This window comes from Budorcas taxicolor, chromosome 6, assembly GCF_023091745.1.
Source record: "Budorcas taxicolor isolate Tak-1 chromosome 6, Takin1.1, whole genome shotgun sequence".
Lineage (NCBI taxonomy): Eukaryota > Metazoa > Chordata > Mammalia > Artiodactyla > Bovidae > Budorcas > Budorcas taxicolor.
In genome coordinates, this window is record NC_068915.1 from 98,212,583 (window position 1) to 98,356,761 (window position 144,179).

Genomic DNA, 144,179 nt, shown 5'->3' on the forward strand with positions numbered 1-144,179 from the left:
GGCATGGATTTTATTTTTATCACTCTGAGGATTTCTTTAATATACTCTATAAATTTTCAAAAAACTCATTTTACATGTAAAGTACTTAAAGAACTATACAAGATATATTCATGACATTTCATGGATCAGAAATATCATCCATGTCATTCTGAGTCCCCAAACTCAGAAGATAAGATAGTTAGTTAGTTCAGTCGCTCAGTCATGTCCGACTCTTTGCGACCCCATGAATCGCAGCATGCCAGGCAGAAGATAAGATAATCTATTATAATACCAGAATAGGCTAAAATCTCTATAAAGAATAGTCTCCCTTCAGCTCAAGTTTTAGCTCCCTATAACTCAGATGGTAAAGAATCCACCTGCAATGTGGGAGACCCGGGTTCAATCCCTGGGTCTAGAAGATACCTGGAGAAGGGAATGGCTACCCACTCCAGTAGTCTTGCCTGGAGAATTCCATGGACAGAGAAGCCTAGAGAGCTACAGTTCTTGAGGTTGCAAAGAGTTGGAGAAGATGGAGCGAATAACACGCGCACACACACACACACACACACACACACACACACACACACTGATATTATCATCTTTATGTCAGAAATCCCCATCAAGTCTTTGAAATTCTTTTAGGGAGGCTCGTAAAGCTTGGCATGATTCCTACTCTGATGGATTCCTCCTAGATACTTTCCAACTTTGTTAAGTATTTTCAAAGTATCATTTTGTTAGGTAGTTAGAATAGGAAAAAGGAGTCCAAAACGGTGGTGGCTAAAAGACAAAGAAGGGAAAAGCCCGCGAATATAGAGCAAAGGAAGATCTGAGGACCGTAGTGAGGACCTCAGGTAAAACAAACAGCCCTCCTGGCTAGCCCAGTTTACATAGGGCAGTCTCAGGGGGAGGAGAAAAAAACACATAAACAGAGGAGCCAAAATTGAGCTGGGGGTGTCTCTTCTCTTCACATATTTTGGGTCAACCCGCCCTCATGCCTTATGCCTCGAAGATGTATTTTCTTTCACTTGCCAAAAAAAACCTTATCTGTATCACGGAGATGTAACACTGGTATGTTCATTGCTTCAAATTTTTGCTGCAGCAAGACAGAACCGAGGAAATTACACACTCCCCCTACAATTTCAACAGTATATGTCCAATAGGTACACAAACATATAAGTCCAACAGGTACACAGTATGTTTCCAAAAAGAACATTACGATTACCTTACCCTTCCTTGGTGTACCACCAGGAGATATAAGAAAAGATATCAGCAGAAGTCAGCCTTAGAACATACTAGGAGAGAACATAGATCCTAGTCACGTTTCCTAGCACCAACACACACTCTTGCTTCCCAGTTGTATTTGTTGGCTAGGGCTACCATAACAAAGTACTGCAAGACTAGGTGGCTTAAATGACAGAAATTACTTCCAGTTCTGGAGGTTAGAAGTGCAAAGTCAAGGTGTCAGCAGGATTTTTCTTTTCTGAGGTCTCTCTCCTTAGTTTGTAAATGGATGCCTTCTTGCTCTGTTTTCTCATGATCCTTCTTTTGTGCACGAGCATCCCTGGTGTCTGTGTATTCAAACTTTCTCTTCCTGTAAGGACATCAGTCATTTAGATTAGGGCCCACCCACCCTAAGGAACACATTTGAACTTAATACAGTCATAGTCTTGAAGTACTGGTTTTTAGGGTGTCAACATAAGCATTGTGGGGACATAATTCACTCCTCACCACCAGCCTGATGCACTTAGGACCCCAGATATCTAGTTCACTGGAGATCTGATTCGGAGGCTCCTTAAACAGTCTCCATGAGCAGATGACTTCCAGAAGTAGAAAGCTTTCTCCTGTGGAAAATAATTAGTAAACTGAAGCCTCAGTTAAATATAATCCGGAGACCAGGAGGGGGAGCTCTCACACCCTGTGACAATAGGCAAGCCCAACAAGAGGAAGAAAGACCTTTCTTTACTCAGCATATGAAAAGCCCTGGGTGCCTTTTTTACAATTGCCCTCCAAACTGCCTTTTCCTCTTGATAAAAATGTTCTCCTTCTCTTGCTGTGCTGGGGCTTCCATGTGGCTTGCCATGTCTGCAGATTCCGAATTGCAATTCTCTACTGATCTCAAATAAATACATCTTGTTCCATGCCAAATGTTTTATGTATCAAGAAGATGGCATTGGCTACTGTCAAAGATAAACAAAGCTGGACATTCATTAAAGGAGTAAAAACAGACTTTACGTAGTAATTACTATCATAGGAGAAGATCCCCTAGAGAAGGAAGTGGCAACCCACGCCAGTCTTCTTGCTGGTGAAATCCCATGGACAGAGGAACCTGGTGGGCTACAGTCCATGGGGTCGGAAGACTCAGACACGGCTTATTGACTAAACCACCACCACCACCACCACCACCACCACCACCACCACCACTACCACCACTGAAGAAAAGACCTGAGCTCCACTCCAATTTGTGGAGAGGAAGAATGCGGAAGTACAAAGGGCTGAGAGGGGGCTGAAGCAAAGGCAGGAAAGTGAAAAATTACTGGAAAAGGGTAAGAAGATTGGTCAATGTAAATATGATTTGACCTGGACTGCTAACTGGCATTTTCTTGAAATGAGGCCTCTACCCTTCTAAAGGCGGCTTCTTTGGTAGTTCAGCTGGTAAAGAATCCATCGAGTCAGTGATGCCATCCAGCCATCTCATCCTCTGTCGTCCCCTTCTCCTCCTGCCCCCAATCCCTCCCAGCATCAGAGTCTTTTCCAGAGTCAACTCTTCGCATGAGGTGGCCAAAGTACTGGAGCTTCAGCTTTAGCATCATTTCTTCCAAAGAAATCCCAGGGGTGATCTCCTTCAGAATGGACTGGTTGTATCTCCTTGCAGTCCAAGGGACTCTCAAGAGTCTTCTCCAACACCGCAGTTCAAAAGCATCAATTCTTCGGTGCTCAGCTTTCTTCATAGTCCAACTCTCACATGACCCTATCTTTCGTGATGATTACATTTTAAAGGAACAGTTTTCAGGTCCTTGAGAAAGATGCTCAGATTGTAGGAAATACAAATACATCTAAAAGGGATAGAGGAAGGATTTTTAATTGTAAGCTCTTTTACGTAAATGTTCTAAGAAAGGGAGGTCACTCCTCAGCTTATCGAGACAGAAATTCAAGGGCAGCTGGGTCATCTCAGGAACATGGCCTTACTCTGCTAGAAGCTATGAAGTCTGTTCAAGTGTCTTAGTGCATGAGTTTGGATGGAGCCTTTAGTGCCAAGAGGTTTTGCAGTTCTTAGTATAATTATCTTTCTCTCATGACCTTTGGATCAAGACTCATGGTCTCACAATGGACTTTAACCTCTTTAAATATCATTCTTAAACAATCAAAGTGACTTCAAATCTTTCCAACAAATGGACTTTCCAACCACTGGACTTTGCAACTATTGAATTAACTGACCCTAGAACCCTCTAGAATATTATCAGCTCTGCACATCTGCACGTTTCAAGTGTACTCCAGGCCTCCATTAATTAGCTCCTATTATTGTTATCTTCCAGAGCCTTAAAGAAACCCAAGAGACATCAAGAATAGAAAGAGAAAAGGGACTCATAATGAAAGCTATTATCTAATTATTTTCTCACAAAGCCATATGGAGACAATTATGTGATTTATTTAACACCATTCAGGGCATTTATCCTCCACAATCAGACCGAAAAATCAGACGGCAACTTATACCTTAAACTGGACATTTTTGTCTCCTCAATGAGAATTCCTGGGACATTTCTTCCTGTGATGACCTCGTCAAAATGCAACTTATAATTTAGACATAATTCTGAAGAACAAGACTTCCTATTTCAGCTGCCAAAGTTTCTTTTAGCTCCAGGAAGCTACCTTGTCCAAGGACCTGCCCTTTCTAGGGTGGCTGACATTTAACTGATTGACTTCATTTTCACTTTTCACTTTCATGCATTGGAGAAGGAAATGGCAACCCACTCCAGTGTTCTTGCCTGGCGAATCCCAGGGACGGGGGAGCCTGGTGGGCTGCCGTCTATGGGGTCGCACAGAGTTGGACACAACTGAAGCAACCTAGCAGCAGCAGCAGCAGCAGGGGCATAAGGGCCATTTTGGCTCAATGAGGGATAACTCCTGTGGGTCATATATGCCCCAGAGCTCCCTGTGGCTTTGGTTAGGCTGAGGCTTTGCCAAGTCTGCATGACTGTTGAATTTCACTTTCTGCCTAATCCTTTTCCCCTCCACCACTCTCCATCCTCCCAGGTGTTGTCATTACTGAACCAAACTTGGGTTTACTCCCCCATGGCTTTTAGGGAAGGATTTTTAAAGGCAACAATAGGGGTGAGGGTCAAAAGTATCTGATCAGCTTGTGAACATTCTTCTGATTAACTGGTGGTGAAGTAACAGGGTGATGTTTTGGGAAACTTAATTATTAGTTTTCTGCTTTCAACCAGTCTGGGATTTACATGGGTCAGCTTGTAGTCACCATCTGCCACCAGGTTGGGGGAATCTCAGTTTCTGCACAACAACTCCAAGGTATGCCTCAGATTATTATCTATAACCCTTCCAGAGGAACTAGGGCTCCTGTGACTCTGTTGTGACTGAACTGTTGTGTCCTGACTGCTTTTCCTTTGTTTCTCTATTCCCTTGATTCTCTAATTATTAACTGCTTGAGTCTCCTCTTTGGAACTTGGGGAAGGCCTAGGAAGCTAAGCGTTTTCTACAAACAAGAAGTGGGGGACATGGAGGAGCTTTTGTACCCAAGAAGGCCCTGCAGGGTCCTGCTTGGTTTCACTGATCCTTAATAAATGCCCTATAGACCAAACTTCATCTCAGTGGTGGCTGTCAAAGAACCCACCATATATCAGTGGTCAGTTCGACTTTCCAAAAATACTCAAGCAAATTCATTTTATCAGGATGATAAACTACCAGGAGAGGTCTGAAACACTGGTTTGTGCAAAGATTTTTGACCTGACTACAAGTTCTTGAACAGAAATCTGCAATACCTAGTTTAACCTGTGACTCAAACTGGCTAGTCCCAGGCTGACTAGGGAATTGCTTATAAAAATAGGTTCAGAGTAATTCTTCTGATAGTCATGATTGCCATTACACTTTTTGCCTTTCTCTGTTATCTGATGCATGGGTACTTAATGTTCCTATAAAGTCATTATTCCAGCTCAGTTCATTTGCTCAGTTGCTCTTTGCGACCCCATGAACTGTAGCACAACAGGCCCCTCTGTTTGTCACCAACTCCCGGAGTTCACCCAAACCCATGTTCATCGAGTCGGTGATGCCATCCAACCATCTCATCCTCTGTCGTCCCCTTCTCCTCCCACCCTCAGTCTTTCCCAGAATCAGGGTCTTTTCAAATGAGTCAACTCTTTGCATCAGGTGGCCAAAGTATTGGAGTTTCAGCTTCAAAATCAGTCCTGCTAATGAACACCCAGGACTGATCTCCTTTAGAATGGACTGGTTGGATCTCCTTGCAGTCCAAGGGACTCTCAAGAGTCTTCTCCAATACCACAGTTCAAAAGCATCCATTCTTCGGCACTCAGCTTTATTTATGGTCCAACTCTCACATCCATACATGACCACTGGAAAGGCCATAGCCTTGACTAGATGGACCTTTGTTGACAAAGTGATGTTTCTGCTTTTCAATATGCTGTCTAGGTTGGTCATAAGTTTTCTTCCAAGGAGTAAGTGTCTTTTAATTTCATGGCTGCAGTCACCATCTGCAGTGATTTTGGAGCCCCCCAAAATAAAGTCTGTCACGGTTTCCACTGTTTTCCCATCTATTTGCCATGAAGTCATGGGACTGGATGCCATGATCTTAGTTTTCTGAATATTGAGCTTTAAGCCAACTTTTTCACTCTCCTCTTTCACTTTCATCAAGAGGCTCTTTAGTTCTTCTTCACTTTCTGCCATAAGGGTGGTGTCATCTGCATATCTGAGGTTATTGAGATTTCTCCCGGCAATCTTGATTCCAGCTTGTGCTTCCTCCAGCCCAGCATTTCTCATGATGTACTCTGCATAGAAGTTAAATAAGCAGGGTGACAATATACACCCTTGACATACTCCTTTTCCTATTTGGAACCAGTCTGTTGTTCCATGTCCAGTTCTAACTGTTGCTTCCTGACCTGCATACAGGTTTCTCAAGAGGCAGGTCAAGTGGTCTGGTATTTCCATCTCTTTCAGAATTTTCCACAGTTGATTGTGATCCACACAGTCAAAGGTTTTGGCATAGTCAATAAAGAAGAAAGAGATGTTTTTCTGGAGCTCTCTTGGTTTTTCAATGATCCAGCGGATGTCGGCAATTTGATCTCTGGTTCCTCTGCCTTTTCTAAAACCAGCTTGAACATCTGGAAGTTCAAGGTTCACGTATTGCTGAAGCCTAGCTTGGAGAATTTTGAGCATTACTTTACTAGCATGTGAGATGAGTACAATTGTGTGGTAGTTTGAGCATTCTTTTGCATTGCCTTTCTTTGGAATTGGAATGAAAACTGACCTTTTCCAGTCCTGTGGCCACTGCTGTGTTTTCCAAATTTGCCAGCATATTGAGTGCAGCACTTGCACAGCATCATCTTCAAGGATTGTGTCAAAAAGCAGCCCTTATGGACAATTTGTTTCCTTTAGACGCTGACATTGACCTAAAGGGCGAAATGGAGAATTTCTGATGAGGAAAGGGTACAATCCTGGTTTACCTAAAATAGAGGTGCCAACAGAAAAACAGCAGGCATTTCACACTACAGAGAAAGCTCTCATGGTTTTGCAAAGCAATGATTCTCCAAATGCTGGAGTAGAAGCATCTTGGATGCTGTTAGATATGCAAATTCTCCAGCCCCACCTCAAACTTAAGACATCAGAATTTCAGAGGGTGGAGCACAGCACTCAGGGCCTTAACAACATCTCCAGGTGCTTGCAGTAACATTTACAAACTGCTCTTCAAAAGAATTTGCAAGTAACTGAAATTGTTTCCCCCCTCAGGACTCAGTCAGCATGTCCCAGGGTAGACTCCTGGATAGGCCCTCTGTGATGCTTTCCACTCAGATGACTTAAATGAAAGAAGCTTTGTTGTTTTTTGCTGTTTAGTTGCTAAGTCATGTCTGACTCTTTGTGATCCCATGTGATCCCATGTCCACCAGGCTTCTCTGTCCATGGGATTTCCCAGGCAAGAATACTGGAGTGGGTTGCCATTTCCTTCACCAAAGGATCCTCCCAACCTATGGACTGAACCTGCATCTCCTGTACTGGCAGGCGGATTCTTTACCATGGAGCCACTAGGGAAACTAGTAAAAGAAAATAGAGCCCATTATTTCTAGACTATCTTCTTTCTTCCCATCTTGTCACCCCCTTTATATATTTGCTTTTTACCTTTGTTTAATTGTAACCAAGAGTGAACTCCTAATACGCCAATTAACTGAAAGCCTCTGAATTAGTCCCAATAATTATTTATTAATTTCTCTGAAGTTACCATTTTGAGCCTGAGAGAGCTAAACTGGGATTGCCAGACTGATAATATAACCTGGACCAGCTTGCAACCTTCCAATGGTGAGTTTAACGTATTTGATACTAGGAGCAACCACATCACTTTTTTAATTTTTAAAAATATATTTATTTATTTATTTTGCTGTTCCAGGTCTTGGTTGTAGCATGCAGGATCTTTAGTTGCAGCACGCAGGGTTTAGTTCACTGACCAGGGATATGGAACATGGGCCCTCTGCATTGGGAACACAGAGTCTTAATCACTGGCCCACCAGGGAAGTCCCTTCCTTGACTCTAACCATAGTTTATGGTTAAACTTTTATCATCTTGTATTGCTTGACTGCTTTCCTTTCTGCACTTTTTCATTTTTCAGATTAAATTTGCTCTTAGGAATTCAGGGAAGGCATAGGAGGCCAAAGCTTTTCTGCAAACAAGAGGCAGGTGCTGAGGAAGGAGGAGGAGTCTGCCCCCTGGAAGACCCCTGCCGGGCCCTGCTCGGTTTCAACTGGGCATTTAGGAGGGAGAATAAGAGAGTACTGAGGGGTAGTCACCAGGGGGCTCAAGTAGAGTCAGCAAAGTGAAAAATTACAAAGGGTTGATCAGCATAAATATGATTAGGCAAGTCATGCCTGCTAGCTTGCAGCACGCCAGGCTTCCCTGTCTGTCACCTCCTCCAGGAGCTTGCTCAAACTCATGTCCGTTGAGTCGGGGATGCCATCCAACCACCTCATCCTCTGTCATCCCCTTCTTCTCCTGCCTTCAATTAGGTTGCTAGGAGCTGTGTAAAAGTTTGGTGGAGTTTCCTCCTGCAGGAGATTGAATGGAGTGTTCCAGGCCAAGAGTTTTTGCAGTTTTCAAAGGTTTTAGTCAACCAAGTCTTTTTTTCCTAGAGATGCAGTGTTGTCAACTGGAATTTCATTCCTGGGAACCTGTTTCATACTGCAAATATATCAGAACTGATGAAGACATGAAGTAGAAGTAAACAAATGGAAAGGTTTGCTTTTATAAACATACACTATTTAATTCATAATCACAGACAATGTTTTGAAGCACTTACCTGTGAGGCATACTGTTGAGAAGCTCCCACATCAGTGGTTCTCAAATCACTTAAGAATCACCTAAGATTTAGATTTATTTCATTTAGATTTTGCTTATTATTTTAAGTAATGAATACATCATTTGATAGAAATTCCACCATGTACATAAGTAGTCCTGAGTCTTTTTACTATTCCTGTCCCCCAAGACTCCTTGCATCCCTTGAGCATCTTTTAGAAATTGGTTCCTAGGCCTCAGGACAGAGCTAATGAATTGAAATCATCAGAGATGAGGGCCAGGCAGGGGCAGTTTTGAAGAGGTCATTCTGATTGTCCTCAAGTTTGTAAACGACTGCTTTACAGAAGATTATATGTGATTTATTTTTATTTTTTAAAGGGTACTCTTTAAAAAATATATATTTATTTATCTGGCTGTGCTGGGTCTTAGTTGTGGTATGCGGGATCTAGTTCCCTGACCAGGAATTGAACTCAGGGCCCCCCCACATTTGGAGTGTGGTGTCTTAGCCACTGACCCACCGGGGAAGTCTCAGATAAGTGCTTTTATTATCCACATTTTAGAGTCGAGGAAACTGAAGTTACCTCAGAGGGTGGAATCCTACTTCAGTATGCCTGGTGTTCTTGACAGAAGAATGCCACGCGAACAGACATGCGCAAAAGAATGCCACGTGAACAGACATGCGCACACGGGAAGAATGCTGTGAAACCCTGGAGGAGGAATAGGATACAAACACAAGCCAGAGAAGCAGATTGCAGGCAAAGTGCCAGAAGCTAGGAAAGAGGCACAGACAGGCTTTCCCTCCCGACTCTCAGAAGGAACCAGCCCTGCCCTGCTGAGTCTGGACTTTTAGCCTCCAGAACTGTGAGACAGAGAGTTTCTGTTATTTAAGCCAACTGGTTTGAGGTCATTTATTAAGGCAGTCCTAGCACATTAATACACTTCCTAAAGCAGAAGATTACTCTGCTGTTAAAAAGCCTCCCTGTTTAAGCCACCTCATCTCCTACCACCCTAAAGCACAATCTTTCCTCCAGTCTCTGCCAAGATCATGCTCTTTTTCTATAAAATTTTAGTTTCTTACATCCCTGCTTTAGTCTGTTCAGGCTGTTATGGCAAAAATACAATCAACTAGGTAGTTTATGGACAATAAACATTTATTTCTCACAGTTCTAGAGGCTGGGAAGTTCAAGATCATAGTGCCAACAGATTTGGTGTCTGATGAGTTCTTCTCACTGTAACCTCACATGGCATAAGAGATGAGCTGGCTTTGTGGGGTCCCTCTTGTAAGGGCTCTAATCTCAGTCTTGAGGGCTCTGCTCTCCTGGCTCAATCAACTCCCAAAGAACTCACCTCTTAATGCTGTCACCTGGGGGTTAGGACTAAAAATATGAACTGGCTGGGGCACACAAGCATTGAGTCCATAGCAATCCCTTTCATGCTTTATCACTTGTCTACAATTTGTATCCCGCCTATTGGAGTTCTGTGTTCTCCTGGTCTCTTTCCATTGTAGAAAGTTATTTTTAATTTTTTTGGCATGCAGAAGCTTAGTTCCCTGACCAGGGATCGAACCTGTGCCTCCTGGCATGGGCATGTGGAGTCTTAACCACTGGACTAGCAGGGAAGTCAGAAAGCTATTTTTGTTCTTCTAGAACTTTTTAATCAATATCAATCACTTTGCTAAAATGTAAGCATCCTACAAATAGAGATTATGTATCTCTCTCCCTAACCCCACTTTATTTTCAATCTCTAGAATAGGTCTAGATCAAAGTTGACACTAAATAAATATATGTGGGAATAAATACTTTGGTACTTAATTATTGACTGTTGGGCTAGTTAGGTGTTTCTTATTGTTGTTTTTTTCTTTCCTCTGTAAGAGTCTAAGTTCTTGGAGGGCAAGAATCTTGCCTTATATTTATACTTTCCTTGTATTCATGAATTCACTCTTATTGAGAATGTGTGTGTGTGTGTGTGTATGTGTCTGTGCACATGCACCCACTCAGTTATGTCTGACTCTCTGCAGCCCCATGGACTGTAGCCCACCAGGCTCCTCTGTCCATAGGATTCTCCAGGCAAGAATACTGGAGTGGGTTGCCATGGCCTCCTTTGGGGGTTCTTCCCAACCCAGAGACTGAACCCCCATCTCCTGCATCTTCTGCCTTGGCAAGCAGATTCTTTACCACTGGCACCCCCTGGGAAGCCCTCAGTCTTATTGATACCTGCTTTAAGTCAGGTCCCATGCTAACTTCCAGTATTCTTGCCTGAAAAATCCCATGGACAGAAAAGCCTGGCAGGCTACAGTCCAAAGGGCTGCAGACAGTTGGACATAACTAAGCACACACACCATGTTAACTACTGAAGTTCATTGAATAATAAAACACAGTGTCTGCTCTAATGGAATTTATAATCTAGTTGGAGACAGAAGCATCAAAGACATAATCTCCTACGTGATGACATAATTACAATTCTGATCAGCACTTTGTAGGAAAAATATAGAAAGCTAGAAGCAAGGATAACTAAGGTATCTACTCCCCCTAGTACTGGGATTAGGAAAAATCTTCTCAAGGATCTAGAAGGGAGGAAAGTTCAGTTCAGTTCAGTTCTGTTGCTCAGTTGTGTCCAACTCTTTGCGACCCCATGAATCGCAGCACGCCAGGCCTCCCTGTCCATCACTATCTCCTGGAGTTCACTCAGACTCACGTCCATTGAGTCCGTGATGCCATCCAGCCATCTCATCCTCTGTTGTCCCCTTCTCCTCCTGACCCCAATCCCTCCCAGCATCAGAGTCTTTTCCAATGAGTCAATTCTTCGCATGAGGGGGCCAAAGTACTGGAGCTTCAGCTTTAGCATCATTCCTTCCAAAGAAATCCCATGGTTGATCTCCTTCAGAATGGACTGGTTGGATCTCCTTGCAGTCCAAGGGACCCTCAAGAGTCTTCTCCAACACCACAGTCCAAAAGCATCCATTCTTTGGCACTCAGCCCTCTTCACAGTCCAACTCTCACATCCATACATGACCACAGGAAAAACCATAGCCTTGACTAGATGGACCTTAGTCGGCAAAGGAATGTCTCTGCTTTTGAATATACTATCTAGGTTGGTCATAAGTTTTCTTCCAAGGAGTAAGCGTCTTTTAATTTCATGGCTGCAGTCACCATCTGCAGTGATTTTGGAGCCCAGAAAAATAAAGTCTGACACTGTTTTTACTGTTTCCCCATCTATTTCCCATGAAGTGATGGGACCAGATGCCATGATCTTCATTTTCTGAATGTTGAGCTTTAAGCCAACTTTTTCACTCTCCTCTTTCACTTTCATCAAGAGGCTTTTTAGCTCCTCTTCACTTTCTGCCATAAGGGTGGTGTCATCTGCATATCTGAGGTTATTGGTATTTCTCCCGGCAATGTTGATTCCAGCTTGTGCTTCTTCCAGCCCAGCGTTTCTCATGATGCACTCTGCATATAAGTTAAATAAGCAGGGTAGCAATATACAGCCTTGACGTACTCCTTTTCCTATTTGGAACCAGTCTGTTGTTCCATGTCCAGTTCTAACTGTTGCTTACTGACCTGCATACAGATATCTCAAGAGGCAGGTTAGGTGGTCTGGTATTCCCATCTCTTTCAGAATTTTCCACAGTTGATTTTGATTGTGATCCACACAGTCAAAGGCTTTGGCATAGTCAATAAAGCAGAAATAGATGTTTTTTCTGGAACTCTCTTGGTTTTTCGATGATCCAGCGGATGTTGGCAATTTGATCTCTGGTTCCTCTGCCTTTTCTAAAACCAGGTTGAACATCAGGGAGTTCACGGTGCACGTATTGCTGAAGCCTGGCTTGGAGAACTTTGAGCATTACTTTACTAGTGTGTGAGATGAGTGCAATTGTGCGGTAGTTTGAGCATTCTTTTGCATTGCCTTTCTTTGGAATTGGAATGAAAACTGACCTTTTCCAGTCCTGTGGCCACTGCTGAGTTTTCCAAATTTGCTGGCAAAGGGGTCAGGGAAAGAACCAGTGCCCAGGCAAATATCAGAGGTAGAAGCCCTGACCAAAACTTAGGGAAAAGATCATATGAACTGAGAGAGAAAACAAATATGTATTTCAGAAACTTATTTTGACTCATCTGAGATGAGTCTCTTTATTCTGGAAAATCACCTGAATGAACCCTTTGATTATACAAATTTTAAACAAGTAGTTACCCTTTGTTGAAAGAAGAAAACTGAAAGAAAAACAAGCATGTAGATTTTTATTTTCTATTGGGTTAGAGCCGATTAACAAGCAATATTGTGATGGTTTCAGATGAACAGTGAAGGGACTCACCTACCCATACGTATACAAGTATCCCTTCTCCCCCAAACTCCCCTCCCAAGGGATACAGATGTCTTAGACATAAGTCTTAATCAGTATTTAGACTCTAAGTAGATGTAGATAACTGAATCTGCATACTGAGGCTCTTCTGCTTCGGTGGTGAGAAATATTTTTTATTTTCTTTGTACCTAGAGTTCATAGTTACAGCAAAGAGGGCTTACCTTGGGAAGATGGGTGTGGGCTTATTCAAGAATTGCTTGCAGGAGATCCAGAGCTTTTGCCCCAGGGTAGAGGAGTCAGAGTTTTCACTTTATACTGGAAGAGATAGTAATGAGGAACAGGACTGAACTTGGCACAACCCAATCTATACTGGAATGTTGATATTGTACACATGACTAAGACTACATAACCCCAAATATGCTGATACTTGCTTTCAAAATGACTGCTCCAATAGCCAAGTGGAAAATGGATTGGGAGGGGCCAAAGGGGATTCTTTCTGTGTTACTCTGTATTTATGGACCTCCTTAGTTAATTTCTTTGCATGCACTGGATCATTTTACTCTTCTTTAAATTTCCAAAATTAATCATAATTCTGGCATATACATAGTAATACCTCCATATTTGTTATTGAATTAATGGACTTTTTCATTAGGAGATTATTTTAAAAGTCACCGTGTAGAATATGGAGTAAGACATCCTCAGATTATCAGAACTCAGAAATAAGAACATCCTTTGAGAATGAAAATAATGTACATGTATATATTTCTTTGGTAACCTTTTTTTTTTTTCTTGAGTACTTATTCCCATTTTTTTCCCCCCAGAATGCTTTGAGGGGATGAATGAAACTATGCAGAGTCATTGGTAGTGGGGGAAAAAAATAAAATACATCAGGAAGAAAACAAAACAAAACAAAACTGGTCAATGTGTTACCAAAGAGATGTGAGGAATGTCCATGAAGGTGACTAGGATAAATTTCCTAGAAGAATGACTTGAAAATGACTAACATGAAAGGAACCTGTGACCTCACTGACTATTAAGAAACCTGTTTACATAAAGAAGGCAGGGAGTCCACGTGGAACCAGGAAAAGGAAAGAAACCAGAGAGGCTGACTTGGGTGTCATTGTGTAGCTTGACCAGAGGAGGGAATGGATGGTGGTCACTCATCTTTCAGCCCCACAGCAGCGATTCTACTCCAGGTTTCTCTTGGCCCTGGATGAGAAAACTATCTGCACTCCACGGCTCCCATTTCTTTTGCTTGTGAGTTTGGCCATCTATGTCTTTGACACAGTGAAGGAAGAGGCACTATATTTTGAAGATGTTCTGTCTACTAGAAAAACACACACAAGACCATACATGGCCTTTGGCATTCTGAGTCCTAGCTCAGTCTCCTGTGAGTTTGATTGTTATGAACTGGCCACAAAAGCCTGACCAAATCAAGCTTTTGGTTTTAAAACCAAGGGTCATTTTAGCTATCTCAAAAAGAGATGATCAGCGCTAAGGTGGTGGTGGGTCCCACATTTTGTATTCTGTCTCATCCTCTCTAACCCCATTGGAGCCCTAAGGAGGAACCTTAGGACTCAGAGTAGCTCATTCCTAGACACTCTTGGAAAATCTCCGCTGTGGAATCATTGGTGTGGTTTTGACTTTAGGAGGGCTGGGGATACTGGTATTTTCTCTAGTCATGGTATTTTCATGGAAAAACATGGTATTTTCCAAATAGGAGTTATGGAGAAAATGCCCTCTGGATACACTTTTGTAAAGGTACGTCAATAGGAAAATCTAGGAGGCTGAAGCTTCAGTCAACAGTAAGCAAGCTGATTGTTAGTAAAAGAGTTTGTGGGGTCCGGTTGCTTGCTGCGCAAAAGCCAATAAACAGGCCAGGTCGGTGGAAAGTTTTCTTTTTAATTTCAGATGCTGGCAACTGGAGGGGGAGGGTGGCAGATATCTGTCTGAAGGAAAGCTGACTCCCCTACACGGCTGACAAGCAGAGGATGAGAGCTTTTATAGACAGAGTGGCAGCAGTGGAATTGGGGGTTGGGCGTTTGCTACATGCGGAAATAGCACAGTCATCTCTAAGAGTCATCTTCAAATTGGTCTGACCAGTGTTATCTTGATTGTGTTAGGTACAGTTAATCTTCAGTTCCAGGGTCCATATTTTCCTGCTTCTCTAAGGCCAGTTTTCAGAATTGTGGCAACTTATGTCCTCAGTACCGTCTGGTCATCGTGTAGTTAACTTCTTCACCTGATGTTTTAGTACCTGTAAGACAGCTCATAGGATGTGGCTCAGAATATTCTCTATAACCCTTTAGAAAGAGCTAAAGGTCCTTGGCAACATTATTATTGTTTAGTCTCCTTTGACTGTTTTCCTTTGCTTCAGCATTTCTAATTTCTCTGATTAAACTTATTCTTTGACTAAAGCTTTCCACTGACAAAATACAGGCAGAAGAGATAGTGGGGGGTAAGGACCACAGGGTCCTGCTCCATTTCATGATGTTCTCTTTAATTCATTCAACACACATATATAAGTGAACCATCTGCTTTTTAAGGTCTTTAGAGACAGATTCATAGGCTGGGTTTTCCCTGGTTCCAAAAAATGCTGATGGCTTTAAGTTCATCAGATTCAGAATCATATCACCATCTTCTTGGGTTGCTCAAACCAGAGAATTTTCAGATCGCTAGCATGTTTGTTTATGCTAACTTAAGAAATATTAAATAAAAGAGTGGATGACCACTACTTACTCACAGAGGATTTACGGACCCCTGAGAATATGTCTATGTCCGCTGTGGGTTTCAGGGAGTCCGATTTGAGAAGCACTGGGGAGGTGATGGTTTCCACCTGACTGTTGACTGACTGATGGACAAGGTTGAGTTACCAGTTATCTTTGTGTTTATGTTGAGGTTCTGCCCAACGTGTTGTTAGATTCTAACAAGAAAAAAAAAAATATGATGGACTTAAATGTAAGTAAAACAAAAGTGTTTTTGTTTGTTAAAATAACAATAAGAATTGCAGAAATAATTAAAGCTGAAAAATCAACCAGAAGGTGCTTGGCACTGCTATCTCCTTCAAGTTTTGCTCAACTAAACTTTGGCTTGATCAGGGGGGTGGGTGTTTTTCTGCAGGACTATAGCGAGGAGGTACCAGTAGGGGACAAATAAAGAGTAATGGGTGAAGCATTATATAATAATCAGACTGTGTTATAACAGCCATCATGGTACTTGAAGAGATTTTAGTTTTAACAGAGGTCAGAGTGCATTGAAATTATTAATTAGTCAGCAGGTCGTTTTCTTTTAAATTATTGTTGGCAGGCAGTTACTGTCTGCTCAAAATGCAGAAGTGAACTTTAGCACTATATATTGCAGGGTGGTGGCAGCAATTCATTAATTAAAGGAGACTTTCCTGATTTGAGAAGCCTTTAACTTATGAACTTGCAGAATGAGGACTTCAAGACTAATTCTGGATAAAACTGATTATTATCTTTAACTACTAATCTACTTATTTTTATTCTGTCTTAGTGAAGGGAAAGTATGAACTTGAGTAATATTTAAAATACTAGTTTCCATTTATTACCACTTCCTCAAATATAGAATTCAGAGCTGCACTTGGTCTTTCAAATTTTTAATTTAAATTTGTTAACAAATTTTCCCTGAAATGTGAATCTTTTAATGACAGAGACAGAAAATCAGTCTCTCTGACAGGTTTTCCAACCAAGTATGAATTTAGAGTGGGACTGATTGTACTGTTACAGAATTATAAACCATGCCTGAAATCAGCAAGCCACCAAGACCTAGGTATATGCATATGTGTGTAAGCATGTAGATATGATGCAATACTTGCAGACATGAGGTCTTGACCCGCTGTCTCTAGAATGCAAAATGGTGCTATTGCCAGGAAAATTGAAATATAAAGCCAATTTAAAAAACCCATTAAAAGTTTAGTGGTTATTAAAATAATGTAATGATTCTTACAAATTTGGACAGATATTTTGGGAAGATTGATAGAATATGGATGCTACTGGGGATAAAAGGGATTACAACTGCCTGAGGAATAAGACCTTCCCCTTAATAAGTGAGCTGTTTCTTAATGGAAACCTTTGCCAACATTCTTGTAACTTCCACTTGTATTTTGATTTGTTCTCACCTCTCTCCCCTTCCCCAGAGTTGGCAAACTCTATGATGAGGTCTTCTGTCTTAATATTTTTATGGAGACACAGGGCACTTGGTCATTAAACTTTTTCTCTAATCTTTCTAACAAAAAGTAAAATGAGAAAGAATGGAAGAAAGAAGGGAAAAGAAAAAAAATAAGGAAATCTAAAAAAATAATGAATAATGAAATCTAAAACTTTGGTAGTAAGGGGTAGCATCCCTAGTGGAAGAAATTCTGACTAACCAAGACGAGCTGAAATATATCTATTCTCAAATTTAAATATCTACTGAAAGAAGCTGGGCAGGTAACAAAAATGAGGAAGTAGACTGGGGTTAAGAAAAGTTTTAATAACTACTTAAGTACAAAGTATATGCCATTTCCCCATTATGTCTATTCTGCTATAAAAAATATACCAGTGCCATGGTGATGAAGAACAACCATGAAGGGGTGAACACAGAGGACACAGGAGAGGGTATGTCCTATAGGAATGGGCGCTCAGTGCTACCTGATTCTAAGAGAACCCAGAATTCTAATCTTAGTGTGAATATTTTAATATGCAGGCAATCAATTCAGATTTTCTAAAAAAATATGTGTGGATCATCGTGAAGGCCCTCTAGTTTCTGACTGCTGATTTACATATACCCAGTGAATAAAAGGATTGGGAAGAGAGCCTGGACTTCCTGATCAGAGATTTTTCCCCTCTCAATGTACATAACCCTTGAAGCTGCATTCTTGCCCTTTGAGGGCATTCTGTTCAATTTTGCAAGTGTATATTGAGTGTATCACTATATCATAACAGTATGCCTTGGGATGAAAAATTTTCACCACTAGTTTATACTACAACTTTGGAGATTTGATATAGTAAGTTTGATATCATGTCCTATGATAGTGATTCCCAATCAGACTCTAGATTAGAATCCAAGGAGTCACATCCTAATCCAAGAATTAGATTCTAAACTTATCCATAAAGAAAAAGTTCTGTGTCAAAATTATTCTCAAAAAATTCCCTAGGAATGCTCCATCATGAAGACAGACTCCGTCACCATGTCAATTTTCCCTTTGATGTTGGAATAGATTCATTGCTTCCTGGACTAAGCATAGAGGAAGTAAATGATGTGACTTTCAGGGCTAAGCTTTTGAAAATATGCCCTCAACCATTAAACGCCAGAATCACATTCAGTGGAGGAAACCTCACACTTTGAGGGTCCTCCCAGGAACTGATACCTCCAGAAGGAAAAGCAGATTTATATTCTCCATCTCAACATGCTACCAACCATTCAACTCTGGCTCTTTTTATTATTTAATTTGATTTGCTTATTAAAAAGAATTTTTTTTGGTTGTGCTGTACAGCTTGCGAGATCTTAGTTTCCTGACCAGGGATTGAACCCTGGGCCCCAGCAGTGAAAGCACTGAGTCCTAACCACTGGATCACCAGGGAATTCCCTCTTTTCATTATTTTCATCATCTAATTTACTTCAGGGCTTCCCTGGTGGCTTAGATGGTAAAAGAAACTGCTGCAGGAAGATCCCCTGGAGAATGGAATGGATACTCATTCTAGTATTCTATCCTGAAGAATTCCATGGACAAAGGATCCTGGCCGGCCACAGTCCATGGGGTAGCAAAGAATCAGATGTGACTGAGTGATTAACACTTTCACTTTCATAATTTCTTTCAAATAAATGAAATGAAGCATGAGGTATTAGGCAGCTCCACTGTAAGTGATGTGCCTCCATGTGCTATCAAGGTTTTGTTGGAGAAACACTTTTATGTTGGTAAGTAGTTCATAAATGTTAGCCCAGGGACTCCTGGAGGTCCCTGAAGCCCTTTCAGGGGTATGACGTCACAGCTGTTTTTATAGTGATACTTGGAGGTTATTTTCCTTTGGTGGTGGGGGGTGGTGCTTCCCTGGTGGCTCAGTGGGAAAGAATCCGCCTGCAATGCAGGAAACGTGAGTTCCCTGGGTTGGGAAGATCCCCTGGAGAATGAAATGGCAACTTACTCCAGTATTTTTGTCTGGGAAATCCCATGGACAGAGCAGCCTGGTGGGCTATAGCCCATGGGGTCACAGAAGAGTTGGACAAAACTTAGTGACTAAACAACAATGTTTTCCTTTTTTACCCTGATTTTCTCACCCATGTGATTGACAGTCTTTTCTTGTCTACACCTGGCCAGGCTCCTCAGTGACTCAGTCAAACACAAATCTAGGTGCTGCTGGGACACTACTTTGTATAAGGGATTAAAGTCCATAGTTGACATGGGGAGAGTATCCCAGGTAAACTGGGTGGGCCTGAGTCAATCAGTCCAAAAGTTAAAAGCAGAACTGATGCTTCGCTAAAGGAGAAATTCCACCTGTGACTGCAGCTTCCTGCACCTGAGGTTTTCAGCCTGCCCTTCCTGATAGTTTGTCCTATGTGTTTCACACTTGCTTAGCCAGCTCCCATAACCATGCAAGTAATTCTTTACAGAAAATCTCCTCATATATAATCTCCTTCTATTCTGTTTCTCTGATTTAATTTTGGTAGCAAAAGTGGTTAAGAAGAACAGAATATTAAGGATGAGTTTTCTGGAGTTGGTTTTCTAATCTGTAGGTGCGTGCTAAATCACTTGAGTCATGTCTGACTCTCTGCAATCCTATGGACTGTAGCTTGCCAGGTTCCTCTGTCCATGGGATTCTCCAGACAGGAATACTGGAGTGGGTTAACATGCCCTCCTCCAGGGGATCTTCCTGACCCAGGGATCGAACCTGCATTTTCTGTAGCTCCTGCAATGCAGGCGGATTCTCTACCACTGAGCCACCGGGGAAGCCCTTTTCTAATCCAACTAGACTTACAGGCACTAATGCTTCTCTTTTCCATGCTAGAAAGGGTGCTGTTAGTCTACTTGGTAATATGTAAAGAGATATCCAAAATATGGCCATTGGATACTTCTAGTCAATAGAAGGCCAAGGTTCTAGGCGACCACGTTTAGTCAAACTGAGGAATACAATAAGTCCCCTACATATGAACAAGTTCCATTCTGAAAGCACATTTGTAAATCCAACAAAGCCTAGATACCGAGCTAACACAATTAGCTATATAGTACTGTATGCTGTCGTAGGTTTATAATACTTTTCACACAGATAATACATAAAAAACAGACTAACAAAAAATAAAGAGAACATTTAAAATCCTATAGTAAAGTATCTTGAAAAGTACAATGGTACAATGACTGGCATACAGGGGCAGCTTCTCATCTTTGAAAGCTCGAAACTTTGTGTGTAGGGAACTTACTGTATAATGAGATTGGCTAGTTGCTACTAATTGCCCTTCTTTGGTAGGGAAAAGAAAAAGGTTAGTTGAGGGCTTCAAATTCATTATGAAGGTTGAGCTTTACATAATGGTCTGAAAGCTTCTATATCTGCCCGGAAGGATAATCTTATCTCCTAAAGCTATGAGCCAACATTTTCGAAAACCGAACCTAGAGTCTCATGTTTCAGAGTCTGAACTAATGACACAAAAGTGAGGGCGTTGCTTGGGAAGAGAGATCATCCTGAAAATTTGCACGGGGATGTCTATGGGCAGATCTCAAAGCTAGGGGACATTGAAGCCCAAAATTCTACTGAGTCATTTTTTCCAGTAGAAGCAGCTTTCTACCTCTGCCTGGAAAACCTGTAATGAAACCTTTAGCCCTGCCCTGAAGTACCTGCCCTGCAAGACACTGCTGATCCTTCTCAGGATCTGCCTCTATTACTCTTTGCTTCTAGACCTGTAACTAAACTCAAGTCCTGGCAGGCCAGAGGCGAGGTACAAAGTGTGAGCTATCTCCATGAGAAGGTGTGCTATACTCCAAAAGAACCATGTGATTTTCCTAATTTTTACAGGCAGAAATCTAGGGGATATGCGTGGGAATGGATATTAAGGGTGTGAGAGCATGGTGGAAGGAATGGAAAGGTGGGTCAGGTGGAATTTATTGAGATGATCCATTAAGCAGAAATTCTAGAATGGGTTTTGGCTCAAGGGGTTAGAAAGGACGCTAATAGCTTGATTTGTTATCTGAAACATGCATCCACATGCATCCATCAGTGATCTCCACTGAATGAGTTCAGTGCTAGAACTTCGTTGGTATGCCATAAAAGAAAGTTTCTGGAGGCTTAGGGAGATGGAATGCTAGCGTGCATTTATCATGTAAGACCTGCTCATTCACCCTGGGAGGGTCCAAAGGTGTGCCTTTTACCTCAACTCTGAGAGATAAATTTGTGGGAGGAGCCCCAGCATCTTTGAAGAGTTCTGTGGTTGCTCACCTCTGTAGGTCAGAATTTACAGAGGGAACAGCTACCATTCAACTACGATCCATATAGGCATTGGGGATAATGGGACTCCAGGAAGGCGGGTGCCAAGTGGCTGCATTTAAACACCAAAGACAAAGGGAGTATAATGATTGTAATGGACAGAAGAGTCAAAGTAGTATCAGCATGGTCTGACTTAAAGAAATCTGTTGTGTTGAATAATTGATCAAATAAAATAGATGGACAGTCAACTAAACTCTCAGTTGTTTAAGTGGGAAGGTTCTAGGTTAGTAAACAGAAGTCTAACTCGAATCACAGAACAGTCACAATCTCTCAATCGATTCTGAAACTTTAGCTGATTTGCAGAATTTGAACCACTTGAAAGAAGGGAAGGCTGGGTCCCCTTGAAGACTGCCAAAGTTTTATACTGTTGATCTGTCTTCCAATCTTCTGTAAAGGGACCTATAGCCATTTATCAGGGTGACTGTGCATTGAAGAAAGGGAAATAATCGGACTTTTCAGGGACTACTGAACACTATCTCTAAAAAGACACTAACTCCTAGAGACTTAAAATGTCACTCTGGAGTATCAGTGGAGTCCTTTAAGATCTAGGCTAAGATATTTGAGATGTTTGCACTTTAATATGTGGCCATTAGGGGATAACTGCTGGCTTTGAGCAATAGTATGGCATGTGGTAAAATTATGTGCCAGTAGAAGGGGTGGAATAATGGGAGGGAGTCACAGAGAAACAATATGGTTCCTGGAATTAAACAGTTGACAGTGTGATGATGAAGCAAACACACACATCAAGGCAGGTTCTGATGAAGGCCCAAGAAAGTGTGAAATTAGAGAAAAGAGAGGTCTCACACAGACACTGAGGCAAGAAATGCAAGACTTACTGTTAAATAAAATGCTTCAGCAATCTCCTTCACCCTCAGATTTCTCCTTTGCCAGTGTAGATTCCTTCCTCTTAAATCAATATTTGCCATTTGGCTCCAACTATGATATCTTATTTGCCATAGGCATCTGTTCATGAGTGTATTGACATTTGTTCAAAGCTTTTCAGCCTAAATTACTCTGTTCACAATTGCTGTCAAAACAAGGGTATGAAGAAGTGCAGATAATACAATAAATCCTCAAACAAGAAGGTGTTTTTTCAGAATCAGCTCTTCCTGCATTGGCTCCTGGAGACTTACCTGGACTCACTCGGCCTTTTCCTGTTCTGTTTATTTATTTAGTATTATTTGAGAACCCCATGAACAGTATGAAAAGGCAAAATGATAGGATACTGAAAGAGGAACTCCCCAGGTCGGTAGGTGCCCAATAACTACTGGAGATCAGTGGAGAAATAACTCCAGAAACAATGAAGGGATGGAGCCAAGCAAAAACAATACCGAGCTGTGGATGTGACTGGTAATAGAAGCAAGGTCTGATGTTGTAAAGAGCAATATTGCATAGGGACCTGGAATGTTAGGTCCATGAATCAAGGCAAATTGGAAGTGGTCAAACAGGAGGTGGCAAGAGTGAACATCCACATTCTAGGAATCAGCGAACTAAAATGGACTGGAATGGGTGAATTTAATTCAGATGACCATTATATCTACTACTGTGGGCAGGAATCCCTTAGAAGAAATGGAGTAGCCATCATGGTCAACAAAAGAGTCCGAAATGCAGTACTTGGATGCAATCTCCAAAACGACAGAATGATCTCTGTTCGTTTCCAAGGCAAACCATTCAATATCACGGTAATCCAAGTCTATGCCCCAACCAGTAATGCTGAAGAACGGTTCTATGAAGACCTACAAGACCTTTTAGAACTAAAACCCCAAATAGATGTCCTTTTCATTACAGGGGACTGGAATGTGAAAGTAGGAAGTCAAGAAACACCTGGAGTAACAGGCAAATTTGGCCTTGGAATATGGAATGAAGCAGGGCAAAGGCTGATAGAGTTTTGCAAAGAGAACGCACTGGTCATAGCAAACACCCTCTTCCAACAACACAAGAGAAGACTCTACACGTGGACATTACCAGATGGTCAACACCAAAGTCAGATTGATTATATTCTTTGCAGCCAAAGATGGAGAAGCTCTATACAGTCAGCAAAAACAAGACCAGGAGCCGACTCTGGCTCAGATCATGAACTCCTTATTGCCAAATTCAGACTGAAATGAAAGAAAGTAGGGAAAAACCACTAGACCATTCATGTATGACCTAAATCAAATTCCTTATGATTATACGGTGAAGGTGAGAAATAGATTTAAGGGCTTAGATCTGATCGATAGAGTGCCTGATGAACTATGGATGGAGGTTTGTGACATTGTACAGGAGACAGGGATCAAGACCATCCCTACGGAAAAGAAATGCAAAAAAAGCAAAATGGCTGTCTGGGGAGGCCTTACAAATAGCTGTGAAAAGAAGACAAGCGAAAAGCAAAGAAGAAAAGGAAAGATAAAAGTATCTGAATGCAGAGTTCCAAAGAATAGCAAGAAGAGATAAGAAAGCCCTCCTCAGAGATCAATGTAAAGAAATAGAGGAAAAGAACTGAATGGGAAAGACTAGAGATCTCTTCAAGAAAATTAGAGATACCAAGGGAACATTTCATGCAAACATGGGCTCGATAAAGGACAGAAATGGTCTGGACCTGACAGAAGCAGAAGATATTAAGAAGAGGTGGCAGGAATACACAGAAGAACTGTACAAAAGAGATCTTCACGACCAAGATAATCGCCATGGTGTAATCACTCACCTATAGCCAGACATCCTGGAATGTGAAGTCAAGTGGGCCTTAGAAAGCATCACCACGAACAAAGCTAGTGGAGGTGATGGAATTCCAGTTGAGCTATTTCAAATCCTGAAAGATGATGCTGTGAAAGTGCTGCACTCAATATGCCAGCAAATTTGTAAAATTCAGCAGTGGCCACAGGGCTGGAAAAGGTCAGTTTTCATTCCAATTCCAAAGAAAGGCAATGCAAAAGAATGCTCAAACTACCGCACAATTGCACTCATCTCACACACTAGTAAAGTAATGCTCAAAGTTCTCCAAGCCAGGCTTCAGCAATACGTGAACCGTGAACTCCCTGATGTTCAACCTGGTTTTAGAAAAGGCAGAGGAACCAGAGATCAAATTGCCAACATCCGCTGGATCATGGAAAAAGCAAGAGAGTTCCAGAAAAATATCTATTTCTGCTTTATTGACTACGCCAAAGCCTTTGTGTGGATCACAATAAACTGTGGAAAATTCTGAAAGAGATAGGAATACCAGACCACCTGACCTGCCTCTTGAGAAACCTATATGCAGGTCAGGAAGCAACAGTTAGAACTGGACATGGAACAACAGACTGGTTCCAAATAGGAAAAGGAGTACGTCAAGGCTGTATATTGTCACCCTGCTTATTTAACTTCTATGCAGAGTACACCATGAGAAATGCTGGGCTGGAAGAAGCACAAGCTGGAATCAAGATTGCCGGGAGAAATATCAATAACCTCAGATATGCAGATGACACCACCCTTATGACAGCAAGTGAAGAGGAACTCAAAAGCCTCTTGATGAAAGTGAAAGTGGAGAGTGAAAAAGTTGGCTTAAAGCTCAACATTCAGAAAACTAAGATCATGGCATCTGGTCCCATCACTTCATGGGAAATAGATGGAGAAACAGTGGAAACAGTGTCAGACTTTATTTTTTGGGCTCCAAAATCACTGCAGATGGTGACTTCAGCCATGAAATTAAAAGATGCTTACTCCTTGGAAGGAAAGTTATGACTAACCTAGATAGCATATTCAAAAGCAGAGACATTCCTTTACCAACAAAGGTCCGTCTAGTCAAGGCTATGGTTTTTCCAGTGGTCATGTATGGATGTGAGAGTTGGACTATAAAGAAAGCTGAGTGCAGAAGAATTAATGCTTTTGAACTGTGGTGTTGGAGAAGACTCTTGAGAGTCCCTTGGACTGCAAGGAGATCAGCCCTGGGTGTTCTTTGGAAGGACGGATGTTGAAGCTGAAACTCCAGTACTTTGGCCCCCTCATGCGAAGAGTTGACTCATTGGAAAAGACTCCGATGCTGAGAGGGATTGGGGGCAGGAGGAGAAGGGGACGACAGAGGATGAGATTGCGGATGGCATCACCAACTCGATGGACATGAGTTTGGGTGAACTCTGAGAGTTGGTGATGGACAGGGAGGCCTGGCATGCTGCGATTCATGGGGTCGCAAAGAGTCGGACATGACTAAGCAACTGAAGGGAATAAGTATTTAAAAATGTAGTGTTAGTTTCAGGTACAGAGAAAAGTGGTTCAGTTATACATATATTTGTGTATATATACTCTTTTTCAGATTCTTTTCCATTATAGGTTATTACAAGATGTTGAATATAGTTTGTTGTGGTATACAGTAGGTCCTTGTTGTTTATATGTTTTATGTGTAGTAGTGTTTGTCTGTTAATCCCAAACTCCTAATTCATCCCTCCTCCCACCTTTCCCCTTTCGTAACTGTATGTTTGTTTTCCCCCATGACCTTTTGCCATCAGTTAAACATAAAAATCTCTCGTCTTTGTCCACACTCTAAGGGCTTGCTGCGCAAAGTGTGTCTGTACACCAACAATAATATCAGCATCACCTGGGAGCTCCTAGAAATGCAGAATCTCAGGCCCCAACCCAGCCCTAGGAAGAATCTTCACTCTCAGGAGCCCCAGGGATTCCTACCCACTTAAAAGTTTGAGGCGCTCTGGACTGGATGCTAACCCTTTTCTTCATTCTCCTATACAACTTCACTTGGCCTCAGGTGTTGACAAGGAGTCATGCATGGACTTCACAGTTTCATCAAAAAGTTTAATATCTTAGGACTTGGAAGGGAGCTTAGAAATTACATAAGGGAACCGTGGGATTTATCACTCAAACCAGGACATTTTTTGAGAGTGAAAGGAAGTGTTATTAAAAATATATGGCAGAACAGGTAAAGACAGAATTGTCCTGAACAACCTCATTATTGAGTATTTACTATCAGCTAAAGTTTAAATGGATTACTCAAATCCCAATAACAACCTGCCCAGAGAGGTGTTATTAACCCTGGTTTATAGATATGGTAGGAGTAGTGGGTTGAACTGTAGCCTCCCAGAAGATATGCCCAAATTCTAACCTGTGAACATGAACTCATTTGGAAAAAAAGTTCTTTGCAGATTAAATATGATCAAGTAAGAATCTCAAGATGAAATTGTTCTGGGGACTTTCCTGGTGGTCCAGTGGCTGAGCTCTGAGCTCTCAATGCAGTAGGCCTAGGTTCAGTAACTGATCAGGGAACTAGATCTCATATGCTGCAAGTAAAGGTCCCACGTGCTGCAACTGAAGATCCCACGTGCTGCAATTGAAGATGGAAAATCCAGGGTGCTGCAACTAAGACCCAGAGTAGTCAAACAAATAAATAAATAATGAAATATTTTTTAAAAGGAAATCATCCTGCATTAGAGTGAGCCTTAAATCCGGGGTGATGGGTGTCTTTATAAGAGAAGAAAAGGCCATTTGAAGACTGAGGCAGCAGGTATGCTGCCACAAGCCAAGGAACACTGAGAAGTACCCACGAAGCTGGAAGATGCGAGAACGATTTGCCCCTGGAGCCTTTGGAGGGAGCTTGGCTCTGCAGACACATTGATTTCAGACTTCTGGCCTCTAGACCTGAGAGAATAAATTTATGTTTAGTCACTAGGGGGCTTCCTTGGTGGCTAAGTCAGTTAAGAATCTGCCTGCAATGCAGGAGACCTAGGTTCAATCCCTAGGTTGGTAAGATCCCCTGAAAAAGGAAATGGCAACCCACTCCAGTATTCTTGCCTGGAGAACCCCATGGACGGAGGAACTTGGTGGGCTACAGTCCATGCGGTGGCAAGAGCTGGACATGACTTAGCGACTAAACCACCACCAAAGTCACTATGTTTGTGGTAATTTGTTATGGCAGCCCTAAGACAGTGAAGGGAGTCTTAAGTGTAGCACGGGAGGGAGTATCCTTCCTAGGTTTAAATGATAGAGCCTTAGGGTGTGCAAGGAAAGGAGTGAAGTGAGAAGGCTGAGAAAGCATGGAGACCCCTTGCTATGTCTTGTCTCCCCTCTCCCTCCCCCATCACTGCAAAAGTGAGCCTATCTTGGTTCCTGTGTTTCAGGCAAGAAAAAGATGATCTTTCATATCTCTCATTGAAGCCCCCTTCAATGTCTACATAGAGCTTTGTTGTTACTAAATGATTTCACACTCATCATCACATTTGACCCTAAAAAGAATCCATTTTACTGATGAGAAAACTGAAGCACAGAAGACTAAATGAATTGTTCAAATTTGTGTGCTGGAGTCGAAACCCTTCAAATTCTACTTTATTGCTGAGGCAGGAGATAGATGAGCCCCAGGCTTTGGATAGAAACTCTGTAATAGCAGAAATTCTATAAAAACAGAACGATGGAGGAAGCTGGGTCTTGTCCAGATAAAACATGGAAGACCGCATATTCCTTATTCTCCAAGTCGAAGAGACCTCCCAGATCACACATCCGCAGAAAGGCTCCTTGGTGGCCAAAAAGGGAGGGGGCGTCACCTCATAGTAAGTGATAATCAACTACACAGGAGCCTCTTCACTAGACTCCATTTTTGCTAAGAAATGAGCCTGCACACATGGTTGCAGGACCAGGCAAATCAAAATGATTGGCCAGAGGAAACAGGGAAGAAATGCCCCATAAAAGTAATTAAAACTGCCAGGAGGGTGCAACTCAGTGACTCTCTGAGCCCGCTTGTGTGTTCATCCACATTATTCTTTTCCTCCTAACAAAGGCTTTACTTGTTTCACCACTTGCCTTCTTTAATGGGAATTATTTTCTGCAAAGCTGAGAAGCCAGGGTGTTGTCACTGAGGACGGCATCCATCTCTGGCAGGGAACCGAAGCCCCTTCTCAAGCTGCTGCAGGCAGAGGTCTCTCGAGATCATAGCCATTTTACCACTTTGTTGTGGGACAATACTTCTTCCGTGGGAAAAAAAAAAAGCCCCCCAAAACAAAAGAAGCAAACCCAGCTCATGAAATTTGGTCATGAGCAACAGAAATCGTTGGAGATTGTGGGTGCTCAGCTTTTGGGTCTCAATGGGTAGAAAAAGTCCATCCTTAAACAAAGCTGCCTGCACTGGGACTTGTTGGGTAAACTTCGGTATAATCGCTCAGAGTTCCTTAGTCATCTTCCTTTGAGGAAATAAAAGGAGCGCTTAAGAGTTTTGCTTGAATGTATAGTGTTGAGTCAAAATAATCTATGAGGATTTGGATTAAATATGTGTTTGTTTCCAGCAGGGACTTCGTAAGGATTTCGGCAATTGTTTTTCTTGTTTTCATAAAATGGCAGACCAAACAGAGGTTTAATGTTGAGAAGCCAAGCGCGTGAAACTTCTTTATTCATAACTTGAATTTTAGGACCCAGTTACATTTCTTTGCTCCTTCTTAGTGGTGGTGCGGTGCGGGGCGGGGGGTGGGGGGGGCGGGGTGGGGGGGTGGGAGGTTAAGGGGTTGTGATACCCACCAGAAGAAAGGTGCAAAGGCCGAATATTTACATTCTTCGCTGGGGGATTCTCCTTCCTTCCACTCCTAGGTTCCGCTACACCTTAGGCCCCGGCAGCCTCCTTGGCAGTATTTTCGATCAACCCTCTGAATTCAGTTTTTCTTGCCCTCCCCGTTTTTACAGCTTGAAATAACACCCAAGAGAGACTGCTGTGAGATTTTTGGTCTCATTCAGTGACGACCTGGAAATCCCGGGGAGCCTGATTTTCTCATCTACTACACAGTCTCAACATCCCTTCTCCGGCTTATTCTTAAAAACTGATCAGGTTTCTAAAAGGCTTGAACCGCAGTGAAGTCAATACCCCTCCACGGTTGTTCGAAGGAGGGCCAGCCAGACGGCGGTGCGGGGACTGAATTCCCTGGCAGCGCGCGTCAGCGGGGTGAAGCCAGCGCGGGCCCGGCGTTCTTCTGCGGTTTCCGTGCCTTGAGTCGGGGGTGAAAGGAGAGGGGAACTGTGGTCGGAATTTTGCCCCAGGATGGGAGCCACCCTGGGCGGAAGGATTTCTGTGCCAGGGCCGCGGCTGGTGAGCGAGGTGAGCGGTCGGTGAAAAGCTTTCCCCTCCGGAGATGGGCTAGGTCTCTCCCCAGCGGCTCAGCAGTAGAGGGAGGTGATGGGGGGCGGGGGGAGAAGGAGGTGTGGGAGACCTGGAAGCTGAGGAACCGAGGCGTTCCCCCGCCCCCCGCCTTGAAAGCCCGGCCGAGAGGTCGTTTTATACCCAAATAGGACCTTCTCAAGCGTCCCGGACCCATCGGTAGTCCATTCTGGGCTTGAGAAAAGGCTAACGTTTTGCAGATGAAAATTCTGCTCCCAAAGGGTCCTCCGCCGAGAGTGCTGGGAGGCGGGGCGCGGCGAAGGCGGGAGGCCGCTCCCGGAGGCTGCGGCGCTTTCCGCGTGGATCCCGCCTGGAGGCTCCCCGTTGGGTGGCGGAGGAGGTGGGGCCGGGGCAGGACGCAGAAATAGGGACTCCCGGCGTCCGCGCGCAGCCCGCCGGCGGTGCAGTCCTCGGCCGGGCGCCAGGTCCGCGGCGGTGCGGTGCGGTGCGGTGCGCCTCGGGATCCTCGTCCCGGAGGGCCTCCGTGAGTCACCGCTGGAGTTGTCGCAATCGCCACCCAGCGGAAATCGGACCCGGGGTGGAGCCGGTTCCCCGCCGCGCTCGCGTGTCTCCGCGCTCGCTCCCAGGTCTGCGCTCCAGGCGACGGCTTCGGCGGGGGGCCTGGGCCTCTGGCTCAGAGAGAGTTAATCGGCCGCGGCGAGGAGGAGCCCGAAGAGGAAGGAAGGAAATTGCTGTCCTTCTGAAAGTTTTTTTTTTTTTTCCTTCTTTTTACCCTCGCAGAGGTGAGTGCCGGGAGGCGGCGGCGTTGAGTCCTGGGAGCCCGGCTCCGCGCTGCTGCTCCCGGAGTTGCCTTCGGACTACCTGGAGACAGGGACGGCCATCGCACTCGGACCTCCTCCGGGGACCCCCGTCAGGGTGCGCCGAGCCATGGATGGCGCGGAGCTGGCCGGGCAGATCCTTTACGCCTGGCTGACTCTGGTGTTCGGCCTCATACTCCTGCCTTCGGCCTTTGGGGTGTCTTTGGGCATCTCTGAGATCTACATGAAGATCCTGGTGAAAACTTTAGAGGTGAGTCCGTGGAGCGATGCTGCGCTTCCTCCTCGGAGGGCTTTGGCGGGGGCGGGGCGGGGAACCCGGGGCGATGGGGAACAAGGTTAGAGCTGAGAGCCGAGGAGACGCCAGGAGACCAGGAGGAAGGTCAGTGGTCTGGAAGGAGGTGCGTTTTAGTTTATCCTCGGCCGTATCCCGGCTTCTCCTGCAGAGTTGGAGGGATCCTGAGACCACTGGACCACCTTGTTGCTGTGGTTGGAGGTAGAAAGACCCTCACTCCCTGTTATTATGATGATGATTTTTACTCGTCTCAATGACAACGCTTCCCTAGTAACTCAGACGGTTAAAGCGTCTGCCTGCAATGAGAAGACCTGGGTTCGATCCCTGGGTCGGGAAGATCCCCTGGACAAGGAAATGGCAACCCACCCCAGTGTTCTTGCCTGGTGAATTCCATGGACTGTAGCTTACCAGGCTGCAGGCTACAGTCCATGGGATCGCGAAGAGTCGGACACGACTGAGCGACTTCACTTCACTTCACTTCAATAACAACGCGACCGCCTTTTTTTTTATCACCGGTATTTCTTTATGTTCTTTAAGCGAGGCAGCCGCCACCTCATTCTCCTTAGTTTGTACAACCTCAGGTTTCAGAGGTCCTTCTGTGGACTAAGGTTTCCCGTCTAGAAAGGCATCAAGTTTATGCCCCAGATAAGAATGGATGGTAGAAAGAAATCTGATTATATTTTAGGAGTCATGGAAATTTAACCAATAGCACTTGACATGTCACTGAAAATCAATGTTTTTTTTGACTTCAGCTCTCCCTACCCTCCTGTTTTCCAAATTTTGCAAAGAAAGGTGTTAGATGGGAGTGGCCCTGATGAAACAACTGTAACTGGCCGTTCATACAGGGTTTTATTAAGTCATGGAGGGTTCCCTGTGGGCTCTCATCAGATGTAGGGAGAGCAAATGTTATCCCCCCCTTTACAGGTAAGGACACTGAAACTCTGAGAAGTTCAGTGGTTTGCTTGAATCTAGCAGTGGAGACTGTAGTCTAACTGAAGTGAGGGCCTGTAGCCTAAACGTTAATAGTGCAAACTGGGTACAGATTTGCTTTGACTTGGTACCAAAATCCCAGCTCTGCTTCTCAACAGGGAACTCACCTACTTCTTATGCTTCATGTTCCTTATCTATAAGATAGTAGTAACGATAAGAACTACTTCCATAGGGTTGTTAAGTGAGTTGAGTGAGTTAAAATATGTCAAGCACTTCAGATTGGTATCTGGACATGTTAGGTGCTGTGTAATGTTTGCTGCTATTAAAAGAATAATATTATTGGGACTTGCCTGGTGGTCCAGTGGTTAAGACTACATGCTTCCACTGCAAGAGACACGGGTTCTATCCCTGAGGATCTTACATGCCTGTTTCTCTAGCTGCTACAGAAGGAAGCTTCTAATGTGCCTACATGCCTGCTCAGTGGTGTCCAACTCTTTGTGACTCCATGGACTGTAGCTTGTCCGTGTGGTTTCCCAGGCAAGAATACTGAGTGGCTTGCCATTTCCTCTTCCAGGGGATCTTCCTGACCCAGGGATCAAACCTGAGTCTTCCGTGTCTCCTGCATTGATAGGTGGATTCTTTACAGTACCTTCTTACATGGGTTCTCATTTTTCTGCCCTTGATTCTCTGTCTGCCCACGGCTTGGCTTTATTTGCTCTTCTCCCTCAGCCAGGAGAGTGGCTTTCAGATACACATTTCTAATCTTTTATCTCCTACCTGGAGATTACCTGTTGATCATCCACCAGCTGCTGCTGCTGCTAAGTCGCTTCAGTTGTGTCCGACTCTGTGCGACCCCATAGACGGCAGCCCAGCAGGCTCCGCCGTACCTCGGATTCTCCAGGCGAGAACACTGGAGTGGGTTGCCATTTCCTTCTCCAATGCATGAAAGTGAAAAGTGAAAGTCAAGTCACTCAGTCGTGTCGGACTCTTAGTGACCCCATGGACTGCAGCCCACCAGGCTCCTGGGTCCATGGGATTTTCCAGGCAAGAGTACTGGAGTGGGGCGCCATTGCCTTCTCCCCAAGCACCAACTAATCTCCTGCAAATCTCTTCTACCTACTCATCTGTTTTATCGCACATTTTTGTTGCACTTTATGGTTGATTTTCTGTCTAGTCTTTAAGTTATATTTGACTATTCGTCAGTCCTCATGTTTTAAAAGTTCTGTTGTTTCTACTTGGGAGATATTTCAGTCTCAAATCTTCCTTGTTGACGTCACACTTTGGACATGGTCACAAATGAATTTCTAGAGATGTGAATTTCCTAGCTGCCTCTTGCCTTAGATCATCTCCCTGTAGCAGATGACTATTTTCAGCTGGTGTTCACTCTTAGAACTCTGAAATGACCGAACTGCTCTCCCACATAGTAATATCTTTTGGAACCGACACTCCAAGTGAGAATAGAGTAAGTCGCACACTCCCAGGTGCTGACTCCTGAATGCTTGCGTAAGTCAGGTACAGCTAGAGAGACGTCAAGGAGCCTGGCCTGCCCTTCCCTGTAGCGTGCGTGGGTGCTTGCATGCTCAGTAGTATCTGACTCTTTGTGACCTCATAGACTGTAGCCTGCCAGACTCCTCTGTCCATGTGGTTTTTCAAGCAAGAATACTGGAGTGGATTGCTATTTCCTCCTCCAGGTGATCTTCCCAACCCAGGGACTGAACACAATTCTTGGATTCTTTATACCACTGAGTCACCGGGGAAGCCCTCTAGTTGCTGTTAGCTTGGCAAAGAACTTCTACACTTTGAAGAGATACCTCCAGTCCCGGATCTGACCTTCAGTGTGGCAGGGCCTCAAGTTTTAATTTTTGTCCATCTAGATTTGAAGAGATTTCAGAGATGTACTCCTTGTTAGTGGAACTCAGGAATGCCAGTTTTCTTTTCCTGTATTTGCGTTGGGTCTTTCTTGCAGCTGCTGGGTCTTTGTTGCAGTAGGTGGGCTGTTCTTCAGTTGCAGCATGTGAGTGAGTGAAGTCGCTCAGTTGTGTCTGACTCTTTGCGACCCCATGGACTGTAGCCTACCTACCAGGCTCCTCCCTCCATGGGATTCTCCAGGCAAGAGTACTGGAGTGGGTTGCCATTTCCTTCTCCAGGGGATCTTCCCTACCCAGGGATCAAACCCTGGTCTCCCACATTCCAGGCAGATGCTTTAACCTTTGAGCCACCAGGGAAAGTTTCTCTTATTGTGGAGTATGGGTCCTACTGTGTGCCCGTTCAGTAGTTGCAGTGCACAGGTTTAGAATTAATTTAATTCTAAATTAATTGAGAACTAGTTGAGTTCTCAATTAACTAATAGAGGGCCCTGGGCCATCAGGGAAGCCCAGGACTGGATCTGGTGTTTGAAAGACATTTGTTAGGCGGAGGTTGGTATAGTGGATTGTTTTTCTGCCAACTATGGGAATAATTCCCTTAAAGATTGTGCTGATTGTTTAATATTAAAACGTTTTTATATTTGGACAAATACCCTACTCTTTGTTAAAGTCCATTCAAGGTCCAGACCTTCTGTTGCTCATTATTCCTTAGTATATTCTCAACTGACTCTGGGGTTTCTTTCTTTTACTTTCCAGTCCCAAGAATATGTGGCTTCCCAGGTGGCCCTGTGGTAAAAGAATCTGTCTGCCAATGCAGGAGACTTGAGAAGCTTGGGTTCGATTCCTCGGTTAGGAAGGTCCCCTGGAGTAGAAAATGGCAACCCACTCCAGTATTCTTGCCTGGAAAATTCCATGGAGAGAGGAGCCTGGCTGGCTATATATGTAGTACTTGGGGTCCCAAAGAGTTGAACATAGAGACTGAGTGCACACACAGCCCCAAGAATATTGTTTGGACTCTTTAAAAAAAATATTAATTTAATTTAATTAATTAAAAAAATTTAATTGGCTGCGAGGGGTCTTAGCTGTGGCATGTGAGCTCTTTGGTTTTCGTTGCAGCATGTGGGATTTTTTATTAATAGTTTCGGCATGCGAACTCTTAGTTGCTGCGTGTGGGATGTAGTTCCCTAACCAGGGATTGAACCTGGGCCCCCTGCATTGGGAGCTTGGAGTCTCAGCCACTGGACCACCAGGGAAATCCCTCTTTGGACTCTTTAATTAGAATTGAGTATTTCTCAGGTTTCCTTGATTACAGTTTACATACCATTTTAAAAGGTTGTTTAGTTTTATACATTGTGTGTTTACTTTGATAAGTTTTCTTGACAATGGGTAGCTTTTTTGTGACCATAAACTCAAATTCTGGAAGTTGCAGTGTTAGGGGGTAATCTTCAGAAGAGCTGACTATGAAAACAACTAGTTGTCAAATAACTCAGCCAGCTGAGGACTCTTCTTAGCTTTCCAGTTCAGGTAATAATTATTTATTAAGTACCTGCTGAATGCTGCCTTCTGCATTGCTGAATATCTTTATGTGTATTCATAAGTCCTTGATATGGCAAACTACTTGAAAAACAGGGCTTGAATTCTTATCATAGAGTAAGTGAGTGATTCTCTAAACCAGTGATTTTCTTCACTTCTGTTTGTTTTCTTTGTAGTTTTTATTTTTATTTATTTATATATTTGGCTTTGCCAGGGCTAAGTCATGGCATGCAAACTCCCAGGCCCCCTCTATTGGGAGCGCAGAGTCAGCCATTGGACCACCAGAGAAGTCCCTCTAAACCAGTGATTTTCTAGGGGTATATAGTAATGTTTAGGAAGTAGATGTGTCAATATTATGACTTTATATTGGAGAAAGTTGTTTTAGGAGTACAAACTATGAAAAGTAAAACTTCTGACTGAGGGAATGCATAGTCCATCTGTCTGGTAGGGTGTATTAATATATATTTAGATCTCTGGAAGAGAATATGAGTTTTTTATGTTTATCAAACAGGAGCATGGATTAAAGGTTGAATTATGCTGTTTTCAACCAGGAAGGGTTAATGATGCTTGTTATTAATTGGCCTAAGGACTGTTATTTGTTGGCCTGAAGTTTACAATTAGAGGGAAATAAAGAATGGAAAGAGACTATAGGATTAATGGAGAAAAAGATACAGGGGAGTGATACATAAATTGCTGAATCTAACCAGATATTGCAAGCAATCAGTTCAGTTCAGTTGCTCAGTCGTGTCCGACTCTTTGCGACCCCATGAATCGCAGCACACCAGGCCTCTCTGTCCATCACCATCTCCTGGAGTTCACCCAGACCCACATCCATCGAGTCCGTAATGCCATCCAGCAAGCAATAGATAGATAAAAATAAATGTTAATGGACTTAATTTTCCCCTCAACTTTTGAAGAATAAGTTGGACACATGAACAGCTGCCTCCAAATTTCTGGCGTTGTAACCTTGGGCAGGTCATTGAAACATCTCCACCTTAGTTTCTTCCTGTGTATTTAGGAATATAGCTCACAGAGTTATTGTGCAGATTGAATGAGGAGAAGTGAATGAAAGCCCTTAATATACACTAGGTGCTCAAATCTTAGTGGAGTTTGGATTGGAACACTCATTGGTTGTGTGTGTGTGTGTTTGCTCTTATGTAGCCAAGAATTAATCTACCTTCAGATCTGATGGGTCAGCACACATATTCAGAGCAGACTACTCCTGCCTTGTATTTTAGTTACTATTCTTTCCCTTACCATCTCCTCCATTCACTGGTTATTTTTCTGGTCAATAATTTTCAGACGGTTAACATTTCTGTTGTTATAACACTCAGGTATTACCCCTGGTGTTGGAAATACAGTAAATCTTCTAGAAGGCCATGACTGTTAATGACAGAGTGCGCTTAGTCGCTCAGTTGTGTCTGACTCTTTGTGACCCACGGACTGTAGCTCGCCAGGCTCCTCTGTCCATAGGATTTTCCAAGCAAGAATAGTGGAGTGGGTTGCCATGCCCTCCTCCAGGGGATCTTTCCCACCCAGGGATCCAGTCGCGGCTCCTGTGTCTCTTGCATTGCAGGCGGATTCTTTACCCGCTGAGCCATTAAGTGATAATAAAAGAAAACTACCAAAGCAATGTGCTTCTTACTTAACTTCATTCCACAGCACCTCTCTGGGATAGGGTGTGTTATTCCCACTGATAAACTGAGGAGAGAAGGTTCAGAGAGGTGAGTTGACTGGACAGTGGCATACAGCTGTCAGTGGTAGAATCAGCATTTAACTTGAATCTAGAGCCTGAGTTCTTACTCTGCCAAGAGACCGTTTTATTTTGCTACAGTTGATGGCCAGCCATTGAGTAGGCCTAACCTTTTGAAAGTAAAGCCGCTCAGTCGGGTCCAACTCTTTGCAATCTCATGGACTGTAGCCTACCAGGTTTCTCCATCCATGGGATTTTCCAGGCAGGAGTACTGGAGTTGCTATTTGCTTCTCCAGGGGATCTTCCCAACCCAGGGATCGAACCCAGGTCTCTTGCATTGCAGGCAGACACTTAACCCTCTGAGCTACAATTTTGTTCATTTTTTCCTTTTTCCTTTCCCTCTCCTTAGTTAATTATTACGTGCCTTTTTAGCATGGAAACTGGAAGTTGAATTGCCTAGCTGATAGTGTCACGTTTTTGCAAATTTTGGCCCAAGCTTGAAACATTAGGCTTACCCATTTCTTTACTATGAATTGTGGACAGCTACTTATTTTCTTTCAAGAGGATTTTGAAATTAAGTGAAATGACAACCTGACTGAAAGTTGTCAGGACTTCCCTGGTGGTCCAGTGCATAAGACTGCTTGCTCCCAATGCAGGGGGCTAGGTTTGACCCCTGGTCAGAGGACTAGATTCCATGTGCCACAACTAAGACCAGACACCGCTAAATAAATAAAGTCTTTAAAAGCAAAAGCAAAAAACTGTGCTCGTCTTGAACACAGTAAGTGTGTTTTGGAAGACAGACTTTGGAGCTAGCATTTTAGGAGAGGGGCTTTGTTCTAAATCTTGGGTGATGACAGACATGGAGTTCTTTGGAGCACGTCATGCTACTGGAGCAGAGTACCCATATTAGTTTGTTGCCGTAGCAGAATCCCATAAACTCGGTAGCTTAAACCATGGAAATTTATTCCCTCATGGTTCTGGAAGCTAGAAGTCCAAGATCAAGGTGTCAGCAGGTTTGATTTCTTCTGAGGCCTCTCTCCTGGGCTTGTAGATGGTGCCGTCTTATAGGTAGTGACCTGGATGGTCTGTCTTGTGTATACGTGTCCCTAGTTCTCCCTGTTTGTATAAGGATACCAGTCATACTGGATTAGGGCTTCACCCTAAGGGCTTCTTTTTAACTTAGTCACCTCTTTAAAGACTCAGTTTTCAAATACAGCCACATTTTGAGGTACTGGGGGTTAGGTACAAATTCATTTAACACATGAATTTGTACAGTTCAGCTCATAACAGTCATGCGATACCGGTATTTTCCATCCTGTCAGCATGAACTGATTGTCCTAGTCTAAGGTAATTCCCACTTATATAATACTCAAAAGCACATGCCCACATTAAAAAAAAAAAGAGCTCCAAGATAAGGATGAATGTTTATTTACAAAATTTTATCTTAATCATATCTTTAGTCTACTTAACAACCAATGATAGGTACTAAGACTGTAAAGTGAAAAACCTTTCCCCAGTGGCTCAGCAGGAAAGAATCTTCCTGTAGTGCAGGAGACACGTTGGAGACATGGGTTCGATCTCCGGGTTGGAAAGAACCCTGAAGGAGGGCATGGCAACCTACTCTAGGATTCTTGCCTGGGAAGTCCCATGGGCAGAGGAGCTTGACAGGCTACAGTCTATGAGGTCACAAAGCACTGGACCTCGTGTGTGGTCACAAAGCGCACACACACACACACACACACACACACACACACACGGAAATAAACCTTCACCTCTACTGAGACAAGATGGGAGCATAAAAGTCCAGAATTTGAGAATTCTTGCCTGAGATCAGCAAGGGGGAGAAAAGGACGAAACCAAATTAAGACTCCGAGCCTGTTATCATTTGCAACTTGCCGCTTGAAGCTGGGAAGATTAGGCATCTATTTATAGGCTGTTTTCTAGGCACAAATGGCATGTTCCTGCTTTGCTGTTTGGGATGTGGTGCAAGGGTCCTGATACAGTCAGGTTATGCCCTACTTCTTGACCTTTATGTATATGTTTTAGGTTATTTATTCTCTAACACTTATTTTCTTATTTATTTTAAGAAAAAAAAAAAAACAACCCTTTTATCCTTCTGCTTAATCCCTTCAAGCCCTGCAATAACTGAAGTGTGTTTTTTCATTTGTTTGTATTTTGCAAGGGTGCTGGGTCTTTGTTGAGGTGCGCAGGATTCTCTTGTTTCCTGTGGACTCAGCAGTTGGAGTGCTTGAGCTCTCTAGTTATGGCATGCAGGCATAGTTACCCTGCAGCATGTGGGATCTTAGTTCCCCAACCAGGGGTTGAACTCCGAGTCTCCTGCACTGGAAGGTGAACTCTTAACCATTGGACGACCAGGAAAGTCCCAATAACTGAGGTTTTTGCCTTGACATGCTTAACAAATCCTGTCTTTTTGCCCCTTCAAAGGTGCTGAACTCTTAATTATAATTATTACAGTGACCTTCACTTCTTGTTTTGCTCTTCTCCTCCCTCCCCGAGTCAGTTTAGGCACTGTTAGCTTCTAGAATTGTAATTATCTAGATGATATTTTAATTGATCCTTTCTCAACTGAAGATGGTAGCCATTGGGTTTTCTGGAATGCTGTCAAAAGAGTTCACTTGCTGCTCTTGAACTGTGATGTTAATGGTAGATGATTTGGGAAATATATAAAAAAAGTATAAAAAAGAAAAGAGCAAATCACACCTTGCTATATTTCTGGGAGTTAATTTTTTCTGTTCTTAAATTCTCTCAAAACTGGTTCCTCTTAATCATAATATTTTCTTTATCTTAGTAGGTAACTGACCTCATGGGCAGATTTTTTTTTTTAAACTTTTGTTTCTTTGTTGTTTTTAAAATTTTTTATTGGTGTATATATAGTTGCTTTACAATGTTGTGTTAGCTTCATATGTATAGCATAGTGAATCAGTTATATATATATATATTTTTTTTCACATTTTTAGATTCTTTTCCCAAAATAGGCCATTTACAGAGTATTGAGTAGAGTTCCCTGCGCTATACAGCAGGTCCTTGTTAGTTATTTATTTTATGTATAGCAGTGTGTATATGTCTTCACCAGTCTCCTCAGTGACTTCATGGATTCCTTTCCAGCTTTCCAAGTCTCGCAATAGTCCTGCTGCAAGCTTCTGTCTGATATAGGCAGTTAGGCATCTTGGAGAATGTCTCATCCTTAAATGCCTAATTTGTTATGAAAATAATACTCTTTGTGTCCTGTGTTTATGTCTTTACATGTATTAATCTCATTTAATCCTCATGGCAACCTTATGGGATAGGAACTATTATCCTCATTTAACAGATGAGGAAATTGAGGCTGAGAGGAATTAAGTAATTTTACACCCAGACAGAGCTGATGCTATAGTCTGTACTCTTGTCCTTCATACTTCCTGACCTTTTCAAGGAGTAATTTATTGGATACCAGGTGTGTGTGAGAGTTTTAATAAGGTAAACATGATCTTTTCCTCATTTTTATTTGGGAATTATTGGTAACTAATATGAGTATACCTGGGACTTGGAATGCTATTATATCAGAGATTCAGTGGGGTATCTCTTCAATTCAGATAGCATGAGGGCTTAATGATTAATTTCATGTTATTTAAGCATGGTTTAACTATGTTGTGTCCTGTCTGTGGCACATTTTGCATTCATAACTTCTTGTGTTTTCAACAGTGGGCCACATTACGAATTGAAACAGGAGTTGCAAAGCAATCAGTCCTTAAAAACTCAGCTTCTGTCGGTAAGTCTCCCTTTTCATTATGATGGTTAAAATATCCAGATTGGGTAGATATGTTTCTACACAACTTGAATTTGAAATATACCCAGAATAGTGCATTTTCTGGGCCTTGGATTGTTCATAATTCTGTCCTTTATGCAAAATAGTAGCGTTCTGAGTTCTGGATGACTTTTCACTGTAGTCATACCATGCTGGTTCATCTGTGTGTTCTTACAGGGTATTTCTAAAGGTATGCATTTAAAAGTGGTTGCCCATGGTATTTAAATGGTCTTAAGAAAAAAAAGAGGGGGGCTAATTGGACTACCTGGGGTTAAGTTAAACCTATGTTTGAGATTTCATTAGCACTTTATTCTAACTTTGGTTCTCAAAGTATGTTCCTTAAAACATTATTTCCTGCTAAAAACCAATTAGTAATTCATGAAAAAAAAAACCTCCCTTGTGATATAAGCTTGGGAGTCACCACATGCTACTAATAATGTCTAGTAATAAAGGCTCAGAAAATTCCATAGTAAAGACACACTCCCTTAGTTTTTGTTAGAAGTGAGTTCCTGAATCAACCGAGCTGACCAGTCCTTGCTTCTTTTTGTGTGTTTTTCCTTTGTCCCAAAAACCCCTTTCATGTGAGTTAAGAATTTTAAGAATTTTTTAAGACATGGGGTTCATAGGGGAGTAGAATTCTGTGGAAGCAATGGCAATGAAATTATGAAGAAATAAACCCTTGATTTAATTAAAAGAATTAGGCTGTATGTGTTTTCCAAAAATAATGTATAGAAACAATATTGTGCCCATCTGATTTAGGGTTCAACATGGTCAAAATGTCAAACACTTCACTAGATGGAATGGAATTTGTCTTCAATTCCATGGAATTTATCTCCTGAAGGCTTGTCTAAGGAATTGTAGATGGAATTACACTAGATGGCAGCTTGTCTAAGGAATTGTAGAAATTATAGTGCATTTTGGAAATAAAGAATTTGAAGGAACATATCTGTGCATTTTTGTATAATTAGATTGCTGTGTTCTAATGATTGAAGCAACTAGTGAGCTTTGTGTTGTCTATGTAAACACCAAAGGATTAGCACCGATAACATTTTTACCAAGATTGGGTATTTCCGGCTATACTTGATCCTCTTTTTATTGCCGGATACCCTCTCTGATAGCGACTAAACGGCACGATACGACCTACTAACTTTTTTTTCTGGGTTCTCTTTAAATGTGTGTCCTGTGATTTAAGGAAAGAAGAAACTTTATTGCTAATATTTTGTTGCACTTGGTGAGACTTTGGGCTGTTGTTGACCTTAGATTAAATTCTCTGGGACCCTATAGATTGGGGTGGTGGCGGCCCATATCTTGGGCCATGAATTTAAAAGAGCACAAAGTGTTTCAATTTGGTAGTTAAGAAGATTAAAGTCACTAGGTAAGGGTGTTTGCAGCATTGTTTTAGTTTTGTAAAAATTATTTGTTTTTGGCCTTATTGTAGCACTTAGGCCTGTCTAGTTGAGGCACACAGGCTTAGTTGTCCCAAGGCGTGTGAGGTCTTAGTTCCCGGGCCAGGGTGTCAAACCCGAGTCCCCTGCGTTGGAAGGCAGATTTTCAACCCCTGGGCCGCCAGGGAACTCCCTGTTTTAGTTTTTTCAGCCTAACGGGAATGAATATTTCCACTTGGATTTATTTATTTTTGTCATGCTCTTTTCTTTTCTGACTTTGATCTTTGCCTTTTCCTGGGTACCTCCAGGAGACAGTGGGAGTGAGCAGGAGGGGAAAATACACATCGCAATGGTTGAGAGTTATCTTTTGACTCTTTTGATGTCATCAAACACTTTCGATGTCTACAAAATTTATCCTGTTTCCTTCAGAGTGGCTGCTCTTCCTTTTCAGCTTGTGCAGTTAGGAATTGACTATTGCAGAGACCAAGCATTTGTTGCCAGTGAGGTTGACAGTGGATCCATAGGTGATTAAGACACGGTTCCTGTGGGGAGACGGGCATCCGACAGCCCACTGCAAGAAATGCTAAAATAGCTGCATAAGCAGAGGATGACCTGAGATCTCATGTAGGCTCTGCCATGTGCTGCTTTCATCTCTGTTAATCCCACAACTGTGCTTGGTACGCCCCTCTCCTCCTGACTTATGTCCTGCTTGGGTCGCCTGGTGGCAGGGTGTGTCCCCTGTGGATACATTCTGGTGCTTGGAGTCAGCTGGGAGGTAGTGTCACAGTCCTTAGACAGAGGCAGAGGGTGATGAAACCTTGAGCACTTGTGTGTCTGGCTGGTGCAATCTCCTGCCTTTGGAGCATCCTGTCTCTGTCCCACAGCCAACTAGAGCACAAGTCAGGGTTGAGCCGGGCAGAGTTTAGGCAAGGGTCACTGGCAGGCCACAGCCCTGGGGTGCGGGTATGATTTTGAGATGTCCGAATGATGTGGTGCTGATGAAAGGTTTGGGGAACCGAGAGGAAGAGATGAGCTAAACAGGGATGAGAGTTATATTTATTTTCTGCATCCCAAAATTCTCTCTGCCGCTCTTACTTGGTGAAACGCATTTTTGGAAACACTTTTCAAGTCTCCCTCTCCATTTAAACCCCTCTTGTACTGTATTGGGTTGGCCACAAAACTTCTTTCGGGTTTTCTGTACCGGCTTATGGAAAAACACAAATGAACTTTTTGGCCACCCCAATATTTTTTCTGTGCCTTTATTGAATAAGCTGATTGAAAGCTGAACTTTGGGAAGTGTTATCTTTGTGCTTAAATACTTCATTGCCGTCCTTGACTGTACTCTACTACGACTTTTATTAAAACACTGTCTTAACTCATTGAGCTTTAAATATAATCATGAAGAGGCCCTTTAAGAAGCTCTATCATTGTACATTCCTCTTCTAGGTTAGGGTTAGTGTTAAAACAGTGGTGAATGTAAATTTTCTCCTCCCTTCAAGTAACTATGTTATAAAGGAAGCATTCATCTTAAGCGGAGAGTACAGAGTTGCCCTCTAACCTAGTTTTTCTGCCCTGAGAGCCGATGTGCTGGAAGGTAAAATAAGAAAAGAGTCTTGGTTTCTTTGCATCAGCTGTGCTGTAGCCATAGGACACATGCATCTCCTTGGAACCCTGGAACGTGATTTTCAACAACTTATTTTACTCTGTTGTAAATAGTGGCAGGGACCTTTGGACTATAAGAAGCCACTCGCCTCTTTCTTTGGGTATCTGATTTCCAGGATTTAGACTGTCAGAAACTGTGATTGTCACTGAAATGAATGTCATTAATTATGTCATTTTCGTGACTCAAGATAAATTCCACTGTAATTGCCTTGTGGTGCTAGGATACCGTGATGATTAGCAACTGAATGTTGACAGGCAGGAATTAAGGGCCTGCAGTTGCCCTTACCTGGGGAGAGTCACAAACAGTACATGTAGAGGCTGTGGCTCACACCTGCTGGTGTTCCCTCGTATGTGTTGCTGGCCTTGTTCTCTGGTGCGCGTGTTGCTGGCCTGACTCAGCATTATCGTCAGTGGGGAAACACACTTGCCTCCTCCGGCCCTCCACCTTGCTCTGTTCCAGCAAGGATTTGGGGTCACGTGGCTTACCGTTAATTAAGCCCCTGGGCTAAATTTTTCTTCTCTCCGACATCTCTTGCCCCTCAGCACCCCAACTCCACCTCTCCCTTCTCCCAAACATACACAAAGGACAAAATAATGTGGTGAAGCTTCTGATGGACCTGTTCAAGGAGAATTCAGCCTGACTAATGTCTCCCACTAATTTCATTCACAGTTGGAATTCTTTTGTGAGAACTGACTAACCATATTGATACCAGTACAACACTATTATTATTAGTAGTTGTTGTTGCTATTTTATTGCTCAGTTGTGTCCAACTCTATGTGACCCCGTGGACTGTAACCCACCAGGCTCCTCTATCCATAGGATTTCCCAGGCAAGAATACTGGAGTGGGTTGCCATTTCGTTCTCAAGGGGATCTTCCTGACCCAGGGATTGAACCCGGGATCTCCTGCCTGGCAGGTGGATTCTTTACCACTGAGCCACCTGGGAAGCCCTGTAATTCCATTTATATAAATCAACCAGGAGAGATGAATCCACAGACACAGAATACAGTCAGGGGGTAGGGTGGGGGGTAAGGAGTGACTGCTTCACGGGTTCAAGTCTCCCTTGGTGGGAATGAAAATGTTCTGGAACCAGATAGAGGGGCAGCTGCACACTGTGAATGAGTTAAATATCACTGAACTAGACACTTGAAAATAGTGAATTTGGTGTTAGATAAATTTCACCTCAATTTTTTTTTTCTTCTTGCCATACCACAAGGCACGTGGGATTCTTTACTGCTGAGCTATAATGACAACTTAGTTTAGCGACACTTTGGAGGACAATTTGGCAAATGGCAACCCACTCCAGTGTTCTTGCCTGGAGAATCCCAGGGATGGGGGAGCCTGGTGGGCTGCCGTCTGTGGGGTCGCACAGAGTTGGACATGACTGAAGCAACTTAGTAGCAGCAGCAAAGTTGAAGACCTACTTATTACCCATTAACTCCTCGATTCCTGTGATAGCGAAACTATCCAAACTCAGCATGTATGTGTTAGGAGGCATATTATGAGTGCATAGAAACGTGGAAATGTGGAGGTGACCCACTTACTCCTGAGGAGGGAAGATTATGTAAGCTGCTTTATTTATACTGTATGGCAATCAAAATGAATTAACTGGGTTTACATGAAGAAAACAAAATAGACAAATCTCAAACAACGTTGGGAGAAAATAAATGTACAGTATAATAATATTCATTTAAAATTGAATACCTTAAACAGATATAAGTTTAAGTACCTTAAACTATTTATTTATGTAGATGTATGTCGATTAGTAATAAAATACTTATGGAAATGATACATCAGCTAGAAGGAAGGTCAGATGGAGAGGTGGGCTTTAACTGTACCTATAATTTTTTCTTTAAAAAATAGCTGAAGCAGATAGGCCAGTGGGTTTCTTTTCTTTGTTGAACTCGTATGTTTTGGTTAAACTTGTATTTTAAACATAAATGTTAAGAAAACCAATCAAATAGGTTATTAATATCAACAGTCATTCAGCTAGAGTCTGTAGTCTGATGAATGGAACTAGTTTCATGTGAATAGAAAACAGAAACTTATCTCAGGGGTGTGACTGAAGGATTCAGGCTCCAAAATTCACCTCTAGTCAGTATGCCCTGTGCCTGGGATTTAAGCTTAAACCAGTGGAACAGAGGCGCTAGTAGCTGAGTTAGAGCTGAGTTTCACAACCTTAGTACTACTGACAGTTTGCTGGTGTTCAGTCGCTCAGTCGTGTCCGACTCGTCGTGACCCCATGGAGTACTGCCCACCAGGCTCCTCCGTCCATGGGATTCTCCAGGCAAGAGTACTGGAGTGGGTGGCCATTTCTTCCTCCAGGGGATCTTCCCGACCCAGGAATCGAACCAGGGTCTCCTGCATTGTGGGCAGATTCTTTACCAACAGAGCCATCAGGGAAGCCCCAGATGAAGGCTCTGCCCTCTCTGAAGCTGAATCGTTGCTTGTTACAGGGAGCGGTCCTGCATATGGTTCCGGGTCTCTGTGACAGTAACACATTGTTAATGTGACAACCCGGATATTGCCCACTGTCCCCCTGGGGGCAAAATCCTCCCTTTCTCCCCCACCCCGCCTTCCACTTCTCTTAGTGAATAATATGTTAACCTATTGGTACCCACTCTCATTGAAATAATTTATTTAGTTTTCTAACCAGTAGCCCCTCGAAGGAGCAGAACTTGATTTCTCCAGTTTGTGGCGACTGGTTTGGGGGGAGATGGAGCTCGAGGTAAGGCATGAAAACCACAGGGTTAGTGGGGTCACTGGATGGTGGGAGAGGAGGCGGCAGGTTCTTCAAGGAGAGGGAGAGACGAGTGGAGGGAATCTTCCTTCAAAGTTCACCTCGTCTTCCGATGAAAATAGACTTCCTCTTTTAGAGGAATCTTTACTCACTTACCTCTGAACACAGATGACTATGCATGTAATTCTGGCCAACAGTGAGTAAGCAGGATGGAGTGGTTCTGGCAGGAAAGAGAAGACGTCAGAGCAGACTAATGGTCTTAACTGCGCGGTGAGGGATGGGTGGAAAAAGAGCAATTTGAGCCACAGAGAGGAAGGCTCCTAGCCTAAGAAACCAGTTTTTCCAGTATGTTTTAGCCCATAAAACATACTCTATTATTTTTCAAGATTGTTTTCCTTTTCATATAGCTGTAACAGAGTGGATGACTTGCCCTGTGCCCTGTCCCTATTTTCTGTGAAATTAGGGTTTTTTTTAATTTATTTTTAAAAAATTTATTTATTTTTTAAATGAAGGATAATTGCTTTACAGAATTTTCTTGTTTTCTGGCATACATCAGTAAGAATCAGCCATAAAAAAAAAAAAGTACCTAATCTAAGCAGATTTTAATCTAATGGCAACCCACTCCAGTGTCCTTGCCTGGGAAATCCCATGGACAGAGGAGCCTAGCAGGCTGCAGTCCATGGAATCACAGAGTTGGACTACGTTTTCCGGGTGGCTCAGTGGTAAAGAATCTGCCAATGCCGGAGACACAGGTTTGACACAAAGGATCTTCCCTGGGTTGGAATGATCCCCTGGTGGAGGAAGTGGCAACCCATTCCAGTATTCTTGCCTGGGAAATCCCACGGACAGAAGTACCTGGCAGGCTATAGTCCATCGGGTCAAAAAATAGTCAGAAACAACTTAGTGACTAAACAACAACAAATCATCAGCTGCTGGAAGTCTTGTTGATGATTTTGCTCTCTTCATGCCAATTCCCTCAGTTGTTTAGAAGAGGGTATCTGCATTTCAGAATTATGAGATTTGAAAAAGCTGGGTGTAAACGAAGACTCAAGGATTCTTTGAGAGGGAAAAGAATGTAGGATCAGATGATAAAACAGTCAACTCAAGAGCACGTCTCCTGTTTATTTAGAGTTCTCTTTACTTCTGGGAGCGGTGGACATCTCATTGGGGACTCATCAAATTTAAAATGTAGCTTATTATTTTAGAAGCGTTCCTAAAACCAGCCTCCCCACCCAAGCACCCCTTCTGGGCACCCTATACCACAGAGAAAACACTGATCAAAACGCCAAAGCTTTTCCATTCTGTTTCTGTCTTATAGATGAGAACCTATCAATAATAATGATAATCACCACTCTTTGTTAAACACTGACTCCATTGTGCAAACTTTATTTACATTGTTTATGTCAAGATAATGTCTTGTTAGGGCTTCCCATGTGGTTCAGTGGTAAAAAGAACCCACCTTGCAAGGCAGAAGACGTGGAATCGATCCCTGGGTCTGGAAGATCCTCTGGAGAAGGAAATGGCAACCCACTCTAGTATTCTGGCTCGGATAATCCCATGGACAGAAGAGCCTGGCGGGCTACAGTCCATGAGGTCTCAAAAGAGTCAGACACGACTTAGCAACTAAACAACATTTTCTTAATCCTCCTTTTATGGATGAGAAAACTATAGATGCAGAAGCTCAAGTAACTTGCTTCAGATCACGTCACTAGTCAAAGGCAGCCTGGAAAGGAATCTCAGTTTGTCTTTCCTACTCAGAACCCCTTGCCACCACTCCCTACCCTAATCCATGCCTTCCTTACCAGCCTGTCTGGTCAGCGTCTCTGATTCTCCCTTTGAAGGTTGAGGTGACTCTTGCACAAATGGAAACTCCTCTCCTGGGTGTTGGCTTTGTCACTTCCTAGGAAACTCATAACATTTCAATCTCAAGACATCAACAGAAATGTTAAAGAAATGACTCTTTTCAGACTATTCCACATTATGATTAAAGCTACTGTACATAAATGCCAAACCCTAAGACTGACATTTTAATTGAATTAATGGTCCATTTGATGATAAAGTTTTATGGACACTTTTGTGTTGTAGAATTTCTTGTTTAATCTGATTAGTTATGTCCACAGCAATGAATAATGTGTGTCAGTCAAAATATGAGTCGACAGTGTATTGAATGAGATGTTAAAATGTTAGTTGTTAAAATGAAACTATGCCTGTTGGTTTCTCTGCAGTGTCAATTGACAGCTGATTACAGTGTCCTTACTTCTACCCCATTGATGCCTTGAAATGGGTATAAATATATAATTCATTCCACGATTATATATATGGGGCTAAAATCCTCCCATTTTATAGTCAGTATTGGCTATTTTGTACGTTTCTGAACTACTGAGGGATATAATGATGGAAATGATGGTAGGTTTTCTCATTCACGTTTCTCAAGAGGCTGCAAGTACATTTCCAGTACTTCTGGCTTAATACTTTTAGTCTTGATAACCGAGACACTAATAGAAAATTACTCACAATGAAAATGGCAAATTACTCTATCATAGATATATGAACCATGTGGAAATCAGGAAAATAGAACATTTATTGCAGCAGAACTTTTGCTTCTATCTTAATCCCAAATAACAGAGTCAACAAATGCGTTCTGTTGGGTTGGCAGAAAGTTCATTTGGGTTTTTCCATACACTGTTACAGAAAAACCCAAATGAACTTTTTGGCCAGTCCAGGACCATGTTAATCTTCCTGTGACCCTGGAGACATCACTAAGTGATGATGTCTTTGTCACCACTCAGCCTTCTTTATGGTCCAACTCTCACATCTGTATATGACTACTTGAAAAACTATAGCTTTGACTATACGGACCTTTGTCGGCAAAATGATGTCTCTGCTCTTTAATACACTGTCTAGGCTTGTCATAGCTTTTCTTCCAGGGAGCAAGCATCTTCTAATTTCGTGGCTACGGTTACCGTCTGCAGTGATTTTGGAGCCCCAGAAAATAAAATCTGTCACTGTGTCCGCTTTTTTCCCGTCTGGGTAGTAGCTATTTTTTTTCTTCTCCTGGATGACCCGGTGGCACTGGATTGCATTCTGAACACTGCTGTTTTCTTCCTGTACTGTTCTATGTTTGGGTCCTGTATCTCCTCAGATAGAACTAACTTATGTGAATGGACCTGCAAACACGTGTTCATGTTTGAAAGTTCACAAGTTGAAGGTTATGTAGGGCACTTGCTGTACTTTGGAGACAGTGCAAATACATAGCAAATGACCCCTTTCTTCAAGTTCTAAGAGAAAAGATTGTTGAAGATGGTGATTTCAGATATCCCTTTGTAACCAGTGGTCTCTTGATTTAAGCAAAGTGGAAATTGATAATGAATTCCAGAGACCATCCCTTAAAAGGGAGAAAGAAAGGAGATTAAGATTGGATAGACAGTGCAGATGTTGGCTATGTGTGATTTATGGTGTGCACCTGCTTGGTAGACTATGTAAAGTACTCCAAGTCTTTGCAGAGGCTTGGTGTTGTTGATTTTTGCCCCCAAATTTGGTAAACTTTTTATTACGTTGGTATCTGTTAGTGTTTCATGCAGACTTGAATCCCCTTCCTTTCTCTTCCTGCTTCTGCCACAGCATTTGCACAGATTTACTTGAAAAAATGAATCTCCCCATTTTCAGTGACTCCCATGTTCCCGCATTGAGTTTTCTTGCCAGTCAGTGGCAACCCACATGGCCCTTTGCAACAGTTATTGAGTGTGTGACGCCAGCAGGCATTGTGAAATCCCAGTGCAGCAGTTCTCAGCTTAGCCTCTGATGACCCTCTCAACGAGCCTGTGCCCAAGATCCCTAATTAGTAGGGAAGCTTGTGTCTCAGAGTACCTGTGCAAGAGAAAAACAGACATTTTGTAATCAACAAACAGAACTGACATCTTTTTTTTTTTTTAAGGCAGGACATTGCTTTGCCATTTCACCCTCATCTTTTTTTTTTTTAAATTATTTATTTATGGTTGTGCTGGGTCTTTGTTGCTGTGCGTCAGCTTTCTCTAGTTGTGGTGATGACGGGGGCTACTCTGTAGTTGCAGTACATGAGCTTCTGATTGCGGTGGCTTCTTCTGTTGTGGAGCACGGGCTCTAGGCACATCAGCTTCAGTAGTTGCGACTCATGGGCTCTAGAACGCAGGCTTATTAGTTATGGCACGTGGGCTTAGTTGCACCGCGTGGGCTTAGTTGCAGCATGTGGGATATTCCCGGATCAGGGATCGAACTTGTGTCCCCTGCATTGGCAGGAGGATTCTTAACCACCAGGGAAGTCCCCATCATCTTCACAGGGCAATCCATCCATTGTATCTTTTAGTATAAGCCTGATTTAGTTGTAGGAAAAGCCTGATTTAAATGCTGAAGTTGAAATTCTAATACTTTGGACACCTGATGCGAAGAATTGACTCATTGGAAAAGACTCTGATGCTGGGAAAGATTGAAGGCAGGAAGAGAAGGGGATGACAGAGGATGAGACAGTTGGATGGCATCACTGACTCGATTGACATGAGTTTGAGCAGGCTCCAGGAGTTGGTGAAGGACAGGGAAGCCTGGCATGCTGCAGTCCATGGGGTCGCAAAGAGTCAGACATGACTGAGTGACTGAACTGAACTACTAAACTGATTTAGATTTAGAAACTTATAAGTGATATTTTGTAAGTTTGATGAAACATAATCTTTCCCCGCCTTGTCTTTGCAGATAATCAGTTAAAACAACTCCTGTACCATATAATGAGTGCGGCTGGTGGTTTATGGGCTCAAGGAAAATGAAAAGGGGAAAATGGAGTTCTGCTGTTGTGACGAATTTTGAGTGATTGTGGGAAAAAAGAGTATCAGGTGGAAGAAACTGTAAGCAAAGGCAGAAGTGTAGGAGAGTCTAAGAGGTATTAGGGGCCTAAGAACTAGGGACCTAGCCTGGCTGGAGCTAGGATGAGGGAAGATGAGTTGGAGGTGGAAAGAATCGAGATTGGATGTTTCATTTCTGAAAGATCTTGAATGCCAGGCCAGGAGATTATTTAATTAAATTCAGGACAAATCTGGTAGCTTTGTGGAAGTGAGGCTAGACAGGAAGAGGGTGGGGGAAGTGGAGAAAGGATGGTGGTAGATGGAAAGCCATTCTGGCAGGTAAAGGAGCTTTGAACCAGAGCCATGAGGCTGGGTAGAGGTGGAGGGCAGCCATATATTATAAAATGTGAGCATTGGGGAAGAAGTCAGGACTAGAGTTACACGTTTGGGAGTTATTTGCAGAGGGTGGAAGTTGAAATGGTGGACTGAGTGAACTCACTTAGTGAAAGACATTTTATTGAGGCTAGAGAAAAAAGAAAAAATGGAAAAGGAGCAGGAAGAGATAAATGAACCAAATGAGGATTCACCAGGGAAGAGAATAGGAGCAGAGAGAGTGGAAATTCAGAGGAGAGGGAGTTCTGACTTTTTATTTTCTCTCTGTATTTCTGTGCCCACTGATACTTTTTTCCCCCTTAGTTTTAATTAATTAATTTATCTGACTGACTGCAAGGAGTCTTAGTTGCAGCCCGCTCATCTTCGATCTTTGTTGCAGCCTGGAAGACGTTTAGTTGAGGCATGTGGGATCTAGTTCCTTGACCAGGGATCCAACCAGGGCCCCTGCACTGGGAGGGCTGTCTTAGCCGCTAGACCACTAGGGAAGTCCTGAAACCCTTTAGTCCTAATTTGCATTTCTTTTATAGAGAGTGTGATTTGGTACTTGTTTCATGTTTTTAAGGGCCATTTGTATTTGTTTTTCTGGGAACCATCTACTCCCATCTCTGGTCATTTTTCTTTTTTGGGGGCCACTTTTCTATTTCTCTTGATTTCTGTCTCACCTTGACATGTAGGATCTTCTCATGCATTCAAGTGGTTAGCTTTTGTCTCTGCGGAGATAAAAGTACTGCTTTCAGTTGCAGTTCGTGTTTTGTCCTTTGCTTATCATGTATCTTACTTTACAAATATTTTTCATCTTTATGTAGTCAAACTTATCAGTTTTTCTTTTTATAGCGTCTGAATTTTGAGTTTTTTGGTAGAAAGATTTTTCCCTCTGCCAAGTCCTAAGGGAATTACCTAATTTTTTTTTTTTTTTTTGGATTACTTTTATGGCTTTAAAAAAACTTAAATCTTTGATTCATTTATTCTGGTCTGTTTGTCCAGATGACTATCCAGATGTTGCCAACTCCCTGTTGCCATCTCTACCCAACTGGTTTTCAGTGCATCCTTCATAGTTTCCTGTGTTCTAGTATATTTTTGGATCTATTTCTGAACTTTCTGTTCTGTAACATTTACTTGTCTTCTCTTGCACGGGGATGTTGCTTTAATTATTGACATTTTAACAGATTGTTTTAGTATCTGGTAGGGAGAAGGAAATGGCACCCCACTCCAGTACTCTTGCCTGGAGAATCCCATGGACGGAGGAGCCTGGTGGGCTGCAGTCCATGGGGTCGCTAAGAGTTGGACACGACTGAGTAACTTCACTTTCACCCATTGGAGAAGGAAATGGCACCCCACTCCAGTGTTCTTGCCTGGAGAATCCCAGGGACGGGGGAGCCTGGTGGGCTGCCATCTATGGGATCGCGCAGAGTCAGACACGACTGAAGCGACTTAGCAGCAGCAGCAGCAGGGATTGCTGTTTGGTCACTTTTCCTTACAGAAAACTGTCTTGATAATTCTTACTTTTGACCCGTATGATCTTGAGATTTAGCTTGTCTGTGATCAAGAGGAAATACAACATCTGTTTTTATTGGCATTGTGTTAAATTTGTAAATTTGCTGAGGGTGGTTTGAAATTATCAGTGTTGAGTCTTCCTCTCCAGGGATATTACATCTTTCCATTTGTTTAGGTGTTTTTTTTTTTTTTTTTTTTTTTGTATCGTCCAGAGGTGTTTGAAAGTTTTCCTTAGATAGTGTACATTTCTTCTTAAGTTTATAATTCTAGCTGATATTATAAATGGAGCATCGTCTTCCATCGTATCTTCTGACTGGTTGTTGTTTGTATATTGGAAAACGTTTGATTTTAGTAAAGGCAGGATATACTCAAATAAGAATTTTCCTACTGTATGTAGATTTTCATATTTCCTTGTTTTTTTCCCCCAGGTATGCAGTTATTTTATTGTCAAATAGTGATAGATTTGCCACCTATTATTCAACTTTAGTCTGTATTTTATTTCTTTTCCAGTTTATTTTCTTTCTTTCTTTCTTTCTTTTTTTTTTTTTGATTGCATCACACAGCATGTTGGATCTTAGTTCTCCGACTGGGGATCAGACCCATGCCCCCTGCAGTGGGAGTCTGGAGTCTTAACCACTGGACTGCCAGCAAAGTCCCTCTCTTCCAGTTTATGCTTCCTTTCTTTCCCTGGTCTAATTGTTCTGGCTGCTGCTTCAGTTCCGAGTTGACTAGCAGTGCTGTTAGCTGTCATTCCTACAGGAGACAGGCCTCCAGTGTCTTCCCAGTAAGCATCAGGTTGGGCTTGATCTAGTTTTCCATCTTATGGTAAACACGTCTTGATGCTCGTTTTGTAAGTCAAGAACAAATGTTGAAGTTTTGATGTTTTTTCAGCATGTTTGGTGATGAATATACATTTCCCCCCCTTAGGCCTATTTTGGTAAATTACATTAATAGCATAATATCTGAGTCATCTTTGAGTTTATGGACTAAACATTGCTTGACCATGATGTGCCAGAAACTGTCTGCCAAAATTGAAGTTAGGACCTTTTGCAATTGATCCTTATACTTGAGGTTAATGTATTACCTACCAACTTACTTTCCCCCCCTCCTTCCCTTCTTTCCCTTCGTCCCCTTTCTTCTCAGATTTAAAGGTTTGGTAGAATTCCTTGTAAAAACAGTTTGGGTCTGGGACTGATAACATTTATTTACTCCCATATTATTTCATTTGTGCAAATGGGTTCTCTTTAGAGCATTCATCTCTTGGTGTCAGAATTAGTAATTTTTTTTTTAGTTAGAAAGCCAACACTTTTGCTCAGCTTTTTATTAAATTTGTCAGGACTTTGTGCAAAGTTCTTATTCCTTTTATACTTTCTGTTTATATATATATTTTTCTCTTTTTTGGTTGTGTTGGGTTTTCATTGCTGCGTGTAGGCTTTCTCTATTTGCATCACACAGGGGCTTCTTTAGTTGTGGTTCAAGGCTTCTTGTTTCCATGTGCAGGCTTCTCTAGTTTCTAATTTCATCTTTGTAAATTCTTATTTCATACTTATGTGACTTTCTCCCCTGTCCTTATTTTCTTGCTTGGATTAACTGATGGGATATATAGGTATTTAAAGTAAACTTTACCCTTTTTATGTAAAAAAAAAAAAAAAAAGTTGAATGTAACTCTTAAATGTGCCAACTGGGGAAATGTTACTAGAGGTGCATAATTTCATAACTCTAATGCTTTTTAAAAAACCAGGCCATCGTGATAGAGTAGCGCTTAGGAAACCAGAAGAAGTGCTAAGTCAGCACTTATTTTTAGCGCATATCATGTATATGATAGTGATAGCTTCATGATAGTTCTGATTTTTTCCACCCCCTTTTGTTTTTGACCGTGCAGCTTGAAGTATCTGTGTGGAATCTTAGATCCCCCACCAGGGATTGAACCCAGGTGCTTGGCTGTGAAAGTGCCAAGTCCTGACCACTGGACCACCAGGAAATTCCTTGCCCCGTTTTCTTTTTATGGTTCTGTTTTATGGTACACATGAATCTAGTTCTAAAGCAGGGACACTTGTAAAACCTCTGCGTAGTGATTTTGTTTTCAGTTTGCATTGTTTTCACATTTTTGCTTTTTATCTTCACCAATCTCTCCGTTTCCAAGAAGACGGAAACTTCAGACCTTAAAACAGCATCCAAATGACCGAGCAAATGGCAGCTCCTCTTACAAGTACATTGTTCATTTGACCATCAGATAGATAAAATATCAATCATAGGTGAAAATAAGAGAAAGATGTTAATGTGTATGAAATCTCAGTGTTCTAATACTAATTGGTAATAATGTGGTTTTCTCAATCCTAAGTATTTCTTCTTCTAAACCATTTTAGGGGGCTTCCCTGGTGGCTCAGCAGCAAAAACTCCACCTGTAATGCAGGAGATGGTGGGTTCGATCCCTGGGTTGGGAAAATCCCCTGGAGGAGGACATGGCAACCTACTCCAGTTTTCTTGCTGGGAAAATCCCGTAGACAGAGGAGCCTGGCAGGCTACAGTCTACGGGGTCACAGACTCAGACCTGACTGAAGCGACTGAGCATGCACAACCGTTTTAGGTTGTAGAGTAAGTGTGTTAACATAGATTTGTCGCTTGTAGCAACAAAATAATAATGTGATTCAGAGGTGAAGGCCAGTCCAGGTTTTGTGGGGGCCTGACTCTTAGACAGTTTGGAGACTCTCTTTAAGAAAAATAATACTCAAAATTAGATGCTTCGAAGGGTCTGTGCAGGTGAGGAAACTGAGGCTTACCCTTGTTAATGGCACGGTCCATCTGTCTTTGGCTCAGAGACCTTGAATTCATTGTACAGTCATGGCTGAGGATGTAGCAGGTTATTTATTGGGACCAAAAGCGATAGAAGCTGTTTTCTCCAAAACTTGGCTGGGTGACAGTACATGTTACTGTATCTCTGTTAATATAACAGATGTAGACAATTTTAGAATATACCTTAGCGACAGCAGTAAGCATTAAGGATGATTATCCTTTCTAAACCTTGACTAATCTGCAAGATACATGGGGCAGCTGCCTCTGCCTCAGAGAAGACTTGAAGAGGAAAGATACAGGGAGGACATCTGTGTGCTGAGTCATAAACTGGACAGAACAGCCTCCTGAGAGAACCTGAGTCTGGCCAAACTATAAACCGAGGGAGTATTAAATAGACCACTGCCCGAGGGCTGTTCTTTGTTGGGCTTGTAGTGGGAAGACCTAAACAGATGTGCTCCAGTCTGTAAAGATTCCTGCCCCTGTTAAAAAAAGCAACAACAAAACAGTGACTTGAGTTCTGGCTTCCTGGGAAAGATGATTGAGCCTCGTTCAGTTAGTGACAAGTGTGTGTCCAGATTACTGGCAGATGGAGGCCACTTATAGATTTTCCCATACTGAAGTTCCATTTCTTCCTTCAGAGGCAGAAGAGATATTAGGAAGAACTACTACTTGAGTAGGGCTTCTGTTTAGCAAGGAAAAACTAGGCTGATGTGGAGTTGATGGGGGAAGATCTTAATTATGTCTTTGAGGTTTGTGAAAGATCGAGTGTTGGACAGAGTAACATGGAATTTGGAAACCTAGGATATGAGGGAACATTTGGTTTCAGAGTCACAAGCTTCGGTTTTAAATCCTGGTTCTATTCCTCTTTCTCCCCATGGCCCTGGGCAAGTTAATCACTCTGAGTCTTAATTTCCTCATCTGCAAAATGGAGATAATAGACAGTACCTCCCAGGATTATGGGGATTCCGTCAGTGTACGTGTCAAGGGTTTAGCACACAGTCTGGCATCAAGAAGTGCTCAATAAATGTTAGCTGTCTTTTAGTTCAGGAAAGAAGACAAAAATATCCATGGGAAGTGTAGGTGTGATTGGCTAGAGCCTCTAATTGAGAGGCTAAAAGCTGAAAGCTGTGGAGACCTTTTTTTTTTTGGCCACACCATGTACCATACAGCATGTGGGATCTTAATTCCTTGACCAGGGATCGAACCTTGTCCCCTGAGTTGGGAGCGTGGAGTCTTAACTGCTGGACCACCAGAGAAGTCCGTGTGAATGAAGACTCTTAAAAAAAAACACCCTGAGGCATAATTAGGGTACGTTAAGCTGTACAAATATCAGCTGTTCAACAAGATGAATTTTTACATGTAAACCAATGTGACTACCCCCCAGATTCAACCAAAGATTGTATTCATCATCTCAAGATTCTTGCAGGCCCCTCTATAGGAGACATCACTCATCCCTCAGTCCCTGCTGTAACCTCTCTTGCTTTCTGTCATCATCATTTAGTTTTTCCCATTTATTGAAATTCACATAAATGGAATCATACAGTTCGGGCTGTTTTGTATCAGTTTTCTCACCCAGCATAATGTTTGTGCAATTTCTCCTTGTCATGGCATGAAGCAGTGGGTTTTTTTTTTTTTTTTAAATTGCTGTGGACTATTTCTTTATATGGGGCTTCCCACGTGGCCCATGGTAAAGAACCCACCTGTCAAGCACAGTCAAATGCAAATGCAGGAGATTTTAGAGACGCTGGCTCCATCCCTGGGTCGGGAAGATCCCCTGGAGCGGGGCACAGCAGCCCACTCCAGTATTCTTGCCTGAAGAGTCCCATGGACACAGGAGCCTGGCAGGCTACAGCCCATAGGTTCACAAAGAGTCAGACATGACTGAAGCGACTTTGCACACACACATTTCTTTGCATACAAATATATACTAATTTGCTTACCTATTATTGTGTTAATTGACATTTGGGTATTTTACAGTTTTTAGCCATTAGGAATAAAGCTGCTATGACCATTGTTGTGAACATATTTACTTTTTTTTTTTTATACACACCTTGTAGCAAGATTGCTAGGTCATAGGGTAAGCAAGTGTGTTTTAACTGTTGAAAACTGCTAAGTGATATTCCAAGATGGTTGTGCACTCTCAGAGCTGGGCCTGAGTTCCATAACCTCTTGAGTGCTTGGTATTTTGGGCTTTTAAAATTATAGCCATTGTGGTGGGTAAGTAGTAGTATATATCTCATTTTGGTTTTTTTTAAAAACAGCATTTTATTAAAAATGGCACTTTAAGTACTTTTCTCTCACTATGTAAAATGATGTGTGTGCTGAGTTGCTCAGTCGTGTCTGACTCTGTGACCCTATGGACTGTAGCCTGCCAGGAACCTCTGTCCATGGGATTCTCTAAGCAAGAATATTGGAGTGGGTTGCCATTTCCTCCACCCTGGCGTGATCTACTCTACCCAGAGATCGAACCTGCATTGTCAGGCAGATTCTTTACCACTGAGCCACCTGGGAAGCCCATGTAAAATGATCCATATGCTTAATTGAAAAATTAGACATGGCAAATGTATAAATAAGAAAATTAAAAAAAATCCCCCACATGAAATCCTGTTACTCAGAAAAGACCTAATATTTTGATGTCTTTCCTCATAATTTTTCCTCTATTCCTATATATTTTTTAAAAGATAGTTATTTTATTTTTTTTTTTTTTGGCCTTACCACATGGCATGTCGGGTCCTAGTTCCCTGACCAGGGATCAAACCTGTGCCCCCTGCATTGGACCGCCAAGGAAGTCCAAAAAATTAGTTTATTAGATTTGGGATTGGCCCCTTGTGTCTGTATTTTTCTGGAGGAGGGTATGGCAGCCCACTCCAGTATTCTTGCCTGGAGAATCCCATGGACAGAGGAGCCAGGCGGGCTACAGTCCATAGGTCACAAAGAGTTGGACATGACTGAAGTGACTGAGCACGTATTCATATCTGTATTTATATAGAAACCAAAGATAGTCTAATGTGCAGCCAAGCTTGTGAACTACTGAGTTAGTTCAATTTTTTTTTCCCTCTCCTTTCTGTATATGTTAGTTCTGTATATGTATATAGAGTGGCCTGGCACACTCTCTGTAATGACTGAATGAACAAATGAATGAGTGCTTTTGATTTAGATGAGGAAATTGATTCCCAGCTAAATTGACTTTTCAAATGAGTTTTTAGACACATTAAAAAATATATATATAGTATTCATTTTTAAAAAGTAAAGAGAATAGTACAATTAATCCCATTATACCCATCACCCAAATTCAACAAGGATTTGTTTCATCTATGATTTTTTTTTTCAGTTTTTCCTTTGTGGAAGTGTTTTTTCATTTAAAGTTTAACTAGAAATGCAATATGTAAGCAATGTAGAAAATCAGAGAATACAGATAAGCAATCAAAACCACCATATTCTCACCTTAGTGAATGTCCTTCTATAGAAGTATTTTAATCTTTTTTTACAGAAGTATTTTAAAACTAATCTAGATACTATGTCATTTTACCTCTAAGTACCTTAGTATGCATGCACCTCAAAAACTTAACTTTAAAAAAATATAATCGAGGTACCATTATTATACTAAGTTGATAACAGTAAGCTGGATTTTAAAAGTTAGTTAAGAAGGAAAGCAGTTGTCATCAGGAACACAAAGAATTTGCTATGAAAAAGCAGAGTCAAATCAGATAAATTATGTGCCGGAAATTGTATTTTGACTAACAGCCCAGGGAATTTTTTGCACATGGTATGTCTCAAGGTTAGCCTTGTTGTATTACAGGTAAATTGTTTTGAAAAAAGGTGACAAAAAGTGGACTAGAAACCTGTGCAGTTGTGTGACTGCGTAGTTGGTGAACTGGTTAGTGTGTTAATATCTGTGATGATTAATGAACTGGAGACGCATGAGGACAGAGCTCAGTGGTCTCTTAAGGAATCCTTGGCCTTGGCCTGCTAGCATTGCATCAGGACCTTGAACTACGCCTAAGTGACTAAACATGGGTCTTATCTCACCGGAGCTTGGCACTGAATATTTCTGCTCTTTAATCCCAGCAGCTCTGACTCACCCCACTCTCCAAAACCCAACGGCATATAGTTAATTTTTACAGCTACTTTACCTTGGTCTCTTTAATCAAGCAGATTGCATTTATGGATCAGAAAGGATACTGGGGCAGGGGAGGGAAGAATGTAGGACCGGCTTCCTTGCTGAGACCAGAGCCCTTCAGAGGAGCTCCTCATAGCAGAAAAACAACCTTGTTGCCAGGAGGGAATGGCAACCCACTCCTGTATTGTTGCCAGGAAAATCCCGTAGATAGAGGAGCCTGGTGGGCTTGGCTCACAAAGAGTCAGACATGGCTGAATGACTGAATACACACACACACACACACACACACACACACCACACACACACACCACACACACACACACACACACACACACACACAGAGTAAACTTTTTTTTAAAGGGAAGTAGTATTTACTTAGTCCTGTAATAGATAAATCATGAAAATAGAGGATTAACAGATACTGTCTCCATCGATTCCTTTTTTCTCATAGTTGTGGAAACACTCAACATAAGATCTACCTTATTAACAAAATTTAAAGTGTACAATACAGTATTGTTAACCATAGGCCATACTGTGCAGCAGGTCTCAAGTATGATTTTTCTTGAAAAATTGAAGCATAATATACATAGACAATGGTGCAAAATTATAACTGTACAACTTGATTATATTTCCCAAAGTAAATGTATCCATGAACCTCTCATTTAAATCAAGAAGTGGAACATTACCCATGTCCCAGAAAGTCCTCCTGTTGCCCTCTCTAAGTCCCTACAGGATGAGGAATTTTTTCTTTTTGTTAATTCCAAACTAAATTTTTAAATTTCTTGTGGAAATAGTGCTAAAGGAAATTTCTATTTCATGGTTCAGTTCAGTTCATTGCTCAGTTGTATCCTACTCTTTGTGACCCCATGGACTGCAGCACATCAGGCTTCCCTGTCCATCATCAACTCCTGGAGCTTGCTCAAACTCATGTCCATTGAGTCTGTGATGCCATCCAACCATCTCATCCTCTGTTGTCCCCTTCTCCTCCTGCCTTCAGTCTCTCCCAGCATCAGTCTTTTTCAGTGAGTCGGTTCTTCGCATCACGTGGCCAAAGTATTGGAGGCTAAAGTACTCCAAGTACCAATTTCATGGTACTGGTACTGCATGATCTGTGGTCACGTATATTTTGAGTTAAGTAGACTTTCCTTGTATAGGATTCCAGCTCAAACAGACTAATTCACACAAAGTTTCCATGAGAGAGTGTTTTAAACTCTGAGCTTCTGACGTTTGGAATACAGCCCATTGGTAGGTTAAGGATTAGTTTCTCTACATAAGCTGGTTATATCCACTTCTGATGTGTAGTAGACCCTGATTTTCTGTAGTAATCACTGACCCAGAAAACATACTTTACAGCTGCAAGATGGAAAAACGAGCATGACGTATAAATGGGCAGTTATTCCAAGGGTTCACTCAGCTAATTTAGAGTTAATTATATTTGAGATGGTTTTAACTTAAGCCTCCATTTTTTTTAACAGGCCTGTCATAGCTGGTATTATTTATGTACCAATGACTTGCTCGAGGCATGGGGCACAGGAAGCTTGTGCAATTCATCTCTTGCATTAGATGGAGATAGTTGTTGTAATTTTATCTTCATCCCAAAATATGAACCTTGTCGGGTTGGCCGAAGCATTTGGTATAAGGACAAAGTTCAAATGTTTGTGGCTTTCTTTTTTTGAAGTTAACTTGTAAAACAAAAGGAAATAACTCCTAGAATCAGGGTTTCATCAATTTAAGAATTGTGGGTCACTGAAGGATCAGGATTAATTTATTAACAATAGCGAGGTTTCCTTAATGACAATAAAAACCCAATATTGAAACATCTGTGCTAGTTTGATACATATTTATATGGCCCTGCCAACCCCTGAAACTACTACTCTGATTTGATGTTTATTATTTTTATGCATATTTTCATAATTCCCCTATACATGTGAAATGAAGTGAAGTGAAGTGAAAGTAGCTCAGTCATGTCCAACTCTTTGTGACCCCATGGACTATATAGTCCATGGAATTCTCCAGACCAGAATACTGGAGTGGGTAGCCATTCCCTTCTCCGGGGGATCTTCCCAACCCAGGGATCGAACCCAGGTCTCCTGCATTGCAGGTGGATTCTTTACCAGCTGAGCCACCAGGGAAGCCCCCCGCCACCATACATGTATGTATCCTTAAATAATACAGTATCTATTGTTTTGCATTAAGCAAACTCTAAAAATAATCACCTTTCATGTATTACTCTGAATTATCTGTTTTTTTCTGATGTTTGGAAATGATCTAAGATGTTTAGTTAATTTAAAAAATTACTTATTTACTTGTTTAATTTTGGCTGTGCTGGCTCTTTGTTGCTGCGCAGTCTTTTCTCTGGTTGCAGGAGCGGGGCCTACACTCCAGGTGCAGTGTGTGGGTTTCTCATTTCGGTGGCTTCTCTTGTGGAGCACAGCCTCTAGGGCATGCAGGCTTTAGTAGTTTGCATGTGGGCTCAGTAGTTGCAGCTCCTGGGCTCTAGAGCACAAGCTGAATAGTTGTGCAATAAAGACTTAGTTGCTCCTTGTCAGTGAGATCTTCCTGGCCCAGGTATCAAACCTGTGTCTCCTGCATTGGCAGGCAAATTCTTTACCACTAGCACTACCTGGGAAGTCCTCTGAAAAAGCTTATTTTTAGAGGGGCTGGTGGCTCAGATGGCAAAGAATCTGCCTGCAGTGCGGAGACCTGGGTTCAATCCCTGGATCTGGAAGATCCCCTGGAGAAGGAAAAGGCAGCCTGTTTCAGTATTCTTGCCTGGAGAATCCCCATGGACAGAGGAGCCTGGTGGGTTACAGTCCGTGGGGTCACAAAGAGTCAGAAATGACTGAGCGACTAAGCATACACACACTGCTATCTCCAATGTGTTTCATTCAGCAATTTCCCAAGTAACTGGTCATCTCTCCTCTCTAGACTTAAAAAAAAAAATCTGTACATTGGTAAATAATGAAACTCTTGTACTGCTAAATATTGGCCATATTGGATAGAGTAACCTGCTGTGAGTGGTACTGCAGTACCTACGGAACATGAGGGTAATTCAGTAGAATGCTGGTTTATTCTCTAATTCTGATTAAACCCTTTGCAGAGATGAAGAAAGATTAAACTACTTGGACTGAACTAACAAGATAATCTAATGATCATTCAAGAACTTACTTTAGTGCTTTCATTCTTAAGGTGGTTAGGTATTAGCTTTACTTTGGGCAAAACTGAAAGAAAACCCACCCCAAACCCCAAAAGTAAAATCAGAAAACTTTAGTCTTTGTAAGGATACTAAACACTTTCCCAACTGCTCTCCATCCCCATTTTATAAAGAAGGACGCCAAGTTAGGTGACTTATCAGTTACACCTGGACAGAGAGCTACCTGGTGGTGGTCCTGATAGAACTGGACTTTGGACTTCACATCCTCTTTATTTTCTACTCCATTATGCTGCAGCTCTTTCAGAAAAAAGAAAATGGGTATAGTATAGCTGCTTCTTTGGATACACATCCAAGTTCTCCAGCAGGTAGATAACATAGCTCCCTCCACTGTCCTCAGTGATTTCCTAGGAAATGGAAAAGTGAGGAAATCAAAGGCAATCTTCTTTCAGGGAATTTAACATCTTAATTCTTGACTTTTCTAATTAAATTTGGATGTAAATTTGTTTGTGATGCGCCCCATAGGGACAGATGGATAGCCATGTCACTGTGTATGCAGCTACTTTTTATTCTTCGATGATCTTCTCATTTATTATTATTAATACATGGTTAGAACTGGGTGGTATTAGTCATTTTTCAATTTGTCAAACTTACGCTACTTTGAAAAATCTTTGAATTATTTTCTTTATGGAAAATACAATAAATAGTATAAAGAGGAAAACCTAACAGCCCAGAGTAACCTCTTAATTTTTTTCTTCTTAACATTTTTACTGTATATACGTTTCATAGAGTTGAGTAAACCAGAGTTTTAGATCTTGACTTTTTTCACTTAACATTATAGTTTTGTTTTTGTTTTTTTTTTAAAGATGCACTATATTGTGTTATCTGGATCGATTATAATGAAAAATACTACAGTAAACACTCTTGCCTGCATTTCTGATTATTTTCTTGTGACAGTTTCCTAGAATTGGAATTATAGTCATCGGCAAAACTATTTTTAGTTTCTTTATGCCAAACAGATTTTGACAAGATTGCTCCTTAACTGACTACCTTAAACCAAGTGTTCAGAGTTAAACGGCAAAAGTCATAGGACAAACTGACATCAGTGCCTCTCTCACATGATTCACTGAAAATAATCCAGTTCCATACTCATACAATTGAGTATGAGAATACCTGTGTCATTTCTGTCTGAATTTTATCATTAAACAAAGATGCTGCTGATTTGATCATGTGAATAGGCCGCTGTGTCTGATTCACATTCTTTGATGACTAAAAAAGGCATTGAATATTTGTTAACTATTTATGTTGTTTGTATGAATTCAGTTCATGAACTTTGCTTATTTTTTTTTTAGGAGCCTGTGTTTTTCTTATTAAATAATTTTTACAAATTAAAAACATCAGCCTTTTGCTATTTGTGGAAAATACCGTTTGCCATTTTGCTTACTTTCTGGCTTTATAGTTTTTCACTGGGGGAAATATAAACCTTTGTTTCTACACGATCTAGGTGTATACTCGGGGGAGAGTTTGTGAGTTCTTGTGCTGATGATACATAGGGATGAATGCAAGCATGAGGGTTGCTGAGGACAAGATTCCTCTGTAATGAACTGAAATCATCCAATAGAAGCCATTTCATGGAGACTCTGATTTTACCTCTTTTCTCGCTACAGTTGCTCACCCTTTATTTCTGAAATCTGCTTCATGTTACCCATTAGATGCATTTGTCTTCTGCGTAAAGTAGCCTTTTTGATCACTTGTTCTTCTGTCCGATGGCGTTTTCTCATGTCCTGATGCTTTCTTTTAAGGTATTATCCAAAGAGACGAGTCACCCATGGAAAAAGGGCTGTCTGGTCTGCGAGGAAGGGACTTTGAGCTGTCTGACGTGTTTTATTTCTCCAAGAAGGGGTTGGAAGCCATTGTGGAAGACGAAGTGACCCAGAGGTTCTCGTCAGAGGAGCTAGTGTCGTGGAACCTCCTCACGAGGACCAACGTGAACTTCCAGTACGTCAGTCCGCGGCTCACCGCCGTGTGGGTGCTGGGCGTCATCGTGCGCTACTGTGTTCTGCTGCCTCTGAGGTGCGTCTCCCCGCCGGCAACCTGATGGTACAGCTACTCCAGCTTTCGTTTTATGTACTTGCTGCCGCTGCTAAGTCACTTCAGTCGTGTCCGACTCTGTGCGACCCCATAGACGGCAGCCCACCAGGCTCCCCCGTCCCTGGGATTCTCCAGGCAAGAACACTGGAGTGGGTTGCCATTTCCTTCTCCAATGGGTGAAAGTGAAAAGTGAAAGGGAAGTCGCTCAGTCGTGTCCGACTCTTAGCAACCTCATGGACTGCAGCCCACCAGGCTCCTCCGTCCATGGGATTCTCTAGGAAAGGGTACTGGAGTGGGGTGCCATTGACTTCTCTGTTTATGTACTTATGATTTTTTTTTTTGAGGTGTACCTTATAGTCTTTATGGAATTTGTTACAATATTGCTTCTACTTTATGGGGTTTTTTTTTGTTTTTCTTTTTGACCATGGGGCATGTGGGATATTAGCTTCCTGACCAGGGATGGAACCCACACACCGTGCATTGGAAGGGGAAGTCTTAACTGCTGGACCATCAGGGAAGTCCCCCAGCTTTCTTTTTTTAAATTATGTATGTAGTGATCACACCCGAGTATTAGTGGCAGTAATCCCACCCCTTCCCATTTATTAGTAGAAAACACCACTGAATGTGACCTCCTCAAAGACATATTAACTCCTCTCTCGTGTCTTCCCCAGATGAAAGTATATATTCAGAATCCAGTATATATCCATCTGGATCCATGTCGCTTTTTTAGTCATAGATAATTTGAGGATGGATTTTCATTGTTGTTGAGTCGCAAAGTTGTGTCCGACTCTTTGCGGCCCCGTGGACTGTAGCCTGCCAGGCTCCTCTGTCCCTGGGATTTCCCAGGCAAGATTACTGGAGTAGGTTGTCATTTCCTCCTCCAGGGGATCTTCCCGACCCAGGGATCGAACCCATGTCTCCTGCATTATCAGGTGGATTCTTTACCACTGAGCCACCCGGGAAGCCCTGAGGATGGGTAGAAAAGGGAAGATAGAAAAAAGAAGGGAAAATATGTACAGTTTCACGTCCACCAGAGTGTCATCCAAACTGTGACTCCTCTCTTCACTGGTCTGTAGCAGTTCATAACTGCACAGGAGAGAAAAAAATTCCCGAGAGTGGTTGCCACATGGGAGAGATATTTGGGAGGATGAATTTGTTGCACCTCGCTCCATTTTGATCTCTCACTTTTGCATTAAAAGTTCACCAGTTGGGTCCCCTTTGGTTCTAAGTTAGCATGCCTCCTTATGAGGAGTTAGCCCCAAAGCCCAGTTTACTGGAGTCACAGTGCGGAGCATAAGTAGAAAAAGTGATGAAGCGCAGGACAAGCTGGGCAGCGGGAGGAAGTGGTTGAGGTCTCTTTGCTGTGATGGTGGCAGGTGGAAATGTGGCTGCCAGGCACGACATGTCGTTGATGGTCTTGCTTCACTCCCCTGGATGTGGCCTTGGTGTGCTCTCAGTAGGGCTTTCCAGGCAGTTGCTACCAGCCAACTAAAATTGGCACGTGACTTGAAATGTCTTTACCACCACTAGGGTGGCCTATTCTTGCCTCACTCAGATTTATTACAAGGAAAGAGGTTGCTTAAGTGTAGGCAAAGGCACATTTCTACCAAGCTGTTTCTCTTTTCTTGTCCTCTTGTTGCCAGTGTCTAGATGGTGGCGGTAGGAGGGAGGGGAGGGGAGAAAAAAAGTTAGATGATTGGAGTATCTTTGGGGAATCATTTCAGCTGTGATAACAGAGTGAAATTCGGAAATATTGCTTGAACATTAAGTGAGTGTTCCCAAAGTGGGGTTTATGTTCTCTGGGGATACACAAGTTTATCCTTTGGTGTGTAAGAATGAAATGGTTCTGCTTTGAGCGTCCCTGGTAGCTCAGTGGTGAAGAATCCACCTGCCAGTGCAGGAGACACGGGTTCGATCCCTGAGCCAGGAGGATCCCACATGCTTCGGAGGAACTAAGCCCTTGAGCCACAGCTATTGAGCCTGTGCTCTAGAGCTGGGGACCTGCATCTGCTTAGCCTGTATACGCCAGTGATTGAAGCCTACGTGCACTGTGGAGCCCGTGTTCTGCAACAAGAGAAGCTACTGCAGTGAGGAGCCTGCGTGCCACAACTAGAGTAAACTCGTGCATCAAAGAGGACCCAGCACAACCAAAAAAAAAAAAAAGTTCAACTTTTACTTATTGGAAGTTTCTAGTCTGTTTATACTTAGCACCTTCCATTGATATTATTTTATTCTTATAAAGAAATGAAATTTCAGTAAAGTTGAATAATATATAGATGAGCTCTTACATCTTCACTTGGTCCATTAGTCAGACACTGTATCCAAGCAACCTGAAGAAAGAGTGAGGATTTTACAGTCCAGGGTGCTTGAGATGCTCTCCTATGTTGGTTAGCTTCCACTTGCTGGATTGCTATTGCTATTGTTAAGTCACTTCAGTCGTGTCCGACTCTGTGCAACCCCATGGACGACAGCCCACCAGGCTCCCCTGGTGGGATTCTCCAGGCAAGTACACTGGAGTGGGTTGCCATTTCTTTCTCTAGTGCATGAAAGCGAAAGGTGAAAGTGAAGTCGCTCAGTCATGTCCGACTTAGTGACCCCATGGACTGCAGCCTACCAGGCTCTTCCATCCATGGGATTTTCCAGGCAAGAGTACTGGAGTGGGATGCCATTGCCTTCTCTGACTGCTGGAGGGGCCCACCAAATAGTGATATGATTCTGTTATCTAGTTTAAATTTATACTCATAAAATAGGTACATGACATACAAGATTCTTGCAAATAAACCACAGATTTAGGATAATCCAGTAATGTAAGCCCCCAGCAAAAGAAGAAAATGGCAGAATTGAAGCTCCTCCTCTTAGTACATACCCTTCATGTGAAAGAATTACTTTGTAAGTACTTTTTAGAAGAAGCAGTTTGAAGGACTTGTGGACACAGTGGGGGAAGGAGAGAGTGGGACACATTGAGAGAGCAACTCTGACATAGTTTATAGAATAGCTAGCTAGTGGGAAGCTGCTCTGTTAGCACAGGGAGCTCAGCTTGATGCTCTGTGATGGCACGGCCTAGAGGGATGGGATGGTCGTCGGGGACTGGGAGAGAGGCTCGAGAGGGGATATATGTATACTTAGAGCTGATTCACATTGTTGTACAGCAGAAACCAACACAACATTGTAAAGCAATTATACTCCAATTAAAAAAAAAAGGTAGTTTCTGCAAAGTGAGCATTTAAAACACAGATTGTGCTAAAATTGATTGTGTTGATCGTGGTATAACTCTGTGAATGTTCCAAAAACCATTGAATTGCCACTTTAAGTAGGTGAATTGTATGACATGTGAATTGTATCTCACTACAGTTCTTCAGCAAAACAGATTGTGCCAGAAAACTTGTGTCATCTGTGAGAACTCTCACGTTGGCTCACTGACACTGGAAGACAGAATTTTCCATTAATTTAGCAAATTAAAATGTTCAGTAGTTTTGAACCCAGCTGTTAAGCATAAATATATGACCTCTTCTGATTTAATGTGTTAGGAGCAAATGATTCATTATGCAAGGTGGCAGTATTTTAAAAATGTGTATAATTGATGGATGAGATTACCCAGTCCTTTAGTTATTGCATTAGTGGCTGACATGAAAATATGGTGTCCAAAGAAAATGAAACAGACCTTCGAACTGCTGTCTCAAAAGGTGTTAAACCAAGACTTTAACAAGGTTTAAAACCCTAACAAAGAATTTATAAGGAAGCCCTATTTATCTTGAAAGATTTAAAATCTCAGTCTTTTCTTTTTGAGTGATTCTATTTACAATTCTAAAAATAACTTGTTTTTGAAGTGACTGGCCCAGATATTAAAACCACTTTTTAAAAATTAGAAAGCGTCTGTTGAGATGAGAGGTCCTGTCTATCACCTTGTTTACTAACTTCTGAGCTATTTAGAACCTCACGAAGGTACAGCAGTTAAATTTGCATGGAAAATATAATGTGCTGTTCTTATTATGAAGGAAACTTTAGGTAAAACTTACTTGCCATTTGCTATACATTTTAAATTTCTTTGAGGAAAATTTGATTTTTTCCCTTTAGTCCCCATGATTTAAAAAGACCCTGATGCTGGGAAAGATTGAAGGCAGGAGAAGGGGATGACAGAGGATGAGAAGGTTGGATGGCATCACCAACTCAATAAACATGAGTTTGAATAAACTCCGGGAGCTGGTGATGGACAGGGAGGCCTGGCGTGCTGCAGTCCATGGGGTCGCAAACAGTCGGAAACGACTGAGTGACTGAACTGGACTGAACTTAGAAAATACAGGAAAACAAGTTATTTTTAGAGCTTTGCAAGGTATTTTCTTTTATAGCCTCACTAGGCCACACCAGAATAACTACTTTCAACCTAAAGTGACTCCTTTATACATTATGTGAAAGGAAAAAAAAGTGAAAGTGTTAGTCATTCAGTCCTGTCCGACTCTGCCCCTCCTGAACCGTAGCCCGCCAGGCTCCCATGGACTGGGATTGTTCAGACAATAATACTGGAGTGGGTTGCTATTCCCTTCTCCAGGGGACCTTCCTGACTCAGGGATCGAACCTGGGCCTCCTGCATTGCAGGCAGATTCTTTACCATCTGAGCCACCAGGGAAGCTTTATACACTGTTATGAGTGACATATGTACACCATGTGTAAACTAGATACTAGTGGGGAGAACAGGGAACTCAGCTCAGTGCTTTGTGATGACCTAGAGGGGTGGGAGGAAGGCTCAGGAGGAAGGGGATACGTGTATACTTAGAGCTGATTCACTTTGTTATAGAGCAGAAACTAACACAACATTGTAAAACAATTACACTCTAATAAAAAATATTTTTTTAAATTAAAAAAATAAAAAACTTCAGAAAAGCAGAAGAGCAAGATTTTATTCTCTCCACTAGCCTGATTAACCCTTTGATAATTGCATAGACTGAATGGGGCAGTTTTGTGAACACATTTCCAGGTCTGCTCTATACATCTGTAGGCTGGTTACGTGCTTGCTGTTTTTTTGAAAACGGTGTCAAACCTTACACAGTATTTTGAAAGTTAACGCTGCTTTTTCTCTCTCAGAATGTACCAAGAACTGTTCTTGTGTGTCAGAATCTATAGATTTGGTTGATTCTTTGAATGACTGCATCATATTCTGTAACGTGGATGCTCCACAACTTACTTGTGGTTTTGTTATTCTTGAATTTTATGTTCCTTCTCTTTTCCCCCTGCTGTTCAACTAGCTTTTGCATTACCTTTTCTTTTCTCTTTCAGGCTTACCTTGGCTTTCATTGGGATCAGTTTGTTTGTTATAGGAACCACCCTGGTTGGACAGCTGCCGAGAAACAGGTGAAATGTTTTTTTTTACCTCCCAGCCATTTAATAGGATTGTCCCTTTTCTTTCTTTTTACATTAAAAAAAAAAAGTTTTCTGGCCATTTGCGTGGCATGGGGAATCTTAGTTCCCTGACTAGGGATTGAACCCGTGCCCCTGCCTTGAAAGCGTGGTGTCTTAACCACTGGACCACCAGGGAAGTCCTGGATTGTCCCTTTTCTTAGCTGTGTCCACAAAGAGAATATTTGTGTGATTCCTGTGTACTGCCTCAAATTTATGGCCTTAGCACATGTATTAAAATGCTGCTCACTTCATCTTCAGAGTCTCTATGTGATTTTCCATCATGCTTGCTGACAGAAGTTGCTGTTACAAAAGAGAAAGTGAAGAGGAGGAGGGAGAAAATAGACTGAGCAACTGAAGGAACACAAGAGACTCTTGTAGGATCATCAGACTTGTGAGGCCAAGACCATAGATGCCTCAGCTTATCTTGGTCAAGGATTTGTCACGATGGGAACCATTTTCCATTAGAGTTTTGTCCTAAATGCCTCAGTGGGACCTTGAGAATTGAACTGTGCTCGTATTTCAGAACATAGTATGCTGCTGTGAAGGAACACCCTGGAGCTTTGTGTTATTTCATAGGAGAGCCCAGAGCTGCACAATAAAATGTTTTCTGTCTCTTTCAGACTCAAAAACCTGCTGAGTGAACTGGTCCACCTGACTTGCTGCCGCATCTGTGTTCGTGCCCTCTCTGGAACCATTCACTATCATAACAGGTGAGTGTGTATCGCTTTCGTACCTGCTTTCTCAGGTCAATCTAGCATGTGACTGACAGGAGTGGGTGGGGGAAACAAGGGAAGTAAGAGTACTTCCGGAGTGTGATGGAGTGTCACAGATAGCAATGCACCTGAACACTTTTCGAAAGCAATCCAGGGACTGCCCTGGTGGTCCAGTGGTTAAGATCCACCTTCTAATGCCTGGGCGGGGCTTCAGTCCCTGGTGAACTAAGATCTCACATCCCGCAGGGCAACTAAGCCCGCACGCCACAACTAGAGATGCCCAAGTGCTGTAACAAAGAGCCAGCACAGCGCCCCCCCTCCCTCTCAGGCAATCCATTTGCAGAAAAGTGAAAGTGAAGTCGCTCAGTCCGACTCTTTTCGACTCCATGGACTGTAGCCTACCAGGCTCCTCCCTCCATGGGATTCTCCAGGCAATACTGGAGTGGGTTGCCACTTTCTTCTCCAGGGGATCTTCCCGACCCAGGGATTGAACCCGGGTCTCCTGCATTGCAAGCAGACGCCTTAACCTCTGAGCCACCAGGGAAGCCCCATGGAACATGACGATAAATATGTAATGACACCTAATAATTGGGCATTTATGGTGTGCAGGCCTGGCCTGTGATTCTTTCTCCTAGGTTATCTCTAAGAGAAGGTGCTATTATACCGTTTTATAGGTGAAGAAGTGGAAGCTCCGGGATTGGTTGTCTAGGGTCACATGCCTAATAAATGTCAGAGTTAGGTTTAGAATGGGGTTAATTAAATTTTTTTTTAAATGGTGAAGGTGATAGGGTTGTAGAATGGTGGAAAGAATGCTAGACTTGGAATTCTGAGGCTGGTTTCTAGTCTCAGCCCTGCCAGCTTCTAAAATCCCAACACTGAGCTGAAAACAGAACCTAGCTTTCTGCTTCCCTCACCCCTTCATCAGGAAGGAGAAAGGTGGTAAATGAAGTCATTAGCCACATGAAGTTTGTTTTGATTGTTTTTGAATTGCTTTTCTGTAAATTCAGTTTTTATATACTTAATATCATTAGCTTAAAAATTCTAGGACAAACATCTCTTTTCTACTGACTAGATCTTTTTTTAAAAATTAAAAAAGATTTTATCTTTTAAAGGTTACTTTCTACTTACAGTTATTACAAAATGTTGGCTATATTCCCCTTGTTGTACATTACATCCTTGAGCTTATCTTACACCCAAGAATTTGTACTCCCCACTCCCTCACCCCCATATTGCCCGCCCCCACTTACACTTACAACCATTGGTTTGTTCTCTGTATCTATGTGACTGGATCTTTCTGTCTAATTTGTAGAAGGAAAACATTTCATCATTTGGCTTTGCCATGTGTTACCAACTTAAAAGCCCTTTTATATTTCTAAAATTACATGACTTTTGTGATTGGGCTGTAAGTTTTGGGGTGAGAATGAGAAGAAAATGTTTTGGTAAAAGTGTGATCAAAGGAAACACCTTCTTCAGAAATTAAATGAAAATGAAATGTTAGTAACTCAGTCATGTCTGACTCTGCGATCCCATGGACTGTGGCCAACCAGGCTCCTCTGTCCATGGAAATCTCCAGGCAAGAATACTGGAGTGAGTTGCCTTGCCCTCCTCCAGGGGATCCTCCTGACCCAGGGATCAAACCCTGGTCTCCTGCATTGCAGGCAGATTCTTTACTGTCTGAGCCATCAGGGAAGCCCCTTCTTCGGAAAAGGTGCTTTAATTACATAGAGAGTTGTTCACAACTTATTGTAGAATTGCTTCTAAGTTTAAGGAAAACATGCTGAAGTTGTTATGCATTTTGTTCCCTTTCTTCTCTATTTAGGCTCAAAGAAAACTACTTTGCTTCAGTAGTGTCAAATACTGCTTAAACTTTGGGACAGAGGTTGGCAAACTAAACTATGAGTCTGTAGGCCGAATGTGGTCGGTCCTCTGGTTTTTGTAAATAAAGTTTTATTGGAATACAGCCATGCTCATTCATTTATGTATTATCTGTAGCTGCCATTGTGCCAAAACAGCAGAGTCCAGGAGTTTTGACTGGGATTGGCTGGCTTGCAAACCCTAGAGTATTTACTGTCTGGGCTTCCATAGGAAAAGTTTGCCAACTTCTGCTTTAGGGGGATAAGGCAAAGGAAACTATAGTACATTTACTGTGGATCACTCTGAAGCAACTGAAAGTGATATTTATGAAGATTGAAATAATACAAAAATACTTCGGATAAAATAAGGAAAGCTTACATATCACAAAGTTTATTAAAGTGATGGAATCTTTGTATTGATAATTCAGTCTAATATTAAAAAATTTTTTTCATTCTAAAAGGACAATATGATCATTACAGAAAAGCAATATAAATATATGTAAAGGGAAAACTGTGGTCCCCCCCCATATACTCTTACCCACCTCCCATCATACTGCCTAGAGACAACCCTTTTAAGATGAGCCCATATATTTGAAAGTTTCTTTTTTTTAGTGTACTTTAAAAAACAAAATAGCATGAATTTCTCCAGGTGTATTGTGAGTTAGTTGCTCGGTTGTGTCTAACTCTGCGACTCCATAGACTGTAGCCCGCCAGGCTTCTCTGTCCATGGAGTTCTCCAGGCAAGAGTACTGGAGTGGGTAGCCATTTACTTCTCCAGGGGATCTTCCTGACCCAGGGATCACACCCGAGTCTCTTGCATTGCAGGTGGATTCTTTATCATCTGAACTACTGTGGAAGTTGCTTTTTTGCAAAATAGTGGCCATTTTTCAATGTTTAGTGTTAACCACTGTATGTAATTGCAGGCAGTACAGGCCCCAGAAGGGAGGCATTTGTGTTGCCAACCATACGTCCCCAATTGATGTTTTGATCTTGACAACGGATGGGTGCTATACTATGGTAAGAAGAACTCACTGGTATTTCAAGTACTTGCATGTTCCGTGGATTAGTCAGACTTTTATTTTATTTTGGTACAAATTAGAAAGTTAGTTTTATCTTAGAAAGTGACTGGGTCATACTATATAAGTAAGTCTATAAATTATTAATGCCTAGTCACTTCAGTCATGTCCAACTCTTTGTGACCCCATGGACTGTAGCCTTCCAGGCCTCTCTGTCCATGGGGATTCTCCAGGCAAGAATACTGGAGTGGGTTGCCATGCCTTCTTCCAGGGGATCTTCCCAACCCAGGGATCGAACCCAAGTCTCCTGAATTGTAGGCTGATTCTTAACCGTCTGAGCCACCAGGGAAACCCATAAATTACTAATATATTTACCTACATTAATAATGTATTTGCATTATTTATATTATTAATATATAATTACATGAGGAATATATAGTGCAAGAGAAAGAAAATAGTCTTTATATTTAAGGTAAGAAATTAATGTACTGAAATGTAGATACACTTGAGCATGACTAGACTTCATAAAGTTGATTCCATCTTGCTTCTAGAATCCCTGCAGTGTTTAACGACACTTTAAGATGGTAAAGTCATCCTCTTTAGAGCTGTACAAATCCCTCACCAGCCAATTAGTTCTTTCTCCCTTCAGGGAGTCATATGCAATTAAAAAAGAAAAAAAAAACAACCTGGCTCTTTAGTGAAGATCAAGCAAGAAAGGCTACTATTTATACCACATTGCCTTTGTCAGTTCTTGCTGACAGCCCCCAAAGAAAAGACAAAGCCTACTGAAATCAAACACCTCTAAAGACCTTTTTGTGGCATTTCTTGCATTTTTTTCAAATCTAAGGTGTTTCAAGTCAGTGGGTGTTTTCTATCACCCTGAAGAACTTGTCAAGATTTCCTTCATTGCTTTCCTGTGAGTGTCAGGTTAAATCTGGAGAATCTCTAAAGGTGTTCTTTTCTGCATGGTGGTAGATACGCCCCAAGCTGGCGTGTGAAATAGAAAGATGGCACAGGTATCCTGAGATGTGCTTGGTCGCTATGTTGTGTCTGACTCTGCGACCTCATGGACTGTAGCCCGCCAGGCTCCTCTGTCCACGGAATTCTCCAGGCAAGAATACTGGAGTGGGCTGCCATGCCCTCCTCCAAGGGATCGTCCCAACTCAGGGATCGAACCCAGGTCTCCTGAATCGCAGGCAGATTCTTTACCTCCTGAGCCACCAGGGAAGCCCAGGATCCCAAGGAGGGAAATTCTTTTCATATCTCTTGTTGGTGACTTGGGCTTCACACAGAGAACGGGTGGGTTTGGATTTTTTAAATTTTACTCGTCAGCTCCAGTAACTGATAGTAGGGGTCCGGTGTGTTTTTCTGCGAAAGCATTTGAAGGGAACCTTTATTTTATTTATTTATTTAGAGATATAGTTGATGTACAATATTACAGAAGTTTCAGGCTTACACAATAGTGATTTACTGTTTTTTAAAGGTTATACCCCATTTATAGTTGTAAAGTATTGGCCGTATTCCCTGCGTTGTGCAATATGTCCTTGTAGCTTATTTATTTTCTAGATGGGAGTTTTGTACCTCTTAGTCTCCTACTCCTATGATTGATAGTCGTGGTCTGGTGTGCTTTCCTGGGAAGGCAACTGAAGTGTCTGTAGGCCACCACGGAGTCCTGGTAGTTGGATTGCCTGTGGGTTATACATTCGTTGAAGGGGGTTTCAAGACCTTTGTAAAAACTACTTTCTTATTGGCAGATATTGTCTAAAATATAAGTTCAGATATATAACTCTTGGACAACTACCTTTTAACAAGTTATAAATTTCTCTAAGTTGTGGAGCTCTTCCTGAATCTAAGGAAGCTTTAACCACCTCTCTGAAAAGACTTATGGGAATTTGTAGTTCTTGACATTTTTTAGGTTAGCAATCAGTTAATATTTATGTATCCTTTTTTTTTTTCAGAAAAACAATAGCATGCATTTGCTTTATACCAACAAATATTTTTATGTAGTTCCAAGATGTTTATGGATTCCTAAAAGCCCATCCAGAGACCCTCATGTTAACAGTCCTTGATAGACCCCACCCAACTCTGGGTGTATATAATAATTCCTTGCATTTAAGTGGACAAGAATGTTCACATCCATTGTAATCTTTTGTGACCTTTCACATCCATTGTGACCTTCCCTGTAATCCAGAGAGGTTAGGGCTGAGATGTTTAGCTGAGAAGGCAGCTGTTTTCCTACAATACTATCTTTGTAAATTTCTTAACCAACTTGCCTAATCATGATTTTATGTTTCTGAGACAATACTCATTCTGTGTCTTAGTCAACAAAGATTTGAGTATAACTCATTTGTGACTGAAGGCCTCAGAATTTTCTTAGAATTTCTGTGCTTCTTGATCATATATAATTGTCATTACAGCTTCAATATACAATTGTATAATTTACAGTATTAGCCAAGGCTTAGAAATAGAACTGCAAGCTTTGATGGGTTGAGTGATAAAAACCAAAAGCCTGTTGGATTTATTTTTTACTTTTAATTTTTTAATTGTAGTTGAATACAATGTTATATTGGTTTCAGGTGTACAATATGATGATTCATCACTTATGTACACTGTGAATTGATCAGCACTATACGTTTAGCATTTGTCTGTTCACCATACAAAGTTATTGCAATGTTATTGACTGTATTCCCTGTGCGGTACATTACATCCCATGGCTTACTTGTTTTGTACCTGGAAGTTGGTACTCTTAATCTCCTTCACCTATTTTGTCCTTCTCCCCAGTCCTATCCTCTCTAAGCCAAATGGATTTTTCGAATTCAGGTATTTTCCAGTAGCTCACATTATGAATAATGCTGCAGTTTAAATGTTGTGCATATGTATTTCCATTTTATTTGGGGTGTATCTTCAGCGTAAATCCTAGAAGTGAATTATTGAGTTTAAGGATAAATGTTTGTGTAAAGTGAAGTGAAAGTATTAGTCACTCAGTTGTGTCTGCTTCTTTGAGATCCCATGGGTTGTAGGCCCCAGGCTTCTCTGTCCATGGAATTCTCCAGGCAAGAATACCGGAGTGGGTTCAATTCAGTTCAGTTCAGTCACTCAGTCATGTCTGACTTTTTGTGACCCTATGAACCGCATGCCAGGCCTCCCTGTCCATCACCAACTCCTGAAGTCCACCCAAACCCATGTCAGTCTAGTCGGTGATGCCATCCAACGATCTCATCCTCTGTCATCCCCTTCTCCTCCTGCCCTCAATTTTTCCCAGCATCAGGGTCTTTTCAAATGAGTCAGCTCTTCGCATCAGGTAGCCAAAGTATTGGAGTTTCAGCTTCAACATCAGTCCTTCCACAGAACACCCAGGACTGATCTCCTTTAGGATGGACTGGTTGGATTTCCTTGCAGTCCAAGGGACTCTCAAAAGTCTTCTCCAACACCACAGTTCAAAAGCATCAACTCTTTGGTGCTCAGCTTTCTTCACCATCCAACTCTTCACATCCATACGTGACCGCTGGAAAAACCATAGCCTTGACTAGACAGGCCTTTGTTGGCAAAATAATGTCTCTGCTTTTTAATATGCTGTCCAGTTTGGTCATAACTTTCCTTCCAAGGAGTAAGCGTCTTTTAATTTCATGGCTGCAATCACCATCTGCAGTGATTTTGGAGCCCAGAAAAATAGCCACTGTTTCCACGGTTTTCTCATCTATTTGCCATGAAGTGATGGGACTGGATGCCATGATCTTAGTTTTCTGAATATTGAGCTTTAAGCCAACTTTTTCACTCTCCTCTTTCACTTTCATCAGGAGGCTCTTTAGTTCTTCTTCACTTTCTGCTGTAAGGATGGTGTCATCTGCATATCTGAGGTTATTGATATTTTTCCCGGCAATCTTGATTCCAGCTTGTGCTTCTTCCAGCCCAGCGTTTCTCATGATGTACTCTGCATATAAGTTAAATAAGCAGGGTGACAATATACAGCCTTGATGTACTCCTTTTCCTATTTGGAACCAGCCTGTTGTTCCATGTCCAGTTCTAACTGTTGCTTCTGACCTGCATATAGGTTTCTCAAGAGGCAGGTTAGGTGGTCTGGTATTCCCATCTCTTTGAGAATTTTCCATAGTTTATTGTGATCCACACAGTCGAAGGCTTTGGCATAGTCAATAAAACAAAAATAGATGTTGGTTACCATTCCTTTTCCTGGGGATCTTCTAGACCCAGGGATTGAACCCCAATGTCCTGCATTGGAGGCAGATTCTTTACCATCTGAGCTCCAGGGAAGCTAATGTATATGTAATTTTAATAGATATTGCCACGTTTCCTTCTATGAGTGTTATAAGCTCCCCATCCCAAGCACTGTATGAGTACCTGTTTCCCACAGCCTTGGTTCATTGTCATGCTTTTGAATCTTTGCCAGTCTGTTGGGTCTGAAATCATATTTCAGTGTAGTTTTAATTTGTATTTCACTTACTTAGACTTAATTGGAAAATCTCTACTTGTAAAAGCTATCATAAAGCCAGTACCGCAACATAACTTAAAATTCAAAGGTGCTACTCAAGAACATTTTGTGCTTATATTTGGCCAGTCATGTCCTTTGAGCATGGGCTTCCCAGGTAGTAAAGCACCACCTGCCAAAGCAGGAGGCAGCAGGAGATGCGGGTTCAGTTCCTAGGTCGGGAAGATTCCCTGGTGGAAGAAATGGCAACCCACTCCAGTATTCCTTCCTGGAGAATCCCATGGACAGAGGAGCCTGGCAGGCTACAGTCCATGGGGTTGCAACAGAGTGGGATACTACTGAACAAATGAGCATGCATGCATGACCTTTGAAGAGACTAAGAAAACCTCAGTCAGTAGAAGACCAGTGTTTTCTCTGAGTGGGGAATAGGGACTTACTGGTTAAAGAAAAGAAGGCTTTTTTTGGAGCTATGCCTTTACATTTTTTCCATTTTCTCATGGTCCTTGTAGGTTGGCCAGGTTCATGGTGGATTGATGGGAATTATTCAGAGAGCCATGGTCAAGGCTTGTCCACATGTCTGGTTTGAACGCTCAGAAATGAAAGATCGACACTTGGTTATTAAGAGGTAAGCAGTGACATTATTTGGTATCCGTTGGGTTGGCATAAAATCTTGGCCTTCCCATCAAAGAGGGCAGCCAGCGGTACTAAAGGTTAACACTAAAACTAAGGGTTAAAACTAAAATATATGGACCTCTGTTTTGTGGTTGGCCATTTCCGGTCAGCCGCCTGTCTTAACTGGATTTAAAAAATTTTGAATTCTGTAGTCATGGTGGTATAGATGATGTGATTAGAAGACCCATACATTTACATTGCCCTGACTTAGGTTCCAGTCACTGAATTTCTAAAACTGAAAATTACTACCTTGAATGTAAATAATTGGTAATGGTTGGCTGAATAAATAGATGGTTGATTAAGTATTTGCTGGATGTTATCACTTACACGCATCTAGAGATTGACAGGCAAAAAGGCAAACTGGTTGTCTGAAGAGGCCTTACAGATAGCTGAGAAAAGAAGAGAAGTGAAAGGCAAAGGAGAAAAGGAAAGCTATAAGCATCTGAATGCAAAGTTCAAAGAATAGCAAGGAGAGATAAGAAAGCCTTCCTCAGCAATCAATGCAAGGAAATAGAGGAAAACAATAGAATGGGAAAGACTAGATTTCTTTAAGAAAATTAGAGATACCAGGGGAACATATCATGCAAAGATGGGCTCGATAAAGGACAGAAATGGTATGGACCTAACAGAAGCAGAAGATGTTAAGAAGAGGTGGCAAGAATACACAGAAGAACTGTACAAAAAAGCCCTTAATGATCCAGATAACCACGAATGGTGTGATCACTCACCTAGAGCCAGACATCCTGGAATGTGAAGTCAAGTGGGCCTTAGGAAGCATCACTACAAACAAAGCTAGTGGAGGTGATGGAATTCCAGCTGAGCTATTTCAAATCCTAAAAGATTGTGCTGTGAAGGTGCTGCACTCACTATGCCAGCAAATTTGGAAAACTCAGCAGTGGCCACAGGACTGGAAAAGGTCAGTTTTCATTCCAATCCCAAAGAAGGTCAACACTAAAGAATGTTCATACTGCCGCACAATTGCACTCATCTCACACGCTAGCCAAGTAATGCTCAAAATTCTCCAAGCCAGGCTTCAGCAGTACGCGAACTGTGAACTTCCAGATGTTCAAGCTGGATTTAGAAAAGACAGAGGAACCAGAGATCAAATTGCCAACAACCACTGGACCATTGAAAAAGCAAGAGAGTTCCAGAAAAACATCTAATCTGGCTTTATTGATTATGCCAAAGTCTTTGACTGTGTGGATCACAACAAACTGGAAAATTCAGAAAGAGATGGGAATACCAGACCACCTGACCTCCTTCCTGAGAAATCTGTATGTAGGTCAAGAAGCAGCGGTTAGAATGGAATATGGAACAACAGACTGGTTCCAGATCGGGAAAGGAGTATGTCAAGGCTGTAGATTGTCACCCTGCTTATTTAACTTATATGCAGAGTACATCAAGTGGAATGCCCAGCTGGATGAAGCACAAGCTGGAATCAAGATTGCCGGGAGAAATATCAATAACCTCAGATATGCAGATGAGACCACACTTATGGCAGAAAGCGAAGAAGAAATAAAGAGCCTTTTGATGAAAGTGAAAGAGGAGAGTGAAAAAGTTGATTTCAAACTCAACTTTCAAAAAACAAAGATCATGACATCTGGTCCCATAACTTCATGGCAAGTAGATGAGGAAACAGTGGAAACAGGGAGAAACTTTTTTCTAGGGCTCCAAAATCACTGCAGATGGTGATTGCAGCCATGAAATTAAAAGACGCTTGCTTCTTGGAAGAAAAGCTATGACCAACCTAGAAAGTGAAAAAAAAAAAGTGAAAGTTGGTCACTTTCGTCATGAAAAGTATCCGACTCTTTGTCACCCCATGGATTATATAGTCCATGGAATTCTCCAGGGCAGAATACTGGAATGGGTAGCCTTTCCCTTCTTTAGGGTATCTTCCCAGCCCAGGGATCGAACCCAGGTCTCCTGCATTGCAGGTGGATTCTTTAGCAGCTGAGCCACAACCAACCTAGACATCATATTATAAAGCAGAGTCATTATTTACCGACAAAGGTCCATCTGGTCAAAGCTATGGTTTTTCCAGTAGTCATGTATGGATGTGAGAGTTGGACCGTAAAGCTGAGCCCTGAAGAATTTATGCTTTTGAACTGTGGTGTTGGAGAAGACTCTTGAGAGTCCCTTGGATTGCAAGGAGATCAAACCAGTCAATCCTACAGGAAATCAGATCTGACTATTCATTGGAATGACTGATGCTGAAGCTGAAACTCCAAGTACTTTGGACATTTGATGCAAAGAGTTGTCTCATTGGAAAAGACCCTGATGCTGGGAAAGATTGAAGGCAGGAGGAGAAGGGGATGACAGAGGATGAGATGGTTGGATGGCATCACCGAGTTGATGGATATGAGTTTGAGCAAGCTCCAAGAGTTGGTGATGGACAGGGAGGCCTGGCATGCTACAGTAGTCCTTGGGATCGCAAAAAGTTGGACACGACTGAGCAACTGAATTGAACTGAAAGGCAGATAGAGCTAGCACTCTTTATGGGACAGGAGAGGGAACTTCTGGGTCTTGGAGTGGAGTTAAGCCACCAGAAACCTTTGTTTGAAGCAGCTTTTTGCCTGAGACCTGTAACTGGAGGCACTCGAGTCATTGCTTCTGTAAATATGATGGTGGGCTACACTTTTAAGAGTGAAGTGGCACGTACCTATTGAAATGTCTTTAAAGTTAGAGAACTGTTCCCTGTCTTGTGATTGTTGAGCAGTGGTGTGCACGCTGGCAGTTGCCATCTGTCTATCTCAGCTTTGCTAGCTTGTAATGCTTGTTTAGAAAGGGACCAACTTGAGTTTATTTCCTTTCTCTTCTCCTTATTGCTTTACAACTATATTTGTGTTAGTAGAGAGTAAAGAATACCAGAGAGAGATTGGGATTGATGTATGTACACTACCATGTGTAAAATCGCTAGTGGGAAGCTGCTGTGTAGTACAGGGAGCTCAGCTCAGTGCTGAGTGATGACCTAGAAGGGTGAGATGGGGGTAGGGTGGGAGGGAGGCTCAAGAGGGAGGGGATATATGGATACTTACAGCTGATTCACATTGTGGTACAGCAGAAATTAACACAATATTGTAAAGCAACTATATACCAATTTAAAAACATTTGCACGATTTAATTGAACCTAAAAGAAAAGATACCAAAGAGGATTCCCACCTCTCTCTTTTCGAAGGTCTAATTTAGATCATTTATTTTTCTTCACAGACTAAAAGAACATATTGCTCATAAGAAAGAATTACCCATATTAATCTTTCCTGAAGGTGAGAAGTGGTATTGCTTACCAGGCTATGGTTGGTAACAACAGGTACCCAAAGTATATGGGGAGCTGGATTGTTCTGGAGCTGGCATTCTTAGTCCAGATTTCTGTTGTCCTTTAGGAAAGGCATGGCCTCTCTGAGCCAGTAATTCGCTGCTTTCTTATGAGGTTTGATGGAAGTCATGGAACCTTTTTGATCTCAGAACTTGTTTCTGGGTAATAAAGTTTGATGGACTTCCCTGGTGGTTCAGATGGTGAAGAATCTGCCTGCAATGCAGGAGACTTGGGTTCGATCCCTGGGTTGGGAAGATCCTCTGGAGAAGGAGATGGCAACTGACTCCAGTATTCTTGGCTGGAGAATTCTGTAGACAGAGGAGCCTGGCGGCTACAGTCCATGGGGCCCCAAAGAGTTGGACATGACTGAGTGACTAACAATTCCACTTTTAATGAACTTAGATAGGTATTGTCCATAATTTTAAAATATATTGAAGTTGCCATCTGTTGTGAAGAAATTGTATCTCTAGAGTAGTCAACAATAAACTAAAATTTGTTGTTAAACCTGCTTGCTGCTGCTGCTGCTGCTGCTAAGTCGCTTCAGTCGTGTCTGACCCTGTGCGACCCCATAGACGGCAGCCCATCAGGCTCCCCCGTCCCTGGGATTCTCCAGGCAAGAACACTGGAGTGGGTTGCCATTTCCTTCTCCAAAGCATGAAAGCGAAAAGTGAAAGTGAAGTCACTCTTCGCAACCCCATGGACTGCAGCCTTCCAGGGTCCTCCGCCCATGGGATTTTCCAGGCAAGAGTACTGGAGTGGGTTGCCATTTCTGTCTCTAGTTAAACCTGCTTAGAACTGTTGAATTACTACTACTTAAACAGGAGTTAATTTGTAAAATGATAGCATTTAAAATATCTGTAATTTTTAAAAAGTCTGTAATTTTGATGTGACCTGAATACTTTAAATTATTTATAACAAAATATTTCCTTTTTAAATTGACTGCTTTAATTCACTCCCTACTGATGTCCTTATAGGAACTTGTATCAACAATACTTCAGTCATGATGTTTAAAAAAGGAAGCTTTGAAATTGGAGGAACCATCCATCCAGTTGCCATTAAGGTAAGACAGATTATCCACTCTCACACCCCTCCCTGCCAAAGACAGTGACTTGGTCACTTTATTTTGATATAATTTCAAACTTAAGATTTGCAAAAATATGGAATACTTGTGTGCTCTTTGCTTCCCTAGTTGCTCAGATGGTAAAGAATCTTCCTGCAATGCAGGAGACACGAGTTCAATCCCTGAGTTGGGAGGATCCCCTGGGGAAGGAAGTAGCAACCCCCTGCAGTATTCTTGCCTGGACAATTCCATGGACAGTGGAGGCTTATGGGCTACACAGTTCATGGGGTCACAAAGAGTTGGGCACGACTGAGCGTGTGCTCTTTATTCATATCCACCCGTTGTTTACATTTGTCCCATTTGCTTGATCCCTTTTTCTGTCTATTGATATGGATATAGGTATGTAGCGGTAGGGGGATACTCTGTGCCATGCCAGTGTCTGCCTACTGAAGACGCTGTGATAAGCAATCAGATACTATTCCTACTTTCACCCACCTTCCAGTGAAGTGGGTAGACAGATATTTAAGAATCATGTCAATAACCCTCCAGTCTAAGTGCTCTGAGGCTCTAGTCAGGGGAGTTTTCCTGGCCTGGTTTATTCTTTATTTTGTTTCTTTTCTTTTGTTAAAAGTTTCATTGGAATATAGTTGATTTACAGGCTGTGTTTCAGGTGTTCTGCAAAGTGAATCCACTCAGTTATACATATATCCAGTCTTTTAGATTCTTTTCCCGTATAGGCTGTTACAGAGTATTGAGTAGACTTCCCTGTGCTATATAGTAGGTCCTTATTAGTTATCTGTTTTATATATAGGAGTGTGTTTATGTCAATCTCAGTCTCCCAATTTATCCGTCCCCTCCTTTACCCCCTGGTAACCATAGGTTGTTTTCTACATCTTGTTTGCTCTTTGGATCCTTTATTTTACTTTTACTCTACTTTACTTCGGATCAAGTAAAGCAGCTTCTCTCTTTTTTTTGGAGGTGGGCAGGTCTGATAGATGTTTGGGCTATCATGTACTGGCATGTAGAAGCGAAGCTGCCATTTAATTCCTAACTAGAATGCATTTTCTTTTCTCTTTTTCTCAGTACAATCCTCAGTTTGGTGATGCGTTTTGGAACAGTAGTAAATACAACATTGTGAGCTACCTGCTTCGAGTGATGACCAGCTGGGCCATCGTCTGTGATGTGTGGTACATGCCCCCCATGACCAGAGAGGTATTGCATAGATAACAGGTGCTTTATCTAATTAGGTGATGGCATCAGTTGAAGTTGGACTTTCTGCTTTCTCAGCAAAAGAGTCATTAAAAAAATGTATCTAGCGCTCTGCAGAGTCATGCTGGTTTTAGACCAGGAGAATTCTTTTCCATAATAGTTTTTACCATTGTTGTTGGTTTATTGAACCTACAGATACTGTAGAATGTTGTATCTTGAATAAGTCTAGTAAAGAGCATAATATATATATGTGATAAAGATATTAAACAAAAACAGCACTGCATTTTCTTGATGGACAAATGATATTTGCTATAATTCAGAACAGAGCATATTTGAGTTAAAAATGTGAACATTATACTTTAAAACAAATCTAAGTAATTGTGAGACATTTGAAAGCATTGTTTGAGAACTGTATCTTCAGGGTGTACTGGTAATTTTTTATTCCAGGAAGGAGAAGACGCAGTCCAGTTTGCTAACAGGGTTAAGTCTGCTATTGCTGTACAAGGAGGATTGACTGAGCTTCCTTGGTAAGAAATTTTTCAGAAGTATTATTACTTAAAAAAAAAAAGATGTCATTTATTATGCTTGTTAGCTGGAGGTTTAGCTGACATTGACAGTGGTTTATACAGCATAACGATGGCTTAAATAAGGTAGAATTTTATCTCCCATACTTCATCATAGGCAGCCTAGACTGGTGTAACAGCTCATTTTGTATTGATCTTCCATCCTCAGTATGGTCCAAGACGACTGCCCAGTGAGTACAATAACATGACTAGCAGGGAAGAACTAAAACAAGAAGGATGCATTCATGTGTTTAAGAGCAAAAGCTGGAAGTTGGACATACCACTTCCACTTCTGTCTGTTGACTCAAACTCAAGTCACGTGATAACACCTTGCTGCAGAGGAGGCTCAGAAATGTAGTCTTTGTTCTGCTTGGCCACAATAGTGGCTCAGTCACGTCCCACTCTGCAACCCCATGAACTGGGGCTTGCCAGGCTTCTCTGTCCATGTAATTCTCCAGGCAAGAGTACTGGAGTGGGTTGCCATTTCTTTCTCCAGGGGATCTTCCCGACCCAGGGGTCAAACCCGGGTCTCCATTGCAGGCAGACTCTGTACTGTCAGAGCCACCAGGGAACCTCCTGCTTGGCCATATGTTTAGCTAAAATTTAGGGATCTTTCACTGAAGAAGAAAGTGGGATTGGATTTGAGGGAAATGGATCTTTGAAGCAGGGGGCAACTTACACACTTGTTTTTATTTATCTCCAGCTGTAATTATATTAAAGAAAACTTAAAAACTTGACAGGAAGTAAGTGAAATATTTTAAGTATGGATATCTATGGCTTTAGTTTCGTGTTTTTTTAAGAAAGAATATAGGTGAGAGTGTTAATCTGATCAGGCTACCAGAACAAGCTCCCATAGATTGGGTGGCTTAAGCAACAGAAATTTATTTTGTCACAGTGCTGAAGGCTGGAAGCTCTCTGGTGTGTCTTCTTACACGGGCATTGTTCCTGTCTTGAGGGCCCATCCCTGATGGCCTCATCCATACCTAACTGGCTACCCAAAGCTCCATCTCCAAATAGTGTATTATTGAAGGTTAGGGCTTCAGTACCTGAATTTTGGGGGGCACATGCAAACATTTAGCCTGTGTCAGTGAGGGTTGAATATCCCTAGGTTATAATGGGAGATTAAATTTGTATATACACACACTGTATTAGCATATTTAGCACAAAAACAGTCCATTCATTAAGTCCTGTGCGTTTAATAAAGTCCCTGCTATCTATCTATTTGGTGTTTTGAAAACACTTGACATGAGAAGTTCACTAGAGGCAATTTTGGGAGTGTCTTGGAGCAGGATGTGGCTAGCCAAGTCAGGCTGTCAGCTAGGCAGCCAAAACCTTCTGAACCGGCAGAGGGACCCAGAACTGCTTAGGGATTAAGCCTATGGAAGAAGGGCTGCCTGGCTTCTTATATACCCTTTAATGCAAGGGTGGGGGATATCTCTCAAATAATTTCATCAATTCACGTATCTTGAACACAACTAATTTCACCCAGGAAAGTCTAATTAACAAGCCACTAACTTCTGCAGTGAAAACACATTTCTAAATTCACTATGCTAATTAACAAAGCTTGGAAACTTGATGGGAGATCAAGATAGTGGAAGCCTTATTGTGGCACCTCTGGAGGGTGGCCTTCTGATTAAATGCCTGGCTCACTGCTCTGGGGCTACGAGTTCTTGATTTAGGGCAACTCCCTGAACTATGGTTAAGATAGGTTAGGACTAACATTCTTATTATACTCTCTAAACTGGAATATGTGAAACTAAATTGCAGACATCCTACTGAAACCAGGTGACCCAGAGTGGGACTTCAGTCCATGTGGCTCGGACTTGAACCCCGCCTAAACCTAGACTGGGGCTTGAGCCCACGGTCTTAACTAGAATCACTCACCTGATGTCTGGGGTTACTGAGGCTCAGGTACTTTGTGTCTCAGTGCAGAGGAAATTCAGTAAGAGGCAAAAAGTAGATATGTTACTATAGGACAGTTGAGGAAATGCAAACGGGCGGGTTGCCTGTCCCACAATTTAAGTGGTCTACAATTTTATAATCAAAGGAAAAGGAGGGAGAGGAAAAGACTGTCTTCTCTGAGTAGAGGTCAGGCTTACATCATTAGCGCCTCCTTTGTATTGGGCAGGAGAGTGTCTGACCCTACGAGGTCAAACTGGAACTATCTTAGCTTATTCAAATCAGTAGAAGGGTGGTAATGTTTTCCTTTCACCTAATGACCTGGGGAATGTCTCATGCTTTTTATTTATGGCTTTATAGCAAAACAAGCCTGCTTCATTCCATGATAATCCCATATTTTCTTGAGCAATCATTAACTTACAGTGGTCTCCCCAAATTTCCTACGTTTCTCTATCTATAGTCCCATACTGAGACCTTTACAACTACCCGTTGTTGTTTAGTCCCTCCGCATGTCTGACTCTTTGTGATCCCACAAACTGCAGCACTCCAGGCTTCCCTGTCCCTCCCTATCTCCCAGAATTTGCTCAAACTCATGTCCATTGAGTTGGCGATGCCAACCAACAATCTCATTCTCTGTCGCCCCCTTCTTCTCCTGCCCTCAGTCTTTCCCAGCGTGAGGGTTTTTTCCAATGAGTCAGCTCTTTGCATCAGGTGACCAAAGTATTGGGGCGTATTCAGGGTTGATTTCCTTTAGGATTGACTGGTTTGATCTCCTGCAGTCCAAGGGACTCTTACGAGTCTTTTCTAGCACCACAATTTGAAAGCATCAGTACTTTGGTGCTCAGCCTTCTTTATGGTTCAACTCTCATATCTGTACGTGACTACTGGAAAAACCATAACTTTGACTAGATGGACCTTTCTTGAGCAATCAGTCTCCCAAAGTTTCCTCGGATTCTGTATCTATCTATAGTCCCCTGCTGGGACCTTTACAACTACCTGTACAAGTACCCTATTCTATCCTTATCACTGCCATCACGAAATGAACAGACTTACCAATGCTCCAGTTTACAGATGTCTTAGTGACCCATGTTCATATGTATAACTGGCTTCCTCTTCCTCGTCCATTGTTTTTTATTCTTTATCCCCCTTCCTTTTATTTGATATCCTAACCCTGTTCCTGCCCTGAAGCCATTATGAAAAGCTTAGCACTTTGGATCTGTAGCCTCAGATACCAAGAAAAGGAAGAAAGCCTTGAGAAACAAAAAGAGCCTAAGGGAGTTAGCTCCAGGACAGACTGTCCTCAGCCAGATTGGCTTGAACAGAAAGGCAGAAATGACCCTCATAGTTTTAAAATTGCCTTTTATCAGGCTATCTGCAGTTTTATAACAAAAAAGTTACTTTTAATTACCTAGACTCTTCTTTTAAAAGAAAATAAGTTCACTGCCTTTCCGGTTGTATTTGTCATTCATCTGTTGGGTATGAATTAACATGTCTAGATTCTTCCCTCCCCCCCGCCCCCAGATTAAAGGAGAACTTAATTGAAACATCTTTTTAAAAATTATTAGGTAACTATTTTTTAAATTTATTTATTTTGGGCTCTTCTGGCTCATTGCCGCAGGTGGGCTTTCTTTAGTTGTGGTGAATAGGGGGTAACAGGGCATGAATTTCTCATTGCAGTGGCTTCTCTTGTTGCAGATGTCAATTTAAAAAGTTGCACTACGTGAGAGTTGCAAGTTAAGTTTTATTTAGGGTGAAATGAGGACTGTAGCCCAGGAGACAGTACCTCAGACTGCTCTGAGAGACTACTCCAAAGAGGTAGTGGGGGAAGGTCAATATATAAGATTTTGGTGAATCAAGCACTTTACAAAAGGCTTCCTGCCCGTCATGAAGAGCTGATGTCATCATGAAGGGACTTTTAGATTTTCTAGATATGAAGAGATGCAAAGATTGGGATCATGAAATCAGTTCCTGAAAATATCTAACTATTTAAGGCCTGTTCTGTCAGATTCCATGGAGCACAGAGTGCCTCACTGTCCACCCTAAACTCCCTCAGGGGTTGTTGAGTGTCAACAGCTGCAGCAGCACAGGGTTCAGGCTCCTCAGAGGCAGATGGCAAATGCTCTTGTTGTTGTTCACTTCAGTTCAGTTCAGTCACTCAGTCGTGTCCGACTCTTGCGACCCCATGAATTGCAGCACACCAGGCCTCCCTGTCCATCACCAACTCCCGGAGTTCATCCAAACCCATGTCCATCGAGTCGGTGGTGCCATCCAGCCATCTCATCCTCTGTCGTCCCCTTCTCCTGCCCCCAATCCCTCCCAACATCAGAGTATTTTCCAATGAGTCAGCTCTTCGCATGAGGTGGCCAAAGCACTGGAGTTTCAGCTTTAACATCAGTCCTTCCAAAGAACACCCAGGACTGATCTCCTTTAGAATGGACTGGTTGGATCTCCTTGCAGTCCAAGGGACTCTCAAGAGTCTTCTCCAACACCACAGTTCAAAAGCATCAATTCTTCGGCTCTCAGCTTTCTTCACAGTCCAACTCTCGCATCCATACGTGACCACTGGAAACACCATAGCCTTGACTAGATGGACCTTTGTTGGCAAAGTAATGTCTCTGCTTTTCAATATGCTATCTAGGTTGGTCATAACTTTCCTTCCAAGGAGTAAGCGTCTTTTAATTTCATGGCTGCAGTCACCATCTGCAGTGATTTTGGAGCCCCATAAAATAAAGTCTGACACTGTTTCCACTGTTTCCCCGTCTATTTCCCATGAAGTGATGGGACCAGATGCCATGATCTTCGTTTTCTGAATGTTGAGCTTTAAGCCAACTTTTTCACTCTCCTCTTTCGCTTTCATCAAGAGGCTTTTTAGTCCCTCTTCATTTTCTGCCATAAGGGTGGTGTCATCTGCATATCTGAGGTTACTGAGATTTCTCCCAGCGATCTTGGTTCCAGCTTGTGCTTCTTCCAGCCAGTGGCAAATGCTCTTGGCAAGTGCCAATCTGTAGTTGAGACAGAGGATGGGCTCTAGGCGCACAGGCTTCAGTAGTTCCAGCACATGGGCTCAGTAGTTCAGTGCACGGCTTAGTTGCCCCTCAGTATGTGGGATCCTCCCAGACCAGGGACCTAACCTGTGTCCCTTGCATTGACAGGTAGATTCTTAACCACTGGATCACCAGGGAAGTCCTCAATTGCATCATCTTAAACTGGCTTTTATATTCAGCTGCTGCCCTCCTTAAGAACTAAGATCTCCCATTGCAAAGGGGAATTGAATAAAGCTTTGAAGTCTCTAGGGGGTGACGAGTCACAGTTGGAGTGCTGAAGAGTTGGACCTCACTGAGTGACTTCACTTTTACTTTCTTTAGAAGGGAGATGCTCAGGATTTTCAAGGACAGATGTCGCTAAAGTGATTTGTTGCCTATTCTGGCCTGGACCCCAGAAAAGGAGGAATGGCCTTTCCTCTGGCCCTCCCTCCCTTTCTTAGTTCTTACCAACCAAGCTGGATGGCATCACCAACTCGGTGGACATGAGTTTGAGTAAGCTCTGGGAATTGGCAATGGACAGAGAAGCTGGGCGTGCTGCAGTCCGTGGGGTCACAAAGAGTCGGACATGACTGAGCGACTGAACTGAATTGGTAACTCAGCTGGTAAAGAATCTGCCTACAAATGCAGGAGACCCCGGTTTGATTCCTATGTTGGGAAGATCCCCTGGAGATGGGATAGGCCACCCACTCCAGTATTCTTGGGCTTTCCTGGTGGCTCAGACAGTAAAGAATCCACCTGCAATGTGGGAGACCTGGGTTTGATCCCTAGGTTGGAAAGATCCCCTGGAGGAGGGGATGGCAACCCACTCCAATATTCTTGCCTGGAGAATCCCCATGGACAGAGAAGCCTGGTGGGCTACAGTCCATGGGGTCACAAAGAATTGGACTTGATTGAGCCACTAAGCACCGCACACATTGCTTTTATGTGAATTCTGAAGAGTAAGAACTAAGAAAGGGAGGGAGAGCCAGAGGAAAGGCCATTCCTCCTTTTCTGATGTCCAGGCCCAAACAGGCAACAAGTCAATTAGCAACGTCTCTTCTTGAGCAGCCAAAACAGGCAACAGGTCAGTTAACCAACATCTGTCCTCGAGCAGATGTTGAGTGGTACCAGGGAAGCCCCTAAATGCTGTGTATAGGGAGAAGCATCTCCTGTGGATAAAAGAGGCTCTTGTGGACAATTCTGGAGGTCTCATGACAACTTCTAACCTTATTTCATGGAAATTTCCTACAGCTGACCCCCTGGAAGATTTGTAGGCCAAAGTCCATTTTTAAAGTTGAGGACTTCGTGGTGGACCATGTCTTAGTTTTGACTCTAGAGGCCTGAACGTTACAGCGTACTCAGGCTGTCTTCTGTTTGTAGGTCAAGTTCTGACTTCACGACATTGAGTTCGCTGGCTAACCTGTGAAACACCCATCATCATTAGAGAGCACTTGGTAAACATTCGTACTTAGCTGGGTTAAAATTAAACAGGCAGAGTATAAAGTAAGCACTTTCTTGGTCCATGGTCTCCTGGGAATTAAAATCTAAAGTGTGAGATTAGGAGAGAGTGGATCCAGATAATCCAGTCTTCTTCCAGGTCTTCCAACATGTTGTTTCTTTGTGTTGTCAAAAGGAAGAAAGGCATACACAATCCTTTTAACTTTGGCAGGTGTGATTTTTACCACCCCGGAGAGAGTTCAAAGACTCATAGGCTCTGAATTAAGGAATGCTGCTTACATAGGCACTGTGATTGGTTAAATACCATTTATGTGTTTGTTGCTTGTTTTATTTATTTTTAGTCTCTTTTGGAATATGGAAGATTATCAATACTTACAATAGAGCACTTTGAATCAAAACATGACTTGTTAGACACAGGATTAGATTTGAATCATGAGCACATTTCTTGTTGAGGAATTTACCCCACGCCCACCCCTACACATAGCACCTTCATCATTTCTTATATGTGTATTTATAGTGAGACCAGGGAAGCCCAGTAACTCAGATAGTAAAGTATCCGCCTGGAATACAGGAGACCTGGGTTTGATACCTGGGTCGGGAAGATCCCCTGGAGAAGGAAATGGCAACCCACTCCAGTGTTCTTGCCTGGAGAATCCCATGGATAGAGGAGCCTGGTGGGCTACAGTCTGCGGGGTTGCAAAGAGTCGGACATGACTGAGCGACTAACATACACATAGGCCGATTTAGATGAAAAAATCTAGTACTTGGCTTTCCCTGGGGAAAAAGATAAACAGTCTGAGTTTTAATATAGCATCCAAATATGGAAGATAGCAGCCCTAACTTCTAAAAAGAAACTGAGCTGTGAAATTGTGCTTCAGTTCAGTTCAGTTTAGCTCAGTTGCTCAGTCGTGTCTGACTCTTTGCGACCCCATGAATTGCAGAACACCAGGCCTCCCTGTCCATCACCAGCTCCCGGAGTTCACTCAGACTCATGTCCATCGAGTCAATGATGCCATCCAGCCATCTCATCCTGGGTCATCCCCTTCTCCTCCTGCCCCCAATCCCTCCCAGCATCAGAGTCTTTTCCAGTGAGTCAGCTCTTCGCATGAGGTGGCCAAAGTACTGGAGTTTCAGCTTTAGCATCATTCCTTCCAAAGAACACCCAGGATTGATCTGCTTCAGGATGGACTGGTTAGATCTCCTTGCAGTCCAAGGGACTCTCAAGAGTCTTCTCCAACACCACAGTTCAAAAGCATCAATTCTTCAGCACTCAGCTTTCTTCACAGTCCAACTCTCACATCCATACATGACCACAGGAAAAACCATAGCCTTGACTAGACGGACCTTTGTTGGCAAAGTAATGTCTCTGCTTTTGAAATTGTGCTTAATTCTTACCAAACATCAAAGAGATTGTTCCTTCCTTTAAGTAACGCAGGTCTGGTTAAGCGGTAGAGCAGAAACTGAAATCTGGGTCTTTCTGCTTCCGAATCCATGGTACTTCGCCTCCTCTCTGAGCATCTGCTCAGCGCCATGGCACTGTGCAGCATGTATGAGGAGGTAACCCTTTGAAATCATTGCTGGGAGTATTGATGTGTCTTTCTGTTCTCAGGGATGGAGGGCTGAAGAGAGCCAAGGTGAAGGACACCTTTAAGGAAGAGCAGCAGAAGAATTACAGCAAAATGATTGTGGGCAACGGATCTCTCAAGTCGGAATTGGACTGAATGCCATCCATGCTTTCCAGAGCTAGTCCTTAGAGATGGAACGGGGTGGAGATTTTTTTTTTTTTTTTTTTTGGCGAGGGGAGGAAGGGAGTGTGTTGTTTTGTTTTACTTTTTTTTTTTTTAATTGTTAACCTTTCTACAGGATGGTTGTCTCTACCTCCTCATGCCAGAGGCGGAACCCACGGTGCCCTTTTTGGCTTTTGTTGTTACAGCATTAGCCGCATAAACTGAAAAGCAGTGTACTGAGTTTGAACTGATTCTGCCTTTTGTGAAATGACTGTGGCCTTGTGGATTGAATGAAATATTTGTACTGGAAAAAGTTCTTCTAAAACACTTTGGAAACTCATTGTGTTTGGAACTCATTGAGAGGGCAGTTCTCAACAAAATACTCCAAACTTTGTTCACGATTCGTTTTCACACACCCTTCCCTTCCCACTTTCCTTAATCACTTAAACAAGGATTGCACATTAGGTTCAAATGGCTCTCATGGTTTTGTTCTGCTACAAGGTTGAAAAGAAAAATGGAAGACAATCTTTAGGAGAAAGGACAGCTTTGTGGCCCCTTGATCTGAAAGTTGAAAGGAAATTAAATATTTTTTACTGGCATGTTAGAAGAGACATCCTATTTGGTGAGCTTTTCCAAAGAAAAGTGAATCTACATTATAGTGAGTGCATATTTATATGTAGGTGACTTTCAAATAGACCTATGTTAGCCAGCAACTGGTGATAAAGCTTTTAGTTTTCCATGTTTCTATAGTAAAGATCTCTACCTGACGCCTCTCCCATCTGCTGATTTGTTTGATCCATGTCACCAAACACATTTCAAAGAGGAAGAGCCTCTGACAACCACCACCAGTAGAGGTGGGGGTGTTGTGAGTGAAGTGGGTGTTGCTGTTCCTCCCCCATCACCCCTTTGTCCTTTAGTTCAGAACTTCCCATTTTCTTAAACAGGAAAATAAGTGGTAAAATTACCTTTTGGAATCTGAGCCTTAAATCTTTTAAAGGGGAAAATCAGTGTTTCCCGACTGTGCAGCATAAACAATGTTGATAGCAATATAGTGCCGTCAGAGTGTTATTTCTCTTCTGGGAACCGTGTACAAAATGTGACACTGTCTTACGGTGAATATAAATGAATTCTATATTTCTAAACGTGTGTTGTGTTATTTTCTCCATACCTCAACTCTCTTGCCTCCTTTTGATTTTCAGTAAGTTAAATTTTTTCATATTACAATCAAGGATTGTTTATTTCCTCATTTCAGTGATATAGTTAGATTTTATCAGATTGCAACGGCTGGAAAATGAGAAACACGGACCATTGGTTTTGGTGTGTTTTTTTCCTCTTTTTTTTTTTTAAGCTAAGTTTGTCTGGACTCTGACTCTTGGACCTTGTCTTGTGCAAAACATAGACTTCGGTTGTTTTGCAAATGAACGCAGGCCCTTCTCTCTTAACTTGAGACAGGCCTGCCCCAGCCCTATTAGTGTGTATTCTTCTCATCAAGCTACGTGGATTTGATCCCAAAGGAAAATTTGTGAACAGGTGACCATCACGGTCAGCTAGCCTTCTCTTCTCACTTCCCCCCATCTTTTGCCTTGGTTCTTGCTTTAACCTTTGCCCCCCAAAAAACTCTCCTGGATGGTAAGCTTTGACCTCAAATCAGTGAATTTGTATGTTGCAGTGACTCTTTTTTTCTCAGAAGATTTCCTTTTCTTTTTGCTTGTCATATTCAGTACAGCTTGAATTAATAAACTCATTTTATTAATTAGGTCAATTCTCAGAAAAGTTGGGAGAACAACTAACAGTTGCTTTGTTTGGATACTGATAATACATATCTTTCCAAGGGCACCATGAAAGCAATAATGCTATCACATATTCACTGGAAAATCTAATGCTGTTTTTTTATCAGAATATAATTGCTTTACAATGTTGTCTTGGTTTCTGTTGTACACGGTGAATCAACTATATGTATAAATATATCCCCTCCCTTGAGCCTCTCTCCTCTGCAAAACCCGCTGCCACCTCCCACCATTCCACCCCTATAGGTCATCACAGAGCACCAGAACCTTTGTCTTACAAGTTTTTGACTTACACAACTAGTTTTCAAGTTGTTTTAGGAATTACAGTATTACTGAAAACATGTTTTTAGAAAGCAAATACTGCTCAGATTTAGCTTATGTTCCCTAGAACACCTTTTTTTTTTTTTTTTTTACTTGCCTTTCTTTATATATTATCCCCAGTTTCGAAATATTGTGCCCAGAGTTCAGTATTCCTTGGACTTCTGTAACTATTGGTATATGAAGGGTAAGCAGGATTTGGTAGAAAAAAATCCCATTAGATAAGCCCTTTCATCTAACCCTTTCATTGAGTCTTGTGATGGGCCATCACCTAAAAAAATGTGATGGCCCTTTTTTATTCCTACCCTTTGTTGTCTTGGTGACCTTTATAGACACTGGGTTTCAAGAACACCAAGGGTTTCTGACACATTCTGGCACATATTGGGATTCAATGAGCAGCCATGTCTGAATCAGCAGATAATCCTCAGAGCATAGGGGAAACAGTCCTGAATCACAGCCTGGTGCAAAGAACAGTGGTGAGGAAAGTTTTCTAGTAGAGGCAGACTTGCCAAAGTCTAGTCGACTTGGTGATTTGCACATGCTATATTTCAGGCATTCTACTGATATCTGGAAATACACAAGAAGGGCTGTTGGTTTATTGTGACTACAGATAACGTACTGGGGTTATGAGGGCCGCCTCTGGACCAGAGTTGGTCTCAGTAGCTGTTTCTAAAATATGATACTTTTTTAAGTGTGGTACTGCAGATCTAACCTGTTTCTTGCTGGGTCTAGTGGCTTATGATAGGAGACCACAGGGAGGATAAGGTGTGAAAACAAGGGACCCTGTTAGGAACTTGACAAAAGCTGTATGCTTGCTTTTTGTTTTTGTTCTTGTTTTTTTTTTTTTTCCGAATACTGGGTTCCAATGGATTGGTGCTACTGGTATTTGATGTTATTTTTTGGAGTAATGGTTCGGTTCGGTTCAGTTCAGTCGCTCAGTCGTGTCCGACTCTTTGCAACCCCATGAATTGCAGCACGCCAGGCCTCCCTGTCCATCACCAACTCCCGGAGTTCACTCAGACTCATGTCCATCGAGTCAGTGATGCCATCCAGCCATCTCATCCTCTGTCGTCCCCTTCTCCTCCTGCCCCCAATCCCTCCCAGCATCAGAGTCTTTTCCAATGAGTCAACTCTTCGCATGAGGTGGCCAAAGTACTGGAGTTTCAGCTTTAGCATCATTCCTTCCAAAGAAATCCCAGAGCTGATCTCCTTCAGAATGGACTGGTTGGATATCCTTGCAGTCCAAGGGACTCTCAAGAGTCTTCTCCAACACCACAGCTCAAAAACATCAATTCTTTGGCGCTCAGCATTCTTCACAGTCCAACTCTCACATCCATACATGACCACAGGAAAAACCATAGCCTTGACTATATGACCTTAGTCGGCAAAGTAATGTCTCTGCTTTTCAATATGCTACCTAGGTTGGTCATTACTTTCCTTCCAAGAAGTAAGCGTCTTTTAATTTCATGGCTGCAATCACCATCTGCAGTGATTTTGGAGCCCAAAAAGATAAAGTCTGACACTGTTTCCACTATTTTCCCATCTATTTCCCATGAAGTGATGGGACTGGATGCCATGATGTTAGTTTTCTGAATGTTGAGCTTTAAGCCAACTTTTTCACTCTCCTCTTTCACTTTCATCAAGAGGCTTTTGAGTTCCTCTTCATTTTCTGCCATAAGGGTGGTGTCATCTGCATATCTGAGGTGATTGATATTTCTCCCGGCAATCTTGATTCCAGCTTGTGTTTCTTCCAGCCCAGCGTTTCTCATGATGCACTCTGCGTGGAAGTTAAATAAGCAGGGTGACAATATACAGCCTTGACGTACTCCTTTTCCTATTTGGAACCAGTCTGTTGTTCCATGTCCGGTTCTAACTTGCTTCCTGACCTGCATACAGATTTCTCAAGAGGCAGTATGGTTAGGATGAGATAAAGAGTCATAAAGACATTTTCTAATTGTGACTGTAGCACTAATCAGCTTTTCAGCCTTAGACCAATTACTGCTCTGATTCTCATTTGTCTTTTTATTTATTGTGAAATTCTAGAGCACACACAAATATATGTGTGTGCATTTATGTGCAGGTATACTTTTAAGGGCAACGATAAAAACCGATACTTTGTTATTGGCATATTTGTTACCAAGCCAAGAAGTAGAACATGACTGTATCCTGGAAGGTATGAAAAATTCACTGTTATTCCATTTATAGTCAGTAGACAGTAGGGTTCTTTTTAGTGTATTGAGACATGCTTGTGTATCTCTTGGTAGACATGCTTAGGAGTTTCTCTAGTTGGATGTGTAGTAGGAATTAGGATGGTTCTAGGATAGGGTATAAGCATTTCAACTTTAGCATTGAAACAGCCATACATTTTCAAAAAGTTTGTACCATTTTACATAAATTACACTATCAGCACTACATGAAAGCAACATTTACATTTAGTAACATATTTGAATTTTATTTTTAATCTTATTTTGTGCTTTCTTGTTGTTTGTTGTTTTGTCACTAAGTCGTGTCTAACTCTTCTGCAACCCCATGGATTGTAGCCCGCCAGGCTCCTCTGTCCATGGGATTTTCCAGGCAAGAATACCAGAGTGGGTTACCGTTTCCTTCTCCAGGGGATCTTCCCAGACTAGGGATTGACTCCGAATCTTCTACATCGGCAGGCGAGTTTTTTTTTTTTACCACTGAGCCACCAGGGAAGCCCTGTTTTCTTTCTTACATTTTTAAAAATAGCTCTCTCTCTCCTTCTTGCCCTGTTTTGGGTTTATTTCTTTTTCCATTTTCTGTACTTAAATTGGGGTTTAATGGTCTTGTTTTCGTCTGTGGTTACTTTATAAATTTCAACTTGCATATTTACCAGCGTCTAAAACTGATCACTATCCTTATATTCATGAATGAAACAGAGACTTAGAATTCCAGTCATTCATTCCTTCTTTCAATTTATATGCTATTATGCATTTAAATTACTTATAAATCACAAAATATCATAATCATTGTTGCCATCATAATCTTTTTTGTAATTTTATATAGTCAGTGTTTACCCATATGTTGACTGCTTTGTTATTCCTTACCTCTTTTATCTCAGTCCATCCATGTGGGATCACTTTTCTGATTGAGAGTCTCTTGGTGGCAAATTCAGTTTTTGTTTTTCTGAATGTTTATTTATTTTGTATACATTCTTGAAAGTTTTTGCTAGATGTAGAAGTTTATGTTCATATCAAAATATTTTTCTCTAAAGACGTTAAGGATCATCCCATAGTTGCTACTGAGAAGTCAGCTATGAGGCATGATTATTACCTCTTTGAAGGTAGTGTTTCTTTGAGCATATTTAAGGTGATTTGTTTTTGTTCTTTTACCACTTTGCTGGGATGTACTCAGTGTGAGTCTCTTGTTATCTGTCTTGCTTGTGACTTGACTTCTCATCTGTGGTTTAGTATTTTCCATCAATTCTCAGATACTCCTTTCCATAATGTTTCTGTCCCACTTGCCCTCTCCTGTCTTTTTTAGAAGTCTGATTAAGCAAGTGCTAGACTTTCTCACTCTATCCTGTATGTCTCTTAACCTCTCTTTTTAATACTTGCCGTTTCTTTGCCTCTACCTAGACTTCTTTCTGGAGAAGGCAATGGCACCCCACTCCAGTACTCTTGCCTGGAAAATCCCATAGACGGAGGAGCCTGGTGTGCTGCAGTCCATGGGGTCGCTGAGAGTTGGACACGCCTCAGTGACTTCACTTTCACTTTCATGCATTGGAGAAGGAAATGGCAACCCACTCCAATGTTCTTGCCTGGAAAATCCCAGGGACGGGGGAGCCTGGTGGGCTGCCGTCTATGGGGGTGCACAGAGTCGGACACGACTGAAGCGACTTAGCAGCAGCAGTCCTTTCATTGAGTCTTTAATTTCAGTTTTTATAGTTTTCATTTTTATGAGTTATATTTGATTCTTTTCATTTTTTATGAGGCTGCAAAGTATTTTATTAAAGATTTTAAAATATAATTCTTTAAAGGGTGTATTGCTTAAAATCAGTGTTTAATATTTTTTTATTAAAATATAGTTTTATATTCATTTCAGTTTTACAGCATAGTGATTCAGTATTTTCACAGATTATACTCCATTAAAAATTATTACAAGATGTGCTTATCCTTGTTGCTTGTCTGTTTTAAACATAGTAGTTTGTGTCTCTTCATTCCATGCCCTCAATTTGTCCTTCCTCCTTTCCTCTCCCCGTTGGTAATCACTAATTTCTTTTCTATACCTGTTAGTCTATTTCTGTTTTGCATATACATTTATTTGTTCTTTTATTTTTTTGTCTAAATTGCAGTGTAGTTGATTTATAATGTGTTAGTTTCAGGTGTATCGCTAAGTGATTCAGTTGTTCACATATCTATATCTGCATCTATATATGTCTATTTGTTTCAGATTCTTTTCTAAGTTATTATAAGATATTGAATGTAGTTCCATGTGTATTTGATTCTTTTTCAAGAGTGCTTACTCTTTAGTAAGTTTTGGAGCATCTTATACATATAGATTTTGTATGTTTTCCCACCTATTCCAAAGTCTTACATCTTTCTTGAGTCTGAGTCTTTTTTTTTTTCCCCCTCTGTGGCTTCTCATTAAGGGAGTCATTTCTTGTGTGTTTAGAGAGTTTTCATGATGATGTCATCTTTGGAATTTTTATCTTCAAGCTTCAGGCCTTCAGATCAAGGATAAGCAAACTATAGCCCATAGGCTGGACCTTGTGCAATGTTTTTTAAAATTTTGTAAGATTTTATTGGAAGATAGCCACACCTGTTTGTTCACTCACTGTCTGTTTGCTTCTGTGCTACAACTGCAGAGCTGAGCAGTTGCAACAGTGACCGGATCGCCCACAATGCCTAAAATATTTACTCTCTGGCCCTTCACCTGGAATGGTTTGCCTACCTCTGTTCTAGGGTACAGTCAACCTGGCACCACTTTATACAAACTGACTAGCTTGAGATTTATTGAACCATGTATATAGTGAGAGTGTGGCTTGTCAACCCAAATGAGGTCATCTGGTGGTTTTGAATTCTCTGCCTAATGGTTTTGAGATTCGTCCATATTGTTATGTTTATGAGTAATTCTTTTCTTTCAATTGCCAAGTGGTTTTAAATCCTTAGGGGGAAATTATTTTTCCCTTTCACTTAGCGCTAAGGTTTGACAGGCAATTTATTGGGCTGGCATCTGGGAGTGAAGGATGGGTAATTTCTTCTTTCTCTTTACTTAAAAGATGTGGTCCTATAAGATCTCACCCTTCAAGGAAAGAGTTTCTAGTTAGACTTCTCACCTTGGGCTGGCTTTCAACTTTCTATCTGGTCCCTTAGGTCCTTGTTGTGGTGGTGGTTCAGTTGTGTCCAACTGTGATCCTGTGGACTGCAGCACACCAGACTTCCCTGTTCTCTACTATCTCCCAGAGTTTGCTCAAACCAAGGTCCACTGAGTCAGTGATGCCATCCAACCATCTCATCCTCTGCCGCCCCCTTCTTCTCTTGCCCTCAGTCTTTCCCAGCATCAGGCCTTTTCCAGTGAGACAACTCTTCACCTCAGGTGGCCAAAGTATTAGAGCTACAGTTCAGCATCAATCCTTGCAATGAATATTCAGGATTGATTTCCTTTAGAATTGATTGGTTTGATCTTGGTGTTCAAGGGACTCTCAAGAGTCTTCTCTGACACCCCAGTTTGAAAGCATTGATTCTTCTGGGCTCAGCCTTTACGGTCCCTGAAGCTCTGGAAACCACTGCTTAAGCTTTCTTGGCTCAGCCAACACCCTCAAGGTGAAGGCCAACAGCTGGCCTCTCCAGTCTGCTTATCTGCAGAGGTAATGTATCTTCCTTCAGTCTTTGGTGTGAGTACCTTGCTAGTTAACGTGCTGTGCTGTGCTTAGTTGCTCAGTCGTATATGATTCTTTTCAACCCCACAGACTGTAGCCCACCAGGCTTCTCTGTCCATGGGGATTCTCCAGGCAAGAATACTGGAGTGGGTGCCATTGCTAGTTAATGGAAGCAGTCAACATAGTTTTCTTTTATCATATAAAAAGAGGATGGGTACATGTTGGTGGAAATAAGAGTTCTAGAAAGAAACAGCTTTCTAAAAAGTTTCTGAGTCATTATTTTAATATAAAGAGCAGAGCGCTTCCTTTAGGATTAGAACTTCATTTACAAATTAAGTACTGTGCTGAAGGTTTTTTTTTTTTTTTGTAAGATGAAGTGATAAAAAGGAAGATACAGACCAACACAGGGAAAGCTCTGAGATTCTTAACAGTCACATTGCATATGATAACCTAATGGCATGATGGCAGCTGAAAGCAGCTGCAGTGGTATTTTCTGAATTTTTGGTTGAATGACAAGTTCTCTGACTGCCTATGGTCTGAGTCAACGTGGACCGAAGTCCCATCAAAGCCCTTTGATTGCTCTTCACGGGGGTCAAAAATCTCCTTGATGGGTGCCCCCTGCTGTTGTAGGAAGCATACAGCAGTTCTGGCTACTCAATGGTTTCTTGGAAAAGATGCCCCCAAACAGCTTTTAAAATAGAATATTTATGCCCTGTCTTGGTGAGCTGAAATACCGTGAATCCCGTTGAGCTCTAAGCTGTGATTAGGGTGTGGGATGCCTGGAAGACGGGGATCAAAAACTCAGTCTCCTTGCAAGGTGAAATATGATACTACTTTTAAAAATAAGTGAATTTAATTTTTTTGGAGATGCTTTCAAAAGTATATCCCTTCACTTAAGATACATTCTTACCAGTTATACAAACCAATTGGGAATGATAGCTTTCTTGGGAAAGCCTTCAAATGGCTGTTTCTCTAGCTTTATAAAGTAAAACACATACTTGGTGCCTGCTATGTGTGCCTGGTCCAAGAACATAACAATGACAAGGAATAACAAAGTTACTGGGCTTACAGAAATCCACAGTAGCAGCTGAAAAGCAAAAAATCAAGGCACATGTGTGGACAAAACCATCACAAGGGATTCGATATGATCTTTAACTTTTTGTTTTTAATAAGCCTAGGATAGTAAATGCCTATGCATTCTTTAGCATAATTTTAAGAAGAGTTTACAGAAAATTATACTCTTCTTATAGCTACAGTATAGCATCAACTCAGTGGAGCTCTGTAACAGGGAGAAGAGAGTGAGCCTAATCTCTATGGAATGCACACCTGACAGTCAACATTGCCAAGTGGACTGAACATTTGACCTTGGTTAAGACCTGCTTATTATAGCAACCATCTTCTCATGCTGGCAACCCTGACATCTTGTTTAATCGCTCAGTCGTGTCTGACTCTCTTGCAGCCCCATAGACTGTAGCTGCCCCCCTCCCTCAGCTGCCGCCCCCCACCCCCCCACGCCCAGACTCCTCTGTTCATGAGATTTCCAAGGCAAGAAAACTGAAGTGTGTTGCCATTTCCTTCTCAAGGGGATCTTCCTGACCCAGAGACTGAACCCATGCTTCCTGCATTCTATGTCTCCTGTGTTACAGGCAGATTCTTTACCATTGAGCCCGATTGTTGCTAAATTGGGTATAAGTGAGAGTTCCAGACTTCCTAACTGGAAAGAATTTTCCATGCTGGTTGTTCTCAAGGCAGGTTCTGAGGTTGTCCTTGAAGAGCCAGAATTTTGTTTAGGATGGGACAGAGGAAGGACTTTGAAACCCTGTCTTACCCAGGAGGTTCTACAGTAATTTGGTTAATGAGTGGAGTGATGAATGAGACACTGTGGCTTTAACCAATAAATCCCTTGGATTAATACCTCTCTTTGGGAAATGCTTTTAAAAAAAACCCACTAATTTATTTATTTACTTATGTACTTAATTATTTATTTTTGGCTACGCTGGGTCTTTGTTGCTGCCTGTGGGCTGTCTTTCTCCAGTTGTGGTGAGTGGAGGCTACTCTAGCTGCGGTGTGAGGGTTTCTCATTGTGGTGGCTTCTCTTATTGTGGAGCACAGGTTCAGTAGTTGTGGCATGGGCTTAGTTGCCCTGCAGCATGTGGGATCTTCCCAGAACAAGAATGGAACCCATGTCTCCTGCATTGGCAGGTGGATTCGTAACCACTGGACCACCAGGGAAGCCCTGGAAAATGCTTTTATTAAACAGTGGTTTTGTTTAGGTATTTTGCACATACTTTAGGTAATGCAGACGATGATTCTGACTCTGCTAGTACGGAGGCCCTGTGCTGCCCAAGATAGGAGTCTGCACCACAGGAGCTTCAAATCTGGAAGTGAAAACAAGCATCACTAACCACAAGAGGAAGTGGCAAGACTGTTGGTTTTTTTTTTTTTTTTTTTTGGCCCAGGCGCACAGAGGAGTCTGAAGAAGTGGTTAATGCAGGGGATGAGAGGGCGTGTGGAAGGGAGGACATTTGAGCCATCTCTGGAGGGTAAGTGCTCTCTGATGAAATTAGGGAAAATGCAGATGAATGGATTCCTCCGTTTCCTATGTGTACCTGGTTCACCACGCCCTCCTTCCCCCCACCCCACCCCACCTCCTAAACAAAAACAAAACAAAAGCCTCAGTAGGAAAGGGTTGTTTATAACCACAGAACTGTTTGTCTGCGAACTGTTTCCTGTTCTTATTTTTAGAGCCATTTACTCTTTCTCTCCTGTTATTAATGCTACCTGAGACAGAACCATCATTATCTCTCACCTGGGCTACAGTAAGAATTTTTCATTGGATTAACCTGCTTCTGCTCTTTTCTCAAAAATAGTCAATTTGGTGACCGCAGATTACCAAATGGCATCCTAATGAAGGATTATGATCCTTTATAATCAATGGAATCTTGTCACTTGCCCGTGAAACGAGCCCTGTGGTTCCTTCCTCCATGGACAGCTCCGCCCCCTGTGCAAGTTCTGACTCCTGCTTTGGTCCCTGCCCCTCAGCCTTCCGACCCTCAGCATGGGGGCCGCCTTACACTGCACCACCTGTGGCCTTAAGACCGGATGGTTCAGGAAAGGGAGAAGCACAGAAAGGGGAGGTGGGAGAGCCATTCCAATTTTTTGTATTTTGAGGAGGGGACAGCAGGGGCATTGGTTATGGTTGCAGAGTATCTTTTTTTCAATCTTTACTTTCAATCTTACGTGTTTCTTTAAATTATACATAGATAAGTGTACATATTTAAAGATCCCTGGTAGTTCAGATGGTAAAGAATCTGCCTGCAATGCAGGAGACCCAGGTTCAAGCCTTGGTTCAGGAAGATCCCCTGGAGAAGGGAATGCAACCCACTCTAGTATTCTTGCCCAGAGAATCCCATGGATGGAGGAGCCTGGTAGACTACAGTCCATAGGGTTGCAAAGAGATGGACATGACTAAACAAGGAGCACTTAAACTTTCACTCTAAATAATTGGGTCATTTTCCTGCATAAATTTTTTTTTTTTTTTGATGTGGATCACTTTTAAAGTCTTTTTTTTTTTAAGGATTTTAATTTTTTATTATTTTTTTAAACTTTATTTTACTTTACAATACTGTATTGGTTTTGCCATACATCAACATGAATCCACCACAGGTGTACATGAGTTCCCAATCCTGAACCCCCCTCCCACCTCCCTCCCTATACCATCTCTCTGGGTCATCCCAGTGCACCAGCCCCAAGCATCCTGTATCCTTCATCAAACCTAGACTGGCGATTCATTTCTTACATGATATTATACATGTTTCAATGCCATTCTCCCAACTCATCCCACCCTCTCCCTCTCCCACAGAGTCCAAAAGCCTATTCGGTACATCTGTGTCTCTTTTGCTGTCTCACATACAAGGTTATCATTACCATCTTTCTAAATTCCATATATATGTGTTAGTATACTGTATTGGTGTTTTTCTTTCTGGCTTACTTCACTCTGTATAATAGGCTCCAGTTTCATCCACCTCATCAGAACTGATTCAAATGTATTCTTTTTCATGGCTGAATAATACTCCATTGTGTTTATGTACCACAGCTTTCTTATCCATTTATTTGCTAATGGACATCTAGGTTGCTTTCATGTCCTGGCTAGTATAAACAGTGCTGTGATGAACATTGGGGTACATGTGTCTCTTTCAATTCTGGTTTCCTCGGTGTGTATGCCCAGCAGTGGGATTGCTGGGTCATAAGACAGTTCTATTTCCAGTTTTTTAAGGAATCTCCACACTGTTCTCCATAGTGGCTGTACTAGTTTGCATTCCCACCAACAATGTAAGAGGGTTCCCTTTTCTCCACACCCTCTGCAGCATTTATTGCTTGTAGACTTTTAGATCACAGCCATTCTGACTGGTGTGAAATGGCACCTCAATGTGCTCTTGATTTGCATTTCTCTGATAATGAGTGATGTTGAGCATCTTTTCATGTGTTTGTTAGCTATCCGTATGTCTTCTTTGGAGAAATGTCTAGTTCTTCAGCCCATTTTTTGATTGGGTCGTTTATTTTTCTGGAATTGAACTGCATGAGTTGCTTGTATATTTTTGAGATTAGTTCTTTGTCAGTTGCTTCATTTGCTATTATTTTCTCCCATTCTGAAGGCTGTCTTTTCACCTTGCTTACAGTTTCCTTTGTTGTGCAGAAGCTTTTAATTTTAATTAGGTCCCATTTGTTTATTTTTGCTTTTATTTCCAGTATTCTGGGAGGTGGGTCATAGAGGATCCTGCTGTGATTTATGTCGGAGAGTGTTTTGCCTATGTTCTCCTCTAGGAGTTTTATAGTTTCTAGTCTTACATTTAGATCTTTAATCCATTTTGAGTTTATTTTTGTGTATGGTGTTAGAAAGTGTTCTAGTTTCATTCTTTTACAAGTGGTTGACCAGTTTTCCCAGCACCACTTGTTAAAGAGATTGTCTTTAATCCATTGTATATTCTTGCCTCCTTTGTGGAAGATAAGGTGGCCATAGGTGTGTGGATTTATCTCTGGGCTTTCTATTTTGTTCCATTGATCTATCTTTCTGTCTTTGTGCCAGTACCATACTGTCTTGATGACTGTGGCTTTGTAGTAGAGCCTGAAGTCGGGCAGGTTGATTCCTCCAGTTCCATTCTTCTTTCTCAAGATTGCTTTGGCTATTCCAGTTTTTTGGTATTTCCATACAAATTGTGAAATTATTTGTTCTACCTCTGTGAAAAATACTGCTGGTAGCTTGATAGGGATTGCAATGAATCTGTAGATTGCTTTGGGTAGTATACTCATTTTCACTATATTGATTCTTCCAATCCATGAACATGGTATATTTCTCCATCTATTAGTGTCCTCTATGATTTCTTTCACCAGTGTTTTATAGTTTTCTATATATAGGTCTTTAGTTTCTTTAGGTAGATATATTCCTAAGTATTTTATTCTTTTCATTGCAATGGTGAATGGAATTGCTTCCTTAATTTCTTTTTCTACTTTTTCATTATTAGTGTATAGGAATGCAAGGGAGTTCTGTGTGTTGATTTTATATCCTTCAACATTTCTATATTCATTGATTAGCTCTAGTAATTTTCTGGTGGAGTCTTTAGGGTTTTCCATGTAGAGGATCATGTCATCTGCAAACAGTGAGAGTTTTACTTCTTCTTTTCCAATTTGGATTCCTTTTATTTCTTTTTCTGCTCTGATTGCTGTGGCCAAAACTTCCAGAACTATGTTGAATAGTAGTGGTGAAAGTGGGCACCCTTGTCTTGTTCCTGACTTTAGGGGAAATGCTTTCAGTTTTTCACCAGTGAGGATAATGTTTGCTGTAGATTTGTCATATATAGCTTTTATTATGTTGAGGTATGTTCCTTCTATTCCTGCTTTCTGGAGAGTTTTTATCATAAATGGATGTTGTTTTGTCAAAGGCATTCTCTGCATCTATTGAGATAATCATATGGCTTTTATTTTTCAATTTTTTAATGTGGTGAATTACATTGATTGATTTGTGGATATTGAAGAATCCTTGCATCCCTGGGATAAAAAAGCCCACTTGATCATGGTGTATGATCTTTTTAATGTGTTGTTGGATTCTGATTGCTAGAATTTTGTTAAGGATTTTTGCATCTATGTTCATCAGTGATATTGGCCTGTAGTTTTCTTTTTTTGTGGCATCTTTGTCAGGTTTTGGTATTAGGGTGATAGTGGCCTCATAGAATGAGTTTGGAAGTTTACCTTCCTCTGCAACTTTCTGGAAGAGTTTGAGTAGGATAGGCGTTAGCTCTTCTCTAAATTTTTGGTAGAATTCAGCTGTGAAGCTGTCTGGACCTGGGCTTTTGTTTGCTGGAAGATTTCGGATTACAGGTTCAATTTCCATGCTTGTGATGTGTCTGTTAAGATTTTCTATTTCTTCCTGGTTCAGTTTTGGAAAGTTGTACTTGTCTAAGAATTTGTCCATTTCTTCCACGTTGTCCATTTTATTGGCATATAATTGCTGATAGTAGTCTCTTATGATCCTTTGTATTTCTGTGTTGTCTGTTGTGATATCTCCATTTTCATTTCTAATTTTATTGATTTGATTTTTCTCCCTTTGTTTCTTGATGAGTCTGGCTAATGGTCTGTCAATTTTATTTATCCTCGCAAAGAACCAGCTTTTGGCTTTGTTGATTTTTGCTATGGTCTCTTTTGGTTCTTTTGCATTTATTTCTGCCCTAATTTTTAAGATTTCTTTCCTTCTACTAACCCTGGGGTTCTCCATTTCTTCCTTTTCTAGTTGCTTTAGGTGTATAGTTAGGTTATTTATTTGACTTTTTTCTTGTTTCTTGAGGTATGCCTGTGTTGCTATGAACTTTCCCCTTAGCACTGCTTTTATAGTGTCCCACAGGTTTTGGGTTGTTGTGTTTTCATTTTCATTAATTTCTATGCATATTTTGATTTCTTCTGTGATTTGTTGGTTATTCAGAAGTGTGTTGTTCAGCCTCCATATGCTAGAATTTTTAATAGTTTTTCTCCTGTAATTGATATCTAATCTTACTGCATTATGGTCAGAAAAGATGCTTGGAATGATTTCATTTTTTTTTAAATTTATCAGGGCTAGACTTATGGCCCAGGATATGTGATCTTTCCTGGAGAAGGTTCCATGAGCACTTGAGAAAAAGGTGAAATTGATTGTTTTGGGGTGAAATGTCCTATAGATATCAATTAGGTCTAACTGGTCTATTGTATCACTTAAAGTTTGCATTTCTTTGTTAACTTTCTGTTTAGTTGATCTATCCATAGGTGTGAGTGGGGTATTAAAGTCTCCCACTATTATTGTGTTATTGTTAATTTCCCCTTTCATACTTGTTAGCATTTGTCTTACATATTGCAGTGCTCCTATATTGGGTGCATATATATTTTCAATTTTTATATCTTCTTGGATTGATCCTTTGATCATTATGTAGTATCCTTCTTTGTCTCTTTACACAGCCTTTGTTTTAAAGTCTATTTTATCTGATATGAGTATTGCTACTCCTGCTTTCTTTTGGTCTCTATTTGTGTGGAATATCTTTTTCCAGCCCTTCACTTTCAGTCTGTATGTGTCCCTTGTTTTGAGGTGGGTCTCTTGTAGACAACATATATAGAGGTCTTGTTTTTGTATCCATTCAGCCAGTCTTTGTCTTTTGGTTGGGGCATTCAACCCATTTACGTTTAAGGTAATTATTGATAAGTATGATCCCATTGCCATTTACTTTGTTGTTTTGGGTTCGGGTTTATACACTCTTTTTGTGTTTCCTGTCTAGAGAAAATCCTTTAGCATTTGTTGAAGAGCTGGTTTGGTGGTGCTGAATTCTCTCAGCTTTTGCTTGTCTGTAAAGCTTTTGATTTCTCCTTCATATTTGAATGAGATTCTTGCTGGGTACAGTAATCTGGGCTGTATTTTCTTTCATCACTTTGAGTATGTCTTGCCATTCCCTCCTGGCCTGAAGAGTTTCTATTGAAAGATCAGCTGTTATCCTTATGGGAATCCCCTTGTGTGTTATTTGTTGTTTTTCCCTTGCTGCTTTTAATATTTGTTCTTTGTGTTTGATCTTTGTTAATTTGATTAATATGTGTCTTAGGATGTTTCGCCTTGGGTTTATCCTGTTTGGGACTCTCTGGGTTTCTTGGACTTGGGTGATTATCTCCTTCCCCATTTTAGGGAAGTTTTCAACTATTATCTCCTCAAATATTTTCTCATGGTTTTTCTTTTTGTCTTCTTCTTCTGGGACTCCTATAATTCGAATGTTGGGGCATTTAACATTGTCCCAGAGGTCTCTGAGATTGTCTTCATTTCTTTTAATTCATTTTTCTTTTTTCCTCTCTGATTCATTTGTTTCTACCATTCTATCTTCTACTTCACTATCCTATTCTACTATTTGTTGCCTCCAGAGTATTTCTGATCTCATTTATTGCATTATTCATTATATATTGACTCTTTCTTTATTTCTTCTAGGTCCTTGTTAATCCTTTCTTGTATCTTCTCAATCCTTGTCTCCAGGCTATTTATCTGTGATTCCATTTTGTTTTCAAGATTTTGGATCATTTTCACTATCATTATTTGGAATTCTTTATCAGGTAGATTCCCTATCTCTTCCTCTTTTGTTTGATTTGGTGTGCATTTATCCTGTTCCTTTACCTGCTGGGTATTCCTCTGTCTCTTCATCTTGTTTATATTGCTGCGTTTGGGGTGGCCTTTCTGTATTCTGGCAGTTTGTGGAGTTCTCTTTATTATGGAGTTTCCTTGCTGTGGGTGGGGTTGTATCAGTGGCTTGTCAAGGTTTCTTGGTTAGGGAAGCTTGTGTTGGTGTTCTGGTGGGTGGAGCTGGATTTCTTCTCTCTGTAGTGCAATGAAGTGTCCAGTAATGAGTTATGAGATGTCAATCGTTTTGGAGTAACTTTGAGCTGCCTGTATATTGAAGCTCAGGGCTGTGTTCCTGTGTTGCTGGATAATTTGCATGGTATGTCTTGCTCTGGATCTTGTTGGCCCTTGGGTGGTGCTTGGTTTCAGTGTAGGTATGGAGGCATTTGATGAGCTCCTATCGATTAATGTTCCCTGGAGTCAGGAGTTCTCTGATGTTCTCAGGATTTGGAATTAAGCCTCCTGCTTCTGATTTTCAGTTTTATTTTTACAGTAGTCTCAAGACTTCTCCTTCTATACCACACCATTGATAAAACATCCAGGTTAAAGATGAAAAGTTTCCCCACATTGAGGGACATCTGGAGAGGTTCACAGAGTTACATGGAGAAGAGAAGAGGGAAGGGTGAGTTATAGGTGACCTGAATGAGATGAGGTGGAATCAAAAGAGGAGAGAGCAAGCTAGCCAGTAATCACTTCCTTATGTGCGCTCCACAGTCTGGACCACTCAGAGATGTTCATGGAGTTATACAGAGAAGAGGAGAGGGAGGAAGGAGACATAGGTGGCCAGGAGAATAAAAGTGGGGAATGAAAAGGGGAGAGACAGATCCAGCCAGTAATCAGTTCCCTAAGTGTTCTCCACTGTCTGGAACACATAGAGATTCACAGAGGTGGGTAGAGAAGAGAAGGGGGAGGGAGGAGACAGAGGCGACCTGGTGGAGAAAAAGGAGAGTCCAAAGGGGGAGAGAGCAGTCAAGCCAGTAATCTCGCTCTCAAGTAAAAATGGGTACTGAAGCTTGGGTTTTTGAAGGTACAAAATTAATAACAAATACCAAAAAGCAAAGATTAAAAATCTAGAGTAGAGGTTGGATTTTCAAAAATACAGTATTAAAGAAAAGAAGAAGAAGAAAAAAAACAAAGTCACAAGAATCATTAAAAAAAAATTTATATATATGAAGTTTGCTTTAAAAATAGGGTCTTTTTTGTTGAAAAGTAATAGTAGGTTATAAAAATGAAAATTAAAGAAGAAATAGAGAACTTAAAAATTAAAAAATGTTAAAAAAAAGAGAAAGAAAAGAAGAAAAAACAAACAAACAAACAAAAAGAATGATCGTAAAAATAGTAAAGATATATCTAGGACTTTCTCTGGTGTTGTTGTGGGCAGTGTGGGGTCAGTTCATTTTCGGATAGTTCCTTGGTCCGGCTTATATTTCTCAAGATCTATAGGCCCCTTCCTATGTAGTCGGTACTAAGGACAGGGTTTTAATCTATTGCACCTGTCACTTCCAAGGTGGTTCCCTCTGTTTTAGCTTCTTCTGTTTGCTGGTCTCTTCAGTGTCTGATTTCCGCCCTGACACAAGGGGGGCAGTGGTGGACACTGTTTTTTAGGGTCACTTGTTCAGTCGCGCTGTGGGGAGGGAGGGATGCTGCAAACAAATAACACTGGTGTGTGCTCGCAGTGTCTCAGCCACACTGGGCCTGCCCCTGATCACGGCGCACATAGCTCAGGCTCTAGATTGCTCCATTGGGAACTGTCTGAGGCCGGCCCTGGGCTGCATGCACCTCCCAGGTCTAAGCTGCTCAGGCTCAGGCATTCAGGTAATCCTCAGAGGCGCAGACTCGGTTGGGCCTGTGTTTTGTGCCCTTCCCAGGTCAGAGTAGCTCATGTGTTTGGCGAACATGGTCATTGCGACTTATCGCCTCTCCTATCCCTGCTGCTCAGTTTTCTGGGTGTACAGCTGGTGCCCCTTCTCAGGCGGATGATGACTGTCCAGAACCCCAAGAAGTCTTAGTTAGCAAAGAAGCCTGTTTGCAGTTTGGTAGTTAGTGTCTCTCTGGGGCTGAGATTGCTCCCTTCCAGCCCTTCCAGCTCTGGCTGCCTGCCACCGGAGGGGGATGGTCTGCAGCCGGCTAATTTTGTTCCGTCCTTTGTTCTGTGCGTGGTCCTGGTGGTGTCTTATGTTAGAGCTTTTCGCGTGGTAGCTATCCCACAGTCTGGTTTGCTAGCCCAAGTTAGTTTGCTCTGGGTACACTCAGGGCATTCGGGCCCGATCCTTAAAAGGCAATGCAGCCCGCACCTCCCTGCCCAGCCCCCGCTTGCTAGTGGTGGATGCAGGTGTCTGCGCTGCTTCTCCGCTGGGGGAGTTACTGTTGGGCTCATAATCTGTGGGTTTTAATTATTTATTTCCTCCCTGTTATGTTGCCCTCTGTGCTTCCAAGGCTTGCCACAGACTCAGCAGTGAGAGTGTTTCCTGGTGTTTGGAAACTTCTCTTTTTAAGACTCCCTTCCCAGGATGGAGCTCCCTCCTTACCTCTTTTGTCTCTTTTTTGGTCTTTTATATTTTTTCCTATCTGTTTTCGAAGACAATGAGCTGCTTTTCTGGGTGCCTGATGTCCTCTGCTGGCATTCAGAAGTTGTTTTGTGGAATTTACTCAGCGTTGAAATGTTCTTCTGATGAATTTGTTGGGGAGAAAGTGGTCTCCCCATCCTATTCCTCCACCATCTTAGGACCACCCCCCTCTAGGATCACTTTTAAAGTCTTTATTGGATTTGTTGCGATATTGCTTCTGTTTTATGTTTTGGTTTTTTGGCCCCAAGGTATGTGGGAATAGGCTATGCTACCAGGGATCGATGCCTCACCCCTGCACTGGAAGGTGAAGTCTTAACTGCTGGACCGCCAGGGAAGTCCTCTCCTGGATGAATTCTGACTTTGCTTTAACAAACAAGGAATGTCAAAATGTTTTAGGGCTATGTTTTCTTTTGAAAACTGAGATCTAATGGTTGTTTTTATTGTTCAGTTGCTAGGTCATGTCTGACTCTTTGAGACCCCATGGACTGCAGCACACCAGGCCTCTGGTCCCTCACCATCTCCTGGAGGTCTTGTAGTACTATGAAACAAACTGAGATCTGATATTACTGTGCCTCCGAGGGTAAATGTTATCTTTACTTTTGCCCATATTCTTTCCTGCTGTTGCCATGCTACAGTACTGAGCAAGCAACTTCTCCCATCACAGAGGCTGGTACATCCCCTCGAGGCTAGCCAGTTAAGAGAACTTCCTTTGTTCCCAGTGTGAACAGATGACCCAAGAGTGTCAAGCAGAGTCTTTTGAAAGAGCAAAAGGCATATGGGGGAGATAAGTTCTTATTTTTTTCTGAGGTTGCACATGCAGATCTCAAGATCCTGGGGTCATCTTTGCTGCACATGGAGAGCAGCTTGTTGAGAATGAAGCCGACATAGAGGAAAGTAGACAGAAAAAGTGGGGTTCATCTTGATGGTACAGTTTTGTACCCTCCGTTCACTCCTGCCTGAAGCCAGAAAACCCCAGGAATTTTGAGATACAATAATTGATAAACTATTTTCCCCCTACTTAAGCTAGATGGGTTTATATTTAGAGTGAGTTTACATTTTTGGCTATAGCGTGTTGAAAATGAAACAGTCCTAGAACAAATAGCTTTATAAATACATATATATAGCTTATATACATATATGTGCACATGCACAAGAACTTTCCCCTAGGAATTTTTTTAACTTTTAAAAATTTTTATTTATTTATTTGGCCATGCTGGGTCTTTGTTGTGGCAGTCAGGCTCTTCAGTTGTGGTATGTGAACGCTTAGTTGAGGCATGTGGAATCTAGCTCCCTGACCAGGGATCAAACCTGAGCCCCTTCCATTGGAAGCCTGAAGTCTTAGCCACTCGACTGCCAGGGAAGTCCCAGGAATTCTCTTTTCTCCCCCAACTGAAATCTTCTTTGGAACTCCAAAACATAATGCTTTCACTGGATCAGGGATGGGCTTCCAAATGCCCAGAGCCTCATTCACTGGGCCTCCCTTTGCCTCCATCCATTCTCTCTGGGGCAATGCTGTGAAATCCTGGGGCTCTGCGAGATAAAAGTGAAAGCCCATTTTTGGGCAATGAATGTGCAATGTGCATTTTTAAGGAATTTCCCCTTTAGTTAAGTAGGGCCTAATTTTAGTGGTTTAAATATAAAACAAGTACAATAAACCTATTATTGACTATTTATAGAATTTAAATATTTCCCTCAGAGTACTTTCTGGACAGCATCAATTATCATGCTAATTAAATATTCATGTAACTAAACCTGAGTCCAGCTGAGATAGGTAACTGTGCCATGAGCTGCTGGCAGCTTCCTGACTGCTGCAGAGCTCCTGTCTGAGGTAGAGAAGCCAGTGTGGGTGTTGCCCCTAGACGAGGGAGACCTCAGAGTCAGGGATTCTTTCAGCAGCTGCAGAGCACAGAATCTTAGTTCAAGGTCAGGGCGGACAGCCAGCCAGTCTGAGCCTGTCCTGAGCAGTACAAAGTTATCACACACTCTCAGGAGCTAGAGAGAGATTTTTCAGAAGTCTCCCTCTCTCCCTTTAGGAGTGAGCTGGAGAAAAAGAGCATTTGAGACCCCAGTACCTCTTGTGATGAATATACCTGACTCCAGCCATCTCCTGAGAGAAGTCCCCATATTCAGCAGAACACACACACACATTTTCTAATGCTGCAGAATGATAGGTTTTGGTATAGGGCACACCACTCTGCCTGCAATGTGGGAGACCAGGGTTCGATCCCTGAATCAGGAAGATCCTCTGGAGAAGGGAATGGCAACCCACTCCAGTATTCTTGCTTGGAGAACCCCATGGACAGAGGATCGTGGCAGGATGTAGTCCATGGGTTGCAAAGAGTCAGACATGACTGAGTGACTAACGCACTTCACTTTCACACCACTCTGACATCTGAACATAAAAGGGATAATTGAACAGATTCTCAAAGGGGTTTAATAAGAAAATACTGGGAATTAGAGGTTCCACTGTAGTTACACTTTAAGGGGGGCCATGAAAAGGCTGGTGTCAGTGTTTTTCTTCTGTAAACAAACCCCTATTATTAGGAGAGAATGCTTTTGTTGTTGTTTAGTTGTGTCTGACTCTTTGCAACTCCTTGGACTGTAGCCCGCCAGGCTCCTCTGTCCATGGAATTTCCCAGGCAGGAACACTAGAGTGTGTTGCCATTTCCTTCTCCAGGGGATCTTCCTTACCCAGGGATAGAACCTAGGTCTCTTGCATCTCCTGCATTGACAGGTGGGTTCTTTACCACTAGCGCCACCCAGGAAGTCCAGGAGAGAATGCTTCATTGCATAAGAACAACTCTCAGAATCTCAGAATGAGTAAACCATGGCAACCTTCTATAAAGCAACATAAGAAGTAACCGATTTTCTCCCTTTATGACTCTGTATGACAGTCTCTAGACCCATCCATGTCTCTGCAAATGGCACAATTTCATTCCTTTTTATGGCTGAGTAATGCTGCTAAGTCGCATCAGTCGTGTCCAACTTCCAGCGACCCCATGGGCTGCAGCCCACCAGGCTCCTCCATCCATGCGACTCTTCAGGCAAGAGTACTGGAGTATGTTGCCGTTGCCTTCTATTCCATTGTATATTTGTACTACATCTTTATCTGTTCCTCGGATGGACATTTAAGTTGCTTTTATGTCCTGGCTATTGTAAATAGTGCTGCAATGAACACTGGGATACACGTATCTTTTCAAATTATGGTTTTCTCTAGATATCTGTGCTCAAGAGTGGGATTGTTGGGTCATATGGCAGTTCCATTTTTAGCTTTTTTAGGAACCTCCGTACTGTTCTCCATAGTGGCTGTGAGATTGTAGGTTTGATTTGCATTTCTTCAGTAATTATTGATGTTGAGTGCCTTTTCATGTGCCTCTTGGCCATCTGTATGTCTTCTTTGGAGAAATGTCTATTTAGGTCTTCCACTCATTTTTTTTGGATTGCGTTGTTTGCTTTTTTTTTTTTTTTTTTGAGCTGCATGGGCTGTATTGTATATTAATGCATATATGTGGAATCTAGAAAAATGGTACAGATGAAAGTATTTGCCAAGTAGAAATAAAGACAGAGGCATAGAGAACAAATGTACGGACACCAAGGAGGGGAAGAGGAGTGGGTTGACCTGGAGACTGGGATTGACATATATGCACTATTATGTATAAATGGATATGAGAACCTACTCCAGAAACTCTACTCAGTACTCTGTGGTGACCTAAATAGGAAGGAAATCCAAAAAAGAGGGGCCAAATATATATGCGTGGCTGATTGGCTTTGCTGTACAGCAGACACTAACACAACATTGTAAAACAATATACTCCAATAAAATGTTTAAAAACAAAAGTAACCCATTTTCTCATTGTAACCTGGGAATCTCAGTCTATATTAAAGAAAAACATTTTGGTTTTTCCTTTGACCTTGTTTTCGTTTGCTCTTTTCTTTTCTTCTATTTATAGTGTGACTCCTTCAACACTCAGTCTGGCTTTGGTCGCCTGTATTCAGTTCATTTAGCTTCGCTATTTTTAACACATCATTGAGGTAGTTTTGGATCAAAATCATGTGCTTTGGCAGCCCAAGTCATTCAGCTAACAAAGGCGTAGTAATCACTGAAGTGAAGCCAAGTCAGAATTTTTTTTTAATAAGAGTAGTATTTTCCAAGTGGTTATGTGAATTCTAGTGAGATTTGCTTTGGAACAAGAAGTATTTATTTCCCAGGACTGATCTCATTTCCTTCTAAAGTGGTCTCATCAAATAATTGCTTGCATCCTTAGAAGAAAATCCAGTTTCACAGACACAAGCCAAAGTCTGTGACCAAAAGTTCAACTTCATGTTCTACTAAGAAAGTAAATAATGTCATATTAGCACCTTTAAAAAAAAAATTAATAATGGGAAATTGTTATATGATCAAAAGGTTTTACATTTCTTCCTTTTCTTGACTCCTAATAAATTCCAATTCAGGAGATTTTATTCTGCTCTTGTCATGTTATATTTACAGATGAAATTGAGAGAGTGGATCTTCTGGTAGCAGTTCAAAATACTTTGTGGATTAACCGCCTGTCCTATATCTATAGCCCAACGTTCTGAACAAAAGCTTAGAGACAGTGATTCATTCATTCACTCAGTGATCACTGAAATAGAACCTTTCCTGACAACCTTTTGATTGGGCAGAAACAAGAGTTAGTTTTTCACGTTGATTGTTGTCTCATCCTTTGTCTGTGGGTGTGGCCATGGGCCAGGAGTTAGGTCTGCCTACAGATCTTCCTCCAGTCTGGGCTACATGTCCCAGCCTCTCATTGTGGTGGTTGTGGGGGCAGGGCATGGCCAACATTGGTGCATCCAGCTTTTGAGCAAAGCTTGTGAGACTGTCTCCTAGTGCTCCTTGTGGAGGGGCTGGAGGTGGTCCCTGCCATGTTGGCAGATTTGTTAGTGGCCAGTGGAAATGACTGGGCTTCCCAGGTGGCTCAGTGGTAAAGAATCCACCTGCAAAGCAGGAGATGTGGGTTTGATCCCTGGGTCGGGAAGGTTATCTGGAGAAGGAAATGGCAGCCCAATCCAGTATTCTTGGCTGGAGAATCCCCATGGACAGAGGAGCCTGGTGGGCTACAGTTCATGGGGTCACAGAGTCAGACAAGACTTAGTGACTAAACGGCAACAGCAGCAGTGAGAGTGGTTGGCAAAGACTCCTATGCCAAAGGCTTTGACTGTGTGGATCACAATCAACTGTGGAAAATTCTGAAAGAGATGGGAATACCAGACCACCTGACCTGCCTCTTGAGAAACCTATATGCAGGTCAGGAAGCAACAGTTAGAACTGGCCATGAAACAACAGACTGGTTCCAAATAGGAAAAGGAGTATGTCAAGGCTGTATATTGTCACCCTGCTTATTTAACTTCTATGCAGAGTACATCATGAGAAACGGTGGACTGGAAGAAGCACAAGCTGGAATCAAGATCGCTGGGAGAAATCTCAATAACCCCAGATATGCAGATGACACCACCCTTATGGCAGAAAGTGAAGAGGAACTAAAAAGCCTCTTGATGAAAGTGAAAGTGGAGAGTGAAAAAGTTGGCTTAAAGCTCAACATTCAGAAAACTAACATCATGGCATCTGGTCCCATCACTTCATGGCAAATAGATGGGGAAACAGTGGAAACAGTGGCAGATTTCATTTTGGGGGGCTCCAAAATCACTGCAGATGGTGACTGCAGCCATGAAATTAAAAGATGCTTACTCCTTGGAAGAAAAGTTATGACCAACCTAGATAGCATATTCATAAGCAGAGACATTATTTTGCCAACAAAGGTCCATCTCGTCAAGGCTATGGTTTTTCCTGTGGTCATGTATGGATGTGAGAGTTGGACTGTGAAGAAAGCTGAGCACTGAAGAATTGATGCTTTTGAACTGTGGTGTTGGAGAAGACTTTTGAGAGTCCCTTGAATTGCAAGGAGATCCAACCAGTCCATTCTGAAGGAGATCAGCCCTGGGATTTGAAACTCCAGTACTTTGGTCACCTGATGGGAAGAGTTGACTCATTGGAAAAGACTCTGATGCTGGGAGGGATTGGGGGCAGGAGGAGAAGGGGACGGCCGAGGATGAGATGGCTGGATGGCATCACTGACTCGATGGATGTGAAGTCTGAGTGAACTCCGGGAGTTGGTGATGGACAGGGAGGCCTGACATGCTGTGATTTATGGGGTCGCAAAGAGTCGGACATTACTGAGCGACTGAACTGAAGTGAACTGAGGTCAAATAGGGTTGAAGGAGACTGTGTTTCTCTGTTTGTCCCCTGGTGTTGGAATTCCCACTAAAGCTGCTAGATTCATGCAATTTCCTGGAAGAGAAAGGAACCTGACCTGTAGCTGCTTCAATAGGTGGATCTGTCTGAGCCACACAGCCAAGCACATGGTCACCTGCCAGGTGTGCTTCTCTTACTTTTTAAAAAAATGTTTCATTGACATTTTTATTGTTATTTATTTATTTATTTGCCATGATGCGAGGCTTGCACGTGAGGCTTGCTTGGTATGTGGAGTCTTAGTTCCCTGACTTGGGATCAAACCTGCACCCCTGCAGTGGAAGTGTCACGTCTTAATCGCTGCTCGGCCAGGGCAGTCTCCTGTCTGACTCTTTTGAGTTGTGAAAGTAGGTGTCATTGCTACTGTGTGTTCTGTATACCAGGGACTCTGACCCTAGGGTGTAAGAATTATTATCCTCATTTTCAGGTGATCAGGAGTGAAGCCCACAGAGGCTAGGAGGCTACATAAGGCCCCACAGTTTTTGAGATGGAGTCACAGCTAGTATACATTTAAGATAGTTCTTTATAAATATTTTACTGCTCTATTTTTCAAAATGGCTGCCACTCCTATCACTTGTTTTCCTTAATTCTAATTCTTTGCCTCAGCATTTCAATTGCTTTTCTGATTCATTGATACTGTATGTCTTCTGGTTCTTCTCTCTCACCTTTGTCTCCCCATCAACCTGTCCGGCAATGTCTGAACCTTTTACCCTCCCCTGCCCTATACACGCAATTGGAATTTTCCTTTAGGCTCATTCCTTTCTTCTTTTCTGTCATCACCATTCAGGCAGCGTTCAGACCTGTTCACTCCATTGCTAGATTATAACAGTCTTGGAACCAAAACTCTCCAAATCTGAAGCCACCATTAGATTCAGCTTCTTAAAATACCCTTTTGTCCTATCCTGGTTCCTTACTAGGTGCCAAACAAAGGTCAGTTCCTTAGCTTGGAATTCTAGGCTCCCCACAAGTATGGTTCCAAACTAATAAAATTATTATTCATTTATTTAGATTTATTTCTGTACTTATTTTTTTGAGGACACCCTAGGTGGCTCAGGTAAAGAATCCGCCTGCCAGTGCAGGAGACATAAGAGACAGGGGTGTAATCCCTGGGGCAGGAAGACCCCTTGGAGGAGGAACTGGCTACCCATTTGTTTTTGGCTGTGCTGGGTCTTTGTTGCTGTATAGGGGCTTTTTTCTAGTTGTGGCAAGGGGCAGGGGGCTACTTTCTAGTTGCAGTACACAGGCTTCTCTTTACTGTGACTTGTTGTTATTTAATTTTTAATTTTTATTTTTAGAGCATGGGTTCTAGGACACATGGGCTCAGTAGTTGTGGTGCCCAGGCTTAGCTGCCCTGCAGCATGTGGCATCTTCCCTGCCCAGTGATGGAACCCGTGTCCCCTGCATCGGCAGGCGGATTTTTAATCACTGGACTACCAGGGAATGTCCAGCATCAATTTTTAAAAATCTGTAAAATGGGCATAAAGTTGTTACTGAAATAATATATTTAAACACTTATTAAATTATAAAATATTCTGCTAATGTGAGGCATTAATAGTATCTTCACAGAAAACTCTAAGATGTAAATAGGAAAGGAATTATTCTTCGTTTTAGAGGGGAGTAAATGAAAACAGATTGGTAACAGGGTTTGTGATCACTGTGAATTAGTGATGAGGGCAGGACTCAAATTTCTGATTTACTGTCTAACACTTTTCCATGATGTCACATCCAGTGTTCAGAGGAGTGGAAGGTGTACAAACCAGGAGAGGTGGTAGGAAGATGTATTTTTTTAAAAAAACATGTGCAGATGAATGCGGTGATTTCAGAGCTGTCCCTGTGGAGTTGAACCTAAGGCATCTCTCTGCAGAGGCTGTATATTTGGTTGTCAGTACCTTGAAAAGAAACATAGCTACACTTTAGGTATGTTTTAGTTAAATTAAAAGATGGACGTATATTTATTTTAAGGTGATGATTGAGATACCTTCCCCATGTGTAATGGAATTTTCTTTTTTGGCAATGCTGAAGACAGTTCATTTAGCTGCATATGTTGTTGGTGAAATTTCCCACATGCTTACATGAAGCATTTGTCTTCTCCAGATGGCCTGTGTAAAGCCCAGTTGTTCTTCCAAATAAATTTATAGTTATGACAACTGTGGTATCTCTCTAGACTAGATGAAAGTTTTTTTCTTAGAAAAGGAAATGGTCTCTTTCCATTCAAACAGGCAAAGTGGGCACCCAATTGTACTAAGGCTGAAACTTGATGGGGTCTGAATTAGAGAGGTCAGTAGGCTAGGGATCCTGCTTTTATTCCCTCTCCATCCTTCAAATCTGTGTGGTCTTAAGCTCCCTCCATAAAAGAACCCCAAACATAAAAGATCTCAAGAAAAGGGTCCACAGATTTTTTTTGTCAGTAATACCTTCCTTTCTTTGTTAAAAATTCAAACATTTATTATTCAACAGTTAATATATAAGAAAGAATGTCTGTATCACACACATAATTAAGAAACCTACTAATAAGTTGAATATCCATGGAACCACTAATCTACTTCTGAGCCAGGACATGGTTAATGCTGTTCAATTGATCTATGGTTCATTTCCTTCCTCCTTCTTCCCTTCCCACTATGAACCACATTGTGCTTCCCAAAATTATCATGAGCTGACTATATTTATAAAGAGTTTTAAAATCTTTTAGGAGAATATGCAATGTGACTTCAGATGTGTTCGTGCTGAGGGCTTTCAAGTCTATGGTCTTCTTTGAAATTCACAACAGTTCTATGAATTAACTCGGATGGAAATTTTATACTTTTGCAGGTAGAGAAAAGAGGCTCACCCTCTTTTCTGATGAGTAGGTATCAGAGTTGAGGTTAGAACCAGAGCCTTCAGACCCCAAGTCCTATGATCTTTGCTCATAACTACATTGCCCATGAATGAGTAGTTGCCACTAAATAGATTTCCAAGGAGAAATCCACCTTCCTGACCTGATAGAAATATCGCTGCAGGTCACAGTAGTAGACCACAGGAGCCTGTATTGTTAGCAGATCCAGAGACTCAGGGCCACGTAGGGTACCTTATTTTTCCTTTTTTTTTCTCAGCCCTCAGCTTGGTATCTGAAACACAGTAGGTCCAGGTAAGAAGCCTGGGTTTTGGCATCCAGCATCATGGCATTGCAAACTGGCTCTTCATACAGTAGCTATGTGACACTGGGCAGATAAATTAACCTCTGTAAGCCCCAGCTACTCCCTTGTAAAATGAGTTTAATCATACCAATTCTCAGGAGTGCTGAGAGGAGTAAATGAGACAATGACTATGTAGTGACAGCGGAGGGATTGCCAGGGAGCAAGCACTGAATAGATTGTAGCTAAAAATAAAAAAGGATTGTCTGTTTCCATGTCCTTGGGTGACTCATTTGATTCCATCTGTTCTCCGCTTTCCAAAGCTTCAGAGCCTTATATGTGCAGGGAGGGGGTTAGACAAAGATGAATTGTCAGGTCTTTCAAGCTCTGACTTGCAGTGAAGCTAAATACAGTTCCCAAGACTTCTGCTGACTTAGTTTAACTTATTATTTGACTTTTGAAAACCATATCCAAATGCCTTCATTGTTTATACCTCCAAGTCCTCACATGACACAGAGACTAGTGTGACAAGATAGAACTGTAAAATAATAACCAATGCTTTTCTTTTCTGCAATTTTCTTGTTGCTCCATAGGCCACTGTTAGCATTCACTGCTTTGGCCCTAGGAAGTGTAAAAACTGAGTTTCATGTGATTAAAAAAATGCATAGCTGCATTCATTATTATATTGAAAATCAAGCTTCCTATTGGAAGAGTCTAACTTTTGAAAGAAAAAAGGAGGCCTTAAGCATTGAGTTACCTTTCTAACTGTGGTCTGGAAAGCATGTGCAATGGTGTGGTAGTAGCTTCCCATCAGACAGGCATTAAAGTCTAAGTCTAATGTTAGAAGCCAAGTTTCAGACAGAACATGACTGAGACTTTGATGCTGCTGAGTGTCTGAGAGGAGCCTTCTGCGCTGAGCCATGTAGTGGAGGTGGAGGATGAGAAAGGAGAGACATTTTTAATTTGTCTGGAAGGATGTCAGAGCAGAGAGGACCTGCCTCTTATTTCCCAGGTAAGCTTTAAGGCAGCAAGCCTCGGAAGTCCTTCTGTCCCAGCCCCCATGCTAAGATGGCGCAGCTGAAGAAGAGCGGAATGGTGTGGCGTGTGTAGGCACAGTGTCCTCCCACGGCTCACTCACAGGTGCGAGTAAAGTTGCACAGAGTAACTTACCAGCAGGGGTGGGGAACTGACTGGCAGCCAAGGAGGAACCTGGAGAAGCCTTGGAGCATGGCTGAGGAGGACCCACGATGACTTGCGTGGGGGTGGTGGCCAGAGGAGAGGAGGGAGGCACCAGACACTTCCGCGTGCAGAGGGAACTGAGGCCCGTGAGGCGAAGAAGGGTAGGATGAATTGTGTAAGCAACAAAACCAGCCTGAGAGGAGGCCGCTGGAGAACGGCTGGCGCACTGTATTCCTGTGGATGGTAGGCCAATAGACTACCCCACTCAGTCTGGGACACAGGTGGACACAGTTACCAGGCATGCCAGCTGCTGTGTGTTTTACTAGATTAGATCCAAAGTGTCAATTTTGTTTTTTTCTTTTTTGCCACACCACATAGCATGTGGGATCTTAGGTTCCAGCTGCTGCTGCTGCTAAGTCGGATCAGTCATGTCTGACTCTGTGCGACCCGGTAGACGGAAACCCACTAGGCTCCTCTGTCCCTGGGATTCTCTAGGCAAGAATACTGGAGTGGGTTGCCATTTCCTTCTCCAATGCATGCATGCTAAGTCGCTTCAGTCGTGTCCGACTCTGTGCGACCTCATAGACAGCAGCCCACCAGGCTCCTCTGTCCCTGGGATTCTCTAGGCAAGAATACTGGAGTGGGTTGCCATTTCCTTCCAGGGACCTAACCTGCAGTGGAAGAGTGAAGTCTTAACCATTGGATCGCCAGGGAGGTCCCCCGAGGTGCTATGGAAACCTAGCCACACGTTTCAGAGCCTTCCTGGGATATCACTTGCTACTTAATATTAAACAGTAATATTAAAATATTCAATTATTTTTAGTCTGTACCTTTTCCTCTTGGGATATGAGTTATCTGGCTGTTTGTTCTATCATTTAAAAAAAACAAAAACCAAACCACCATCTCCTCCCCCTAAACCACCACTGGTCATCAGGCTTCTGAAATTGAAGGAGGAGTGAAGAAAGAGGGAGTTAAAGCCCTGAAATGGGGAAATAGTTCAGAAATAATACTTTCTTAGCAATAAAATTCTATCTTATTTTTCTGTGCATGTAAGCAGCTTTGCATATATCCCCTCGATTGATCCATGTAAATAAGGCTGTTACAGATGAAGAAGAGATTCAGATTTCTAGACTGAAGCTCTTTCTGCTGCCATTATGATCAGAAACACGGTGCCTAGAGGTGTATGCCTGTGTGTACTGTGCATGTGTTGGAGGTGGGGGAGAAGGTGTGGGGACTGCAGGCAGATTTTTCTAGAGGAAAATGTCAAAACAGCCCAATCACTCAACAAAGGCATGATGAATGAAGGAATAGAGTGATTTGCTTCAACAAGTCATGAGGATCTGGCTTTAGCTATATGGATAATGGCCCTTTTAATTCCTGTTTTCCTTATGACATCATCACGTACTGTTCGTCAAAAATGTTCTGGGAGGAAAACGCCAGAGCTCAGAGATCAGGCCAATTATTGTGGAGACTCTTGAAAGACTATTATGCTTCACTCTGCTCAAGGGTACATGGCACACCGTAGGACCCAGAGGAGTTTACACTAGGTTTACAGGCTCTAAGGGACATATGGACTCTTCTGTGTCTTTTCCTTTTTTTTTTTCTTTTTTTTTTTGAGTAGCGGGAGCATCCCCCTTGACTGGGTTCTTAGTGGGCCTGTCAATCAAGATGCCTCTCCTTGGGCCAAGGGTTGATCACATGAATCTGATTGTTATTTCCTGCTACCGAGATCTTCAAAGCTGCTCTGTTTCCTCCTTGGGGCCTGATACATTTCTTTTGACTTGATAAGTTACCACATGCCCTTCTAATTTACTGCTTTTAGTTTAAGTCATCCAGAGTTCATTTTGGTTGCTTCAATCTAAATATTTCTAACAGGACCTTCCTGGTGATCCAGTGGTTAAGACTCTGTACTTCCAATGTTGGGGGCAGAAGTTAGTTCCTGCCTGTGTTGTAGAGCAAGAAAAAAAGAGGAGGGGAAAAACTCAGGCTTCCTTCATTGCACAGCATTAATAACAAAAACTCTCGCAAGTACAGCAGAAGTACAGTGTTGCTCAGTATTTTCTTTGTTGTGGGCAGTCTTCATATTCTATGCAAATACTTGGTACATTTGCTAACTTGTGGAGAAAAAGCCCTTTTCAGGCAGAAGAGAAGCTGGAGCCAGGTTAAACAGTTAATAAAAGTGTGGGAAATCTGAGCTCACCAGGAAACAGTGGGTTCAAACAATTGGTCAAGAACCCGGTGTAGGCAACTGTTTGCAATAGCCAGGACATGGAAGGAACCTAGATGTCCATTGGGAGATGAATGGATAAGAAAGCTGTGGTACATATACACAATGGAATATTACTCAGCCACTAAAAAGAATGCATTTGAATTAGTTCTACTGAGGTGGAGGAAACTGGAGCCTATTATACAGAATGAAGTAAGCCAGAAAGAAAAAAACAGTAATACAGTATATTAACACATATATATGGAATTTAGAAAGATGGTAATGATGACCCTATATGTGAGACAGTAAAAGAGACACAGATGTAAAGAACAGACTTTTGGACTTTGTGGGAGAAGGCGAGGGTGGGATGATTTGAGAGAATAGCATTGAAACATGTATATTATCATATGTGAAATAGATCGCCAGTCCAGGTTTGATGCATGAGACAGGGTGCTCAGGGCTGGTGCACTGGGATGACCTTGAGGGATGGGATGGGGAGGGAGGTGGGAGGGGGGTTCAGGATGGGGAACACATGTACACCCGTGGCAGATTCATGTCAATGTATGGCAAAACCCACTACAATATGGTAAAGTAATTTGCTTCCAATTAAAATAATTAATTAAAAAAAAAAAAGAACTCTGTGTGGGGTTGGAGACCAGGTCAAGTTTGATCCATCTATGGCCAAGAGAGTTTAGGGAGAACTCTTGTTGGGACAAGAATAGATCAGAACTTCTTAGTCAGCCTCTTCCCTGGGCAGCGTGTGTGCTGGAAACAGGTTGGACGCCAGGGACTGGCCTAGATCCTAGGCTCCCTGAGTTAGACTGTTCTCCCAGCCTGAACTGGACTGGACTCTGGAACTGTTCTGTGAACCTGCCATTGTTTATCAGGACATATCCTGGTTCCGATGAGTAATTGGACCCGCTTTATAGTTACTCGCTGCCTTCAGGAAATTGTCTCAGATTTGTGGCACTCATTTGTTTACTCATTCAGTAAATAGTTATTGAACGCCAGTCACTGATATTGATGCTAAGTACCTAGTGGTGCGGAATAGATACAGCTCCTTTCTCAAGGGGATAGTAACTATAGAGATGGGGAGAATGATATTAAGCATATAATTAGATAGAAATTTATAATTACAAATTGTACCACGAGCTAAGCAGGAATATTGCAAATTGTGATCAGGATGTAACATGTGATGGTGTTTTACTATCAAAGGAAGGGCTATGGAGAGAGACTTTTCCCTCTAAAGAGGGTTCACCAACTTTCATTCTGATGGTAAGATCTTTGCATTTTATCCAAGGGGCTTTGTGCGACGCATTCTGTAAGATACAGTATATTTCTGTGTTGACTTTATGTGTAGTAGGTTGTAACTGAAAACTGAAGGCAAGCTTTAAGAAGACCTCTTGGGCCAATGGTGTGTGTGTGTTCAGTTGCTCAGTTGTGTCCAACTCTTTGTGACTCCCATGGACTGTAGTCCTGCCAGGCTCTGTCCGTGGGATTTCTGAGGCAAGAATACTGGAGTGGGTTGCCATTTTCTTCTCCAAGGGATTCTCCCAACCCCGGCATCAAACCCGAGTCTCTTGAAGACCCGAGTCTGCACTGAAGATGGATTCTTTACCACTGTGCCACCTGGGAAGCCCCTTGGGCCATTTGGTGGGCATTAAGTCTGGTTTAGAGATGGGGACATAAACTTGTGACTCTAAGTGTCAATAGGGAAAGTGATTTAAAACTCATTAAAGTTGTGTTTGGCCATGAAGAAAGAACAGATAATGAGGCTAAGTTCATGGGTGCATCATAGGAGTTTGGAGATCTCAGCTGTCATATGACATGTTGATATGACTAAATAAAATTATTTATTTTTAATTGAAGGATAATTGCTTTACAATACTGTGTTGGCTTCTGCCATACATTAATATGAATCAGCCACAGGTATATATATATCCCCTCCCTCTTGGACCTCCCTCCCACCTTCCACCCCATCCCACCCCTCTAGGTCGTCACGGAGCTTTGGTTTAAGCTCCCTGCGTCATACAGTAAATTCCCACTGGCTGTCTGTTTTACACATGGTAATGTATATGTCTTCATGCTACCCTCTCCATTCGTCCCACCCTCTCCTTCCCCTTTCCCCACTGTGTCCACAAGTCTGCTCTCTGTGTCTGCATCTCTACTGCTGCCCTGCAAATAGGCGATATAACTGAATTTCCCAAACACTTTGAAGGTGCATCTGTTATCCTGAAAGAAATGACCAAACCTCACCTTTTTAGATTTGTTCAACACATTAGTGATTTGACCATCACCTGAAGACCGTTGATAAGGGCAGGATACTCTGTGAGGTATACTGTAACTACCAGAATGTATATGGAATCATCTAGAATGAAGCAATTTTGCTAATTAATAGGAATCTATGTGGTGCCTAAATAAGATCTTAGACTTCGGCAATCATCCTGAGTGGCTGAGAAGTCTCTGAAAGAATGCTTTAGGTGCCATCTTGTGGTCGGTATTATGAATGTATTGAATTCAACTCATCTTCAACTTTCCAGAAAGACTGTTTAAAAAGTTTATGAGGTTCCCACTGGCTATTTATTTGGTGGTCTATGATGACTTAGATCAGAGAAGGCAATGGCACCCCACTCCAGGACTCTTGCCTGGAAAATTCCAGGGACGGTGGAGCCTGGTGGGCTGCCGTCTTTGGGATCGCACAGTCAGACACGACTGAAGCGACTTAGCAGCAGCAGCAGCAGCAGCAGCAGATGACTTAGATGGATGTGGTGGGGGTAGGTAGGAGGGAGGTCCAAGAAAGAGGGGATATATGTACGCATATAGCTGACTTGCTTCGTTGTACAGCAGAAACTAACACAGCATTGTAAAGCACTTATATTTTTAAAAAAATAAAAAAGTTTATGAGGACTTCTGGGCTGTTCAGACTTAAAACCTCACCCTATAGAACTAGTGTCTTAAAAGGAGTTTACATTACTTGGCTATGACAAAGCCTTGGTATATTAATCAGTTCTCTTTCTGTGTCAGTTGATAGACACCTGTTTCAAACTGTCTTAAACAAGAAAGGTGTTATCTTGCAGAACTAAGGAAGCTGCTGCAGGAGCCAAGACCTTGGGGGGCTAATTCCAGGTCCTGTTGTCACCAGGACCTGCCCTTCTGTTTCTCATTTCTGTTTGGCTTTATCCCCTCTTGCTTCAGGGAAGAGTGCTGCTAGAAGTCCAGATTTCAAATCATTTTTGCCTTGTGACTCAGGTACAGGTAGAAGAATCTTGAAGGAAGGACTTTGGCCCGATTTGGGTCCCATGGCAAGCCTGGTACCAATCATGCCATAAGGGGAAGGGGGCACCCTGAACAGCCAGCTTCAGTCTGTGATCACAGCCCGTGGTTGGGGGTGGAGGAGAAGGCACCTTAGCAACATGAATATGTTGCCATAGTGATGGAACCTGTGGGAATGCTTATAGGCAAATGAGCAAACAAAAGGCACAACCCGACCCACTACAACTGCACTACTTGGACCCCAGCACGCATCCAAACCCTTCCTCAAATCTGAAAGGGCCCAAATACTATCCTGAGTACATGCAACAACACAACTTACCCCCTCTGCAAGCGGAGGCAACTCAAAAATGTACTGAGTTGACAAATTCAACACCAACAAGTGCAGGATTTCTAGACAATGTACATTCCTCTTAGGTCCAGATAGAGTGTCCAATCTTGGCCTGACAATCTGTTTCCATTAAGGAAAAAAAAAAAACACAAAGTCAGTTCACTTGAGTTGATATATTTTGGTTTTCCTTATCTTTGAAAATTTCCTAAAGAAAAAAAATCCTGTGAGAAACATTTTAGTAGGTCAGACACTTCAGAGACATTCAATCATGTATTCAAATAAACAGTTATCTGAACCTCTAATGTTTGTCAGTTATTATTTTAGCCCCTGGGAATATGTTCCTGATATCTCTGAACTTAAAAATGTGAAAAATGATTACAATACTAAGCAGTAAGGGACTGTGATTGCAGAATTAATCACGTATATGTTCAACTTGTAGCATTTTTCAGAATTCTGTATATTTCACAAGTGGTGTTTATGGAAAATTAAAACCGCTGAAATAAGAGAATCTCAATGGAACCCCACTCCAGTACTCTTTCCTGGAAAATCCCATGGACGGAGGAGACTGGTAGGCTGCAGTCCATGGGGTCGCTAGGAGTTGGACACAACTGAGCGACTTCACTTTCACTTTTCACTTTCATGCATTGGAGAAGGAAATGGCAATCCACTCCAGTGTTCTTGCCTGGAGAATCCCAGGGACGGGGGAGCCTGATGGGCTGCTATCTCTGGGGTCGCACAGAGTTGGATATGACTGAAGTGACTTAGCAGCAGCAGCATTGGTATAGAGAATAGGGGTAAATATCAATAGAACCTCAAAGAGTTAGCCATATTACTGGGAATAATTTCAAGTGAAAGATACTTGGCAATGTTTTGTCTAAAAAGATTGAAACATTTTCTTCTTCTCTTGAATTTTTCTAGTCTTTTGTTCCAAGGAGAGTTTGTTCACTTGAGGGGTGATTAATCATGAAACAATGTTGAATCAATTTACATTATTCATTAATTAGTTTCAGAGCTCATTATCTTGTTGGTGTTTCTAATTTAAACTGAATGATTTATTTGAAGACCTACATTTAGCTTAATGATTAGAGAAGAAGGATAGAGTAGTGCTTAAGAGCATGGGTTTTGGCACTGTATTGATTAAGATTTGAATCCTAGCTCCACTCTTATTAATTGCCTGACTTTCAGCACATTTTTTAACCAAAGTCTCCGTTTTCTGATCTGAGTAATGGGAGCAATACCAGTACTCACCACATAAGATTATTGTGAGGGTTTGGTAAATGTATAACAGAATTAGTAACTAGTGCTTCCCTGGCTCAGACAGTAAAGGATCTGCCTGTAATGCAGGAGGTGCAGGTTCAATCCCTGGGTTGGAAAGATCCCCTGGAGGAGGGCATGGCAACCCACTCCAGTATTCTTGCCTGGAGAGTCCTCATGGACAGAGAAGCCTGGCAGGCTACAGTCCATGGGGTTGCAAAGAGTTGGACATGACTGAGCATTTAAGCACAGCACAGCAATCTGGGAGTTCCAGGTTCGATCCCTGGGTCGGGAAGATCCCCTGGAGGAGGGCATGGCAACCCACTCCAGTATTCTTGCCTGGAGAGTCCTCATGGACAGAGGAGCCTGGCAGGCTACAGTCCATGGGGTTGCAAAGAGTTGGACATGACTGAGCATTTAAGCACAGCACAGCAATCTGGGAGTTCCAGGTTCGATCCCTGGGTTGGGAAGATCCCCTGGAGGAGGGCATGGCAACCTACTCCAGTATTCTTGCCTGGAGAATCCTCATGGACAGAGGAGCCTGGCAGGCTACAGTCCATGGGGTTGCAAAGAGTTGGACATGACTGAGTGGCTAAGCACAGCACAACACACGCATCCTTTACTCACTGAGGGCTGCTTTGGGGGTGTTGACTCTCTGACACCTTTGGCTGACCATTTTGTACCCAGTGGAAATCTTCAGTTGGGGAGATGCAGGTATAGTCCTCAGTATAGAAAGGCATCGTATGGCTGGAACTCTCTGTTGAGGCTATGAGTGACTGAGTGTGAGCTGGGGGGATATGGGTGGGGTACCAGAAATGTGTGCTGGAAACTTTTCCATGAATCCCTCTTAACTATGTTAGGTGCCCTCACTCTATGGTTCCACAGACTCTTTTTTTCTTTAAACTTTTTATTTTATATTGGAGTATAGCCAATTAACAATGATGTGATAGTTTCAGGTAAACAACAAAGGGACTCAGCCATACATACACATGTATCCATTCTCCCCCAAACTCCACTCCCATCCAGGCTGCCACATCACATTGAGCAGAGTTCCACGTAGGTCCTAAATGGTTATCCATCTTAAATATAACAGTGTGTACAAGTCAATCCCAAACTCCCTAACTATCCCTTCCTCCCATTCTTCTCCCCTGGAAGCCGTAAATTTCTTCTCGAAGTCTCCACAGATTCTTGTTTCCTCCTTTATAAAACCTACCACATCGTACACGTTGTCTGTTCTTTCTCCCGGGCTATCATCTCTATGTGGGCAGGGACAAGATCCACGTTGTTCACTGTGGTGTCTCCAAGCCTAGGTGATCAGTAAATACTTGTTGACTGAATGTTCTGATCAGGAATAAATAAATGTTCATGGCAAAAAAGCTAACTATATGAATATTAATAAAGCAAGTTTTTGTACTTTGTATTTTCTATACATAGTATAGTACTGCTGAACTCTTTCAACACAAAGACGTGAATGCTTGGTTTGAATCCATCTGATCTGGTGTCAGACTTGAAGGAAACTTGTCTTTTACAATTTTATGGTCCATGGAAAAAGTAGAGATCAGATATTTCTCTCTCTTAAACAAATATGGTAAACAGGGAGTAGCTTCCATGCAGGTAAGATGGAATAAAAATGTTACTAAGTTTGAAGGCTTTTTAAAATGTATTTATTTTTAATTGGAGGATAATTGCTTTACAATGTTGAATTAGTTTCTGCTGTACAATGAAGTGAATCAGCTATTTGTATACATACATCCCCTCCCTCTTGAGCCTCCCTCCCACTCCCCATCTCGCACATCTAGGTCATCACAGCACTGAGCTGAGTTCGTGCTATACAGCAGCTTCCCACTAGCTGCCTATTTTAAACATGATAGAGTATATTGGTTCTGATTGTGAAGTTACTTGTCAAAGTTTCCCAAAAGGGTGTGCATGCAGGTTCATGTTTGATTCTTCACAACCCCACAGACGATAGCCCGCCAGGCTCCTTTGTCCATGGGCTTTTTCCAGCAGGAATACTGGAGTGGGTTGTTGTTTCCTCCTCCCGGAGATTGATTAAACCCGAGTCTCCAGCGTCTCCGGCATCAGCAGGTGGATTCTTTACCACTGAGTCACCTGGCAATCTCATTTCCAAAGCGAGAGAGTTCAGCAATTTTGGACGAATTTCAAGACTTGAGAATACAGTGGCGAAATGTGACAATTCTGCCAGCAGGTGGTGTGTTTCACGAAGCAATAGAGGTGGTTTTATTTTGCGTTTGGACTGTGTTTGAGTTCACATTAATCTCAAAATGAATTGGATTAGTTTCTGAAGGATTGATAAGATTTTAGTATCAGGCAAGCAATAATGGGAGGAAAATCAGTCACCCTCTTCCACAAGCAACAAATTCAGAGGGAGATACAATCTTTGCAGTTCATACAACTGCAGCCAGTAGTATGGGGAAGAAGAATGAAAATGACGGTGTGTACAAGTCTATCCCAAACTCCCTAACTATTCTGTCCCCATATCCTTCCCCTGGACATGTACACACTGCTCTATTTAAAATGAGTAACCAGTAAGGACCTTGTATAGCACAGGGAACTCTGCTCAATGTTTTGTGGCAGCCTGGATGAGAGAGGCGTGTAAGGGAGACTAGATACATGTACATGTACGGCAGAATCCCTCCTCTGTTCACCTGAAACTATCACAACGTTGTTAATCGGCTATACCCAGTACAAAATGAAAAGTAAAAAAAAATAATGGTCATTGTAAGTTGGTTATATCCTCTTGTGTGGCCTGAGTAATTCCAATTTTGAAAACTATTTTGGACAGGCACATATGCCAGGAAAAATTCAGATTTAATGGATAGTTCTGCTGTAAGGTTAAGAGTTGCTTAAATGTACAGTTTTAAGATGAACTGGGAAGTATTAGACTTAGCTTTGAGAATTACCACATGGAAGTGGAAGTGTTAGTCACTCTATTGTGTTTGAATCTTTGAGGCACTAAGGACTGTAGCCCACCAGGCTCCTCTATCCATGGAATTCTCCAGATAAGAATACTGGAGTTGGTTGCCATTTCCTTCTCCAGGGGATCTTCCCAACCTAGTAATGGAACCCAGGTCTCCTGCAGTGCAGGCAGATTCTTAGCCGTCTGAGCCACCAGGGACTTGACTTTGTGAATTACCACCTAAATACATATAAATTACCATGTAAATACCACATTTATGCTTGCAAGTTATTACATTTAAAAAGTCATACAGTAATTTTTAATACTCTGATATGTATAACTTGACAAACTGCTGAGCTATCTTAATATTTCAATTGAATTTAATAAACATGTATTGGGGGCCTACTATGTACCAGGCAGTCTTCCAAGCACTGGAAATCTACAAACTAGTAAAACGGAGCCCTTTCTTCCATGTCAGCCTTCAGCCCAGCTGTTTGCAGACCTGTGGAGACCCTGCTTCTCCTCCATCACAGCTAAAGGTCTCAGTCCAAAGGCTGCGGGGCAAGGAGAGGAGTCAATGCTCCCTAAATCCATGTTCCCTTCTGTAGCAAGGTCCCTCCTTCTCTCACACAGAAACCTTGCCTAGTCAGGGGCTGCAGAGGAGTTAGAATTGTTCATGCTCTGATTATGCTCCAGTAGTCATGTATGGATGTGAGAGCTGGACCACAAAGAAGGCTGAGCGTGGGAGAATTGATGCTTTCGAACTGTGGTGTTGGAAAGGACTCTTGAGAGTCCCTTGGACAGCAAGGAGATCAAACCAGTCAATCTTAAAGGAAATCAATCTTGAATATTAATTGGAAGGACTGATGCTGAAGCTCCAATACTTTGGCCACCTGATGCAAAGAGCCGACTCATTAGAAAAGACCCTATTGCTGGGAAAGATTGAAGGCAGGAGGAGAAGGGGAGGATGAGATGGTTGGATGGCATTACTGGCTCAAGGAACATGAGTTTGAGCAAGCTCCTGGAGGTGGTGAAGGTCCAGGAAACTTGGCATGCTGCAGTCCATCGGGTTGCAAAGAGTCGGACACGACTGAGTGACTGAACAACAACATACCTCTTGTACTACCACACTTTTTTGTTGTTCATTTTTTAAAAATGTTTTTACCATTTTAAAAATGGGTTTGAAAGTGGTTTTATTTTTTATTTTATTTGTTCTGGCTGTGGCACGCAGCGTGTGGGATCTTACTTCCCTGACTAAGGATGAAATCTGCAACACCTACATTGCGACAGAAGAGTCTTAACAACTGGACCACCAGGGAATTCCCTCTCACCCTTCAAACAGGGAAGAAGTATGGTCATTTTGGATGTATATTAAAATCCAGTGATAGGTTAAAAATGCTCATGCATCACTTTATAATTATATCCTTTTCCAGGATGCTTGTAGAAGGTTCAAAGACATGGGAAAATGGTCAAAGTCATATTCTAGAAGAAGGCTTGAAAATGACACCTCTTGTGCCAAGGCTCTAATAAGATTGCCCCCAGGTTTATCCGCTCCTCATCATCCAGAAAGATTGGGAAAGGTAAAAGTAGCCCTAGGCAGTAGCAGAAAGATGCCCAGTTACTTTTTATGAATCAGCGCTTTTAGAAGAAATAAGCAGCAACCATTTTGAAATGGGTCATAGAACAAAGACATCTTTGAAAATACACAGTCCTGGTTCAGATCCCAACTTAACCACATGTCAGCTCTGTGATTTGGGGTAATTTATTTAACTGCTGTGAGCCTTGGTTGTCTCACTTAAAAATATAGGAATTATAATTCCCAGCTCATAAGGTTGTTGCAATGCTTGAAATAGGATAACACATGGGAAAGTAACTATCATTCCTGGCATATGAGGCAGGCAAGAAAATTTTACGAATACTTTCCCCCTCTTTGGAAGGGGGTATGTGTGGTCAGTTGGGCTTCCCTGGTGGCTCAGTGGTAAAGAATCCACCTGCAGTGTAGGAGATGCAGGAGACATGGGGTTCCCTGGGTTGTGCAGATCCCCTGGAGAAGGGCATGGCAATCCACTCCAGTATTCTTGCCTGGAGAGCCTGTGAACAGAGGAGCCTGGTAGGCTATGGTCCAGCGGGTTGCAAAGAGTTGGACATGCCTGAAGCGACTGAGCATGCATGCATGTGTGGGTGGTCAGTCACACAGTTGTCAGACAATATGTAAGGATGTTTGGTATCAGAATGATGTCATCACCATTGACCCATCATCTCTTGGTTTGCTAGCAATGCTCCTCATTTTGGTGGCAGTGTCAATAGACAATTTCACTGTCTATTACAAAGTCCGGAGAAGGCAATGGCAACCCACTCCAGTACTCTTGCCTGGAGAGTCCCATGGATGGAGGAGCTTGGTAGGCTGCAGTCCATGGGGTCGCGACGAGTCGGACACGACTGAGCGACTTCACTTTCACTTTTCACTTTCATGCATTGGAGAAGGAAATGGCAACCCACTCCAGTGTTCTTGCCTGGAGAATCCCAGGGACAGAGGAGCCTGTTGGGCTGCCGTCTATGGGGTTGCACAGAGTGGGACACGACTGATGCGATTTAGCAGCAGCATTGTAAAGTCAATGGGCAAAGGATTTCAAGGGCTGATTCTGAAAGTGTGCGTGTGTGGATGCTCAGTTGCTCAGTCGTGTCTGACACTTTGCAACCCTATGGACTGTAGTCTGCTGGGCTCCTCTCTCCATGGGATTTCCAGGCAAGAATACTGGATTACATTGCCATTCCCTTCTCTAGGGGATCTTGTCAACCCAGGGATTGGACCCTTGTCTCCTGCATTGACAGGTAGATTCTTTACCCCTGAGCCACCTGGGATGCCCCGAGTCTGAAAGCATCCATAGGCAAATCCAGAGTGGAGAGAGACCATTTATATTTTTCACTCATGTTCTTGTAACTGGTAAGCTGGAAAGCTGGCATTCTCAAAGAAACTGATGAGATGAGAGGTAAGGTTGGGGCATCCCAGAGCCTTCTCATTTGCTGTGTGATCCTCAGCCTGCTGGCTTAAATGAAGTGAAGAACAGCTTCTCTTCAACTGCCATGGACAATATGGGAGCCTGACTGCTTTTGTTGCTGATGAAAATATTATGGCCTCAGTTCCCTGTAATCAATTTACTGCTTTATGGACCTAAAGTCCTCCAGAGAATTTAATAAATTCACATAATGTTTCTAAGGGCTGCATTGTGCATTTGGAGCGCTGATTTAGCTGACAAATGTGAAAAATTCGTGTAGCTAGACAAATCCCCAGTGATTAGACATGTGTAGAAGCTAAAGAGAGCACGCTGCTCCGGAGAAGGTCAGCATTAACATACGGCGGAGATCCTTCTCTCATGAACAGCTTCGTGTCCCCCAGTTCTGACAGTTAATACTATCAGACTGAATATTTGCAAGGGGGTTTCCACTTCCAGTGGGGCTGCACTTTTGGTTCCCTAACCACTTGCAGCTTCTGATCTGGGCAGAGCAAAGAACAACAAAATAAGGCAACGTTGGAGTGTGTGACAAGCATGGTACCCACTGGATTTAGATAATGAAATGGTCACTGAATTATGGACATTTGACCCCAAAGATGTCAGAGTTCTCTAAGGGAGATTTTTATGGGCTAATATCACAGGTCACTTGTTTAAAACTGCTTTCATTTAAGTTGTATTGAATTTTTCTGCCCATCTTTTTCTTTCATTCTAATTTCTTTCCTTAAATTTACCAAAATAATAAATATTAAACAATTTTTATTGTTCAAGATAATCTCTCTTTATTGATGTACATATGAGCATTCTGCCTAGTTATAATCAATCCATTGATTGCTTTATCTTAAAAAATACCATTTTATATTCCATTTTTTCTCATTAATGTTATTTCATACAAGCAATAATGTTATTTTATATCCATCTAGATGGGCCACAGAGCTGTGGTTTCAAATAGCTTTTTAGTATTGAATTTCTGGAACTTATCTCTTAAAGTGGACAACTGTTGTGTGCTTCAAAGACCACTATTGTTCACAATTACTGCAGATTTTAATGCCTGACTTTTAACTTGAATTTTGATTTTCAGCTTGAGCTATATTTAGGGTTTAGCTTCCCTGGTGCTCAGTCAGTAAAGAATGCCTGCAATAAGGTAGACCTGGGTTCAATCCCTGGGTCAGGAAGATCCCCTGGAGAAGGAAATGGCAACCCTCTTCAGTATTCTTGCCTGGGATATCCCATGGACAGAGGAGGCTGGTGGGCTACAGTCTATGAGGCTGAAAAGAGTTGGACACAACTGTACAATTGAGCATGCACACACACACAATTTGCCATTTTAACCATTCTTAAGTGTACAATTCCATGGTACTAAATACATCCATAATGTTGAACAGTGACCACCACCATCAATTTCCAGAGCTTTTTTCATCCTGTAAAACTGAAATTCTATACTCATTAAAAAGTATTTTTCATTCATCCATCCCCTCAGCCCCTGGTAATCACCATTCAACATTTTGTCTTAATGAACTTTACTACTCTACCTCATATAAGTGGAATCTTATGGTATTTGTCTTTTTGAGACTGGTTTATTTCACCTTGGCATAATGTCTTCAAGATATGTCATAATTCTCTTCCTTTTTAGGGCTGAATAATATTTCATAGTATGCATATAACACCTTTTGCTTATCTTTTCATCCAATGATGGACATTTGGATTATTTCTGTAGCTATATTTTTAGTATTTTTTAGTTGGGAAAATCCAGAATAGAGTCATAGACCATTTGCAGTGACACTGTAGCTTCTTGGGGATGCCTAGGATGGAAAATCACTGCATAAGAGGTTTTCATTTTTAAAAACCTTTTGGTAAACTCTGACCTGAATGGCAGCATGATGCAATGCTCTTATAAACAAGATGTTTAACTGTGAAACTCCTTGTCACCCAGATATTGGCGGTAGATAGTAAGACACAGAAAGTTTGCTGGTTAGTGAAGGTCCCTTTCAATGTTAATGAACATGCTTTCTAGCAGTTCCACTTTATATGGAGAATGGCATCGTGTGCCGTATCTAACCGTAGTGTATTCCTGTCACCCGTCTTGGAATGGTAATGCTTATACCAGGCAGACGAGATTCTCCATTAATACTCAAATGGTAAACCCTGTGATGTTGTGATTTTATTTTTGCACTATTTTGTTGCTGTCACTCCTGATAAGCATGTCTCTATACTTGCCAGGTTAAATTTGTCACCAGTTGTAATACATAAAACCCATACTTCTATATGTACACATTTTTTTCATTTTCTAAAACGAACATCATAAAAAAGACAGAAGCATGACCTCAAAAGGCAGGATACAGACTCAAAATATTGTACAGCAGCTTCATCTTTTTATTAGATTTTCTGTGTTTTCTCCCCCCTAGTTGCTGGATAAAATCCATACAAATGAAATACTGGCTCACTCAGTAAATAATAATGAAAAGGTAAATTCATTTTACAGAGAAGCCAGTACATGTAAGACATCATCTTGAATGACTGTGATTTTCTTGAACTGATCACCAGGCTATTATAGTCTCTCAAAAATAATATCTGGCTTTTAGGCTCTCCAATTGTGCCTGCGACCTCTCCTTAACCCTTTGGCTCTTAAGAAAAATTGATTTTTTTTAACCATGTGCACTGTATGCTACTAAAATTACATAGGTGCCATTTGGTTCACATCACTTTGGTGTTGGAAGAGATGACAGTACATGCCGAAGGTCTTCTTTCTGCCATCATTTCCCCCTCAACTACAATAGCCAACATCTTCAATAGTTACAACATGAAGATATTCATATATGATATGAATAACTAATTCTAATTATTTTTTTAAAAGAAATAGAAAAGAAATAACTTTAGGGCTCAAATTTTGTTTTCTTTTACAGTTTGTTTTGGACTTCCTTGGTGGCTCAGAAGGTAAGGAATCTGCCTGCAACGCCGGAGACACAGGTTTGATCCCTGGGTGGGGAAGATCCCCTGGAGAAGGGCATGGCAATCCACCCTAGTATTCTTGCCTGGAGAATTCCATGGACAGAGGAGCCTGCCAGGCTATATAGTTCATGGGGTTGCAAAGAGTCAGACATGACAGTTTTGTTTTCTTTTTAAGTTTATCTTGTTGCTAATTATGTGTTGAAGCCTATTTTGGATTCCATCTTATGTTTTTTGAAAAAGTCCAAAAGTGTGTGTGTGTGACAGTTTTATTCTTTCCTCACTATTCTCTCAGACTGGTGGGAAGAACTGCATTTAAATAGATGCTTCTGTGCCAGAGAGGATGACCGAGTGACCAGCTATCTTGGTTTGCTTAAAATGGAGGGAGTTCCCAGGACAGGAGCCTTTCAAGGCCAAACTTGGGAAAGTCTGGCCAACCCAGGTGAGCTGGCCACTCTGGAGAATGGGTTTATTCTGGATTTGCTTCTGGGTGAGAGAAAGGTCAAATTCAACTCAACAACAGTTTTTCTGAGCAATTTCTATGTAAAGGGCTTCCAAAGGCAGAAGGTTAGCAAAACAAATGGGCTCTCAATGAACTTTCTACCTGGAGGAGCTGGGGAGTCACATATCCAGAAAGCAAGGGTCACACCTGTACAAGCCAAGTGCTGGAGGAGCAGGTACACAGGCCATGGGCATCCAAAGAGGTAATGGCCCCTCCGAGTGGTCTATGCTCAGATAGTCCACTTCTAATCAGAAATAAAACCCCCAGGTCACCACAGAATGGGCTTTCTGGATGGCTCAGTGGATGAAGAATCCACCTGCAATTCAGGCGACACAGGAGATGCGGGTTCGATCCCTGGGTCAGGAAGATCCCCTGGAGGAAGGAAATGGCAACCCACTCCAGTACTCTTGCTTGAAAAATCTCATGGACAGAGGAGCTTGGTGGGCTGTAGTCCAATGGGTCACAGAGAGTTGGATATGACTAAGCACAGGCACCCACCACAGAAGGCCGAGCCGAACTTTCCGTGCTATACAGCGGGTTCGCACCAGCTAGCTGTCTGACGCTTGGGAGGGCACACATGCCAGTCCCAATCTCCCAGTTCATCCCACCCCTTCCCCGAACTCTTGCCCACATGTCCATTCTTTATGCCTGTGTCTCTATTTCTTCCCTGCAAATAGGTTCCCCTGTACCATTTCTCTAGATGTCACACATATGCATTAATATAGGATGTATTTGTTTTTCTCTTGGGGGTGAGGGGGAAAGCCAAGAGGGAAGTTATATATGTATGCATATAGCTGATTTACTTTGTTGTACAACATTGTAAAGCACCTACATCCCAATTTGAAAAAAGGAGTATGTTTTAAAAAATTAAAAACAAAAGAAGTAAAATACCTATAGCTCAGAAATGCCATGTAAATAACTGTTTACTGAGCATCTGAGAAGGTAAAAAGCGAGTAAAGTCCTTGAGTCAGAAAGAATTTGTCCTCAATTCAAGATGAGGCATCATCATTATTAAAAGCTTTATTCAGCTTTATTGAGAACTTCAAAGATGGAAATAAATTGGAAGCTTTTATGTCTTTGTCTCTAATATCGGGTGAGTAGCAGCCTCAGGAAACACTCCTGTAACCTTGAGAAGTGTGTCCAGGTTGAGATAGACTTGAATTTGAGGGAAGGGAACTGTGAGCTTGGCCAGACAGGCCTCCTACCTGCAGAGAAGCCAGGCTGGTGGGGTGAGGGTCTTTAGAAAGCAGGCCTTGGAAATTCAATGGAGTAGACTGTGGGTGGAAGCTGAGGCTGGGCAGGCCCTGGTGCAGTTATGATGTTGCTGTTCAGTCCCTGAGTTGTGTCTGACTCTTTGCAACCCCAAGGACTGCAGTGGCTAGGCTTCTTTATCTCTTGGAGTTTGCTGAAACTCATGTCCATTGAGTCAGTGATGCTATCCAATGATCACAACTTCTGCCACCCCCTTCTTTGCCTCCAATCTTTCCCAGCATCATGATCTTTTCCAATGACTTGACTCTTCGCATCAGGTGACCAAATTACTGGACCTTCAGCATCAGTTCTTCCGATGAGTGTTCAGGGCTGATTGCCTTTAGGATTGACTGGTTTGAAATCCTTACTGTCCAAAGGACTGTCAAGAGTCTTCTCCAGCACCATAGTTTGAAAGCATCCATTTTTCAGTGCTCAACCTTCTTTATGGTCCAGCTCTCACATCTGTACATGACTACTGAAAAAAACCACAGCTTTTTTATAGTAGATAGTGAAGCTACAGACCTTTATTGGCAAAGTGATGTCTCTGCTTTTTAATACACTGTTTAGATATGTCATAGCTTTCTTTCCAAGGAATAAGCTTCTTTTAATTTCATGGCATAATTATAGTTGCCACCAAAAGGAGGAGAAAGCAGGCTGAGTGTGGGATGTCTGTCCTGATTTTTGAAGGTGTGAAAAGTGGTGGATGGCCAATGAGGAGAGGCTAAGGGTGGAGTCAGACAGTCCTTTATTGGAATCCCTTTCCCAGGGCTTTCTAGCTGTGTAACCTGCAGCAATTGACTTAATCCCTGCAAACCTCCATCTTCTTATTTTTGAACAGGGACATAATTCCTTCATGATAGTTAGTTATTAGGATTAAAAAAGATAATGTAAGAAATTTAGCTCAATTCCTCTACATAATTCTAAACAAATAGTAGCTATGAACACTTTCATTTCTAATAGTAGGGCAGCCATCTCATTGATGTCGTCAAACTGTGGTGCTAGAGAGGACTCTTGAGAGTCCCTTAGACAGCAAGGAACCAAACCACTAGGGAATCAATCCTAAAGGGAAATCAACCCTGACTATTCACTAGAAGGACTGATGCTTAAGATGAACCTCCAATCCTTTGGCCACCTGATACAAAGGGCTGACTCACTGGAAAAGACCCTAATGCTGGGAAAGATTGAAGGCAGGAGGAGAAGGGAACAACAGAGGGATGAGATGGTAGGATGGTATCACCGACTGAATGGACTTGAGTTTGAGCAAGCTCCAGGAGATAGTGAAGGACAGGAAAGCCAAGCGTGCTGCAGTCCATGAGGCTGCAAAGAGTTGGACACAACTGAGCCACTGAACAACAACAAAGTCATCTCATTCACTTGCCATGACTCAATAACACTTGGTACTTCTTTCTCTTATCATTTTATACCATTTTCCTTCTTCCTGAACTTTTAATTGATATGTACTGTAATTCTGAGAACTGTTTTCTAGCTGAGACACAGATTGCAAGCATAAAGTATCCATTTGATAAATTCCTTAGGATTGAATTTGACCTGTGTGACAAACCAGCTAATCCAAGATTTCATCAGAACCAGTAAGTTTCTTCCCAGGACTCTTCTGGGAGTCCTCCAAGGGCTGTCTGCTCTCTTTGGCTGAGAACCAGGATGGAAATTAGAAGGAGACCTCATGGATAGCTGTCAGTGAAGTACGTGCAGGGCTTCCCAGGTGGTGCTAGTGGTAAAGAACCTACCTGCCAGTGCGGGAGACATAAGAGACCAGGGTATGATCCCTGGTTTGGGAAGATCCCCTGGAGGAGGGTGTGGTAACTGATTCCACTATTCTTACCTGGGAAATCCCGTGGACAGTGGAGCCTGGCAGGCTACAGTCCATAGGGTAGCAAAGAGTCAGACACAACCGAAGAGACAGCAGATGCAGCAATACGTATGATGGACAGTGGGAGCAGCCTTGTCCACACAAACCCACTCTGCCCAGTGTGCTCTGCTCTCCTCTCCCTACAGCAGTTCCACTGACTTTCTGAGCCAGGGAAAGTCATCCTGGGGTCGAGGATTAATCCTTCTCAAGTATTCTGGCAGGGATAAGAGCCAGAAGCAGGTACAATGAAGGCCAGGTTTGTGTTCAAGGAGAAGAGAGACACTTTGAAGTACCTGCCTTGGGCAGCAAAGCAAATTTATAGCCTATCCTCCTTCCTGGGCAGCCGGAAACTGTACCCAGTCCAGACAGTAAATTTGCTGAATTCACCTTCACATGGTTGGATTTTGCTGCTAAGACTTTTCTTTTTTTGGTTTTAAAGGAAACTAGGAATTCAGTCTTCTAATGCTACAGCATTGACATATACACACTACCATGTGTAAAACAGATAGCTAGTGGGAAGCATTGTTGACTCACACTGGACAGGAGTTCGAGCAAAATCCAAGAGACAGTGAAGGGCAGGGAAGCCTGGCGTGCTGCAGTCGATGGAGTCTCAAAGAGTCAGACACGACTTAGCGACGGAATAAGAAGTAGGGAGCTGCTGTATAACAGAGGGAGCTCAGCTCTGTGCTCTGTGATGAACTAGAAGGATGGGATGGTGGGGTGAGAAGGAGGCTAAGGATGGAGGGGATATATGCATACATATAGCTGATTCACATTGTTATACAGCAGAAACTAACACAACATTGTAATGCAATTATATTACAGCTACAGACTGGGCTGAATGAGGTTATTCTCTGCTTAGAAGGTGAATATGACCAACCTAGATAGCATATTGAAAAGCAGAGATATTACTTTGCCAACAAAGGTCTGTCTAGTCAAGGCTATGGTTTTTCCAGTGGTCGTGTATGGATGTGAGAATTGGACTGTGAAGAAAGCTGAGCGCTGAAGAACTGATGCTTTTGAACTTTTGTGTTGGAAAAGACTCTTGAGAGTCCCTTGGACTGCAAGGAGATCCAACCAGTCCATCCTAAAGGAGACCAATCCTGGGTGTTCATTGGAAGGACTGATGCTGAGGCTGAAACTCCAATATTTTGGCCACCTCATGCAAAGAGTTGACTCATTGGAAAAGACTCTAATGCTGGGAGGGATTGGGGGCAGGAGGAGAAGGGGATGACAGAGGATGAGATGGCTTGATGGCATCACCAACTCAATGCACATAAGTTTGGGTGAACTCCTGGAGTTGGTGACGGACAGGGAAGTCTGCCGTGCTGCGATTCATGGGGTCGCAAAGAGTTGGACACGAAAGAGCGACTGGACTGAACTGAACTGAACTGAACTGAATACCAGAAAACAACATTTAACAGTTGGTGGTGAAATTTGTGGACTGGGCAAGCAATGTGAGCATCAGCTGTGTTGGTGACTGGGGTTCAGCGGTGTCTACAGAAGTAGATCTGTTTAAAGTGCTGGGGAGCCTTGTGGGAGAGGATTGACCCTGAATGAGTTGGGAATCAGGCTTCACGAGCCCAGTCCCTGACCAAGTATGGCGTAAGGTTTTGGGAGGACCAGT

At 42.1% G+C, this 144,179-nt stretch overlaps 1 protein-coding gene across 1 annotated transcript; it reads left to right on the plus strand.

The window, feature by feature from the left end:
* The first annotated feature begins 29,766 nt into the window (after window positions 1–29,766).
* On the plus strand, window positions 29,767–94,370 carry GPAT3 (glycerol-3-phosphate acyltransferase 3). The gene is made up of 13 exons (XM_052641732.1): window positions 29,767–29,946; window positions 30,101–30,388; window positions 40,154–40,220; window positions 64,605–64,875; window positions 70,165–70,239; window positions 70,908–70,997; window positions 73,777–73,870; window positions 78,823–78,938; window positions 82,193–82,248; window positions 83,273–83,358; window positions 84,442–84,570; window positions 85,015–85,094; window positions 93,120–94,370. The coding sequence occupies exons 2-13, from the start codon at window positions 30,248–30,250 to the stop codon at window positions 93,229–93,231; spliced, it is 1,317 nt and encodes a 438-aa protein (XP_052497692.1). The 5' UTR covers window positions 29,767–29,946; window positions 30,101–30,247; the 3' UTR covers window positions 93,232–94,370.
* Window positions 94,371–144,179: the final 49,809 nt, after the last annotated feature.

Excerpts from the sequence above, each read along its gene's own strand:
- GPAT3 (XM_052641732.1), top strand. The coding sequence starts at position 30,248 with ATGGATGGCGCGGAGCTGGCCGGGCAGATCCTTTACGCCTGGCTGACT. Across the intron at positions 40,221-64,604 it reads TAAAAACTCAGCTTCTGTCG|GTATTATCCAAAGAGACGAG; the intron begins GTAAGTCTCCCT and ends CTTTCTTTTAAG. Across the intron at positions 70,998-73,776 it reads ACCATTCACTATCATAACAG|GCAGTACAGGCCCCAGAAGG; the intron begins GTGAGTGTGTAT and ends ATGTAATTGCAG.